Here is a 129,383-nt window from a genome sequence, read left to right as displayed (position 1 = left end):
ACGTTTACTAAACTCAACCGTCACTTTCTTCTTTTACTAAAGCCAACCCCGTTCTTCTTTTCCTAAACCCAACCGGTTCTTCTTTTCCTAAACCCAACCGGTTCTTCTTTTTCTAAACCCAACCCGTCCGGTTGCCAGTTTGTCTTCCTGACATCCAAATACAGTAACAAAAACATATATAATATATTTTGTATATGTGTATATGTGCGTATATGTGTGTATATATGTGTAAATGTGCTGCTTCTTTTAGAGGCAACTAAAGGAGATTTACGCATTGTTTTCCTCTAATTTCTTCGTCTCGTTGCATGTGTGTTTTCTTACAAGAGTGTGCTGATTGCACACAGCAGGAGATGGCCTTTTTTGCCATTAAAGTAGCCTGTAGATTATTTTTGTCTCACAGTTTGATTCTACACTTTTTTGGCGGGGGGCTTGGCTCAATCAGCAGACTGTTGTTTTACTTGTAGATTATCTTTTGTGAAACACATCCAAGATTATGTCGTTCCAAAATAACACCCAACATTTCAGAAAAGTGACTTCATGTCTTTGCTGGCATGAAAGCAACACAAGCTACATTTCAGCAGGCAAGATTATGACTGTATCTTCTCATACCCTCAACCACAAGATTCCATTTTAAGCTGCTGCACTTCACCTCTTGTGATGGCCTTGAGTGAAACGTTTGTGGAAATCCATCAAACAAGAACTGATAGACGTGGAGCTAAAGAAGAAGAAGAGGAGGTAGAGATGGCTTGGGGGTCACATACAAGAAAAAGACAGAACAATGTCATCCCAAACAGATGCTATCACAAAGCCCCTGGGGAAACCAAAAGGTAGATCCACCCAAACTGGAGAGGAAACAGAAAAAAAAAAAAAAAAACTGAAAGCTGAGTGTATAGGTGAGTAATAATTGAATTTACTGATCAGAATTTTTAGCCACACTAGCCAGACCTATTATCTAAAGAACTATTAGAGGGATTACCATTTAATCTTGTACAGACATTCATGTTCCCCAGAGGATAAATCCTACTGACTTTGGTGATTTTCCTGACTTTTTTTTTTCCTCTATCTCTTATGTATTACATTTGTTAACACTGATGCATCAATGTATAAGTAGCTTTTTACTGTTATAGGTGGGACTACTTTAAATACTTTATCTGCCATTGGGTAGTTTTATGTCAATACAATTTATTTTATATCATAAACTTTGTTATGCCAAATCATAATTTAAAAAGTATACCTGTCTAATGAATATAGTGCAGTACAATTCCAAATGGAGGTAAGTAGAAGTATAAAGTAGCATTCTTTTTTTTTTTTTTTTAAGTAAAGTACAAGTACTTTACAAGAACAATACTACTGTATGTTTAGTTCAAAGCACCACTGTGCCAAAGTACAAAGAGCCACTAGCATGCTGTAGACTGTTGTTTAAACAGAGATTGTGGCTCTGAGTCCTGCTTTTAGAGAGAATGAGTGCATCTAAACTTTATTCTTTCTGTCTCTTCCCAGCTTTGATCCACACAGTGTTTTTCGTGCTTCCCACTTTTTTCGACATACTATAATTTGACTTTTCGACATATACTATAACTTTTTTTGACATACTATACTATGACATTTTTTTTACTTTATCAACATACTATACTGTTTTTTGCAACATGCTGTACTATTACTTTTTTCCACTTTTCTGGACATACTATGACTTTTTTTGACATACTATACTATGACTTATTTATGGCATACTCATAATACTATACTATGCCTTTTTTATGACATACCATACTATGACTTTTTAGAACATATGAGTTTTTGTGACATTTTTATGACATTTTCATGACATGATGTACAATGACTTTTATAATTCTTACTAATAATAATTTTTATTGTAAATTACAATGTGGGTAATTGGAGTTCCAAGACTTGCCCAAGATCACCTTGGCAGCACTCAGGCCATTAACTTCCAATTCTTCAGCTACAAGCCCACATTCCATACTTTTGTCCCTACAGAGACTTGAACCAGCAACCCTCAAGCTCCCAACCCAACTCTCTACTGACTGAGTTACTGCCTCCACACTGATGTTGAGTTTTATGCCATACTCTACCATGACTTTTTCAGACTTTCTTTTTTTTTTTATAACATACTCTAATGGGTTTTTTCCAACATTTTTATGACATAATGTACTATGAATTTTCTAACAATAATTCATAGTAATAATAATTTATACTTTGTATTGATCCCCAGTAGGAAAACTACAATTTGCACTCTGTTGGGGGGAGGGTTCGGTGCCTAGGAGGTAAACTGGCATCTCTCTAGCTACGAGTACACACTCCGTACTTTGGTCCAACGGGGACTTGAACCAGCCAACCAAGCCAACTCCCTAAAGACTGGGCTACTGTACTACAGCTTGTCGACATACTATACTATGACTTCTTTCCACTTTTTCGACATACTGTACTATGACTTTTTTCAACATACTATACTATGACTTTTTTCCACATTTTTTGACATACTATACTATGACATTTTATGACTTGTTTATTGCATACTATACTATGACTTTTTTATGACATACCATACTTACATTTTATAATATACTATGCTATGACTTTTTATGACTTTTTATAGCATACTATGACTTTTTTGGCATACTATACTATGATTATTCCTCTTTTTTCAACATACTATACTATGACTTTTTTGGACATACTATACAATGACCTTTTTTGACATACTATACTGTGACTTTTTTCAACATACTATACAATGACCTTTTTTGGCATACTATACTATGACTTTTTTTGACATACTATACTTTGACTTTTTCCACTTTTATAACATACTATACTATGACTTTTTCCCCCTTTTTTATAACTTACAATACTATGACTTTTTTCCACTTTTTATAACTTACTATACTATGACTTTTTTCCACTTTTTATAACATACTATGCTATGACTTTTTTCGACATACTATACAATGACTTTTTTTGACATACTATACTATGACTTTTTTCCACTTTTATAACATACAATACTATGACTTTTTTCCATTTTTATAACATACTATACTATGACTTTTTTCCACTTTTTATAACATACTATACTATGACTTTTTGTGACTTTTATAGAACATACTAGAAGGCAGCTTTATTTGTATAGCACATTTCAGCAACAGGCCAATTCAAAGTGTTTTATATTATATATTATATTATATTATATGTTATTTATCTTCTTTCCCACCCACACAATGCACATAATCAATATACACAATTCATACAATATACACAAAAGTTGCTGTGCAGTATAAGAAATGAACAATTATTTAAAGAAAAGCCTTGATTTAAAAAAAACAGAGTTGTGGCAGTTTTTTGGGAGTTTGTTCCAGGGGGTGGGTGGTTCGGTGCCTTGCTAAAGAGCAACTTGCAATGCCCAGAAGGTGAACTGGCATCTCTCCAGCTACGAGTCCACACGCCATACTTTGATCCGTAAGGCAACTTGAACCAATGACCCGCCAATTCCCAACTCAATTCCCTACGGACTGAGCTAATGCCTCCACAATGATGTGAAGTTTTATGACATACTCTACTATGACATTTTATGACTTTTTATAACATACTATACTATGACTTTTTCATACTATAATATAATATTACTTTTTTCTTACTTATTAATGGCATACTATACTCTTGACTATTTTATGGCATACTATACTATGACTTTTTATTTTTTTCTTACTTTCCATAACATACTATACTATGACATTTTTATGACTTTCTATAACATATTATACTATGACTTTTTTATGACTTATGTATGGCATACTATAATATGACTTTTTTATGACATACCATACTATGATTTTTTCTTACTTTTTATAACATACTTTATGACTTTTTATGACATTTTTATGACATAATGTACTGTGACTTTTATAATAATAATTCATACTAATAATAATGTATACTTTTTATTCATCCCCAGTGGGAAAATTACAATTTGCACTCTTTGGTGCCTTGCTCAAGAGCAACATGGCAGTCCCCACCACACTAAGGTTTTTTCTTACTTTTTACAACATACTACACTATGACATTTTATGACATTTTTATGACATAATGTACAGTGAATTTTCTATAATATAATAACTTAAACTTTTTATTGACCCCCAGTGGGACAATTACAATTTGCCCTCTGTTGGCAGTGCCCAATAGGTGAACTGACTCCTGTCCATAGTTTGGTCCGTACAGGGACATACTTTTTTTTAACATAATCTAATATGACTTTTTTTATGACACACCATACTACTTTTTTCCACTTTTTTCGACAGACTGTACTATGAGTCGTTTCGACATACTATACAATTACTTTTGTCCACTTTTTTCAACATACTATACTATGACTCTTTCCATTTATTTTGGCATACTATACTATGACTTTTTTCAACATACTATAATATGACTTTTTCCACTTTTTTCAACACACTATACTATGACTTTTATCGACATACTATAGTATGACTTTTTTCCACTTTTTTCGCCGTTCTATGCTATGTCTTTTATCCACTTTTTCAACATACTATACTATGACTTTTTTCAACATACCATACTATGAATTTTTTGACTTTTTTACGACATACTATATTATGACGTTTTATGACAGTTTCATGGCATACTATACTATTACTTTCCTATGACTTTCTATTACATACTATACTATGACTTTTTTATCACTTTTTAATGATATACTATACCATGACTTTTTATGACATTTTCATGGCATACTATACTATTACTTTCCTATGACTTTTATATTACATACTATACTCAGTGTAAATTCTGCAGGAAGACTTCTAAACTTAATCACATTTCTCTCTCTTCTTAAACTGAACAGCTGTTAGAGGCACTTTTATTTTAACCAATCAGAAGCGGCCTTGAATTTCACGAGCCAATTACAGCATGACATTCCTGTTTTAAACCTGTCTCTCTCTGCTGCTTAGTTGTCATTTCAGGCTAAGAGCACAACCCTCCTCCTCCCCTTCCTCCTCCGGTCTTCATCTTGCACGGCTCCTGGTTCCTCCTACGGCAAGACTGCCGTCGGCTCCTCGGTTTGGTCTTCGGGTTCCTCTCACCACCATCAGTGTCTAGACTCCATCGGGGGATCAGCTTCTGGCTTCCTAACCTCCTAATTATATATAATTTCATAATGTTGGAGTCTAATCTCCAAAGACTGTACATGTCATATCATACATTCGTACAATAAATCTTTGCATATCTGCAACAAAGTCTCTCCTGATTTAATTACTTTTTATGCCATTTACTATACTATTACTTTCCTGTGACTTTTTTATGATATACAAAACTATGACTTTTTTAATATATTTAATGACATAATTTGATATGACTTTTATGACATTTCATAACATACTATACTATGACTTTTTTCAGCATTGTCATGGCATACTTTACTATGACTTTGTCATGAATTTTTTTTATAGCATACTATTACTATTACTTTTTATGCCATTTTTATGGCATACCATACTACCATTTTGATATGACATTTTTTATGGCATACTATACTATTACTTTTTATGACATGCTATACTATGACTTTTTAATGACATACTATACTATGACTTTTTCATGATTTTTTATGACATGCTATACTATAACTTTCTACGATATTTTTATGACATAATTTACTATGACTTTCATGACATTTCATGACATACTATACTAAGACTTTGTTATGACATTTTTTATGGCATACTATTACTATTACTTTCCTATGACGTTTTTATGGCATACCATACTATGACTTTTAATGGTATTTCATGACATAATTTGATATGACTTTTATGACATTTTATGACATATTATACTATCTTTTTTATGACTTTTTATTGACATACTATACTATGACTTTTTAATGATTTTTTTCATGTCATGCTATGACTCTTTTACGACATATCATACTATGACTTTCTACAATATTTTTATGACATAATTTACTGTGACTTTCATGACATTTCATGACATACTATACTAAGACTTTGTTATGACATTTTTTATGGCATACTATTACTATTTCTTTCCTATGACGTTTTTATGGCATACCATACTATGACTTTTAATGGTATTTCATGACATAATTTGATATGACTTTTATGACATTTTATGACATATTATACTATGACTTTTTAATGATTTTTTTCATGTCATGCTATGACTCTTTTACGACATATCATACTATGACTTTTTTATTACATTTGTATGACATACCAAACTATGACTTATATGGCATACTATACCATGCCTTTATAATAACTTTTTGTGACAAACTATACTATGAATTTTAATGACCTTTTCTATACTATGACTTTTAAAAACATACACTGTGACTGTTTAATGACATTGTTTATTTATGGTACATCCCACCCTTGGGCAGTCATATGGGGCTAACAACTCTGCACCATTGACCCAAATTTTACAAACAAAATTATAAAAAAAATCCTAGGTTGAGAGGCAGCAACACCAGCAGTCCCCCCATAACACAGGCCTCTCTCTTCTGCTGCTGGCACATGAGCTTTGTAAGCACTTCCTTCCCCGGCCAGGTGCACCTTGTTGAGCAACACAGCACACCTGGGCAGGGCTACAGTAGAGGAAAAAGGGACAACAGCATAGGGAACACATACAGCCGTAACACATACATACATGGACTTTTTCCATGACTTTTTTTATGGCATTTATGATTATGTTTCACAGTGCTATACTAGCCTACTATGTGGAAAGCCATTATTGTAGGTGGAGATGCAAATCTCTCTTCTCCCTTCACCAGTTTACTAAAAGAATACTTGCTAAGATGTTTCCTCTCTCCTAATTTGCTGACTGCACTCTTGGAAAAATCTCAGTCCAATTTAGGTTTACCTAAATCTCTGTCTGACAGCTGTTTCAAAATAAAGCACAGCAAGGTTGCTTTTTTTTTCTCACTTTGTATGTCCTGTTTCTACCTCCTTTTAATGTCGTTAGGTAGGCAAATCATTCTGTAAAATTGTTTAAAAAAACATTTTTTTTCTTTGACCCAAGGTTGTTTTTCTTTATTCACTGAAAGTCTTAAGTCCTTGAGCAAAACAAAAGCCCTCTAACTAGCGTATGAGTAACACATTACCATGTGTTATGACAACTGTTACATATGATATACAAGAGATTTATGGGCAATTTCTGCACCAAACCAATAGGTAAAAAAAAAATCTGTGTTTTAGGATGTTTGATGTAATTCAATCACAAGCAGTTATAGATGCAATTACATTAATTAACAGCATCCTGTTTTGACGTCTGTAGAACATTTCTTTTATAATAACAATAAAGAGGCCACGCACGTTGATCTGGCTGAACAATAAGCCACCTCTACAACATGTATGATGCAATTTGTGACACCACAGATGACAAACTTTGTGCTATACTCAAAAGGTTGCCTGAAAATAGCCTTGTTTTTATCTATCTATCTATCTATCTATCTATCTATCTATCTATCTATCTATCTAATGTGCTGATGTGTGCAAGTGGGTGATTTTTCTTTTAAAAGGAGGCAGACAGGGAGGTTGACAGTGACATGTTGCTCTGCTCTTCGCTCCTCAGGAGGTAGATGTCCTTATAGAGTGGAAGTCAATAGGAGGATTTCACTGTTTTTTTTACCCAGTCAGAAACAGTCATGTAACGACTTTGGGAGAAGGAGGGCTGTTAAAAGAAAGGCAATGGAGGGAGATGGGCCACTGCCTCGATACTGTTTAATTAAACCCTTAGAGACTACTTGCTGCATGGGAACAAGGGCTAAATGAGTTGCTGGGTCATATGCATTCGTTCTGCCACATGAATAATACAAAACACTGCAGGCTCATTGAAAATAATCTGAGAATACTGCTCCTTCCGGGGCTCAGACAGGAAAATCCAGGGTATTTTGTCCCTGCTTCTATTCAATTACTGTGTGTGTGTGTGTGTGTGTGTTTGTGAGATATTGTTGATGCTGTAGCTAGGGAGCAATTACATTAAAACAGCTTTAATCAATTTTTATATTAACAATGACTATGTGTAATGTGAACGTGGGTCAATCAAAGTGACGAATCCGCAGATAATTATTACAAGACATGGCAGTCTTTCAGCTCAATGTTTGGGTTTTATGGTCAGCAACTTTACTGTTTTGGTTCACTCTCGCTGCTCTCATCTGTCTTGTCCTGTATTTCACCTGATCAGCACCAAACAGCAGACTGATAAAGTTAGCAACTACCATAGCCAGGTATTTCCTCAGGAGTTGGTGGAGTCCCGAACAGAGCTAAAATGAATATTGGACTTTAAATGAAAGCTAACGATACTCCGTGTCTGCTGGTTACGTAAATATTATGTTTATTATTCGTGCATGGGTGACTAAACTAGCCCTCCCTCTGTAATCTAATATGTATTCTGTATTGTTGTCAAGACCACCTAAACCGAGACCAAGTATATGTAGGTTATATGTCTGGTTTTAAATGTATGTAAAATTGTATGTATGGTATTTTTATGTAGATGTTGTGATTGTTTTATGGACCACAGGAAGAGTAGCTGCTACATTGTTGGCAGTTAATGGGGATCCTGAATAATGGAAGAATAAAGAAAGAAAGTGTATCATGAGAAATGCCTTGATAAAATAATCATAAGGCATTTGTGGTCTTGACCGGTCTTGAAATAAAATCCTGAGTCCTCTTTATCTGAGACCGAGACAAGACAGAGTAAAAATGCGGTTGATTCTGAGACAAGACCGAGACCGATCTCGAGTACTACAACAATGATAGATACAATAGGATACTAAATACGATACAATGAAAAGCATGAGGACATGTTGTTCTTTAAGCATTTATTGGTAGGAGTCCATAAAAAATGAACATTTTTCAGACATTTCTACATTTCCACTCACAGTAATCATGAGAACAACCTGTCAAGGACAAATTTAGATGAGGGAAATCTTATTTTGTGTTAGAAATACTTTACAAAAACACCCACGAAAGGTTAACACATTTCTGAATCCACTCAGTAAAAAGAATCCTACAAAAAAACAAAATAACTTCGAGAGGGTTTCATAGCTATTTTTCACCCTGTGGGAGTAGTGGTAAAAGAGTGGATAATGTTGCTGCCAGAGTGTTGATTGTCAGTTTTCATGTGTGATGGAGGAGTGAGCAGAACATGTTAATTTCTTTCTGTAATAAAACTCCCTCTTCAGTGCTTTCATTCTGCTTTAGAGTACTCTCACATTCCCCAGATGTCCCTCTCTCTCTGTCTCTCTCTCTCCTTGTCTCTATTGAGAAAGGATCCACTGAATAGCTTGACCTTCACTTATTCTCACATGCTACACAGTATTACTGCAGTCATTTCCATGCTCATCATAAACTAATTCTCTTTGCACCTGAACTCTGTCAAACACACTTTCTGAAAATGTGTGCTGTAAAAAGTCCAATCATAGGAGATTAATTTAAGTTCTGAATGCCCACTGTACATCCACAGAGCCCACCCACAATACATACAGCAAAAGCTTAACTACTAAAAATGTTGGACAAAACAAAACATTAAAGTACTAATACTAATGTCACATATGATGATACAAATTGATTGCACTGTGTGTGTGTGTGTGTGTCTGTTGGTGATTAATAAAAGGCACCAAGTCCACCAAACCGAGGGAAGTGTCGGGGTGCCCTTTTCTTTTTGGACTCTGCCTCCTTTAGCCACAGTTTCTTCCTCTTCGTGTCCATGTGTCCTACAAAATAAACAACATTATCACTAAATATTTAAATTTACTAATGCTATATATATATATATATATATATATTTTATAGACATTAATAAAAATACATTATGGGTTGCCAGGTTGTGGAAAAATCTCTCTGGCGGTTAAGTCACTGAACAAAGCTTATTTGCTTTCTTGCTGAAAGGTAGATGAGAAGATTGATACCACTCATACGTCTGTCAGTTAAATATGATGCCAGCGCTATGATGTTAGCTCAGCTTAGCATAAAGAATGGATGCAGGGGGAAACAGCTAGCCGGACTCTGTCCAGGAACCATAATTCAATATACTGTATATTCCATCAGAAATCTTGAAAGCAATTATTCACATGAAATACTTCTTCATTTTCAAATATCCGTGATTATTCTGAGAAGGAAAATGTGCAATAAATCTTTATTTGAACCTAATAAATCGTTTATAAATGAGTTGTGGTCCAGATGTCCTGCAGCCATTTTAGAAAAGGTCAAAGGTCAAATGACCTTCATTGTGAATATAGGAGCTAAAAAAGACAAACAAGTGTGAGGCGAAAAGATAAACAGGATCAACACCAGCAGCCAAAATGTTGTTAATAATTGTAACTTATCTATAAGGCATTATTAAATGATTAATTAACCATTGAAAAAGCCATTAGTCACAGATTGCAAACACTTTAGAAAGTGTGAATTATTAGAAAGTGGAACAGATTTTTCAAAATCAGTAGTTAAAAACACACTCTCTGAGGAACCATATTTGATCAGTTTGTGTCATTATCTCAGACAGAGCATCAAGGCCTTTGTTTGCATCCCAGTAGGAAGTGTGCAGTTAAATTAAAGGTTCCTTCATTAACTAACGAAGCTGCTATTATACCCCATTCAGAGACTGACTTTTTTTAACGACATTTTTATAGCAAACTATACTATGACTATTTTTATGAAATACTAAAATATAACTTTATTATGATCTTTTATGACATGCTATACTATGGCTTTTTATGACTTTTGTCCGACATACTATATTGTGAAATTTACATAACTTTTTTTGACATTTTCTCACATTTAAAACTCTCTCTCTAGTTAAAAACACTCCAGGAGTGGTCAGTGTCATTATCTCAAACAGAAAATTAAGGCCTTTGTTTGCATTCCAGCAGGAAGTATGCACAGTTAAATAGATTAAAGGTTCCCTCCTTAACTAACGAAGCTGCTATTATATAACATTCAGGGACTGTGTGTTGCAGATAATTGCTCAGCTTTTGTGTGTGACTTTCTGACCCTGTGAAGGAAAACAGAGGGTGACCTCTGACCTCCGGTCGTTACTGCAGCGTAGAACAGAGCCGCCTAATGAACACCTCTGTCCTCTGTGTTTACATCTGCCAATCAGACACGCCACTCTTCGTCATTGTCTTTTGTGCGGCCATCAGACACAAAAGCAGACAATTAGCTGCGCTTATTAAGACTCTACTCTTTATAGGAGAGCCCTGTGTGCTGGTAATTAATCAGCCCTGCAGTGGCGGGTGGGCGGACCTCTCGTTAGTCCCAGGCTCTGTAAGCCATGCTCCTCCTCTTCCTCCGAGGGGTTTTGAGCGGAGTTCCTTAGGTAACGCTGGTGCACGCCAAGGCCAGGATGTGCGTTCTGTCTGCGGCAACGAAACTCTTCCTCCAAGGGATCTTCGCCTGCAACGTCTGTGGGTGTGGGCAGAGCAGAGCAGAGAAGAGATGGAATGAATCACAACTAAACCCTCTCTTCTCGCTGTCTAGATTGATGGCCTGAGGTCTTCAAGCCAACATTATTTCCCCCCCCCTCCCCCGTGTAGTGCTTTGAATTTCAGCCTTCTGACATGAGGTGTGTGGTGCAAAAAAAGTCACCTGAAAGGAAAACATATTACCTTGTGATGCCCTTGGCAGTGTGGATACAATCAGAAAAAAACCCACATCTATTACAGCAAGTTGAGCACAAGTGCAAAAAGGCATATTGATGTAACCAACATAAAACAACTAAGATGATATAAAACAAGAAGTTGAAAGAGTCCCTAAGGCGATACAGACACCTCCTTCCTTTCAAACAACAACCATATATTTCATTCATTTTTCATCTGCCTGACTTTATTGTGATTAGTCATGTAAATAAAATGAGATTTGGTTATTCTTTTCTCTAGGTAATTTACATTTATATTGAATTAGTGGCATGCAGGGTATGGGGTGGGGGGACTTATTATGCTGTGAGATTACAGGCAGATCTCATCGCCATTGTGTTGTGTAATTAAAGCAGTGGAGAGGAGAAGAAAAGAGGCCAGATGCTCGGCATGCTGAACCTGGTCCCATTTAGAGAAGGGATCTGCACCAGCATTTCAAAATCCCCTGCACGGTGCGTAACAGCCTGGCCTTAAACACATTAGAAGTCATTGGAGACACGACCGCTTTGTTTGACATATTGCTGTACACCTGTGGGAGCACCTCATCATAAACATATAGTCATTTTAATCATTAATGTAGATTGTGAAACGAAATGGAAGATTGTGGCTATATGGCAACACTATCCTTGACGTTTTTTCTTTGCTTTATGTGACATTTTAGAGGGAGATCTCTCTCTCTCTCTCTCTCTCTATGCTTTCAGGAGGAGCTCAAGGGATTTTAGGCTGCATGTGCTCAGGTCTTAACAGATACAAAGGCATCACTGGATTTCAATTGTCTTTGAATAGGCATCGTATTACTGCAGGACCTCCATTTTGACCTGACTATTTCTTTGTCACAAATGCTTTTAGGTCAAAATTGGTATTCTTGCCATATGTAGCTTATTTTCTTGCTGAAAACAGGTGATTTGTGTTGCTTTAGTCCCTGGCTTCTTTATTTTAGAGTTTGCAAATCAGCTTTTTAAATTGAACACACTTTTAAAAACACAGAGTTGACCCCTGCGTGGAGAGACCAGCACCCAGTGGAGCCAACAGAAACAGGACAATTGGTGGCTTACTCTCAAAACTACTTGTTCTCTATCCAGCTCTGGAAAAACAAAAAACAACTAATCCCAAACTGCATTTGTCTGGTGATCCAATCAGGTGAAGTTAGACAGCTGGATTAAGCCAACATGTATGTGACTCCAAACTTGTGTGCTTTTTTCCAGAGGATCCATATTTGGAGCCATTTTGGGCTGGGGTTACCTGGGTGATAAGATTCCTTCCACCGTCACATAATCCATAAACAGTTAATTAATTTAAACCAAGACAATATCAAATTGCAGTGATGATAATGAGATCTTTTAATGCTCATCAAGGCAGCCTTTTATTTTCTGGATCAAGGACTTAATTATAAAAGCAGAGTGAACACAGTTCTGGATGCTTTCATTTGCAGCTATTGTTTTGAGAATGTCATTTGTCTTCAGGCTAAACAATGCTGTGTCAATCTGTAAAAGCTGCGTGACACACACTGTCTAGACTGCAACACAGGAGCGTGTACACAGGCACAAACACCTGGGTTAACACCTAAACACACACACAGCCAAAAAATCTTTGTGTGACAGACAAAAGCAGCCTTATTTGCAGCTGGCTGGAGCCTAAAGCTTAAAATAAATCACTGTCCAGGAGGGGGCTAACCCTACATGACAACCACAACTGTGCACCAGATTATATTCAACAGTCCACCTTCCCCCAGTTCAAGACACCTGGTGTCGTGCTGATGTGACTCTACTGCTGAGCACAGAGAGATACAGTCTGTGTCCTTGTTCAGACATGGCCAAAGAGAAACTGGCAGCTTATCTTTGCCATAGTTTATAAATTGGCCAGCGGCTCTGGGCCGATTCGATGCTTCATGCTAAGCTGTCAAGTAGATGAGGTGAAGGGGGGTTAACACCGGATGCTGCTTTCTGCCAACAGGAAGCCATCTTTCATAAAATGTGGAAAATTAGGAAGTGGAAATCACAGTATTGTGTGTCATATTGGAATGGACGGCTGCAGGAGAAGAGGCTGCAAAACTTAATTTCTAACAAGAAATACAGAGCCAATTTTATCAAATTATAACTATAAAACTAATTAATTATGAATTAAATGTGAATATTGAGGATACAAAGGAATTTAAGTTTTCTCATTAGAAATCAATACATAAAAAACATGTTTGTAAGAAATGATCATTTCGCCAGATGATGTCATGCTGTCTTTTGTATACAAACAGTGTCACCTAGTGGCCATGAGGGTCCACTTTCAAATTCAAATGTCTCCATGTAGGGGCCACTACCCCCAGGTTAGGGACCACTGCTTTAGGAGACACAGTCTAAGTTGAGGAAAAGTAAAATCACTTGACCTTAGTTAATTCTGATATGCCCCTAAAAAAAAATCAGGAGAAAATTATAGTGGGATGTAGATGATTGCCTGGGTACGAAATAAGAAAGAAAAATGTGTTTGTGATGTATTTTTGGACTTTGTCTCTATTATTTTCTTGTCTTTGACAAACTAGCCTATTGATTTCTCATCAGACCTCTAAAAATTATCCAAATGAAAAAATCTGAGGTAAAATCCCTCTATTATTGGAGCTCTCAATCTATAGACTTCTATCTAAATTTACACTGCCGGTGGATACCCTTATCTCCGATGTCCATAAGCGTCCGTAAATCCGTTTAGAAATAAATAAGACGCTCCTCATAACTCTGGAACATGCGCATCATCAAATTTTTCAGATTTTCAGTATCAAAGTAATTCAGTGATAGTTATCTGTATACGCAGGGGTAGGCCTATATTGCAAACAGAAACTGCTAATAGCTAATTCTGCTAATTTGGTAAAATGGAAACAAATACAGGCCAAAATGCAAAAACGGGGCACGATTTGTAGCCCACAGCTGACTCCATGGCAACATTGTACGCCCTGTTTTCCAAATTATAGAAACTGTAGTTAAATAATTATAGCTAGGCCTAGATCACCATGCAAATAAAAGTAATAGAAAGATTATTGGAGTGTCAAAGTCAAAATTAACCAATGGTTTACACTTCTGGATCTAGTTCAAGCACAACATTATAAATATCTCGACTGATCCAAGAGAGGGAGCTATTGCACCATAAATATAATTCCTTCTCCTGAAACACCTACATAAACGATGCTACTATGCCCACAACGCGGTTTGTGTAGACCATACAATTATCATACAATTTGTAATACGATATTGCGGCGTATTGCTAGTTCGTGTAGTAATCCCTATCTACAACATATATCCCTAATTTACTCATCTCATCTACACGCACAGAGAGAGAGAGGGAGGAAGAGAGAGAGAGCATACAGGCTATGTAAGCAATAGAGATTGGCGCAGGGCTGCAGTGTCACCTAGCAACAGGACTACGCAGGCGCCGCTTCAATCAGCACCAGTGAAAAAGAACTTGAAGGAGCAAATATAAGCTGAATAGTAGAAGACATTGTGTACACACACACACACACACACACACACACACACACACACACAAGTTAAATTAAACATACTCATCAACATTGAAGCATGAGTCAACTAAAAGGCATCGGCCTGCCCTTTTCTTTCCCCTCGGTTTCCACACTCCTGACTTCTCTCTTGCAAAAATATGCAGTGATCCTTGTGTAAATAAACTAGCCCGAGCACATTCCTCAAGAAAACACACAAACTCTTCTCTGTATACAGTGACCTCTGAGCCACTTGCAATCATGAGCACCACTTAACTTTGAATCTGAGCCCATCATGCCTGGCGAACAGGACACCCGAGATAGTACATGAAATCAGACCTTCGTTTTTATTGTCTCCAAATGAGAAAAGTTTGAAATACCAATAGGATTTTCCAAGCTAAACGATAGCTTCTTGTTTAGCAGATGGACTGAACAATTAGTTTTGGAGTCCTTAGCTGGCGTTAATGTCTCTGCAGAGCTCAGGTTGTTTGAGAAGTTTTTAAAAGAGGTGCACTATCAGCACTTATACAAGCCAATAAAAATGTATTGATGGGAGGGGCGAAAAGAGAATTTAGGAAACAGGAGGAAGGGCACATGAATCCTGTTTCCTTCTCACCTGATCTGTAAAGGTAAAGCATACCTACCACGCAGAACAAAAAACACCTCAGGGTTCAAGGATATAGGTGTGTCTTGGCTGAAAACAAAGTGATTTTTTACTCCATGATTTCTTTGATAAATGATGAATAAGATCACACACACACACGCGCGCACACGCGCACACACACACACACACACACACGTGACCAAGCCCTAATGTGAGTCACCAGGCATTAGTAGGTTAAAATAACGCACACTGTGAGTTGTATGATGGGTGAGTGTACAAAAGAAGCAGCCGCTGTGGTTTCCTTTATTGCGGTTGTGTGAAGCAAGTTTAAACTGCGATCAGGCACAAGCACACACACCTCATACATCCAGGAAGAGGTTGACGATGAAAAGCCACTCAAGCCAAAAGAAAGATCACAAAAACACCAGGTGACTGCAGCAGAGTTTTCAGGACGTTCCATGAACTTAAGTTTATTGACCAAATTTGAACTCTTTACTTTGTTTTTTCTTTTTACAAAGAATGAAAATTCCCCTGTGTGTCCGGTAACAGTGTACGGTGTTGCGCAGTTGTAGGTTTAAAGTTTGAGTTGCTGACACAGTTACAGTGAAACTACAAAGCAGCCTCCTGGAATCAGCAAATCATGCAAAACCAAATGAAACACACTGTGGTATTCTCAAATACACAAACAAATGCAAAAGTAAGAAAAATGCACATTATTCTTATTAATTTATTAATAAATCTGTCATTCATATTACACACGCGTGAACATGGTAACAGCTAACAGGTTAGCAAAGTGAAGTTCAAGTTAAAGACATTAGGGTGAAGTGGATAAGCTTTTATCATTCACTTGTTAAATTGGTCAAATGAAAAGAGCAAAAATGACATGCCTATGTCTAAATGTACAACATCTTGTTTTCCAGTGACAATAAGAAAGACAAATTCCACCCCAAAAGGAAAAAAGAAATACTGTATAGTACGTGCTTATGGCAGAAATAAAAATTAAATTAAATTATTTAATAAACAAAAAGACAAATCCCAATAAGACGGTCCCCCCATAATAATGGAATAAATACAAATATACAAATACTCTGAATATCTCTCTTGCCTCCGTTGCAGCTAAGATAAAATGAGAAAAATTGTTCTTCTGGAATGAGATGCAGGAGGACAGAGAGAGGAGAGACCAACCGCCGGTACCAAACATAGTCACTGGGTGAGTTTTTTCCAGGTGTGAAAACTGTATGTTGGTCAAATGTTGCGGCGAGATAATTACTTGTTATCCAGTCTTAGGAGTTGCTCCTTACCATTAACTGTTAGAGATTTTAACTGACCGTCCTCCTCCACTTCTACCCGCTCTTGGCCATTCTCCACGATCCTGTAACATTCACAAAAAGCAGACATCAGAAAGTCAGGCTGGTAAAGGGTTCTTAAAGAAATAGTTTGAAATTTTGGGAGATGCCTTTTGCCTTTTCTTGATAATAATTTTCTCATCTAACTCAAGGAGAAAGCCAATAGGCTAATTTCCTAAAATGCCCAACAATTCCTTTTAAATATTCTGGCCATTTAGGTACCTTTTTGTAGTAATTTTTCTGCCGTTGATGAATTTGGTGGAGGTCGACACAGATCTGAAGTTACCCATTCCTCCTCCTCCTCCTCCCCCACCGCTGCCACCAAAAGATGAAGAAGAGAAGGAAGTAAATCCTCCTCCACCCATGTTTCCAAATGAGCTAAAACCTGCAAAAGACCACAGTGTCAAGAAAAAAAGTCAGTAAAAATGGAAAAGCATCATACATTCATGATGAATGGAGTTATTTGTGGGGATGTTTGCACCTGAATCAAACCCTGTGAGGCCAGGCCCAAATGCTGGGAAGCTCCCAAAACCAAAGAGCGATCCCCCCATCCTGCCTCGGCTTGTGGATCTCTGATGACTGCGACTACCGCCGAAGAAATCGTCAAAGGGGTCATCAGCTGTGGAGGGGAAACAAAGTGCAAATTACAGAACTAGGAATGACAAAGATTTCAGCTCCTATTGTATTGCAAAATTGTGATGGCATTTACATTTTTTCAGAAAAAACGTTAAACCTGCATTCCTTTTTTTCCACTTGGGAGCAGCAGAAGCAAGCCGTAAACACAATACTGACGTATTATCACTTTTAAGTTGATATGGAGAAATTGTCAGCAAACAGTTGACTTCTGGCATACATATACGCAGCAACATTAGCAGTTATCTAATATTTACCAAATTATTAGAATTGAGCTGAAAGTGTTTCAGCTCAACACAGATTTAGATGATAATTATCTATGGGTTTGTCAATACCAGTGACCCCTTTCACATTAAACATTGTTGTTTGATTAATTGCTAATATAAAACTATTGATTAGAGAAGCTTTAAGGTTGTTTCTAGATTCCAAAAGATTTAAGTACCTGATAGTCTGGTTCAACGGATGTACATGTCCCTCCCCTCTCGCTATCTCTGCTATTGGGCTTAGCGCTGCTAAGGGACGGTTGTGATTGGTTTAAGGAAATACAAACCAAGCCAGAGCGTTTTGTCCCCTATCCCAGAATAGATATGCGGTGTAGCCAGATCATACTCCAGCACTGACACAGCGCGGTGAAGATAGGTTTGGCAACGCAAGTCTAAGTACCTGATGATAAAAAAGCTGCAGTGGAAGGTGGCACATCAGTTGGTAATTTCTGGTACAATCTTAACCCTAAACTGTCAAAGTGCCCACCACTTATTCTCATCTTTAAACCCTGTGGACATGCTACTAATTGCACACTGCCAATCTGGGTCATCTCAGCAGGATAAGGCTGGATCACTGGCACCATTTGCTGAAAGAAGACCCCTTCAGCCTTGAATGTACCGAGGCAGCGTCAAGAAAGCTTCACTTGTTCCCTCTGAAAGAAAGCTTAAAATAAACGTCTACCCGACCACTGTTATAACTACATTACTGTCCGTTTACCTCGCAGAAGACATTAGAAGAGACAGCTCCGCTCTTACAAAGCTGTCGGTAAGACGGCAGACATCAGTGCGAGAAAGAGAGTGGAATGTAAAGGCTGAGAAATGCTGCTTAAACACATGAATTCTGGTTTAATGCTTTTGTACATTATCAGTGTAAACAAAGAGATAGCTGGGAGAAAAGTTAAATCATTCTCGCTCTCACACTTATGTGCTCTGACAGAACAGGCTGTCAAGCTCAAAGACGGAGATTAAATCAGTAAAGAATGTGCCACGCCTATGTAACAGCACAGGATGTAATAGCAAAGAATACATTTAAGTGACTGTGTCAATGTGCATGTACACCATAATGTACAAAGTCCAATTATGGGAGCTATTATAGAGAGATAATAGTTTGCATTATTTATTTTTTTATATATTTCTGCATTACCGCCATTAAAAAGTGTGTAATCTGCTGGCTGCTCTAGGGTGGGTGAGTGACAGATCCACAAGACCAGCTGCTGCTCACTGAGACGAGCTGCTGGACAGTTAGGGACTGGAGGCCGGATGGGATTTTAAAAACACATTTGAACCCTCTTATTTTGTGGCTGCCATCTTAAGGAAAGTCAAAGCAAAATGGTTCTTTATATAGATCCATCCGAGAAAAACACTAAATATAGAGTTGAAATAAACCTGACAAGATGGACGTTTGGACATATCCTGTTGCATACCAATCAAGCATAATAAATGTTTGTCCACAGTCAAAATAGAACTTGAACTTTACTCTCGGTGCAGATAGCATCACGGTTTGGCTTTTTTTAAGCGGTCCTCGTTTACTGAAGAGAGTAAACGGTAACAGCCTAACTCCAGCACTTTAACTTATCCATGTTATTAAATACAACATTAATGTATGTCAGTTTATAAAAACAATCTGATATAAAAGAGGACTTGACTTTCCCTTCAAGTTCTAATTCAGTACCCCCCTTTTTAGGCATCACTTCTAATAACTCATACTTTCAATAACTTTATGTTGTACACCCATGCTCGAGTGCTTGCATTGTACCACGTTTTACATGTGCTCTGACCAATGGAGACATACAGCACACAAACACTTGGCGTTATTACATCTGCTTTTGTTTTAATACGGAAGCTATTTTTGAAAGCATTCCAGTTGAGTGATGTAGATGTTCAAATCCATCCTCTGCCTGTGTCTGAACTCCATATTTAGAGCTACACAGGGTGAACTACACATGCCTTCCAATCAGCCTTTTGCTGAACCCAGACAACCCAGGACAAGTGCCAAACTCATATACATAATGCAACTACTTACATTTCTGATACAATCAACTATCAGGCACTACGATAAGCTGTCATTTTAACAAATTAACAGCCACTGTTCAACAGTATAATACCTTAGCAAGCAGTAGAACAGATTACAAGGGTTGTATAAAAACCAAAAATCAAATTTTGCGTGTGTTAAGAGTATTAAGAGTAACTGCTTTGAAACTAATCACTAAGACGTGACTACATGTCATCAACATCAACAACGGTCAAATTGGTTATAAATAATGAGGCAAACTTAACAAATAACAAAAATGTAGGACTGACATTAACGATTCTTTTTTACTATAAACCTACTTACTTTCTCAATTTATCTTTTAATTGTTATACCTATAAAATGTCATAAATAAGTGGGAAAAAATATCACAATTTCCACAAAGTCTTTTGTCCAAGTTCAAAGTAGCAGTCCATAACACAATCATAAATCAGTTTGCTAGTACATGGCAAATGCGCTAAATCCTCACAAGTGAGAAGCTGAAACCAATGAATGTTGGGATAATATGAATTAAAAGAGTATTTAAAAAAAAAAAAAAAAAAAAAACGATGCTTGAGTAAATTAAGAGGTCTAAACCCTGGTTAATAGATGAAGGCCATGAATGAAGTTGAGGTCAACATCCAGCAGAGATACTCAGTGTTTTTCAACATGTGACATTTAGTGGCAGATGACCTCCCAAGGTGAACAGTGCTTAGAGTAATGGAGAGGCATATTGCAGTGGTGTTGTCGGGGATTAGCACAGGGCTTTACAGAAAGTTTCCTGGGTCTAATGCTCCATCTTACACATTTCTACACAGCAGGAGCTGCTAGCTAACAGCTAACAGGTAAACTAATAAGGAAGTAGCGATATGAAATGTTTTACAGGAAACTAAAGGATGTTCTCCTTTATTTCTGTCTCTCTTGTGCCTTCACAGGTCATCGGTGCATATTTTTGATCAGATAGAATTATGCAGCTAATAATAGCCATTGCCTACTACTCTTATGACTTTCTTCAGTTCCTTTCTTCCTACTCTTTAAAAACATCAAATCCCATCAGTGCCTCACCAGAATCGAAAAGGGCTTACCAAAAAAATCTGCAAATGGATCTCTGCCGCCAAAGAATTCCCTGAAAACGTCATCGGGATTACGGAATGTGAAGCCACCGCCGCCATAGTGATCATAATGGCCTCCTGTAAAACATATATTATCATCAATTATTATCTGATATATTCATATCAGAGGTGGGATTATAAACGGAACTATTATTGCAAGTCATAAAAAATACCAACGCATTATCAAGCTGTTAAAAAACGACGAATGTCGTTAAAAAAAAGATCAAGTCTAAAGAGATTAAAATTATATCTTATTTTTATATCTCATCATATTTTGCCATTTCCATATTATAATTGACTACTAAAATCTTATCAATCATCTCCGTCGCACTGAAATGATTATTTTGTTATTTTGAAAGCCTTCTCCTTACCTCCTCCTCCTCCTCCTCCTGCTGAAAGGCCATCTTTGCCATATCTGTCATAAGTACTCCTCTTGTTTTCTGTTGTGGGAAGAGTAAGACTTTAGATAAGATAGAGAGACAGATAAAACAGACCAACAGAAAGAGACAATTCCCACGCCGTTTTATTTTAAAGGGTCACGAAAGTCTTCACACTCCTAAGTATGTGTTAGCATTCAATTAATGGCCCTTTTAATTTTTGCTTTTCACTGTGCATCAAGTTAGTAATCAAAAATGTGTCCCCATTTCCACATCAGCTGTGTTTTAAGCATTTAATTCATCAGTTTGACCATCTGTATGTGCACTTATTTGCTGTGATGAATTTTAGCTGCTTTTCAACGGTCAAATAAAGGCGTGGAAACTATGTGTGTTTAAACACATTTACAGGCCAAAGTGATAAGCGTTTATGGGTAAAACTAAGCGCAGCACACAAGAACTCGGCACAGGACCCACTCACTCCAGCATAAACAAACCTGACAATGTGCACTGAGAATGCAAAAAATTCTTGCTTCTTGTGACTGGGCTAATGCAATGAAAATGCTACAGGCTTCTATTGTGTTCTCAAACCTACATTTAAATTCCAGACATTTTTATATTTGCAGCATTATTCTGGTAATTATATCCACTTAAGAAACAGAATCATGAGAAATAACTTACCTGCTTTACCCATATGATGCATGGTACATTTTACACAATACTTTTTTGTTACCGACCTAAATGTGTCCATTGCACAAACTATCAAAAACTGTTAAGTACTGAAAGTTGGAATCATATGCCTGGTCAAATTAATAGTTTTGTTAACATATTCTACAGTATAATTGGACAGACTGTATTGAACTTGAGTGTACTTTTTCAAGTATCTCTATTGGTTTTAGACCAGGTTTTTTACTTTAAAACATGTTATACAAGAAAGCATAAGAGCAACTTATTTCTTCACAAAGCAACCCCAACAATAAGTAAAGTTGTTTTTTTTAAATCCAACCAAATGAATAAATACATTGTCAGATATCTAAGCAGTGAAGTGTTACAATATACCACTTGAATAAGACTCATGTAAGAGTCTTTCTAGGGATTTCAGTCAGGCTCTCAAAATTTGTGCATCCTCCATTTCAATGCAATTTAACAACGGGTCCCACAATTTATAAAACATTAAAAGGTTTGTCCTTGAGCCAGTAGGTCATGGCTACTGGAGTTCTATTATACAATGTAGGCTAACCACTGTGAGAGCTTGGGAGGTTTGGAAGCAAAGTTCTTTCAAGGCCGTAACTAGGAAAGCATGATTGATAATTCTGGTATCAGTTCCAAAAACCTAAAGTTATCATACTGGTAATAGCAAACCGACACCCTACCCCTTCCAAAGATGTACATTTTTTTAACGTTTGGAGACACACCAATCATAAGATTGATATATTCATCACTTAACATTGCTATATTACATATTTTCTCCGACAGAAGAACCTTACCATCTGAGAGCACTTCGTATGCCTCTGACAGCTCTTTGAACCTTTTCTCTGCTTCCTCTTTGTTGTCTGGGTTCTTGTCTGGATGCCACTTCAGTGCCAATTTTCTGTAACTGAGACACAAATACCATACAGTTAAAACACAGACATCGACATCAAAACGGAGAAAAAACACAAAATGTATGTCATATACTGCAGATATTCAAAAGGGCAGATAGTCAGTTCTTAATACAAAAATAGAAGGTGGAAAATGTGAATGTCTGTATAATGGACATCCCCCTATCAGAAACACGTATCACATGCAAGTCTTTTTTTAGGGTGGCAACCATGACTACACCAAACACACAGACACCCCTTTACGCACACACACAAACACATACATGCAAACATTGTCCACCCCCCCCCCCATCCAAGCAGAAATAACAAAGACAGCCTGAACTTCGCTGACGTGCAGTGGAGGCTCACACAGCGGCTTACGCTGCATCAGCTGTTTGTTTTTAAGCCCAACAGCAGCACTGGCAGCGGACACACAGATGATGTGGACAAGACTAAGGACTGAGAATCAGCTAGCAAAAAAGGCTGCACACAATCCAGGGATTGACTCCCTTACGGCTCTATAGTGAATAGTCTTTGTAGTCCACGTCTTTGTTGTAATCTGTGACATCATCTGGTTGTCTAAAGCCTGGTCAATGGTCAACCAGGCAGACTCAGTTGAACAATGTGGTGTCAGGCTTTGTAGTCAGAAGCCTGTGTTCATTAGTAAAAGCAACAGCAGCCATTATCTTGCTCAGAATACTCAATGCTCATCTCAAAAAGGTCGACAGACTCTTTAATATTATACGCAGCCATCACATTTAAGCAACAAGGCTAAGAGTCTACAGCCATGCTAGCTCTGTGAGGCTGTGTTCACATCATATGGGGTGGATGGTAGAGATGGGTGAGATTCCTATGTTAACAACTTCAAGCTTTCACGTAATCAAGTTGACTATATGATAAGAGAGTTGACCATGAGAGGATTAAAATACTGTGCAATGACAAACACCATATCATTTAATTTGGGTTTGACTGATGTCATCAACATTTGTTTGGTTTTCAGGCACTTTACTATTAGGAAGTGCCAAGTCAGATATATCGATACTAAAGTCAACCTGCTGGTGGCGCTAGAGAAAAAGTCAAAGGATTACCAAATTCAATAGGATTTGTCCTCTGGGCATAATAAAATGTCTATACCAAATTGCATGGCAATCCATCCAATAGTGGGGGTTATATTCAATCTAGACTGAAGTGGTGGACTGAGCAACCAACATTGCTGTCCCTAGAAATGAGCTGCTAGCATTGCAAATAATTCAATCAAGAGATAAAGAAGAGAGAGCAGGGGTCATGTGCTAAAGATATGACTTATTGATTGGTGTCTGTCGAGAGATAACATTTTACTTTGGCAGCCAACAATTCAGTGCATAGAGATAGCAGGCGCTCAGCATTCGCGATCTTTTTATGCTGAAGTCTTGGCAAATTGGATATACTGGTTGATTTGATCAGCAATAATCAGTAATGTTCTCACATGATTTAGTGATTTACGGCATTACACCAAAGTCAATTCATAGGAAACTCTTCAATTGTCAAAACAAAACAGGTTAGTGAGAAACCTGTGAAGAATTGTAGTTAACTGGAACTGGCCTGTTCAGTGGGTGAGACGTGTGTGAGTGTAAGGGAAAGATATTTGACAGCAGCAAGGTTACAGGAAGAAGCGTGGAAACTCTCTCTCTCTCTCTCTCTCTCTCTCTCTCTCTCTCTCTCTCTCTCTCTCTCTCTCTCTCTCTCTCTCTCTCTCTCTCTCTCTCTCTCTCTCTCTCTCTCTCTCTCTCTCTCTAGTTTATACAGCTAGAGGGGGATATAATTAACCTATTACACACCTCTGAGTGGGCGACATTTAACAACAACGCCAGGGGAAAAAATAAGAGCAGAATACAGTCAGGGGCACTTACGCTTTTTTGATGTCCTCTTGCGTTGCATTTTTCTGGACTCCTAAGGTCTGGTAGTATTCCAGCATGGCTCGGTCCTGTGTGAGGGTCCTCAAGGCCTCTGTGGAAAGAAAGTTAAGTTCTGTTAAGACATGTTAGCTTTGGAGAGATAGAGCCCAACAAACTGCGACTGAGTGTAGCCATGTGTGACAGGCTAGATACTGTAGCTCCCTTCCAGACCCGCGGGATAAATCTGTAAAGGGGAGGGAGGAGGCAATAGCATTAAACACGGTGACAATACCCAACAATGTAATCAACTGTACTGAAATAGAGATGCAGGGAGGACAGCTAAGCTAATACAAGCCCAGCAAAATTACATAATAAGCGGGTGATCATCCCTTACCCGGAGGCTGCAGGAGAGAAAACGTGAATCATGTTTTAGAAATTTGGAGATAGCTATAAAGACCATGTGTTTTTTTTTTAACATGACTTAATGATGAAGTTATAAAACTTAGCCTCTCAAAAACAAGACAGAACAGGTCTGATGAAAAAGTATCAGAAGATATTCAAGTAGTCTAATTTAAGCCCCAGATTTTATTTATTTTTTGCTAAATTACAACACGGAGAGGGTGACCTGCACCAAGACATCATTGTCATCAAAGCCATGCGCTCAAAATATCTTCTGCACTTTGTACCTACAGTAGTTGGCTAGGAAAATACATCCTGAATCTAGAGCAGGGATGGGCAACATTTGTGATAAAGACGGCCACAAACATTTTGTCCTCACTAGGGCTGGGCATCGTTCACAATCTTTCGATCCGGTGCCAATTTCAATACCTCAGTTTCAATGCCGGTTCCTTAACGATACTTTTTTCGAGCATTTGTTTTAAAATCCATTTCAACATCAACAAAGATACATTAAAACACAAAACTTTTATTTTCCACCTTAATTGTGAATCAAAACAGTTATCAAAATTAAAACAATTCTGGTAACATTGCTCACTCAGAGTAACATTAATAAAACTGGTTGTGCTTTTGGATAGAGGTGCGCCAGTCAGATACTCAAGATTGATATCAATCCGAACAAAATTAACAAAAAAAGAGAAACCTTTTTGCCACATGAACATATTATAAATAATAAATAAAGAAATGACATTGTGTACAGGCTAATATTGAACTAACTAAAATGCAAAGGAATGTTAACAACAAAGGCTTTAGTGCAAACTGCATAATGACACAAACCTTTAACAATAAACTTGGTGACTGCCCTGTTGTCGACATTGAACTAATGGAAAACTAACTTAAGTGCAAAGCAATGTAACTGAATTGCCTTGTTGCTGAAAGGTGCTGTAGAAATAAAGTTGCCTTGCCTTACAACCTCGGCCTGTCAGTCAGTTACCAGGGCATAGAAACCACTGTTGTGCCCGCTTGTCTCAAAGGAAGTGTAACGTCAACAGCACCGCGACCGCTTTTGCTTCTCCATTAATATCATATCGCAGTGAACACGGTCTGCGTGAAGTTTTGAAAAACTGTAACCACACTTGAAACCACTTTATCAACATTGCTGTGACTCTCTGTAAGTAGTCTCTGTGTTAGTAATGCATTACTAAATGCATTTAGTAAAAATTTATATAATTGCCCATCCCTGATTTAGAGGTAGATACAAAGAACTTATAAAAGCCCTGGCAAAACAGGGAAATATCGCAAATGACTTTATAAAACCAAGCAGCTGCCGGGTTAACATAAATTAAGCCAGGAAATTGCCAGCGAGGACGAGTCAGCACCAGCTACAGCCCCTCTCATTAACCTTAATGCCACAGATGCACAGTAAGATGCCATATGATGACAGCTCTCCGCGGTTACGGAGGCTGGACTTTCTAAACAGCAGCCCGCGGTGCTTATTGGGATTACGGTGAAATCTATAGAGGGTGGGTCAAACTGGCCAAGGTAGCATGTGTAAAACCCGTCTCCAGAGAGAGAGGCTTCTCCCTGCAGAACCGCATCAAAACAGCGCAGGGGTGTCAGGCAGAGGCTTATGCGCATTGTGAGTTGCAGAAAGACACTTCATCATCGGTACTTGATCATTTTATGAGCCAGTTTGTACTGTAGTTTGTATTGTTTTATTTCCTCAGCCTTGCAAATGGAAAATAATTTAATTCAGATCGGCACAATTACATGCATGGATTTCTTCTTTTGCCCTCTCTGCCTGTAGCAAGTAGCTTACATTTCAATAAAAATAGGATAAATCTACATCCCTTGTTGATATTATTGTTTATATAGCCTACCTATCAATTGTTGTGCAAATCACACAAGGGAGAGCAGGATTTTAGAATTGTTATTAAGAGGATAATATTTTCTCATTGCAATATGTTTTGCTGTGGGTGGGACTTAAATGCACTGTAGGTAGGATTGTGAAGATCCAAGACTTAGCCAAAGAATTTGAACATCGACAACTTCTCAGTCCCTCCCCCCCCCTTTCTGGTAGAGGCCAAATGGTCTCCTAAGCCCCTCCCCCCACAAGGTAAAATTAATGTGTGTGCATGAGCAGTGATTGACACGCAGTTAGACACCCCCCCTGGCCCTGATTGGTGCATCTGAACAGGGAGCTGTGGATTTTTGCAAATCGCACTACAGGCTGGAGGTGGTGCCACAGGAACTGGATTTTTTTAAATTAACTGCTTTATGTAGTTCTACTGGAACATAGGGTCTGTTTCAGCAAATATGACAGAATGTTAGTTTTATAAGTTTTACCTTCTGCATCTTTAAACAGCATGTCACAAGTTTTCTTTCAACACCTCTACAAGCAGAGCAGGCTTTGGTTTTGTGATCTGTATAAAGATAAACTAAGTGGAAGATCGGTTTCTTCTTTATATTAAAGCTACATAGTTTTATCAGTTAATCTCTGCATGTTTTGGCTTGAAAAACTTATTTCACACAAAAAAAAAGGAAAAGAAAAAGGAAAACATGTCATGTTGTCCTATTGGGTTGCATTCAAAGCTTGACCTTACAGGACCCCGCTTTTTAAAATAATAGGCTAAATAACTGCATCTTACTTAACAAAGCCGTTACTACATCCGGACATAAGCAATTTGTTAGAAACAAACCATCAAATCTGCACTTCTATAACAGAAAATGAGGGGAGGAAATAAAAAAAATGATATGGTTAGGAGATAAACACACACCAATTCTCGGTTTACTGTGACCTCTTAACAGACATTTTGGATTTCCCTCCACACCTTGACCCTAACAAATAATCCAACGACTCAAAAACATATTTGTCTTTCACAGACAGACAAAATCATACAACAGGCTAACAAAAACAATGAGGAAAATGCTAAGAAAACCATTGGCCATTAATCATCGAGAGATATATCAGCTATCAACCTAAAAATGATATACAAACCAGAGAGGGCTACTTACACAGGGAGTCCACTGTGTCCTGTTTGTTTGCTATTTATAACCTGTGGCCTTTGCGGTTAGATTGTGTTTGTGTGTGTTGTAAGCATGTGGGGGGTTGGGGGTGTTTGGCACATGGCAGTGCCAGTAAGTGACTCCTGGTGACATGGCACAGGCATTAAACTCCTCTATCAGATGCCTGAGTCAGGCGGTAGGTCCAAATCTCCCTCTGACACTACTATATTTTCCTGTTGAATTCCCCATTTACTGATTTAAAATCTAATCCTAAACGTTAGACTGACCTCCTTTTCCTCTCCAGATTCTTATTTAGACCACAATCTAAAGAGATATGACCCAGAAAGTCTTCATCGTCCTCAGTTTTCTCTAAAAACCAACCCACTGCCCCGACTCATCATATTAAATGGATCTTCTTTTATGCCCCTTACTTAAGCCATTACTGACCCACTCACCTGCCACCAGTTCCCCTGCAGCAGTTAAGGAGTTAATGGACACTAGCGCCTGCTAGACATGTAGTTACTCATGGTTCTGTGCAGTGTGTGTATGTGTGTATTCATGCATGTACGTGAAGATTTATGCCTTGTGGTAGCATTACGCAGCTAACCCAGATCTGATGGATTCCTGCTCTGATCAGCATAAACTATGCTCAGAACTCAGTGTGAGCAACAGATCAGTCAGTCAATGCCATGATGCCTCAGTGAACCAGAGGTGGTGGTAATAAGATAATAAGATCACAGCCAAAAGCAGTCCATTATTATAATTTTCAATTTGCCTGAAATAAGATCTAGTCGGAGTCAAATGAATAATATAGTTAACAAATTATTGTTAATTAGGCATAGAGCAAAGTCAGAGAAAAACAGACGTAAAAGCAGTGTGTTGCCTATTTTACCATAATGTTGACAATGCTTTTGTGCTGTGCAGGAATCCCTGATCACGAAATGACTGCATACTTCTTTTTTTTTTAATTGACTGTGGAAACAGCTGTTCCCATACATATTTGAACATTTAGGGATTTTCCCATTCAGGTCTATATTTTAAGAGGAAATCACAGTCACTATCAATCACTGTCATGGTTGTCTACAAGGACCTTTTTCTGTTTGCATTGACATTTAAGAGCTGGTTGATATAAAATCCTAAACTTAAAGTATATTTTGTATTTCAAAGTGAAGGTGAGATAAATCATGCATATGACAGCTAATTAGGTGCAGTATAAGCAGCCAAAATAAAACCGGGCAGATGGCCTCGTTCTACAGAGGCCATCAGGTGAAGACCTAAGTCATGAGCCATTTCTCCCATGTTTACAGGAGCCAGCCGTGGTGGGTTGGGGTTCTCAGCCCCATCACCTAGCCTTTTACAGGTGTACTGAGGACAACCAACTGCAAGGGTACCTCAGGGCAGGAATTGGGAGGATTACATCACCCAGCTGGCTTAGGTATGCGCCCAATAAACTTATGGCGCTTACCCACTGCTAGTAGCAGCTCTACTCAGCTCGACCGCATTGCCCCTTCCTCCTTTTTCCGTTGCAGATATAGTACCGCCTCATGCGTGAGGAGAGCACGGCTGGTCGTCATAGCGCCGCCGTGACCTAACGCGACACACACATAAAACGTCGAAGGTGTGTTGTTGCCACAGCCAGAAGACAAATTTTGTTTCAAAAGAAGCTGGAGGCAGCAAAAAAAAAAAAAAAAAAAAACAACACACCGCTGGCTAAACTATTTAAAAATGGCGGGTTTGTTCAGGACACCCTCGTCCGTCGCTAGCAATGATGACGCAGTGATTAGTGACGATTCTCTCCGACCAATCAGTAGCCTGCAGGTTTTCACGTCACCTTTTAGTATTACCTCAGCTTGCTTGGAACCTCGACGGAGGTGATGCTAAAAAAAGTACCGGTTGGCAGGTACCAGAGACTTTTTTTCATAATGGAAAACCAAAAAAAGGCGAGTAGAGTCGAGGCGAGTCGAGCAGGTACCATGTAATGGAAAAACGCCATTAGACTCAGTCCTTATTGCAGTGGACTGGTTTTGAGTCTGGCCCTTTGCTTCATGTCCTTCCCCCCTCTCTCTCCCCCCATTCCCATCTTCAGCTATTCTGTCAAATAAAAAAGGCCAAAAAAGCCCCAAAAATTACTTTAAAAAAAGAAATGGGATTCTAAGGAGCAACGGGTGAAGGATAAAAGGGAAAAGCGAGCGACTGCAAAATTCGATGGATAGATGCAGAGGATTTTTCAATGATTTAAAAAGAAGCCTGCTTGAAGAAGAGCTAGCTAGTCAACAGCAATGGTCTACTCTCAGTACTCGTCTTTTTCATGAAGCACTGACTCTGTAGGAATCTACAGGATTTTGGAGCAAACACTTCCAGAAAAGTTGAGCAGCTAGAGATTACAAGAACATCTGTTAAAGTTTGTTTTTTTCAGCTGTACAATACTGGTGTGCCAAATTAGATTTCCCTTGAAGGGGCAATATTGTGTAACAGTACATAATTTAGACTAAATGTCAAATTCTTGCAATGGTGAAGATAAAAGTTTTACTGAGGCAGAATATTTTACAGTTAAACAATAAAGTGTAATGTTAAAGATTATAGTAACGATAACACATTTGCAGTACGTTTTGGTTGGTAAACTGTTAAATAACAACTTAAATAAAAACAGAAATATGATATATTTTGAACTTCAAAAAAGAAAAATATGTCAGCAATACATAAAACTTCAGATAAAAAAAATATACTGCAATTTATATTTGCATATCTGTCAACATACAGGCTACCATATAAAGCCGACATATGTGCGGCAAGTCAATGTTGGCTAAATACTATCAGCCTGCTGATACTGTAGGTCTGTATTTGAACTTCAGAATTTAAATGCTGTCCAAACCTTCCTGTCACAACAGAGCTATACTGACACACCACTGATATAACACACTATTCCCTATGCTACATACATTATACCATTAAAAGGAGAGATTTGAGGTTTCTTGATGTGGAGTTATTAAGCAGTTACCAAGCATCATCTAAATTGCTTTATTGATTTTAATGTGGTTCTACTGTAGACCAAGTGTACATTGAGTGGCTATATTATTCAGGAGAAAGTAAACAAATGCATAATAAAAATTAAATACGGATGAGATTCAGTCTAACCAGAAAGTCAATATAATAGAATACTGATCAGGATTAGAGGCCCAGAATGTGACTGGAATTTCCCTCACAGTAACCGCAAAGTTATCAGCCCTGAAGTCTTGCATGCTTACTATAAGCAACATCATGTCAGCATTAGATCATCATGGTATGTGTTCATAAAAAGGTACATTGGTGTTGTAAAAGCTTTCATGTTTTACCTTTGCACAACAACTCCCCAGTTACAAGCAAAGCAACTCTAGGTTTTATGTCTTGATGAAAATCTCTGATTAGATGTCAGTATTTGGGTTTATGTCAAAGATTACAAATTATTATACTGTTATTAATTTAACACTCAGTACACTGAGTCTGGATTTTTCGCTTTACTTTCTATTAGCATAAATAAGTTTTAAGAGGCCATCAACCCCAAAAGACCTAATTTACTGGAAACAGCAGTGACCATCATCCTCTTAGACAGGAAATCCATTTACACATTTGAATGTGTAGGAATGTGTCCATTACATGTTCTCAGATCCCAATAGGTTTTCAAATGTCTTGATTTGTCCAAGCGACTGTCCAAAACCAAAAATATTTAATTTACAATGATCCTCACATTTAAGCAGCTGGAACCAGCAAATGTTTGTCATTTTTGCTTGATAAAAGATTTAAGATTCCTCAACTTACTAATATTTGTATTTCTGTATTTTATTACACTTTTGCAAATATAGCAGCCTATTTCATGTGTTGAACTTGCACCTTAAAATACTTCCTCTCTCCCAGGCTCTGTAACCAATGGCAACACGCAAACTGAAACCTCTAAGTAATTTTCTTGCACCTTCTGGAAGCTACTATCAACAGGCAAATCAACGTCACAAGTGTGGGAAACACAGCAGACCGATCCGATTAACCGAAATGCTAGAAAGCCGAATAAAAATGTTTGAGATGTGTAACAGGTTGAATGAGCATATTATTAATAATAATAATAATAATAATAATAATAATAGCAAAGACGTTACATAACAAGTGAAAACATCTCTAAAAATAGTCGTAACTTTAACATTGGACTGCTCGTCTTCACAGACTTTCACTAACTAACGTTAGCTAGCTAGCTACGTTTAGACTGCAGCACAGAACTTTTTATATCTCATCTTTCCCACCAAATGCTTGACAAATGTTCTCATAATTAACATTAAACCTACAACATTTGTAATGGCCTGTATAGCTAGCTAACATTGTAGTTAGCTAGCTGTAACGTTAGCTAGCTAAGTTATTATTTGGGTTAGTTAGCTATATATCTAGCTAGCTATGTGGGTTAGTAACGTTAACGTTATAACGTTAGCTAGCTAGCTAAAGCCAGGCAAAAGCAGCGAGCTCCTCTCATTTGTTTTAGGCTAGTTTAACTTAACGTTAGCGGACACTTGATGATAATAACAACAGTAATAATAATAATATATAATTTATAATTCCGACGATAGTGGGCTGAGATCAGGTTGCGACACCACAGCATCCCCAGCCACAGAGTCTAACGTTAACGTTAACGTTATGCGACAGGAGACAGTAACGTTAAACACATTCAACGGTCTTTCAACAAAGTAAAGCCATATCGACACATACACCGCTTACATTTCTACAAGAAGTGCTCACCTGTTTAAAGGAAGTGTCCGCTCAAAGGGCCTCTCTTTTGTCGCTATTTCCCTGTCTTCGCTTGCCTGAGTGAAGAATCTGTAGGTAACTGCAGCCGCTGGTGGCTGTTGGAGGTGTAGCTAGCTACTGATATCGACTAGCCCACTATGCTGCTGCTGCTTTCAAGTACTGTCGGATATCAAAATTGTCACATAAACGCACATGGGTGGGCTGTGGATACCCTTCAAACCAAACAGAATAGTAGTTGGAGTGTAATTTATCATTTTCACAGACAATGTCAGGACTGACTGGCCGTTGTGCAGGTTGTCTATGAGGCAATTTGATTACATGCAAATATGTTTGGTAATTTGAGCCACTAATGCACAATACAGAATGAAAAGATCCATGGTGTGGCTGTGGCTCTTGTGGGTTGTTGGTTTATTCCCCAACTTCTCCTTACCCACAAATTGCTCCTAATAGTTAGGCAAGCAGCTTGCATGGTTGTTCTGCATCAGTGTGAGAGGCAAATTGTAAAGCACTAAATAAAAGTGTTATAATAAGCAAGGTCCAATAACCCTAAGATCTTTTTACCTATTTGTGAAGCCTTGTCATTTTGAGGGCCCTGTCAAGTTCTAATCTTAATATTTTGGCTGATATTGCATGTACATTTAGCATATTTTTAAACAAATGTGTGTTAATCAAATTATCACAAACTAACATAAGAAAATCCAGGGCAAGGTAGTGTTCCACCATAGGAAATGTGGTTGCATTTTTGCACCAAGGCCACATAGCTAGCCTAAATCCAGCCATGTCTGGATGGAAAGGAAATTCTCCCTGTTGAAACTGAATCACAAGTACAAACAATTAGCATATGCATTGATAACGTTCAAAACTGTGTAGCTCATTTGGGGAATACTGTAAGTAAATTACAATTACCAATAAGCATTAAAGTGAAAAACAACAACCATGCAGTCACCATGTTTAAAAAATATATTGCCTGTGGTGGACCATACTGTTATGGCACCAGTAAAGACAAAGCATTCGCATTGTTCCACAAAAAATGTTGCATTTGAAGTATTCCAGAAGAACTCTGGTCTTGTGGCCGTGGCTAAAATCTTTTCTTGGCTGGTGAAGCCACGTCAACATTTAATGAGGCTTAGGGAAACATTCTTTTGTGAATACTTGTACGGTGTCACCTCAGATTAGATATAGCGGCAAATAATATTTTGTTAATATTATATTGAATTAGAATTTAATTGTAATACATAGGCTACATTACATTAACAATGTATGCATACTTCCAGATTATAAATTAAACTTACTTTGCTGCTATTGTACTCTGGCACTGAAGAGCAAAATAAAAGGAAAATGGTCTTATTGACTTTTTATTATTATTTTTTTATAGATGTCATTTTTTTCATTGCAGAATTGTTTCACAACCCATTAGAACCCGTATATAAAAAATATAAATGTAATAAATAATAAAATAAATAAATGTACAATAAATGTAGGCCTAATACCAGACTGAAATGATAGGAGGTCTGGTGCCTGGTCAATATTAACATTGAGGAATACCGTAATATGCACTCCTGTTCACTTTAAAGTCTCAATCAAGTTTCACATATTGTGACTTCTCTAAACCTAGTTTATATATTCCATGCTCCAAACCCACGACAAAGGTTTTTTTCGAGGGGCCCTTGAAAGCACCATGTCTTTTGAGTGTCGACTGTCGACAGCAGCGCTGTTTCACTGCAGACCCAGCGAAGAGAGGACTGTTTTTACTGTTCACATGTGCATTGAGCATGAACTGAGTCTGAGAAAGAGACCTCTCATTGCGCCTCAGATATTCACAACATGTCGAATATTTAGGTTAATTGTCAATTAACTGTCATGCAAGCTACAGGAACAAAGACTAGACAAACGACTTTCTGCGCCACCTGTCGTGTACTGTGGGAAACAAACAGGTGACCTATGAAATATTCTATACATATAATTATCAGCTTGGCCTACAGAATAGCCTATTGCTATGTCACATTTTTGTTTTTCATTTGGAGGCCACAGTTCTGAGACAAAAGGGTTTTAAAGAGGAAACAAATATGGATAGGAATCGAGATAATTTATTTATATTTAAAATGATCTTAGCAAGTCAAAAGTATGTCTTTTAATACTTGTTACTTATAAATCCTTCACAGAAAAACAATTGACATATTATAATAGGAAAAGCACAGGTATTACTAATACTAACAGTGGCTTATTTCCATTTAGGGCCCTAATGTTGTATGGCTCACTGGCATGGCTTGCTGGTACACTTAAATGGGATAGAGCCATCATTTTTGGTTATGTTAAACCTGTGCTCTTCATAATTATAATTATCATGACAAGATCAGATCTGCTTGAAAAAGTTCTTTATCTCATAATTTTGACTTATTAAGTTAAAACGTTGAGATACAAACATGGAACACTGACTGCCTTTGCAGAGGTTTTATTGTAAATTGCAACTTTTAAATGTCCTGCACTACCACAGGTATTTAAGATCCAACTCATTGCTTTTAAAGCATTTATGGCCTGGCCCCAGATTATATCTTTCTCCTTGCACGCTCAACCTGAAGGCAGTCTGGTGTCCTCAGGCAGGAACCTGTTGGCTGTTAGCACCACACTGGGGAATGGCCTATGAGAGAAACTTAAACTTGCTAAATCAGTGTTTTCTTTTAAATCACTTCTGAAAACTGACTTCACTTTCGTACAAAATGCATTTGTATTGAAAAATATTTTCAAGTTTCAACTCAGAAAACGGGGCAGGACACAGAGGATCTGGGTAAAAAATGAAAATCAGTCAGCTGAACTCATCATAACCCAAAGAAACAGAATGAAGCACTGCAGGTTATTGCAGGTTTGAACCGAATTGAGGCTGAAATTACAGACTGGCATTGATTTTAAATGGAAAATGAAGGTCGTTGTTGCCGTTAAAGCCGGCCGGAGCTCTTGCCAGCTAAGGAAGGCCCAATGAAAATGACAGATGGCTATTAATTATACTGGATATTATGGCCAGTCAGTATCTAATTAGACTCATTGAGCAGGAGGAATCACAGCAATAGATATCATGCATAGGTCATTTTTTATCATACAGTCAATAGCTTTCTCTAAACGTATTCACAGAGACTTTTATATGCGTTTCTTTGATTGTTATGACTGCAAGCTGCAATTTACATCATACATTGACAAATGCAGAAGGTTAAAAGAAAAAAAACTATCATAATTCTTAACTGTAAAGCAGCCTAAATATTGCAGACTAAGCTGCTGCTCCCATACACATTTTTGAAACCCAGAAATAAGGTTGGCCCACTCCCTGTACTTGTCTGTACAGGCAGAACGCACACTCCTAACGCTGCGCTGTCACACATAATGTGATGCTACACCAAATTAATAAACCTGCATTTTGCCTGACACCTCTTTGGGCTTCCAAATTCATATTGCCCAAGCTTAATTTCTTGTCTTTTCTGCTGCAACCAGGCAGCCAAATTATATCAATTGAAATAATTTTCAATATAAAAAATGTTTCCAGGGGGTCACAAGCACAATGAGCTGTAGTTTGCACCATTTCATTTATTACAAGCTGGCACTGGCAGAAGAAGGTGCCCGATTTGACATGAAGTGTCCCACAGCCCACAGATGTACAAATACAGGCCTGTAAATGTTCAAAATGTTCTTTGTGCAGTACCACTGGTTGACCACCAGAAGGCACTCTGTTATAACAAAACAAAACCAGAGAGGGGTGCATGACATTTTCTCTTTGATGCAGTACCTGCAGCTATGAATGTCATTCTGTCTGATTTGTTACTTGTTCATTGAAGACTGAACCAGGTATGATTAACTTGTCAGATATGCTTCCATGTTGGGCACACACGCATATGGTTTAATGCTCTTTTCAGGCATGCACAGTTGATGGCACTTTTGAAGTAATCTGGTGCAAAGCAGGCTACAATCCACAACCACCCTCAAGTGATTTTTGATGTTTCCTCGCTTTGCAGCAAGATAAACAAGCCTAAAAGCTTCAATTAGTTCTTAAAAGGCCTATGAGAACGCTTAAGTATATTACACTCTGAGGATGATTCATAACATCCTGCATTAACTTTGTCAGTTATAATCCATCACAAGGTAATAGTCTTAAATAAATCTCATAGTAATTGAGATGAATCCCTCATTTCAATGACAAGTCTGGTTTTTAAGACCCAATTATCACTTTGAGTTCCCTGGCCCAGCGGATGCGAGGGGTTCGGGCTCTGAGAGGAGAAGAGGGGGCAGCAAAGTTGGCTTTTTCAGCAGGGATGAGAGGATGGAGATGGACTCAGTCCAAAGAGGGATGAATATCTTCCTTGGCTGTACTGCATCAGAGGGCAGGCAGATTTATGACAAACTCACACAATCTTAATTTGTGCTCAGCCCGATAATGCATCTCAAGGCCAGAATAGTTCTGTTCAGTGTTTCTTAACTGGATGTTTCTTTAATTATATGTCAGAGGCCATAAAACTCAGGAGGAGATTTTTCCACAAAGCACTGTTTTATGACTTGGTCATTACTGTAAATTACAAGCAACAAGAAAAGAGACTTATGGAAGAAAAATGCAAAAAGAAAAGTGGGTTTATTTATTTCCATACTCTCTTTTCACCCTGTTGGTACACTAATCATTTGTAAGCCTTATCAATGCGACACGGTTGTTGCTCCCTAAGAGCAACTTCAGGGCGCTGACCAGGGAAGAGATTGTACACCTTAACGAGCATGTGTGAAAACATGAGGCTTCCATTCATCACACGAAAGGAAAGAAAAACAAAGCTGTACAAATACTGAATAAATGAATAATACAAGAGTAGTTGTAAACATATACATATTCACAAATCCATAGTAATATGATACTTCCCCCAAATTTAGTCCAGCAATATGAGTCATTTCCACACTTCAGATGGCGTGTGCACACTTACAGTACGGTTATCGGACATGACAGTTATTACTCGTAATAATAATAATCATAGGAGAAATCGCAAGAACTGGAGTTTTGATGACCTCTACATGAAAATGCATGATGGCTACACAAAAAAGCTCCTCCACCCCCGCAGCCCTTGGCACACCACAAGGTGGCTTTAGAGTCCCTCTATATTGCCTTTTTTATATGATGCCACTTAATCTTTGGTGAAAAATGTGATCATGTTCGATTACACAAGAGAGCAGTTGCTACTCTTGTTTTTGTTTCAGCGCGTGATATTTCCTGCTAGATTCAACCGTTGCGCTGTTCTTCTAAAGGGTTCTGACAAGTGATTAAACATTTAAATTACTTAAAAGCAACAAGGATAAAAAAAGGCTTCCTACCCATTCATCCTTGCACCCCTTTTTCTTCAGTCTGCAGATGATCATTACCTCACCCCTGGCTTGCACACACACACACACACACACACACACTCATACACACAAACACAGTAAATCAGGCAGGTCAGTGCATCATTTGCTTTCCCTACTGTCATTTTTTTTTTACTCTGTCTGAAGTCTTTTTCTCCCAAGCCATTTCTGTGTGGCGTCCAGTCCATGGAAACAGGGACAGAGAACTCCTCAGCTCAGCTCGAACCCGGCGGAGGACTCGATGGCGTACAACAGCTTGTTCCTCATCAGGTGCTGGTCGCAGAACTCCGGGAGCTTGAGCAGGTTCATGCAGGTGCTGGCCGTGGGCAGGCGTTCCAGGTCGTTGCCGCCATTGTGGATGCAGAAGGCCGGGTAAAGCTCCTGTGTACATACGTAAGCTGGTAATAAGCACCCGACAAATTGGCTGCCATCACAGAGAAATTGGAACATTGTGAGGCATTTAAAGACAGACAACTAATGAGACGTGAATCAACTCGCGTCAGTGATGATCGCAACGTCCAAAGCAATCCCGATTAAGCAATAAATGTCAAATTCCATTAGGGGATAAATGTTAAAAGAGAGACATTAAGCGTTAAGCTAATACAGTGGAAATATAAATTTAGGAAATCAGGTTAGTGTTTGAAAGGTACTGAGTGGGAAACTGGCCCACAGTTTGACCCCTGGATGAGACACTGAAGGAATGATCATTTCATGTTGTCTATCGGGCATTTTTTAAATCAAGCCTCCTTGTGATGAGGCCACCTCATCTGCAGACTGTGACACTGACCGTTTCCATCACAAGCTAGGCCGACGAATAAGCTCCCCCCGCCCTGATTTCATCCTGCTATTTAAAGTTAGCGTATGCAGTTCAGTGGCCATACTCACCCGATTAAATGGCTCTTCGGGGGCTTAGCCGTAATGACCCCATTTTTTTGACAATTACCGTATTAAACTATCGTTGCTTATTGAGAAAGTGCCATTACCACGGCCATCATTTCGGAAAAAAAGAGGGTTTCCATTATCTTTTTTAAATGGCTTCTCCTGACAGAGCTATTTCTCCCCTAATGAATCCTGGGCTGTTTCACGACAGCTAATTAAGGCTTAGCTGGCTCAGGCGGAGGGCCGGGTCAGGGGCTGCTCCCCCTACGAATTACCGCCCTTTCCGGCCCGGAGAAGAGATGAGGAAGGAGGGGGAGGGGGGGACATCCACACACTGGCCAAAGTCAAATTGATTAAATGAGGAAGGAAGGCAACTCCTAAAACCCAGAGAGGAGGAACTGTAAAGGATTTTAAGGAGAGCTTTGTTCCCACCCTCTACTGCAGAACTGCAGTTAGGTTTTCTTAACTAATGACAGTCATAAAGAGTACTAAAACCAATCATATGATGATTACAGCTTCTGGTTAGACGAAGTAAGACGCATTAAAACTGTTTAATGGCCCCAAGCAACACTTTTTGCTCCCCCCCATCTCAAACTACCTAAGTGTCCCACAAATCAAGTCAGTGAGAAAGTGAAATGGCTTCCAATTAGGAAACCATTTCAGAAATAGGAGCAATAATGATTCAGCACTGCTAAAACAATGTTTAGAAATACAGGATATAGTTCCCTTGTATGTTCATTTCAAAGGAATGTGCTGCCCTCTGTCATGTCATACAGAAGGCAAAAGTTTAAAAGTTTAACCTGCTACCGAGTTCTGAATGGCAATATTTGTCCAGCCAGGATCTCCGACCAAGCCCACACATACAACACATGTAACCCTTCAACAGAGGAAGGTCATGAACTATAAAACAACAGTGGACGTGGAGATAAGACCTCACCACACTGGCTCGGCCTTATCACAGCCTAATTTGAAAATGATCATTATAAGGGCTGTTATCAGTCTAGGTATTTTCATTAGAAGCTCATTAAGAGGGAACACTCCCTTCTGTATACAGGTTGTACACAGTCTGCAGAGTAAGTATAGGAAGAAGAAAAGATATAGCGAGGGGAGTTTTCTGGTAAAGCCTCACCTTGAAGCCCAGCAGTGGAGGTCTGGAGCAGCTGGTGACAAACCTCAGCAGCTTGCGCTTTTCCTCATCTGTGAAGCTTTCAACCACCTCCCAAAAGATCTGGATGACTGGGTGAGTGGCCGTGTACCCGCCTAAAGGAGACAACGATGGGAGAAAAATTATATAATTTAAGCCACACTCCTACATACAATGCCCTCACCATATCTATTAGTCTGTAATCTGAAGGGACCCCAGCTTGGGCTGCAGACTAACAATTTAAATGGAAAGCCTGTGTTATACTGGAGGTGTAGATAGGCCTGTAACAATTATTCAATAATTGTTGTTTACGTAACTACAGTTATTTTGTGTAACCGCAAATGAGATGGGTCATGTTGTTTGGATCCATCAAACACGTTTTCCAATACCTGCGTGCACCCTGTAGCGTCACAGAACAGAGGATACCCCACCCGCAGTTTCAAACGTTAAAAATCCACCGAAGCACCTGTATACATGTTTTAGTAATGTTGTTAGTCTGTCTATTGTGTTTAATCTACTATTGTGCTTTGTTATATTAGCAACGTTACCGTAAATGATGACGCTGCAGCAGAAATGGCCATCATTCATTAACGTTATGCTACCGTAGTTCCCCGGGGATTTGTGCCCTTATTTTTCTAATCTGTAAACAACATTTGCTAAGGTCCTAAGGAGTATGACTGTTGATGGTAATTGTTGATTTTGTTTAGATGTGCAAAATTGTAATTCGGACCGTTGAGCCAATGCTATGCTAGCAGCAGCTGTCACTTGTTGCCATAGCAACTCCAAACATCCTGGGCTGTAGCTGACTTAAGCTAGAGAAATTGAACACTGTTTTTTTGTTAATGATTAATGCTTTGTTTTTTTATTGATTGGGATAAATGTTCTAGGACAGTAATGTTCTATGTTTCTATAATAATAAAGAGGCATGGTTTACTACAGAGGCTGTGTACTCGCATATCTGGGTCACATAACATATATAACATATAGCATGTCTCCTGGGATTCATTCAAAACTTTAATTTGTCTGAAAAAGTCATAAACAAATAAATATATTTTTAAATTTGACTGAAAGAGACAATTATATTGTTAATCATTATTAATAGTCTATAGGCACCACAGGAAGTTGATACGCCAGCAAAAATATTCTTAACATCAGCTCCTACCTGAGTAGTTTGTGAAATTTTTAAGGTCATCCAGACAAATTGGCACATGAGCCCCAGATATCAGCACCTATTAAACAATTGTGAAAAAAACATACATTTTAAGTTTCTGTAAATTATAAATATGTTAGGTCGATAGACAGTTGTGCTCATCGTGTGCAGTGTACCTGGATCTCCTGCTGGTCAAACATGCGCAGCCACTCCAGGTTGACCACATTGGCCAGGCCCTGTCTGAAGGCCAGGCAGTGAGGCCGGATCTGCTTGTTCAGTCTGTAGTCAGCCACCAAATGGATGTAGGCTATCCGGTTTGCTGTGGTCACAGGAATGTCTTTGCCTCCCAGCTTCAGCTCAACCACCTGAAGGTCAAAAAGGCACCACGCATTTACAGTTTCCTCACAGTTTTAGTTCCAGTATTTCACTTCTTTTGTACATCTTACTTGTATTGTCCTTGTATATGACATATTCTGATAGTAGCTGAATAATACTACTGTTAATACCGCATACTTCATTATGCAGATCATATTATGCATATCATTGAGCTTGCCAGATGACCAACAAACAAAGAAAGTGCTTTAATTGTGCCAGGTGGATTTAATTTAATCACAGAAAGGTAATTAAAATGTTTTCCAACAGCACTCTGATTAAAGGTATGGCTCAATGTGAGTGTGGTTAAGTGCATTTCAGTGTTTCTAAATATAGCACATCCAATGAACATCTGGTCCAATACAATTTGGCCTCAAGTTCTCTTTTCATTAGCTATAGAGCAGTTAGCACTTGATAGGATGTGCTCATCTCTGTTCATAAAGCACGGTGCATGACGACATCATAGCAGCCACAGGGGGACAAAATAATGTGAATGTTCATCTTTTTCCAATGCAGTTTTTCTGCATTATATATGATATTGTCTTTTAATAACTTAATGACTTACTTCTACAACTGTGAGTTAGTAAATGTAGGAACAAATTCACTTTTCATGTTTTTATTTTTACATTGACCCCCTCCTATAAATCCCAATACAGATGTAGAGATCCGTCATCTCAATTTCTATTTTATTTTAGTTTTCAAAGCAGCATGAAGCAGCTTATAGGGGTGAAAAAAAAAATAGTTACTGCCTGACTTGAGCAGAAAAATGGCAACATTATACAATGGGGAAAGGTGCAAGTTTCTAAGAACTGAAGGGTGTTCATACATGGGATAAAACTTCATCCAGGCCTGATGAAGAAGACCCAGTAGGACAAAACGTTGCCTATTTTCAGTCCAATAAGTCTTGGGAATTTGAATCCAGTATGAAGATACTCAATACTACAACAACCTTTCTGCAAGGCGAAACATTTAATGCCAAACAGGAACACTGCATCTGCACTTCAGGGATTGTTCGCCGGAAATTCTGCCGGATGTCTTTTTTTTTTTTTTTTTTTTTTCTTCTCTTTTTAGGCCGGATGTCCCTCACCTTCTGCTTTCCTTGTGTTGGCATTCTAAACTCCAGTCAATTTATGAGGACTATGGTTAACTGCTCCTCAGATCTCTGCAGGGTAAATCCAGACAGCTAGCTACACTATCTGTTGAATCAGAGTTTTCTCTTGCACAACTAAAAACAACTTCTCAACGAACACATTCCACCAAAACAAGTTCCTTCCCAAGGCTATTTTGCAGTGGCACCGTCATTGTGTCCGGGGCTTAGCACTGCCCAAGACGATTGTGATTGAATGCTGTGTGGATTAGCCAGACCTGGCAATGCGAGGCTACACATAGACTGTCACAAAAATTGACTGAGAGAAACTTAACCTGATATTTGTTTAACAATAGTACAAACTGCAGTCACAATTTACAATAGACGTGAATCAGCTTCTCTCTGACGCAGTCTTAACAAAAACTGATTGATAAGCTTCACAAAGGTATTTAGTGCAGGGAGATTGCATTATAAAGTAAGGTGTCCCTTTTATTCTGTCCATCCCCTGAATGCTGCATACAGCATGTGGTCCTCTGACAGGTAATCATTTTCTGCCTTTTTTCTCCCCCACAGTGGATTCTGATTATGTGCTAATGTAAGAGAATTACTGTCCTTATCTTGCTTGCATTGGCTATCTCACGAGGGCAAATGCAGGGCAGACTGCTCCCGGGTGTGTGCCTAATCTTTCACAAATTGTTTTCCCTATCGTGTTTGCAATGCCCTATTTGCAACCAGGAGGGCTACATTGTAACTCGACCATTTCAGGGGTTGTTTGAGAAGAGCTAATAAGACGCGTTAAGGCCCTGAGCAAACAGGGGCTCTGGGTAGAGTGCAGATCTGGGCCCAGGTGACTCAAAGTGCTGGTGGCGGCTCGTCTCCGCAGCCTTGAGCTTTGGAGGGGACGTGCTTAAGAGCAGCTAGTTGCTTCTGTCAGGCGTGTTCAAAGATAATTTCTGGGGGGAAAGGCAGGTGGAATGGTCAACAGAGCTGCTGTGTTCCCTACACTGCAGCAGAGCTTAGGGCGACAGTGGCAACGTGCTTTATCTCTCTCAGAGCTGAAAAGTGGCACATCATGAGGGAAATTAATTATTAACGCAACAAAGAGGAATCAAACAGGAGGAAGGAAAGACGGCTGAATGAGAGGTACTGACTGGTGTAGAAATAGAGATGGAAACAAAAACAACATTTATCCGACTCCATCCCACCCTGTCCCCAACCCCAGTCACCTGAGCCTCTCCCAGATCGTTGTTAACCACAGTGAAGTTGAGGCCCAGCTCCTCCACGTCACCCTCATAGCTCTTAAGGAAGAGGAGATTGCGGTACATCTCCGGGTCCAACGATGCCAGGTGGTGGATGTCTACTTCCGCACTGGTCCCCAAAAGTTTGGACAGGAAGAAACTGGCAAAGGGCAACTCCACCAGCATGTTCTCATACAGCGCCTGTAGAAAAGTGTGGCTGTTAACTGCAGGACAAGGATACACTTCATTCTTGTAAATTCCCCCACAAACATCAGTCAATCAGTACAATTGAGGAAATGCTCTGAGCATGATGATTAGATAACCGAGATAACTAAATGGACCGCAGCCTGCATCAAGTGGCAGGCATAACACTACTAAGTACATATTAAAAAATCAGATTACAACATACATTATACAACATTAAATTTGCCTACTACTCTTATATCAAAAAATCAAGTGATAAGATAATAAATCTGGTCACATCATAGTGACTGAGAGCAAAACACAGAACACAATCTATCTAAAACACACAGGCTTCTCTTTCACCCGCCTCAAACTTTATAAATGCCAATTCTCACCTTGACCTCAAATGCCATTAAGAACCACAGCCGGGCAGGTGACTCATAAAACCCAAAGCTAATGTACTGGAATAGTCCGAAAAAGAACCCGTTGGAGGCATTAAAATATACCGGTCTTTATAAATGATAGCGCTAAAAACCCTGACCGCATCAGCTAAATGGATTATAAATCTAGAGGATTTCCATAATGCATGCATCTTAAACACACATGCACGCATAAATCACAGCTATTTTCTAAACACAGGTTAATTGCACAACTTCAAACATTGTCTATTTTTTATGCAAAATAATCCACTTAGTATTTCTCTCGTGGCCGGCGCTCATTTCAGACCATATGCGCTGCGTGGCCCCTTGAAACCTATCAATAACACTTATGCCGGGAAGAGGCAGCAATAAGTATATGGAAAAAAACCTGTAGCCTTATTTTTTCAATGCCACTTACTTTATTTATGGGTGTTTATTGCCAGAAATTGTGCCACAATGACTTGGGCTGGAAAGAATTAATTATTATGGCCCGGGCCTTTTAATATAAGTGAGTGCAGTGGCAACGCAATTAAAGCAGATCGTGTAACCATCAGGTGGAATAAATGCCAACAACATAGCAGGTGCATTCTGTTAGCTGCCAAATACATTCCTTAATTTACAACATTAAGAATCAATAAAATTATAATGCCTTTCAAACGCATCTCTATTAATAAGGGGGGCCAACCTCACACACCTCTAACGGGAACTATCAGTCGCTGGAGTTCAGGGAGAGGAGACTGGTGGGTAAGTCTAGTGGGTAAGGCGGGAGGATGAAACTTTCATCACCCTCACAGTTTACGGAGTGGAGAGGACACTGCTGATGAGGTTGGAGGTTTTGTAGTAATGAGAGACGAATGAGGCACAAAGAGAACCTCCTGTAGGTCTATTACATAATGAGAAATGTGATTTTGACAAAAACCATGTCAGCAAACACTCCCATCAAGATTAAATTAACTCTTCAGTCTAAAGTCTGGAAGGATCGAACCACAAAACCAAAGAAACCTGTTTTCAGGTTTCACCATTTGTGGCTTAATCTTTCAGCTTGTCAGATGGGTGGACAAGTGAGGAAGAAGGATGATGGCCAGCCTCTATTCTGATGTTCAATCCCATTTCAGTGAGTACCCTAGACAAGCCACTCCTGCCCGTAATACATCACCTCCACAACAATGGCACGCCTCGGACATTAATTAACAATATTAATCTCCCGTGTCCTTTGAGCCGCAATGTGCACAGTGCACACTGCAGCCGTGGTGATGCAATCCCAATCTATATAAACGGTTGCCTTTTATCCCGGCAATAACGGCACTAAACAAATATCAATACGCCTCTCAAATGGCCACTCAAACGTCCATTTTTATGGAGAAAGAGGAACTTAAGGTAGGGTTAATTGAAAGTCAAATTCAAATTAATTTCCCCTCGCCTAATTGCCTGAACCATTAGCTATTGGGAGTACAATATCGAGGGAGTGGGGGGCGGAGAGCTTCTAGCTGCTGATTGATCATTTCCCACTTGTGAAGAATACAGAGAAGAAGAAGAATAAAAAGAAGAGGAGCAGGAGGAGGAGTTACGATGCTCTGATAAGTGGACCGGACCATCTCGGACCGAGCAAGAGAGAAGCGACCTGGATGTTCCTGACTGTAAAACAGATCAAAATGCTATTACCACATGCTTTGAACGCTTATTTATGTCCCGTCTGTGTGGGCTCACTGATTTAGTGCCAGCCAAATGCAATCACTACACAAACAAGAGGTAGGAATCATCGGCTAATGGAAGCCCTAATTGAGAGGCGACCGCTTGTCATGAGGTAATTCTTCTCCGGGTTGAGATGATAGCCCCCCCCACGAGGAAGGCATCTTGATAAACAATCACTACCACATGCATTAAGGATGATTTAGATACATTAGGCTCTAATAAATAGTGCCATCAGAGGAAGGAAGCGACAGAAAAACAATGCCGTCAACAGATTATGCACAGGGCTAATTAACAAAACTAAAGCTCGCACGAGCGCCAGGTTAAAGTTCTAACCCCAAGAAACAAATGGCGGCAATTTCTCCAAGCATCATCAGTTTCTAGAACAAACACCAAAACAACCCTTAAATTTATACATGCAGCGAGGGCAGCCTTGACACTGACTGCTATTGATCTTAACTGATGTATTGACCACCAAATCAAGGCAGTCTGTGACTAAATCTTAGTATTTCCTTGATACTTTTACCAACAGCTTTAATATCTTTGGACATTCCTCCTTGTTTAAGGAATTTTAAAGTTTTTTAAAAGGACATGGAAATATCTAACATCATCATCATTATTAGATTTTACTCTGGAGGCTCACCTTTCCAAGGATCCTGCCTAGAAAATAGTAATGCCTCGTAAAGGAGTCTCCGATCAGCATCTCTGCAGCAGGGTTGGGGTACAGCAGGCTCTCGTTGGTCGTCTTGAAGAAGCCTTGGTTGGGATTGAAGCCCGACTTGAGGAGCTCATTGAGGAACTCGCGAAAGATGCCGCCACCATCAATGCCGGCCTCATCCAGACCGTGAGCATTCAGCAGATGGACTCTAATCCTTTTCTTCAGGTCCGGTTCTAACATAAAGACACAGATCATGAGGAGGAATTTATTAAGGTACAGAAGAAACAAGAGACAAACAAAACAGGTAATTTTCATCCTTTATTTTACATAATTTTTAAGGATTTTCCACTAGGAGAATCAAGTCGAACAGTCTAATCTGACGGTATCTGCAATTTTGAATAGTTGATGGTAACATTCATAGTTTATAATGGTTCTAATCCCATCCTCAAAGGTTACAGGCTTGGACACAAATGTCAGGTTCATTTTAGGTTTTAACAATAATACAGAATTACTTGACGCCTTAAAGCTACTTATTTAAATGGATTTGTGACATGAAATTAATTAGGAAAAATAGGGAACATCATTTGTTTTATGGAAAACACAAGTAATGTAGGAGGCTTAATCTCCTAGCCTGGTTGACACCAGACCCTTCTCAGTTGTAACTGAGAGTGGGTCTGGGCAAGCTTCATTCACAGCCCATTTCCAAAGGGGTGTCACCAACGGACACCGCTCAAATGCTTCTGGGCACAATTGAATAGTCCTTCAACCAATCAGACCAACGATCCGGGTGATGTAGCAGTGATAGCGGCATCAACAGGTTGCTGCGCTTCGGTGGCCGTCATGTTGAATAAAAACAAAAAGCTGCTCGCCGTTGTTGCGCTATCGTCATCGTGTAAAGCCCACCTCAACGGTTGTGATTGGTGACTTGATTTGGAAAAAATGGAAATGGGTTTGAATGGGCTCTTGGCCAGACGGACTTGCAGAGCAAATCTCAAATTTGCCGGAAGTTTGTCAGGATTTTCCCAGGCTATTAATCTCCTGTAAATCCCTGTGAAATATAACCTCAGGTTTTATCAACAGACTCCTAATTTCTAATACTATTTGCAAGTTACGGCTGTAGCATAGTATAACTAATTATAAAATAATTTAAATCTGGGCAATGAGCCAATGAGATTAATTTCTTGTAAACTTTTCCTTAACATTTAAGCTTAACACACTCCATTTGTAATTTCACTTTTCTTTGGGAGAAAGTCTGTGAAACATATTGTCTATGTACAATATCAACATAATTTGGTGTATCTGCAAATGTCTATTTTATTCTTTGATCCCTCTAATTTTTTACGCTTTTTATGCTATCCAGTTGATTGATTTTATTATACTGTACTTTAATTTTAAACTCCATTGTATTAACTTATCTAGGGAAGGTTCACTTACAAGGCCTCACCTTGTTCTCCATTACATATTCTTTAAAACTTGGGCTAGCTGTATTTGCTGCTAAATATAAATATAACCAACAACCAATGTTTTCAATTAATGACCTGATTATTCATTTAAATAGAGAAAATTGAGGAAAAACACAACAATATTATTCCAATACTATACTGTTTTTTTCAACAAACATTTTGCAAGAAAGCACTTTTTTGACCTGCAGAATATTCAAATCAAATTCTATAAGGTCATCTTTCAGAATAATTAATGTACAGTAATAAATCAAGGCAGCTATAACTTATAGACACATAAATGATATAGATCATGTCTTCAGCCCAGGTCTCCTACTACTCTTTTTAATCAGATTGTCCCCACCGAAGTGCCCTTTCAAATTCAAACACAAAAGAGGTGACTTAAAATAATTGATTCTGCTTTTATGTGGTCCATTATAATAATCGGAACCACAATTATGCTTTACCGAAATTCAATATTCTGCACAAGGAGAGAGCTAACCTTCATCTTTAATGCTAACCGGAAACTTGATCCTCAAAATTATGATATTATAGAGTACAACAAGAACTTCAGTAAGTTTCTTCTCCTCTTGTACTTGTCATCTTGAAAATAAAACATGATATCACAAAGTGTGCTGGCCTAAAGTATTTAACACAATGAAGAATGCACATGTAAAATGGTTATTTTATTTAAACTGTAAGTGATACAAGCCGTACCGTTTTCTGGAGAGAGTTTATCATAGGCATCTTCATAGATGTAGTTGCGTCTGATGGTGACACTGATGCCATCAGGGAATGGCCCGTCCCCCTGCACGTCCCGTTTGTCAGCATAGATTAACCTCTGGAAGATCTACAAGACAGATGTTAGCCCAGTAGCAGGGTCAGTGACAAATCCTTTCAGTTGTAAATGTTTTTAATTCTGAGAATTAATTCTACTATATAACATGTATCCTTTGATCAGCTTTTTTGGCATGTTATGCCTTTTTTTGTACTTTCAAGCAAAAAGAGACAAAAAAGAAGGTGGAAAAGGGTATAAAAAGCAACATACAGGGTTTCTGCAGGTATCAGCAAATCTCATTTCATGCTTTTTCATGCCCTTTTTCATGCCACTTTAAACTAATGTCATGCCCATGTCCAACTGCAGATACTTTAACACACAAATTGTAAGCATTTGACAATGCCAATTTTTTTATATTTGAAAATCCAAATTTAACTGTCAGATGGCTCACAAGACGGTTCAAAGTCATTAAACGCAACACAAAGTGCTTCACAAAATAAGAAACACAACAGAAATACAAAAATTTAAAACAGTGTTCACTGAGCAGCTCGCGTCTCTGCCCCGCGGATCTCAAAACAACATGCGCCAATAATTAAAAGTAATGAACCAATACTGCTTACGGCAGTAGGCAAACTCGCCAAAATCATGTCAACCAGTCCCAAAAGTTAGACTAACTTCAAGTAAGCACCGCCATCTGAACCCAAAGCTGGTACTGAAACAGGGTGTAGCCAGACTTTGGAATACCCTCTGTCCTCCCCACCACACCCACACTGAGGATCCAGGTGAGGAAAATCCACCCATGGGGAGCCATTAGTGCATATGTCTTAGTTCCTTTCCTTTTTGCTCCAACTCTGTCTCAACAGCAGAAGTTGCGTTGCTGGTCACGGCAAAAAAATTCGAAACAGTTAACTGCTGCCTGCCTTTAAGCGCCGAATTGTGACTCTCGGACTGCATGTGTGATTTCACCACATTGACGCCCATTGTGCAAAGTTTGAAGTTTTTTTTTTGCACACGCCGCAAAATGCCTCTCCGGGTTTACCGTCGACGGGCTTTAACCAGGTTCTGAATAGTTCATCCTTCAACCACTTCTGCTGAAACTTGCATTTTTCCGTCATTTGATATTTCCTCCGTTCTTTCTCCTCACCGCATTACTAGCATCCGGTGCGACTTCGTGCACCAGCCGTAAAAAACAGCCAATTAAAAGGTTCCGCCTGTCAACCATTACGCTATACTTCCGATCAAAATTAGATGTAGATGTTTATATAATCAAAATAAATCGTGAAAAACAATGTTTTTATTCCATCAACTTTACATAATTTTTAATGCCTTTGAACATCGAAGTTCATGCTTTTTCATGCCAGTTCATGCCTGAATTTTCACAAAATCTATTTAATTACTTTTCATGCTTTTTAATGACCCGCAGAAACCCTGAACATAAGACTATTGATCATATACACTTAACACAAACTACCTCTATCCAAAAGAAAGGCACCACTAACCAATCATAAGTAGAATCAAGGCAGGTGTCTGGGGCAAATTTTAGACAAAAATAAATCACAGGGACCTTATCTGTAAGCTCGACTAGCTGGTAACGATATATAGATGTACCCGCACACCTGACTAGACATCAGTTGGAAGTTTGCCCAACATTCTGTGGATAATACTGGCAGAACTAATCATTGTTACCCCAATGGCTTCCCTAATGTATAAACAGTACACATAATAGTTCATAATATTTCAAAATAAGATGAAATACTTCATAATAAAACTGTATAGCTTTTATCAATTTACTACCCGTGTTTAGTCACACGGCTTTTTATACGATTGGAAAAAATATGCAGCACCATTATGGTCTACGGTCTATGGTTTCATTTCCAAAATAGGATGTCAAATGGATAATTGCATGCATTTTTAGCATATACAAAATGTCGATAATATGCTTATCGACAACAATGTAATTCTTCGGAGAGCTCTGCAATACTCAGTCCTCATACACCAAACAAACATGTTTTTTTGTGGTTGTGTATGGGTAACAGTGCATCACCTTGACTCGCTCTTCGAAGGGAACCACGAAAGGGAGCTCTGTGAGGATGGCCAGATGTCTCTCTTCAGACACAGAAAGCTGTGGCGGCTCTAAACCAACTGCAGAAAGACAGAAAAAATATCAACATGTTAGAGCGTTTCCTGAACAGTCATTCTCTTTCTCCTTTTGTCTACTACCCAAACATTTTACGGGCAAAATGAAAATAAATTTTATTTTATGTTAACTTTTAACAACTATCTGAAGATTTATTATTGCAAAGACCATAATGTATTAAGGACTAAAAATGTAATTTACTTTCACGAGGCAAAACATTTGGTCCTCTTCACTGCACTCCATCAGTGCAGTGCATAGAGATCTTTTTTTTTTTTTTTTTTTTTTACCTCAATTGAAGTTGAATGAAAATCAAACTGATCAAAACTAGCACTCAAAATTGTAGTCCAATATTTTGATTGTGGTAATTACTTTTCCAAACACATTTAGACATTCACATCTTATGATAGTTCTATCATAGATTATTTTATTATCATGTTTATCTTGGCTACTGGGCCTTCATCATTACTAAGTGACATTGACACATATAAAGGTTATTTTGTCTTCCCGGTCAGGGCCAACTAAAAGTCGGCAGGAATTTTCTGACAGGGATTAAAAGCTTTGCTCAGGGAAACTTTATCTGGAGGAAACTTCCCAACATCAGGTGCCCTCTGCGTGTAAAACTCATGTAACAGTATCATTACCTTCCTCACTGCTAAGCTCTGTAAGTAAGACCTAGTCCACCGTTTATAGGCCAGCCATTAAAGACATTTCCATCCATCCTACACCGTTTTAATTAACCCAACTGTGAAGCTGCCGGGCTCTATCCATTAAGCTGATGTTTGTTTTGTATTAAACTCTGGGTTTAGACTGTTTAGCCAACACAAAAAATTGCCACAAAAGCTAAACCGCTCTTGTCCACTGCAGCTCAATTATTCTGCTCAATTAGTCAATCTGATCTGCATTTTCCCATCAGGTTTCCATCTTTGAGGAGAAATATGGCCTCTGAGTGGTCAATAAGTTGCTCATTCATCAGCCATGGGCCTGTCCATTTAAGGAAATGAGAAAAGGCCAGACAAACACATGGACCAGATGTGGCTGAGTTCATCAGGTACTTTCACACTAATTGAATTTATCCCATACAGCCTGTGAGAGGGATTAGGCAGATCATACACACATTGTTATCAGCTTGTTTTCACACCATACTTCACAGAAACCTGGGATGGCTCAAAGTGAGCCAGATGAAGCCCTGCCTGCGTCAGTGTATTTTCCTCTGAGTGCCTAATTGAGTCAATGAGGAGAAAATGTGGTAATATATCTAACAGAGAAGGTTAATGACTTTTCTGAGTTTTATCTCTCCCCCCCTTCCTGTGAAAGAAATCTTTACATTATAAGGCTTTTTTTTAGGGCACTTGTTTAGGGAGAATCATGTTCTAGTCCTACATCGATGGACAGTTCAATTTGCACCCTAACTGCTTTCCTCCATTTACTATAGATTGAAACTAAGGAGATGACTCCTAGCTTATTAGCTTATATGGGAAATAATATCCATAGGATAGGAAAAGCAAACATGGAGAAGGTGACTTCGGACAGCAATTAGGACGATTTCCTGAGCTCTTTTTCAAGCTGAAACAAGCATTACCGTATATCATTCGAAATATTTTATTCACTGCCAATGAAGTAGCTCTGTGTTGTATACACACAGAAAATTGCCCTACATTTTTTTTCTAAAGGTCTCAAAAGGTTTTTAAATGTTTTTCCTGCCATATTTGTTTGCAGACTTAAAAGCAAAACTTTTTCTTTCAAATTGCATTGGGCTACTCAAAGACCCACATTTAACTAACATTACAGTATATATTTTTTTGCTATTGCTTTTTAGATCAAAGTGGGTTTTTAACAACAAAAAACTGTTAACAGATTACACTACCATCAAGTGTTGACTGAAGTGGTCCAATGCGGCCCATCCTTCGCGTTCTCCACACATGTCTCGCAGAAGGGACGTACAACTGGGTGACCTGGAGAGAAAAGAAGCAGGGGATGAAAAAGATTTCTGCCAGTGCCTTTGGTCTAGATTTTAGACATCAAAGCTCTGAATATCCTCCTAGATAAAAAAACAAACAAAAAAACAGCAGCCTTCTTTTAAAACACCCCTAAAACTTATTTTCATAAACTTTTGTTCCGGATTGTTAATTAATATTGTTTGTGGTTATTTAAATGGTTTAATCTATGTGAATCACTTTGTAACTTTGTGCTATATAAAATGCAAATAATTATTACTAATTTATTAAACTGGATAATTAATCAACCAATCATACAAAGTGGTGTGTGGATGTCTGTCCTGCCTCTCTTACCATTTACTTCTCTGCTTAAAAAAATATTTGAATGCGCATAAAAGACCGCCTCCTACCTCTAAACAGAAAACAGCCATCTTCAGAGTTAAAATACACTGTAAAAAGCTTTTACCTGACTTGAATTTCTTCTTATTTTTAGGGAGAAATCAACAGAAAAAGCCATAGTTCTTTGAATAGTCACTAATTTTAACCACTGCGAGCAACTCATATCAGGAAGCTTTGAATACAGCTCCAGAATATCAGGTGTTTTATTCACAGGTTTCAAAATAAGGCTAAAATCTGACATATCACATCCAACAATGAATACATAAAAAACCTAAACAGCTGTGATGACAGTCAAGTACCTTATCTGCGCGGATGTTGACCTCCTCGGAAAGCCAGTGACCTGCTGGACAGAAGGGTCGTCTAATGTCGCGAGCTTTCACCATCTTCACCAAGTTAGTGATGACCTGGGTAGTAGATCACACACAGACAGACAGGCACACCCATACACACATCACATTAACATCTCTAACTCAGGCAATTATATCCCCACAAAATCCACTTCATTATAAGATTAAGAAATGTACAATTTAAGTACTTTTGAGAGCGGAAAACACAACACAGATGATAAAGAGGTTTCTCTGTGTATAGGCTGTTCAACAGGATGAGGTGCCTTCGCTTAGAGAGGAAAAAAAAGCAATTTGAGAATTCAGCCATTAGTACGCCATTTATGGGGAGTATAAAAGAAAAACGATCTGAGCCGTCCCTCAATGTCCAGCCCTGTTAATTACTGGCGAGGTCTGCTGACATAAGCCATCAGAAAGAGAATGCAAAAGACAAGGCAGCACTGGTTCACAGCACTGTAAATACAAGCATGGTTCTTGACTGGCCTGCCGACGGCTCAGGATTACAATATTTCAATTTGAAGTTAAGTTGTGACTTTGTAACATGCACAGAGCCATTTCAGGTGACCATTAATGTAGGCTGACAATCTGTACTCTGAAGTGATCCGTTTGCTTTTGTCTCAACTATTACTTGCATGTGTATGAAAAGTTATTCAAATATGCAGATCTGTGATATAATCAATGAAAATCCATTCTCTACAAAAAATAAATCGTTTTTTTAACAATGTCTACCTGGCACAATTAAAAATGAATATCAACTTTTCCCAGCAAGATTTCGGTCCAGGATTAGGACTGAAAACCGTAATTACCGGGGAAATTTTTAGGTTTCAGCCTCCTTCGACTGGACATAATGGGCTAGTCCTGTCAGACATCCGCTATATAACCTCTAGCATGTCATTGCATGGAGATTCATTAAGGGAGCTGTTATGTCTGCTATAACAGTTACAGCCAGTCCATTTCCATATTATACCCAGGCTAGATTATTTCAATCGAAATGTTCTTTTCTAAAGCACGTCATTTTCATAGAGCGACAATCAATGGCGGCCAATCGCTGCGAGGCAACCAGTGTCCGCAATAATGGCAAGTGCAAAATGCTGTAAAAGGCGCATGGCGATGGGTTTGGAGCAGGCCTACCCCTTGACTCTGGGAATGAATAAGCATTCCTTAATTAGCCCATCAGGTTAAGTGCAAGCCTTAATGGGCCTTTCCCAAACTCCGGCGTGACATCGTTCTCCAAACATAGCCAAGAAGAAAGTTCCATTAGCAATATTAATACAAGCTTAGTTGATCATTTTCATTCAATTAACTTCTTTCAATTAAATAGATAGCTCGACAATGGAGGTGATAAAAGATGGGGAGGGACGGCTGATGACACAAACCAAACATTAGCGTGTTAGGGGTCAGCAGCGTTAAACCGACTGTAAATCCCACCGTTCAATTTGGAAAATGCATTTCCCCTGCTCCCCACTTCTTTAATGGGTCGTTTTAGCTGACAAGAGGCCTTTGAGCAGATCTTTTATGAAAATTCCCGATGTGCTCTTCGTGTATTTGCCACCTTTTACAGAATGCCAGTGTTAACTTTTAAATCCTTCTGTCAAAGACTTACAGCCAAAAACAAAGATGCTTTATTACCGTTTCCTTGAGAATGGAGGGAAGGAAAGGGGCAAATTGGAAGGAAGATGTGGAATGGGAAAAAGAGCAGAGGAGAATGAAGGTAATGCTGTTTTCTGCCTCATTTCTTCTGGGTAAATAACCAATGGATGACCTCCATGGCAGCGCTCCACCTTGTCTTTGCCTGCTCATGCATACATGCTTGATTTCCACTAACAAAGACAACGCATTAGGTCACTATACGCTGAATGCACAGAGGGGCTACAAAAGGATTACCCCATATGTGTCACATTTCATGATTTATGATCTTAGGTATGAACAGAATCAATCTGACGTTTTTTTTTTAAATGTTACATTTTTGCCATAAGAATGAGACAATGGTAGCCTAGAAATCTAGACGCACCCTAGCGGCAGTAAATTTAATTTGCAGCCAGGGGGGTCTAGGCACTCTCCGTTGACTTGCGAGCTGGAAAAACCAAACTCTGGTCAGGCCAATCACATCGTGTATAGAGTCTGTGGGCGGGTTTATGGCTGCTGCTGCTGGGAACAGTGGTCTTCTGGAAGACTTGCGCAGTTAAGCTTTTCTTTGAGAAAAGAACGGCACTGAAATCATTCTTAAAAAAGGAAGATGTGTTAATGAGTTTTGCCGACCGGATACGGCAAAAGTTTAATCTATCAACTACCTTCGCTACCTTCTTCGTTGCTCTGCCTGGTTGTAGCGCTATCTTATTGCACGCAGAGGGAATTTGAAAGACAACCGTTTATCCCGCCCCTCGGATTGAGCCCTGTCAATGGTGAGTTCCCAGACCCAACATCTTGATGTGGGTCTGGCTTGCCAGGCTAAGACAATGGTTCAATGAACAGGAAGGATTCTCTGTGTACATCTGACTACTCAAAACTTCCAACTTCAGTTTTCATCTACTAAGCAGACTTCTGTGTGTGTTTGAGTTGACAAAGTGTGAGTATGTGCGCAAACACACATTGACAGTGCGGCCTCCCAACCCCTCCCACCGTAATCCCCATGCTGAATTAAAAGACAAAGCAAAGAGAACAAGAGATAACCAAGTTTTAAAGTGATACAGTGTAGAGTGTTGTTGTTTATTTAATACTGCATCAGTTTTGACAGCACTCCCCAAATAGAAATCAAGTAAGCAATTTGTGGGCAAAAATAAGATTATTTTATCATCAACTGAATGCTGACAAATGCAAATGTCTAAGGATCCATTATTTTTACTTAATGTCAAGATTGGACTGAAGAAAAAGAAATTCAGTTGCATGCCAGGTGTGATTACCAAACATCAGTTATTTGACAAATATGGAAGAGACTGCACATTCAGCTGTAACGTGCAGGTAGCTTTATACATCTTACCTTGAAGAGCTGTACCCAGCGTTTCTGCTCGGCCTGGATCCGCTGCTGAACCGCAGTGTTTGTTTTGACACCCACACTGCGGAAGGCAGCCATGTACTCTTCGCGGTGCTCTGTTTTGGTCTCTGGGTAGGCCAGCTTGATGATTCCCAGGCACGCGTCCCTCAGACAGCGAGACAGAGTCACCAGCTCTAACAGCGTGAAGGGCATCATGGAGGACTGCGTCTGACCTGTTGAGAGGGAGAATGTACTTATTGTCTTTTACAGATATTGATTTTCCTATTTACATGGTAGCAAGACAGCGTTTCACTGCTGAAACAACCGACAATGACAATATTATTTTTTGTTAAAACCACTAAATGAGGGAAATTGGAAATTGTACTGAATAAGCAGATCCTGTAAGATGTGTCCACCAATACGACATTTACACTATATCCAGCAATGGTTAATTTTTTTGACAATGTATTCATTTGTAAAACAAAAACAAAAATATTATGAATAAAAAGCTTGAGGGTGCAAAACAACTGGTAAAACAGATGAAAAAGTTTACTACCTTCCAGTTCATGACCGAAAAACTCGCTGTCGTGCACGGAAATAAGCGAGTGGGAGAAGAGAGAGCTGAAGAGATAGAAGAGGGGAATGATGCGGTTGGAGTCCTCAAACGACATGGGAGACCCTCGCGAGATTAGCTGTAGCAGCGGCACCATGGAGCTGAGGGAGCAGTTGTAAGGAAGAGGCTAAGTATGAGGCACGTACTGTACGTACACAATGGTACATTTGCCAATGATCAGCTTTGAATTAGCTCACCCAGTGATCATTTTTGTTGTCATGGAAGTTATCAGGTACCAAAGATGCCTCAGGAAACGTGCATTGAAAGCTAAACTGTACAAAAGTCTGCAGAGAACAAAGAAGCAGAGTGACACATTTTTTTAAAACATTTATTTTGATAAAGTATGCAGCTCTTATCAACAAGGCAACATGAGAGCTATTTCAATCAGATGACACAATCAGTGTGAAGAACAGTAAAATTACTTTCCGTCAATCTGTCTGCTATGTTGAGATTGTTAAATTTGCCCTGTTAACCAAAGGACACAAGTAAAAGGAAAAAAAAAAAAAATGACACTGTTAACCAACATTTCCCTCATATAATTTTCTAGGCCTTTCTCTTCCATTTTATACCTTGTAAGAACCGAAAAGAGATTAAATGAGCCATTAAGCTTTATTTAGGCGAGGCACCTTCCATTAGTAAACTAGTTGCTGGCGAGGGTACCCAGCTCAGGTCATAAACAGCCCTCTGGTTTCCTGCTGGAGCCCCATTTAACTTAATGGCCAGGGGAGCAAGACAATGGAGGACGGAGGAGGAGGGGAAGCCTGGCCCTCACTGTGACCCCGCAGCGCAAGCATGCTTCCACACTCACAGTGAATTACATGATAACACTGAGGAGGGCCCACATACCTCGCTATAGTTGCTCTGCACTGAACGGCCTGTGGCACCAAGGTGTGAAGCTGCTCTTTGTTCAAGTGTATGTGTGTGTTTGTGTGTACTCCTAAATTGCATGGCTTTTCACACAGAGGGTAAGTACAGGTGACAATAATGTGGTAAGTAAGCTAAAAGGCAAAATAAAATGCCCTTGCATATAATAGGCCCTTGTTTAAGAGTGACAGTGCTGACACCTATAAGGATGCTTGCATTTAATAGGACAGCATGGTGTATTCTCAGTAGAGGAGAGGAGTAAAGGTCAGTCGACAAAAAGAGCTAAGCGACAAAAAGAGAGAAGAAAGTACAACGAGAGAAAAAGTGACTCCTATATTTGCTGAATATTCTCATCTCAATGTCAATGTTCAAAATCCCATTCCACCATTCAATCTATCAAAACTCCCAAAATGGAAATGAGCATTAGGAGCAAAGTGTCAGACAACCCACAATACAGATTGAAAAATGGTTTGTGCCCAGCACACACCATCTGTCAGTACTACAAGGCTCAGGAGAGAAGCATGGAGTAGTGCTGTGGGCTCATAACAAGTGATGCGGGTGTTTGATTGAAATGGGAAACAAAGCACTAAATGCCAGCTGACATGCTGATTTACGGCCTGAGAGAACCCAAACCCCCATTTCAATCATGGAATGAACCACTAATAAACAAAGTCAAGACATCAAAAGGGGTTGCATGTGTGTGTGTGTGTGTGTGTGTGTGTGTGTGTGTGTGTGTGTGTGTGATAAGCAGCTTGATGAATCATGCCCAGATCATTTCATTTTGCAGTAATGAAAGAATCTGTTCAGCAGAAGAAGAAAAACAGCAGAAAAAAAACCCAGCCACGCTGGAGTCAGATTTGATACCATAAAGACTAAACGAGTGAGTTTCCACCTAAATACAAATTTGTTTTGCAGATTTCTGTATTAACATGATAAACATCATTATCTCACGACAACACAAAAATCACAGCAACCATTCAAAAGTAAATGAAGAACCAAAGCTCACTTTCATCAGAACGAGCCCCGTTAGCAACGGAGTGCTACACTGGGTGAAACCAAACTATCAAAGTGAAATTACACCAAATGTCCAACGCTAAACAATTAAGATGAAATTAGACCATACCCACTTGAACAAACCTGGGCTAAGTACAATTAGCAAAGCAATCAAAAATCAATTTTGGTCCCGATCATTGTACAGCTTTTAAGTTGTCCTTTTAAAAAGAAAATCATTTCATGAGATATTTTACATATTTATTAAAAAGGCAGTGTGCCGGGCTGGCTGGACGACTGACCAGCCTCTCTTTTTTTTGCTGTAAGAGCAGTAAATCAAGGCAGGGATGCAATTTGCTCCCCTTAGACTCTTGTAAAGCTATCCCATCCACTCCTGCAGTGATTAATCTTTCTCAGCGAGCTAATTATTTTGTACAGATATCCAATAATGATGGAAGACGAAGGGCAGGATTTATGGTAAAAGCGAAGAGAAGGAGGAAGCCGTAAAAAATTAAGGGGAATGGGCGATATTATACACTGAAATTCCTCTAAATTCTGTTTAACCATTTGTAAGCAATGCTTCAAAATAACTAGTTGACCATTGGACTTTAGCATCACATGTCCAGTTATTTATTACTGAGGAAGCTAATTTATATTTATTCTTTTAGTTTTGGGTATGTTAGGGCTTAAAAAGAAGTAAGAGATAGTGTTGTAAACGTGACATGAATCTTAATACATCTACATCCCCACCCACACATTTACATCAACTGGCAGCACTGGTTCACTAACAATTAACTAGAGCAGGTTGACCATCCATGAGGCTCAGTCTGGATCACCCCCTGTCAGTAAATGCACCCCCCCCCCCCCACACACACACACACACACACACACACACACACACACACACACACACACACACACACACCCTCTGACATCCTGGCCCTAATGTAATCAACCTGAGAAGGGGTAATTGCCCTCATCCAGAAGTGACAGCTTCCCTGACATCCCTGCTTCCTTTGCCGGTTGTAAATGCCAGTGGGTGCAGACCACTGATAACTGCCTGCCTCACTTCACCGTTATTTACATTACTGCTTACAGCGCGGAAACACATAAAGACACAGTTTTCCTCTCAATCAGGTAAGTGTGTAAACAAGCTCTCTGAACGCAAGGCTGATCTCGACAAGACGTGTAAAATGTTATGATATGAAATAAAAATGAAAAAGGCTTTACATTTGTTTTCATGTTATGTTTTGATTCAGAAACACCTGCTTTACGATGCAGGCCTCCAGACTGCTACCAAAATTTGAGAGTGTGCAACTGAATTTTACATCCAGTCGCACATGTGCGACCGGTAAATTTGCCCCCTTTTTTTTACACGTTAAACGTTGAAATTTTGGTACCTGAGAGCGTAAGCGCAAGCTTTTCTGTCCTCTCTGAAAATTGACAGAGCAGAGCTCTGATACAAACATACACTCGCAGAGCTGCACACGATGCAAACTATGTCGGCTCTGCAGTTTTGTTGAAGTCACAGTGAGTCGCGGAAATGCCGATAAAGCGGTTTCAAGTGTGGTTACGGTTTTTCATAACTTTACGCAGACAGCGTTTGCTGCAATATGATATTAATGGCGAGCTGAAAGCGGTCGCGGTGCTGTTGATGTTACACTTCCTCGGAGACGAGCAGCCAGGCACAACAGTGGTTTCTATGCCCTGGTGACCGACTGACTGGCTGAGGCTGTAAGGCAACTTTATTTCTACAGCACCTTTCAGCAACAAGGCAATTCAAAGTGCTTTACATGAAAGATTAAAGAGCAATTAAAAATGGTCATGATGAAAATAAAACTAATATACAAAATACAATAATAAACAAAATATATATATTTTTTTACTGTCATGACAGCGATGGGGCTGTCAGTTTACCTTATATGTTGCATCTTCAAAAGTGACACTGAATTTGAAACAGCACATTGTAATTTCTGCATCTATTATCAAAGTATTTATTAGTAATACAGTGGAAATTAGTAGAAATGGGAATATTTGGTTAGCATGTTGATTTACGGTGTGTGCCCCTAAAATTTTCAGTTGGGGGCCACTGGAGCCCTGCGATGAGGTGCACCTTGGTTACAGTTACTATATTTAAAATAGCAAAAGTGTTTTATTGAAATTAAGGAAGGATGCCTTTCAATCTCTGCCTTTTTTGATGAAGATACATTATAAAGTTGTCTTGTCATTTGCATGATAAAGCAATAATGACATACTAAAAAGATCCTGTGTTGTTCTGTAAGGCCTTTCAGGTTCTTCCTAAAAAATAAACCCATCAGATGTGTGTATTTTTACCTGACTTTTGGCACCATGAGGCGATGCTGAACCATGAGCGTGTGACAGATGGATGCCATCATGGTGAAAACCTCCTCGCTGGCAGAATCCCTCCACACCAGGTTCAACAGGGCGTTAGTCTGATGCTTAGTGTCCAGCTTGTGGACACACTCTTCTGTGATCAGCTGCACAGAGATTCTGCTGTCATCCTGATAGAAAAGGAAACATGTGGGTTAGACGACTGGAAAAACAAGATAAATTGCCACGCTGCACCAGCACATAAATAAGTATTTGTGACAAAGTAAAGAAATTAAGTAAAAATCACAGTTTAGTTTATCATGGGGATTTGGTCAATTAATTAAAAAAAATTCCATTTACATGAATTGATTGTAACGGTTACCAGTGCTCTTCCCCTGATCTTGGTAAACCATTACCATTTTGTGTGTAGGTATATGTCCATGTGTATGTATCATACCTGCTTGGGTGTTGGATGGATGCCAGTCTCATCGTCATCCTCTGAGTCACTGGTAACTTGAGGCCTGCTGCTGCTCTCTGACACAGGCAGTAGTGGCAGTAGTGTCTGCAGAGCCCGGAGGTACAGCAGGAGACCCTCCTCTGACAATGAGCCTGCCAACACACACCCATCACTATTAATGTTTACACCATCATATCTTCATCTCTATAAATCAAAGTTTATACTTTAAGTGAGTCATATATACGGAGTGTGCGGTACAAACATTGGCCTTTGTGCACACCTCTATACTATGCCACCCACCTAAGCAGTTCTCCCCTGCAGAGAGGACAAAGTAAAACACCCAGGGTGCCCGGCTCTGTGCTGCTGAGGAGGAGCTGATGGTGGCCCGGAGGGAGCTCAAGAAGGCCTCGAATGGAAACGAGAGACGGATGTCCGACAGTGCCGGGATAAAGAAATGAAAGATCTGCTCGGTGAACGGTGCAGAGATAAACTCCTCAGTAAAGGCTGCAAATACAAACTGCCTGTAAGACGACAAACAGACATTAGACAAGTTAACGAATTGCATGCTAAGGGTACCATGACATGTAAAAATTAAATTAAAAAAAGGCATCAAAATACTGTATGTTCATATAGATATAAGCTAGATGGTAGGGTGTTCTAACATCACCCTGCTCTTTCTGCAGCGTGAGTGCTCCAATATTGTGTCTCCAAACAGAGCTGCTTTGTGTGGCCCAGTCACACACATCTGGTGGGCCAAGTCAGATAATTAGCTGTAAGAGTCAGTGTGTACACAAGTTTCTCTCACTCCCGCCTTGCTTTTCTTCAAAGAAGAAAAGAAGTTGCCTGTCGTTTGTTATTAAGAATGTCTGAAACTGAGGGCAAACAGCCTGATATTCTGCACCCTGGCTAGCGAGCGAGTCTGGGGGCCTTTTATGGCTTGTTGTAAATTGGTCTCGAGAGCAATTACTGTTTCACCACTGACTAGAGGGGACAAAAAACTGCTGGAGTTTGTCTGATCAGTTTAATGGATGATTTTTTTAAAGAATTCACAAGGGACAAAGACTTTCCTTTCCTGCTATCATGCCATTGTCTTTTTTCTGTACTCAAAAAGCAGCAATTTGGTAGGTCTGCAAACATCACTACATTTGAATGTATTAATACATTCTTATCATCCTATTATGTGACACTATTAATTGTCATAAGAGGGAATTTTCTTTAGTCCTCCAGAGAAAAGTCACATAGGTCAGCAGTGCAGGAACTAACCAAAAGTCTGTTGCTCGTGGACACTTAAGCAGAAGATGTACCATCTGTCAAAGTATTTGCTGCTAGTTCTGTTCATGTTTGATTCCGTTTTATCAGCTTTTTATTTTTTTTAGCAACTTCATGTTTTTTTGTGAAAGCTACTGCTGCAGCAGCAACCTCTGAAATTACCTCTCAAGTGCTAAATAGAAGGAAAATTAGTTTATAGCGGAGAACTAAGTAAGGGTGACCCTAATGAATACCTTAGATAATAGTCTACTACTTAATACGCCAATTTGTCATATTTCTTTAAAAATACATAATTTATTTTGGCTATTGAAATTAAACTTGGCATGAGCATTCTGCAGTTGAATTTTGCACACTGCCAAAAAGAAAGCTGCTGGCACTATCTGTATCCCTGATCTAACAGTTACTTCAGTCTGGTGATGTACCTTGCGCCGGTTGTGCAGGAGGAGTAGTTAAAGTGCAGAGGTTTGAGGATGTGCTCCAACAGTGTGCTTGCCATAGGGATAGAGGGAGAGTCACTGTACTCCAGACTAGAGGGGAGCCTGTGATTCACAAGAATATACAGCGACCTGTAGTATCCTAAAGAGAAAGTACAGAGTGAAATTAAGATTCAAAGATGATGTTAATGTTATATGTGATATGTGATGAAGTTATAAAACATCTACTAATATATTACACACTTTACATAAACATAAGAATCAGTAAATGTTCTTGTTTGCAGTGCGGAAGTAAGAATTAAAGAAAGTCAACAGCCATTTCAGCTTTTCTCAGTGATACACCAGATGTAACTTGCTCTTAAAAACAGCATCAGATAAAGTCTTATATATAATGAGAATGTAAAAGGAGAAGCAAGGATAACCTGCAAAATTATTTACATTTTATATGTAAAAGTTGGGTTAGCCAGTTTGCATGGTTAGTTACACTTTAAGACATTGGAATGCAGTTGACATAGTGCCAAAAATGAAACAAGATGCTTTGTGTTGAATAGTATGAATAATTTCAAAAGTGTATTTGAAATGAGTCATACTTCTGGGAAAATGTAAACACTATGAGATGTACTTGACCTGTGCACAGCAGAGTAAAGACTCAGGTGCCACTCAGAGCAGGAACTGCCCATGTGCAGATAAAAATAATCCAACACACTTTAGACCAATTTATATTGACACACATTCACCATCTCTTTACAACCCTTGATGTTTGACAATTAGGCCTTAAAAGTTTTATTTGTGTCAGTGCTACAGTACACGCTGGAATAAGTTTGCAATACTGACTTTTTGAATCCTCCACAAAACTGACAGCAGACTCAACAACAACACATTTTACAAAAAATCATGGACAAGACAATAATGTCAGTTCTGATTTTATTTGACTTACCAGTCTGTACCATATAGTGCAAAATCTGCTCGAGTAACGAAGCTACATAGTTAGCATCTGGAATAACAGGAAGATAGGTTTTCTCTGAAGAAAAGATGTCTAGCATCCGCATGGGAACCGTCACATTTAAACTGTCATCCTTGCAGTTCTGTAGAAGTCTAGGGAGACATAAACAGGGACACGTGAGATGGTACAGTAACAACAACTGCAGCTTTCTTCGGTATTTATGCATCCAGCACCCAAAAATATGAATTCATTATTTATTTTTTAAGTACTGTACCTGCAGCAGAAGCCTAAGATCCTCTTGATCTGAAACATACATGTCTGTCTCTGTGGGCCCACCAACAGCTTAACAAACTGACCGTTGTGTTTCACCAGATTCTGGCACAACCATATCTTGAACATACAAACAGACACAATTTGTAAGATCTACATTTGACATCTGGCAATAATGGCATCTGGGAAACAATCAATATGCTTGTAATTGAAGAGCATCAAAGGCATATCAAATTCTCACCAATTTATGTGCATCCACACTCTGTCTGTAGAAAAATATGAGTTGTCTTGATAAGAGGCAGAGACCAGGACCGTCCAAGACATGCTGAGCTCCCCCTCCGTGCGTCTGGCTGACACACTCGTCAAACCTGGCCCTTTGGATGGCATACTGGAAGAAATGTTCAAAGGTCACATGTTGCAAATGCTTTTTGTGCACAGACTTGTTTGAATAATATCACAAACATTACAAGTTTACAGAAAAGGTAAAGCTACAGTAGGCAGTTTTCAAAAAACGCCAGAATGTGAAGTACAGAGAGACCTCCTCCAGCCACTCCCATCAGACGAGCATGGACATATGCACCGGAACTAATCATCTATTTCATCCCGATGCCGTTATACAGCAGCAATTCTATGAGAAACACCGTCATGTTTTCTTTGTAAAGCCCTCTGATATGACATACTGTGATTTGAGGCTCTAACTAGCTACAGAAACATGCTGTTGAATTAGCCGCAGCCATGAGCTATCTTAGCAGAAGGCTAAACTAGCAGCTTGAATGCTGCGTTAACGTTTTCTTTCCCACCGCCTTCGGCGTCTCCCTTATTTGGATGGCAGCAGTAGGCGGTGCGACGGCTTCAGCCTCTGATCCTCGTAGCAGGGTGCTAACATCCAAACAAGGACACACCGAAGGCTTAGTGAGAGGAAACTAAATTAACAACAAAATTAAACTGATATTTGTGCTAGGCTAAAGGCTAACCCCAGCAGACCAGCTCTCCGGACTGTTTTCAAAGCAAATGTCCGCTCCCTGGACATAAACTGGACTACATTTTTACATAATTTTGTTCCTCTATGTACTGGTTATAGTTGGATGACAATAGAGTCTCTCTTATTATAGTTTAGCTTTTAATTAGCTGCAGCCCTGAGCATTTGGCCATGGTTAGCAGAACTTTCACTGAAGGGACGTGCATGTTCTGCATTTGCAGAACAGCTAAAATGAATGCTCTCTCTCTGAAATTATCTGTGATTGGGAAAAGTCAAATATTTTCTAAAGCCTTGAGGGGGTGCAGAAGTCTAGTTTCTCTCTTAGACCACTTGAATTACAATATGCTGAAAGATTATAATGGAATTTTTGCCCAAACTGCCTACCACAGGTTTTAGTGTGTGTAAACAAATGGTTAAACCTTTAGAATTTCATCAATTTGCCTAGTTGGGCCAGTAGGCCAGAGTAAATATTTTCACTGGCTCAACAGGCAAGAAAATAGTACCATGTCTTAAAAGATAGCATAGCCAAATGTTATATGACTAAGAAGATAAAAGTATTGTCTCTCTGTTATTATAAAACATGACAAAGTCTGGCTTCCATTTTTATTCACCAAGCCAAGACAGTAATCGGCATCAGATATTTTGTCACTTATCTGCTCTTAACAAGCTATGGTCACAGTCTTGTCAGGAGCATTGAGTGTGTATTTCTGGTAACTATCAGCACTTGGTTGCACCAGGCGCGAGAAAGTTGTCTTCTACGTTTGGGTTTGAAAAGTCGACCAATCGAATTGTAGTAAGCTAAATCAATATTGAGATATCATAGCAATAAATTAGGTCTTTACTGGATTACTGTGTTGCAAAATGACATACATTAATGAGAAAAAATATGCTGTGTGGCAAAAAAAAACTGCTGTATTACAGCATAACGGTATAATTCTGTGACATTTTATGATTTGAATCTACCTAATATGTGTAACTATTTAGTTGTTACTTAGAGTTATGTTGTAAATTATCTCCGTGGTGCAACTGCTTTTATTTTAGAAATGCATAAATTACAAGTTAGTAGTAATTTACGTTAAAAGGCTAAGTTTGAACTTACACACAGCTGGTGCAACATGCTTCTGAGCTCTGACAAATGAACTAACTTAAAAACTTAACTTGCTTTGCTGATGAAATTGTAAAAGATCAATCTTTTTTTTCCAAACAGTCACTTCCACAATTAAAAGAAAAACAGTACTTTTAACCATATCTACTCCTCCTAACTAAGTTGTATCTAATATGACCAAGCACAACAGATAAGCAAAAATAAGTGTATTATAACTAAGTGAAAAACAGTAAGATAAATAAACAGAGGCCCAATTTAGATTTCTGAAGCCAGATACACTAACTATATCTTGTTCCTAGTTTTACTCTATTTCAGAAGTTGTTGTTTTACTCCACAACAACAGGTTAATAATATAGCTAACATTTCTGATGCAGAACTAAATATTTGATTCTGAAGGTAATATATGAAATCTTAAAAACAGGTCTGTAAAGTTCTTTCAGACTTACCTGTCGTTTCAAGTCCTGGTAGCCACGTATGTAGGACTGAATGATAATGGCATTCTTCAGTCGTTTTCTTTCATCCTAAGTAATAAAAGAACACAACTTAGAACACATCTTCTTTGACCTTACTCTTTTGAACTGCATGCATTTTCACTTAAATTGGTAGTGCAATGTAGTGGAAGTAAAACTGAATTCTAATTGTAGAAACATCAATGGATCCTTCAAATAAACACATAACAGACACAAACATTAAAACATTAAGACCTGCTTTAGCTTGTGAACAAAGCACTGCACAAACTTGGTTAGCTACCTCTCTTTTTCTTCTTTCTTCTTGAGTGCGGTGCAGCAGAGAGGCTTTCTCCTCCTGAAAAACAACACAAGAGAACCTGAAAACACTGACACTTAAACAATAACATACTTTGTGATTATTGCTAAGCACAGGAATGTGAGAAATGCGACTATTTGTTACCAAATCATTTCACGCTGCGAAAAGTCAAAAGACACTTACCTTTTTACTTGCTCCTCCAAGTGATACCTTGGGTCTTGTCTTGAAATCTCCCTCAAAGCTAAACATTGTTAGATTTTTCCCATTGACTAATTTAGAGGTTGCCACGAATTGCTGTAAGAGAAAATGAAACTGAAGTACTTATCTCATAATGGAGCAAACACTGAAAAAAAATGACGAAATGAAACAAAAATGACCTAACGACTCTTCACTTGGCTCCAATTTAATATTATTAGTAGTACAAAGTTTATTTAATATAGCACCTTTTACAGAACAAAGTCACAATGTGCTTCATACGAGTAAACTTGTTAAAACAAAATAAGACCAAGAAGTAAGAAGAACGAGCAATGAAAAAGAAAAACTGTAAAATAAAACTTAAAAACAAACAAAATTACAAATAATTCGCCTAATTGAGCATAACAGCAAATACCTGCGTTTGCCATTTGTGATTTGTATGTCCAAATAAAACAGTCATGAACGTAAATGTGGGACACTTTCGAACGACAACTCGGAAGGTTAACTTCAGCTAGCTAGGTATCGGCTGACAGCTTCAGCTTGGCTGCAACAATAGTTAGCTAGCCGGTTAACTTAGCTAGCTAATGACTCAGCAGCTGTCAGGAGCTAAACGCTGCTGTTGACGTTATCTGACCCCAAGCAGCAACGGAGACACCACATAACAAAACATTTATTGATGATATGTCGCAGTACTGATTCATACGTTTGTGAGAAACATGATTTTGTTGACGTTAGCACTGCAGCTAGCTAGCAGAGCAGCTAGCTAAGCACTCAAGAGAGGCTAACTTTACGGGGGGTGTATTCCTATCCGCATGTCCTTTTTGATATCGCTCATATTACAGGACACTCATCTGAGAATTAGAATCGTTTACCTTTGGCTTTTGAATTAAGGTGTGAAACGGGCACAATAACTCTGAAAAGGCAGTTTAGGTTAATCCAAACGTCAAGTCTTCTTTCCCTCCTCTCTCTAGAAATCAACACAACATAGGGAACAGCCAACTTTTCTGTTTCCGGTTCCTGCAATGTCAGGGAGCTGGTTGGACAAAAAACATGCCAATCATATCCGACTTAAACCCGCCTCTCACCTAGATGCATTGAGAAGGTTCTGTGACCAGTAATTTTCAAGATCATGTAGGAACTCCACATTAAGTTATTGGTTTAATAATCTATTGTATTGTATTTGCACTGTATACATAATCACATAGATGCCTGTTGGTGTATAATGTTAATACAGGTGTTTTTTCCAACAATACACAATACACTTTTGCTGCTCAAAGCTAGATAGGCTAAATGCATCTCCTTGAAGTTAAAGGTTATAGATAAAACTATGGAAAATAAATGGAAGGACTGTTTATTAGTGAGCCTTTTAAAAAATTCTACTCTGGGGTGTAATCAAACATCTTTGATGCAAGTGCCCACGCCACACCAGTGACACAGTATATAGGACTAATCAATCATCTTTTACTGACTCAAGAAATGTTTTCATAGGACCTTTGTTACACAACTGAATAACCTATTCATGAATACCAAAATAAAAGGTTCAAGTTAAATAGTATTTACAGTTGACAAAACAATCTCACCACTACGGCTTTTCTAAAGCTTTCAAACAGACAGTATCACACAGTAGATGGATTTTTCTTGGTTGTCATGGAATTGTAGATGTTCAAATTTCCCCTTTTCTGAGGAGTTCAGAGACTTCTAGTCTATGTTGGCCAACCAACATTTAATTACATTTACATTTAGCCTATGTAGAGCCTACGAGAGTTTTGATTTACCATATTTCATTGTTCATCTGAATTGTTGCATTTGTGTAGTGTGATATTTATTCCCATCAGGTGACCATAGGAACATTTTCTTCATAATTAATGCAGATTTATGCCTACTTTTTGAAATACAGATAACTAAACTAGTCAAATACAGCCCAAACAATAATGGCCTGCCAGCTTAGGGGAAAAAAAAAAACAACAACGTGAATTGCTCAGCAATGCTGCTGTTTTTATTTGACAGATTGTGATCCCAAATGTTCATAAATTAAACAGTGTAAACTGCTGCTTATCTATGTTAAGTGGTTTGTATACATTTTAGTGTTCCTGCAATGCACTGGACTGATTATTTTATTTGACTAGGAATACATTCCTTGTGTGTTTATCTTCTCTCAGTCCTTCATTACATATGGTGTACCTCAAGGCTTAGTCCTGGGGACCAATAGTCTATCTCATACTTAACAAGTGAAAATGACATCTCTTGCCAATGTTACGCTGATCTCACACACAGTTTTGCAGATTAAAAACACTCTCTGCATAACTGTTTACCAATGTTATGTTTACACTGCCCTAACAGCTCTAGTATATTGGGATTGCTACAGCAAGGCTTAACTGTAGAACTATCTAGGGGTCCAATCTATATCGACTCAATATCGTTATTGCAATATCACGTTGCGCAATATTATATTGAAAGTTTCGCGATAAGTATGCAATATTTTTTTATATTTATTTTTGTTGTTTCTAATATGTCCTGTTCTGTAGACTCTTTATTTATTGTTTTTTATACTGTACAACCAGAACATGTCCTGTTCTGTATACATGCTTTTTATTTATTGTTTTTATACTGTACAACCAGTAAAACATGTCCTGTTCTGTAGACATGGTCGTTATTTATTTATTCATCTTTTGCCAGTCCAATATGACAGTCAGTTGAAATAATCCTTGTGTTGTTTTCTTTGTCATTAATCTATTTTGATGCGTTTTCCCATAAGTTTAGTAATTTTACATGTTTAAAAATATCGAAATTAATATCGATATCGCAACATTCATAATCAATATCACATTTTGTCAATATCGTGCAACCCTAGAACTATCCTGTATCTCTTTTGTTTAACTTTCCCTTCACTAGTTGTAAGCATTGATTTAACTTATCTTGCTGAACGTTTGACCCCTTATGAGCCTGCACACAGCTGGAGGACTCTGATTAAAGTAGCCAAATTATATTTTCTTTTTCCTTATTGGATTTATCAATTTCTTCCTATTTGTATGTTGTTATGTTTTGTGCATATGGAAATGAAAACTATTTTTTTATGGCATCACTGGTGTGATGGTAATTTATTAGTGTTTTATTTAATTTTTACTTTTGTATTTTACTGATCTTTCTTTTTTTAGCTATCTTGATTTCAAAGCTTGTACGTTTGTTCTGAAAAGTATTACATACACATAAAGATGATAATATGATAAGTATGATGCTTATTATTAACAGTAGAAGAGGTATTCCTGTTTATATTGGTATTTATATATGTAACTGTCTGATCTCATGCAAAAGTCAGTCTTCATAGATCTGATTCCAGCCAAGACTTTGCTGAATCATCATCAGTTATACAAAGGTTCTCATGTAAAATAAAATATAATACAATAGCTCTACAAGAAAGCCTAATATTTCTATTTTTTAAAATGGGATGGACAAAATATAAGAAACATTTTTTTAAAACAACAACACAGGGCACCACCATTATAAATCCATACCTTTCTGACAAAGAGAAAAAAAAATCTCTACAGTCCAGCTTCCGTGCCTCTGCTGGACTGGTTGTTTTACTTGACTAATGAAAGACCTATAGGGATGCATTCATTTTTTCACAGTCCTTCAATAATTTCTGTCAATATGCATTCAGAGTGACTTAAAAAGTCAGCTTTTAAAAAAAATATAAAACTGCAGGAGACCAAAAATGTTGATATAATGGTCAAGTCAAACAGAAATTAGTGTTTTAAAATTACAGATTTTTTTTTATTTTTTCGGAGTTGCCTTCGGCCATTTTTATGGGAATTAAATGCCATACTAATATAGCAATTTGCTTTATATAGGCTTATTTGATTTGATACTGATTCAGATTTTGTAGCCAAGTAGCCTACTATATAGGATACATATTTTATTATTATTATTGTTGCAGTCTTTACTCTGTTTGTCAAAAAACATTTGACTTATATCATCGGGCTTTTTATTGGCTGAACGAATAAAGGCTTTAAAAGCATCAGCATGAGGCACAGACAAATGGTTTTATCAATAAGATGGGTCCACATACTGTAGGCTTACAATGTTGAAGGCAACGCAGGTACCTACCTTCCCTTCAAAGTATATTGATAACACGCTGAGACAAATTAACCAGCAATATCGACTTTCATAAAGATCAAGATGTTTCTTTCAGATAAATAAGTCTATTTGCTGTAATTATCTGATATAGATATAGTTTTTTTCCTGACAGAAATTATGCAACCAATGGGATGTCAGATAGAAAAAAATTATTATGAGCCACAAATGTTTTTAAAAGCATTTTTTACACATTTCATTGAAGCCGGCATTTGTGCCAATGTAGCCGAACGTATGACATTAGAAGAGACAGTGCAAATCCCTTTAAATTGCCTTTTCATAATGAACACATTTACCGAAGGTAATTAATATATAAAGCCGATTTGTCACTTTGATTTGTATTTTAGTTAATTGTGAAAGTAATTACAGAGCAAATTAACAGCTTTCAGGAAAGACCAGGGTTTTAGGGTCCGGTTCCATCTTGGGTGCCTTATTAATTTTCTCTCCCCTTGATGTGATGAAAAGGAGCGATAAATCTGGGTGATCGGTGAAGGCCAATACTAAATGGCTCCATATTTCACCGCTACTTTAATAGAAATATTCATGCGGGCCCCTTAATGAAATTAAACCGGCGGTGGGGACAAGGCACAGCTCAGGCGCGTGGTGAGCAACAGTCCGGCTGTTATAATAATCTTGCAGGAGAGGCTAATGCATTTCATTGATGAGAGAACTTCAAAAATAAGACTTCTGCTTTTTTCATTTCGACTAACTGTCCTGAGGTGAAGATTTTCATTTAGCCCTTCACTAATATCATACTGTTTTGAATATGTTGCACGCCCCCTTTCATCTCTCTCATGGCTCTCAGTGTGTCCAAATTATGATTTATGATTTTTTTAAAACCATAATTGAGATCAAAGGTCAATGTAAAAAAAAAAAAAATTCAGGAACATTTAGGACAATTTGTCAAAATGTAAGAATTGGAGCATAATAGCTTATGTTATGTTTATAGCCTTCCCTTTTGGGAATGTATCATGAGCATGTCCACTATTTCACCATGAATAAGTTATAGTGGCAAAATATTATTAGCGAATTGACTCTCTCTGTCTCACTTCCTATTTTTTTTATCGTTTCAATACAGGCCCACATCCCAGCACCCACATCAATCTCCTCGTTATCATTCTGTAATTGGTCATGATCATCAAGGTCCACAATTAAATGGCGATCCTTTACTTGAAAACTACCCGGTGACTTGTTGATTTCCCCCGAGCAAATAAACGTCCCAGGAGCGCGGTTCGCTGATGAATTGACAAAAACTAATCAGCTTTATTGGTAGACAGGTTAAGGGCAACTGGGTGTCAATAATTCTCATTTTGACCTCCTCTTCCATTAACTTTAAGTGGCTTATTAGACCGAAGTCACCCGGAGCCACGGGCCTATTAACTACATCTATCTCTCCTCATCACACTTCAGGGCTTTCTTTCAATTACTACATTTTTTTGCTGCTCGTTGCTCCCGGATTGTGCCAGTTTCTTGTCCATAGTGATATTTTTTATTTAATAAGATAACATTCCAACAATATTTTCAGTATTAAAGGGGCAAAAATGTAAGGCTTATTAGAGAAAATCTCCTCTTTAATGTCGGGCAAATGTCTCAAAACAAAACTTTTTCAGCACGTTTGCTTATACATCATGTTAGAAGCAGTGAGGGTTCAACCTAATCATTTTGGTTATACAGCTCCATTAACAGGCCAGTGTGCGTCTGTCATTTGGAGAGCGACAGAAGGAGGGCTTTTACTTAAATTTCCCTGTTGGCCTCACAGAGTGCTTCAAGATGTTCACTTTTACGCATGCCTTCATTTTTTTGACACACTATATATTTATTTTATTTGCCATCTAAATTCAATAAGTGAAGATGAGCCTGATAACCTTACACATCACCTTACGTGTTAAGACTAAACATTCGCTTTTACATTGCTGGATTAAAATGTATCCAACATGGATTTGCCTGTAATGTCATTTAATGTGTCTTATATTTGTTTTTTCGATTTTCAGATTAAAGTATATATATTAAAATATCTCCTATCCTAGATCTCCCCTTGTTTAAATTCAAGGGCATTATTGACTTACAGTAGCACATAAACAATTAAGGGAAATTATTTCGACAAACAGCATTTTTCATATCAATTAAAAATAAGATTGTAAAATTAAATGTTTGGATTTCTTTATTACATGTTTTACGTATATGATGGCCATTCTGGAGTGCTTGTGGCTGCCGATGTTTAATCAGATGTTACCTGCTCCTGTGACCTTAGTCAAATGGATTATGTATAGGCTACCAGTAGCCTATAAACCAATCCCCTAAAATGTACAACACACTTTGTCATGTAATCATAACACGAATGAAGTCCTTATTAAGTCACCCGTGGAAACTTTTACTCCATAACCCACTGTTAGTGAATTATTTAGGCAATACGCTAGGCAAAAACAACATCCAGTTACAAAAAAAGTTTTATTGAGTTTTATTTCAAACGTTTGCGTCATTTTCCTGTAATAGCAATATCATATAAAAGCACTAACGCAACCAACACCGTGCTTTACAATGATTAGAGCACAGAGGCGTTGTTGGGTCCGTTGTGACGCTTGGGACAGCCCCCTGCAGACAGCTGCACCAATCACTTCCATCTGAGAGGGATTAAGTGTCACACGGAGCTCCTCTCTCACACTCCGCACCACATCATAACTTTTAGGAGGTGGGGAAACGGCACTGACTTCTCCTTCGTTTACGGTAGCAGAAGCGAGAAGGACGCGCACCGGGGGCCCAATGGAGAAATCTAAAAACTTTCGCATTGACGCTCTTTTAGCAGTAGATACACCCAAGGTGCAGACCTCTCCGCTTGCGCTTGTCACTTCCCTGTCCTCCTCCTCCATCCCGTCGTCTGGAAGTGTGGCAGCCCCGGAACTGAGCGCCGAGTCTTTACGCACTGAGACGCCGTCTCCGCCGAGGATCTCCAACTGCGGGTTGATTCCTAAACCGGGTTTCCTGAACAGTCCGCACAGCATGGTTGGATTACATCCGCAGAGTACCGCAGGGATCCCCGCACAGGCTCTCTACGGCCATCCTATGTACACCTACTCCGCAGCTGCCCTCGCAGGCCAACACCCTGCCCTGTCCTACTCCTATCCACACGGCTCCCATCATCACCACAGTGATCCCATCAAACTGACAGCCAGCACCTTCCAGCTGGACCACTGGCTCCGGGTCTCCACAGCCGGGATGATGCTGCCCAAAATGTCTGACTTTAATTGTAAGTAGCTGTTTCATTACAGAAGGTTCAGTCATTGTTTGCCCTTTTTACTCCAAATAAATACGTACAAATATTACATAGCCTTTTGGTTGTGTAAAGCGATTATACAAGGCAGATCTAAACACGTTTGATAGTACCCAAACGGTCTTCTTTATGGGTTATACATTTTCTAATAAATATTATTAATAAATATTGTAGGCCTACATGATGTTGCTCATTGACAGAATCCGTTACAGTGCTAAAGACTCGCATGCCTTTCTTATTTTTCTTAAAAAGAAAGTCGGTTCTTGATGGCGCACTATTTCCCTCACATACTAAGATCGTCTGAATGAAGAGGCTGTCAGAGAGTGATGGTTTTTCTAAGAGGAACTAAAATGGACAGATAATGGACAGTGGGAAAGTAGCAGAGGAGTGTGAAACCCACAGTCGACATGCTATTTGCTCACCAGATACTGCCTTTTTGTTTCTGCAGGTTTTAACAGATTTGTTCAAAATGAAGTGGCAAATAGCTCATCTATGGGGATATTCATAAGTGGACGACCTTGTTGCTCAGGGAGCACATATATGTAAAAAACAAAACAAAAACAAAACGTTTTATTACACCATAACAACATAGGGCTGCCAATTGTACTGATTTTGACGATTGCCTTGACGTCTTTGTTTATTTTATTTACAGCTATAAGCAGGCTGTTTGTTTTGCACATGAACTTACATATATTTTATGCCAATTCATAAAAAATAAAAATAAAGTCTATTGTAAAGGTGTATGGTATTGATGTTTTTTTTTTTTTTTCTTGCAGCTCAAGCTCAGTCCAACTTGCTTGGCAAGTGCAGAAGACCAAGAACTGCATTCACAAGTCAGCAGCTGCTGGAGCTGGAGCATCAATTCAAACTGAATAAGTACCTGTCACGACCGAAGCGCTTTGAAGTGGCTACGTCCCTCATGCTGACAGAAACTCAGGTGATATTTCTTAGCGATGAGTAGTTATACCATTTCAGTTCACCCAGAATTTAGAAATGTTTTTTTAATGCATTTAGCTAGGTTTCTATTCTAAATCTTGGCTTTATTTATTTTTCTGAAAATAAGGGAGAAATTATGATTAAATCTAATTTCTTTTGATCCAGATGCATCCTTAATGTTTTAAACATAATCTTATCTCATATCTTTCCAATGTTTCAACTGTATAACAAAATTGCATAGGCAAATGGCAATTAGGTCATCTTATTGCTATTTTATTATTTGATTGAAGGGATTTAAAAAAACAAAAACAATAGGCTACTAGATTAACTAACTTCAAACATGTTTTCATTGTAGGATAGTTGTAACACCGCAGAGGTCAATGTCAGGTGGTCTGGTGACCTTTACGCAAAGTTACGCACAGGTAGCCTTCTTCTTTATATGTCTAAAAAAAACTTGAACTAAATTATTTTCCTTTCCTCAGGTTAAAATCTGGTTCCAGAACAGACGCATGAAGTGGAAGAGAAGTAAGAAGGCCAAAGAGCAGGCCGCCCAGGAGGCCGAGAAGCAGAAAGGCAACAAGGGCGGCCAGGAGAAATCTGACGGACTCGAACAGTCGGACTATAAGAGCAAGACAGACTCAAAAAATGGCAGAATAAGAGACTTTCGAGACAGTGATGACGACGAAGGCGATACTTTCCTGTACAACTCGTCAGACTGCTCCTCAGACGACGAGAGGAATCACACCAGTGACATAAGTCCGCAGCCTTGAAGCTGAACAAGGGCGAAGGTGGCGATCTCCATTTATAATGACTGTGGGGGGGCATGTAATCCAACCTCTAATAATTAATAAGCAGTTTTTTTGTCATGAAAAGAATTAAATTTAGGTCAAGAATAGACGATCTTTGTGTCATAAACAAGCAATAAAGCAGGAGATTTAAGTTTTATAATAGGAGCGTCATTCAGCACTCTATATGTAAACTGTGACATGTTGCATGGTTTATATGCAAACGCTGTAAACTGGCTCAGGACTTGGCAATCTTTCCCTGCTGTGATGGTTAGTTTGTCAGCAATAACCTTTCAAAAATATCCTATAGCCCACACAAATAGTCCGCTTTCATATGTCTTATTCTGACCTTATTTTGTTCTCTGTGGTGTTCCGTATAGTATAGTGTGTCATATCACGCTGAAAAAACATGTTATGTTTATTTTTCTATACTGTATTTATAAAAATGTCATACCAGTGCATGCTAAATTATTGTTTGGCGTCTCTCTTGGTGCAAACAATGTGAAATAAAATGTTTTTATATAAAACCCATTTGGCATTTTGGCGCAAGACTTGTGCTTGTTTTTTTTTTGTTTTTTTTAAATATAGTCAATTGATTTACGAGCAGCGTTTCAGCGCGGATGCGAACACAGGCTCGTGTTTTTCTCCTTGCTCAGACAGGTCGGGTCATGGGAATTACTGTTAATAGCGCTGTCGGATCTGTGCAAACGTGCAGTGAGAGCAAACAGCGAGTAGGCAGTCAGACGGAGGAAACATTTCACACCACACTAGCAATGGGCTCGCATTAATAAACCGTTTAAACGGCTTGTTGAGCGACAACTTGGCTGCTCAGGCACTATTTTCAGGGCTGAAAACATTTGAAACTTATTTAGCATAGAGCACACATAAAACCCTATCAAGTGTTGGGTTTTTAAATTGATAAAACCGTTTTTAAATAATAATCTATAACTATGTTACTAGCTCCAATAACCTACATGTTGAGTGTCCAAATATAGGCATAGTCTGTCAACTCTTATTTTCTCTGAGCCCATAACACAATGTATGTATGTGTATGTGTAATGTTTTTAATTTATCATCATTACATTATTTTTGGTTTAAAATCAAGAAGAATGTCTCATTATGTTTTTATTCTTAAATTAAGACAATGCATGTTTTTGCAGAAGACATTCTTCTTGATTTTAAACCAAAAATAATTTAACAATCATAAATTAAAAACATTACACATACTGTATGTAAATTGTGTTATGGGCTCAGGAAAAATAAGAGTTGACTTCCTCAAATGCAAACAAAAAAAATCAATAAGCCTAATTTCCCTATCTACACAAAACATTTATTTATTTAGGGTGTATTATTAACCAATATGCTCATATCCAATATGATCTTTCAGCCTTATATTTAATATCTGTTGACTACCAATGGGCTATAGGGTCAGTTTAATAACTCATCTGTACACCATGGGTTTACATGATGCATCAGTTACTTTACAGAAAATAGTCCACAATATGGTCCAATACTTGTCAACATTGTTCCCGCGGTCAGCATTAAACTATAGCAGGGGTTGACTGATTATGTGCCATTTGTAACAGGATTACTGAGTGATCTGTTGGTTATCTTCAGCTGTTTGCTTTAGCTTTAGCAGACTAAATCAAAGTTCAGCTGAGGGTCAAACCCAAACAGTGTACACCAGGTAAAGAGGATGGAAACCTTACTGGCTCACGGCTGCAGACAATGGCCAGTGTATGGACTGCACAGTGAGCCTATTGATCCACTATCTCCACCTTTTAACTGTCACATTCTCAAGTTTCTCTCCCAGTAGTCTCCATCATTTCTCAACAAAAAAACAGAAAACCACTGCTACTCAAGCCCAAAGTGTATTTGTCCTCATGTGTCCGTTTTTATTTTTTGGGCATTTCTGCCTTTATCGGATAGGAAAGCTGAGATATGACCATCACAGGTCAGACTCGAACTCTGGACCTTCTGCGTCAAGGATTAAACCTCTGCATATGTGCGCCTGCTCTACCAACTGTGCTAACCGGCCACCTTATGGGTCATTTTTTGTCTTCAAAAACAAACATTGCATCTTAAATGTAATTAAAACAACTCTCCCATCAACATGAGGTTACAGTGCGCTTTGTGGACTAGTGAAGGACATTTCCTCTCGTTGACCTGGGTGGCCCATTCCTGACCTCAGGCCACGCTCCAGCCTTAGATTGATTCGGGCCACACCAATGGAGCTAATTAATAGAAGCAAGTATCAAATGTAACAGAATGACTCTGCTATGCTAACCACGCGGGCAGTAACTGATGTCAGCGAGCAAACAGAATAGGCTAGACTCGAAGCCCCTGGGTCATTTCATCAGGGTGTGTAAACAGAATGGACGACACCACCGTCGCTCTCTACTCTCACTGCTCTTGTTAATGTGACACTCACAGCAAGCCAAGTGGAAATATCAACAGAAAAGGATAACAACATACAAATATTCACTAATCAGTTGCGTTTAAGGCTGAGAAAGACTTTATTATAATGTGCTTTATTTTGTGCAAGTGTAAATAGACTCAGTAAATCCCAGAAGAATGGTTACAGGTGTATGAACCCAACAATATTCACTCTTGCTATACACTGCCTCCATGAGGGCGGCCTCAGAAAAAAAAAAAAAAAAAAGTATGGCATAGAAGAAGAAGAAGAAATGAGAGTGGTTGTAAGAGAAAATTGTTTCTTTCTCTCCACAAAAGGAGTCAAAGATTTTGGCAAAACGTCTGTGATTTATTGAGGCTTTTATGACGGATGTTGAACAAATTGTTACACTCCAAATATACTGTACAAGCACCGTTATGGACAATGTATTTAGGAATTGAAATATATAAAATATCCAATGTATTGCTAGTCAAATTGTCATGAAGAAAATCTAGTTATTAATAGTAGAATAAATAAAACCAATAAATAATACTGGTGTGTCTCTAAGGCATCAGTATCTTCCAGATTTAAAAATCTTCATGGTAACAATTATGTAAACGACTCCCCAAAGCAAAAACATTCATTTAATATCAAAAACATATTTATTCTTCTTTAAAGAAAACTAGGTTTGAGTTATTTGTGTAAGGAGACAATTTCTACTAACAAGCCTTTTACTGTTCCATAGTTGTGTTATGTACGTTTGTTGAGTTTCTGGTGTGTGTGGTTGTGTGTGTATGTGTTTTACAGTTTGAGCTTGGCCTCTTTGGCCTCCATGGCTTTGGTGGCGACCTGGGCGCGTTCTGACAGCATTACTGCTTGCTCAGCTGGTCCCTGTGACTGGGCATTCTTCAGCAGGAAGTGGCTGATGAAAAGCTTCAAGCCCTCCCGCAGCATTCCTAGCTTGGGAATTCCTGAAATCCTGGTGGATGGGAAACAATGAGGGACATTGATGTTAGATGTTCACATGGTGCGAAGCAGTAGAGAGGAGTGGTTTTACAAGATGCGGGCTAATGGAGGTCAACATTGCAGAACAGGTAAAATAGATTTTTTAGCCATGCAAGCAGCTTGTATCCATAGATGGCAATTGTGGTCTCTCCACCATTTTGATCCAGACTGAAATATCTCCACAACTATTGGATGGATTGCCATGAAGTTTTGGACATTCATGGTCCCCAGAGGATGAAACCTAGTGACTATTAATCTGCTTTCATCAAGGGGCACCATGAGGTCAAACACTGTCAGTTTATAACCAAATACCTGCAAAACTAATGAAATTGTAATCAGTCTCAGCTGTACTTTTAGCAGTGTTGAGTACTAATTACCAAATATTAGCATGCTAACACGCTAAACTAATATGATGAACTCATTCTTGCGAAACATCATTATGTAAGCATCGTCATGCTGATGTTAGCATTAATCTCAAATTACTGCTGTGTAGCCTTGCAGAGTTGCTAGCATGGCTGACTTATTCGACTTAGACTTAAAAGTTTTGTTTTTCAGTGTGTCTTGTTTTGCATTAATTTACATGTTTGAATCTCCAAACCTCTAAGAACTAAGTGTATGCAAAATGAAGCTCACCTTCCAAATATGCTGGCTAGGTCCTCAGGCTCAATGTCTTTTAGCAGTTTGGTGAGCACCTGACGCAAGAATCGCACGGTGGACTTATCAAGCTCCCCGAACTCTATTACCTACACAGAAAAACACAGAGGAGACTGTCATGGACGTGTTTTAAGATTAAAACAAATTAACATCAAATATATAAATGTAATATAGTAAAAGCTTCAACCTGCACAGGGCACGTCACTCACTTTGAGTATGGAGAGTGAGAGGCACTTCTTCTGAAGGAAGTGGGTAACCAGCTGAACCAGGTTGTTAAAAGTGCTGCTGGGAAGGTTGGACAGCTCCCTGAACTTGTCCCATAGGCTGAACTGGAAAGTCATCTTGGAGAATACAGGACATCAAATTCAAAGATTGTATAACTGAACTGAAAGATACACAGGTGATTCCGAAAAATAGGGGTGGAAACAATAAACAACAGACACTGGCTTCTCTACAGAGGTAATCATCGAATCCGGTACGGCTGTCCTCGAATAAAGAAATTCTTAGTCGACTAACACTTATACAATTTTGTCGACTAATCGATTAGTTGATTTAACTGACAGAGCTGTGCGCTTTGAGAGGTGGTTAAGACTAGAAAGGCACAATATAAATGTAGTTAATTAACCATCTGTAAAACTGAGTTTCTCCACAATTAATCCTGCAAAAGCACCACTTTAAATCTTGTGTTTACCATAAATGTGCTCAGACGTTTCTTGAAAATAAGTAATTAAGCATGAATAAGCATAAAAAAATGACTAATCGACTAAAGAAATCTTAGTCGACTAAGACCAAAACGACCGATTAGTCGACTAAGAGGTGGCAGCCCTAGAATCCAGCTCCAGTTTACATGTGAAAAGCAAACATTCCCACCAGCTCTGGTTTGAGCTCTTTGATGAAGACAATGGTCATCAGTCTCTGATATGGACCTGCGGCCTACATGGCTGCAAAGTAGGAAGTGTGGTAGCACCCCCATTGTTTGTAGTCACAGTTTGAGTCAAATAATATCAGAGGTGAGAGGTGTGAGAGGCTCCCACACTGCAGAGGTGAAGTGCAGGCCACACATGGGTCACATACAGTTTAGAGACTGGGTGGTCACACACATCCAGCAGGTAATTCAATTATCAATGCAACTCTTTATATCTGCTTATAATGGTGACGGACATCCAGCAGAACCTCCGACGGCACCAGCACAATCCCTTAAATGAAACGTCTTCTGTATAGACTAAGCTTTTTATTACTCACCCATTTAAATTATATTAAGGCTTAAAGTTATGCTTAAGGGCGTTCCGATTTAAAAGACAGGTGGGCTGCCATCACAGGAGGTGAGCATAGACTGTAGGCTTTATTTGGCCTGCCTCAGCTCCATGCACGCTCCACCTCTTTGCCCATTTTTGGATTAGTAGGGAGTTTAGGCGACATTTAGGCGTCAGACATTGCCAATATGGCAACAGCTATTTCATACAGTCTGTTCAAATCAGATTTGTTATGACAGCAGGGTTACATTTGCTATTCACTTTTTTTTTTTTTACCGTTTATTGCCAACAATTTCATGCGTTTACATATCAAATAATTCTCTAGGAGAAAGCCTGTTAATGGCATGTACTAATCTGATTGTAGTTGTGGTGGTAGTTTATTTGAGGATGTTGTGGTTTGATGTGGTCTTGGAGATCTAAAATAGGGTCCGTTTGTCTGTAAGGTTTTGTGTAAGTGAGAGTAGTTTTATTTTCTGTTCTCAGTTGTCAAGGTGTGGGTTTTACCAGCTAGAGTACCTGGAAGCGGCGATCCTGGGAGCAGAATTTTTCTCCCAGTACAGCGTAATAGGCATTGAAGGTTTTCTCCTGCAGACAGCAGTCCATCAGAACATGAACAATCTCTCTCTCCTGCTTGTCCTTTAGGCCCATCCTTCACACAGAGCAAACAAAAGGCTTTAAAATACCTTACAGCTGGGCTACTTTGAAATGAAACCAGGCTTAAATAAGCAAGTCATATTTCTTTCTTTTTATCTGTGGTCAACCTACTTAACATAGAGACGCACTGTAGAGGTGAGTGATAACAGACCTGAGCAGTTTCTCAAAGGCATCCAGGTAATCTTCACTGGTCATTATCACACAGAAGATGTTTCTTCTGACCTCAGTGTTCATCCTCTGTTTCCTAGCCAGCTCTAAGACTTTGGCACTAAACTGAAAAAAGAAAGAAAAAAAAACAGTTAAGTGAGAAAGGCTGCTAAGGCCAAATGCACTCATCAAAGTGCTGACATCACTGAATAATACTGACAAGATTTAAGAGATTTAATATTTAATACTAATAAATACAAAAGGGGTTTTCTATAAACAAAAGACAGGACAAGCTTTTCAAATGTTAAATGTCTAAACACAACCTACAGTACAGAACTTTAATTACAAGAAATGAAATTTGGCAACATTTTGATGCAAGTGGTGGTTATGATGGATAACTGATGTTAAGTGCCAAAAATAATGACTTTTAAGTCAAATAATAAAAATAAATGTGGAATTTTTTTTGTGAAGATTATAAATTAGTTACACAAATTGAATTCACTGAATACAATACTGCAACACAGACAAAATGGTACATGATCAGTTCAATATCTGCTTTCCCTACCAGGGGAATGCTAAACCCATTTATATTAAAAGATGCCTAGCTCCCATGCAGATCTGTACTGGGATGCCTACTGTACACATGTATCGTCTGTGGTTCCAGTACTCTACCTGTCCTTCAGCAGTGCTCTGTTTTGAGGTTGTGTTTCCTTGTTCGCCGATCATGGGTGCTCCGCTCCACGAGGAGCCGACGATCCACCAGCGGCCCACTTGCTCTGCTGCCAGGAGATTGTTCAGAGAGACCCTCAGTTTCATGTCACTGCCTCCTGCACGCCGCTGGATCTGAGTACCACATTTACACAGAATTAGCCATAACTGCACTTAGGAGGCAAACACTATTTGCAAAATATTAAAGGACACCAAATTAGCAATCCTGAAGTAGACAACTGTTAAAACAGCTATACTGATGGTCATGCTGAAAGCATCAGCTGCACTATGGAATTTGGGTCTGTAAAGGTGAAACTCTGGGGCCACCTGGTGGTACAAGTGGAAGCTTCTATGAAAATAACGTTGAAAGAATACAATTATCATGTTCAGTAATGAATAATACCAGTGCCTATAAGCTACACATTAAAAATCTATATTTATTTTCACAAATGTAGGAAAATGGGGATATTTCAAATGAAATATGGTCATGCTGTAAAAGTCACCCACCAGAGTCCTCTGCAACTTCCTCAGTTTCTCCATAGGCTCAGGATCGTAGCCTGGGATCTTCCTCATATCATTGTTCTTCAAAGCCAGCATGGTTTCCAGCATGAAACGCACCTGAGAACACGTGTGCATATAAAGTAATGTTAGATAAGCTTCCAAAATTGATACCTAATTGGAAAATCAATTATGCAATGCTGTAGCTAGACATATGTTATTAAGAATGCCTAGTAAATGAGTAATTCTGTTTACCCTACCCTTGTCTGATCCTGAAGCTTTGAGCCCATGAGACTGGCCTTACGTTGGCCTTCAGAGATAAGCTCCTTGAGAGCAAGAGCGTCGTCCTTCCTCAGGGCGAAACCGACATTCCTCAGCACTAACAAAACTAGTTCAATGTCCTTCTCTGTAAAAGCTCCGACCAAAAGTTTTAGGATGTCGAAGATGAGAACAGAATGCACCACCTGGAAGTTATAGAGGTGACTGACAATGGCGACCAAGTTGTCGCATTCCTTGCTTTCAGACGAGTTGTGGTACACCTCGTCAAACCTTCGCACAACTGTCTCCAGAAAATTGGCTCCCACCTGGAAAATTTTGAAATGGGAATATTCAAAACTTCATTCATGTTATAACTGGATTATGTATGTTAATATCTGTGGACGATGACATATGATAAATAATGGCTCAATAGAACAGCATCACACAAGTAGACAAGCCCCACGATTTCAAGTAGACAAGCCCCACGGTTTCAAGTCAAAACACCTTAAAATATAAATAATGATTGCATTGTAAAACTTCATAACACACAGGACTTCAAAAGTCAATGTTGAATCTATGTTCTAGGACTGTTGCTGTATCCGCACAGTTCAGCAATAAAATATAAAACATAAATCATAAGTGATAGAAATGGTGGGTGATAGAAAACTACCATAATAAGTCAAAATTATTCAATGGTGCAAAATGTTTCTTAAATAATCTTAAAGATCCCTCAAACTGTGTTGAAAGCCAACTGTTGACTGCGGCTAATTTTACTGATGATCCGGTTTAAGGTCATTTACAGGATGGAGAGTTAATATAACTGAGAGATAATCCTATTACACTTTAAAGGAACACGCCGACTTATTGGGAATTTAGCTTATTCACCGTAACCCCCAGACTGAGACAAGTCGATACATACCCTTCTCATCTCAGTGTGTGCTGTAAGGCTGTCTGACGGCTCCAGCGGCATCAGGCCAGCACAGAACATGCAGGTGAATGGTTCCAGTAATCCTACTGCTCCGAATAAGTGACAAAATAACGCCAACATGTTCCTATTTACATGTTGTGATTTATAGAGTCACAGCGTGTACAAAAAAACAATGTAACATGAGACACAGCCATCTTCTAACTCTAAACAAACCGGGAACTATATTCTCAGGCGGAAGAATATAGTACTTGGGCGGAGTGATATGCTCGCAGCAAGCCTGTCTGAGAATATAGTTCCCAGTTTGTTTACGGTTAGAAGATGGCTGTGTCTCATGTTACGTTGTTTTTTGTACACGCTGTGACTACACAAATCACAACATGTAAATAGGAACATGTTGGCGTTATTTTGTCACTTTTGTCACAATTCGGAGCGGTAGGCTAGTTGGATCCAGTTACCTACAGGATCTATGCTAGGCTAAGCTAATGCTGGAACCGTCAGACAGCGTTACAGCACGCACGGAGATGAGAAGGGTATGTATGGACTAGTCTTACTCTGGGGATTACGGTGAATAAGCTAAATTCCCAATAAGTCAGCGTGTTCCTTTAAGCAAAGGAAACCAAGGTGTTACATATCACTTTCCAATTCATTAAAAACACATTAGCTGACAGTGGAGCAGCAAAAAAAAGCCGCTAATGAATAATCTAAGAGTTCATGTCAGTTCTCAGGTCAGTGGTTACCATTTCTCCCACACAGGCTAGTATAACCAAAAGCTACCCGACTCCTGCTGTCACTCCAATCAGTGGATGAGACAGTGAACTGAAGGTCTCCAAATGGAAATGCCTCCAGAAAGTAAAACCTCCTTAATTAAGATTTATCCGAGAAAGAAGTAAAGTGGGCCGTGTTTACCTCTAACCCAACGGCGTAATGGAGGACGCTGACAAGCAGGACGTGCTCCATCAGTAGTCTGTCAGGCATCAGGGACGGGGTGACGCAGGCTGCTAGTAGCACCTCCGTTAGGGTATCATTCATGTCCTTCCTGCTGCAGCTCATGTACAGCTCCTCCAGCTGACCACTGATGGACGCCATGTTGGGCTCACTCAGCCTGAAGAAGTTAGAAAATGGATGAATTATCACTTTTAAAAAGAATTACAGTGGTATACAGAGGAAACAAAAGACCCAGCTCAGAAGTTGGGCGTTATTGTGACTCCAGCATTGGCCAGCAAGATTTCATACAGCCTATATTTTTCTTTTGTACAATCCATTCATATTTAAAGGCTAAATTCTGCTCTTCTCAAATTTGAGGACCTGCTTCTATTATCCATCTTATATTATTGTAAAATGAATATCTTTGTGGTTTGGACTGTCCGTCAGACAAAAAAAACACATTTTTAAGATGTCACCAACAGTTAATAGAAAAACAAACAAACTAAAAACTTGATGATGAAAATATTCTGGTTAATAATCAGGTTTTCAGAAGGACCTGACAGGGCACCCTAAAACCTAGAAAAAAAACTCTTAGTGGTTCATACAGTATATGTCCCAAAGTGCATGATGCATAAGCGTCTTTCACTTCATGAAAAGAAAGGGGAAGAATTTTTTAAGTTTGAATCTGGCAAAAATAATTTTCTTTGGTACACAATGCAAAATTGTGTACATCTACTACAGTGAATATTTTTAACAAAATTGTACAGAATTGTTAAAGCAAAGCTATGTAACTTCAGCTGAAAAAAATTGCTATAATTGTAAAGGCTAAAACATAGTGTAAAAGTGTTACAATTAGAGAAATGTATGAGCTGGCAAACTGACTTAGCAACATAATTTACACAGCAATATCTATCTAATGTTTGGTAATATTAGGGAACAGGAGTCATCAGGGTGAAGCAACAAAAAACCCTGAGTGTGTTAAATTGAGCAATGGTGTGTTTTATTGTGTACGAATACAACGTTTGATTAGTAGGAGGGGGAATGTGCTACTGCTGTTCTGTGGTAAGACGGTTACCTGTTCACCAGACCTTTCACATTCCTCTTCAGTTTTTCGAGCTCAGCTTTGCGTTTATCATCTCCGTCGCCTCGCAATTGAGGCGGGACATATTTGCCTGCTGCAGAGATGACCTGGACATTGGAAGATGTATCTTACTATTAGATCCATTTTGCAGCATACAATATGTCAATGCTATGACAATAATAAACAAAAAATTCTAAACTCACAGTTTCTGACATTGAGCCTGATGCCTTAGTATCTGCTTCTTCCACCATTTCTTCTTCATTTTCATTGTCTGAGTCAGCTGCATCACTCTCATCCAGCTCAGCCTCCATTTCCTCCTTCTCCTCATCAACCACTTCATCATCATCATCATCACTGGCCTCCTCGTCCACTACATTTTCATCGTCACATGAGTCCATATCTTCATCGCTGCCCTCACTCGCCATCTCATCTCCAGGTTCCTCATCTGACAGCTGAGAGTCATTCTCATCAAGTTTTTTAAAGTTATCCTTAGCCATATCCATGTCATCATCATCATCATACATCCCCACAGCCGATGAGCCAGAGTCAAGCATACCTAGGATGTAATCAAGTCCATCAGCCACAAAGGATTGAGGCAGACTTTTCTTGTTTTTTCTCTTGTTTAATCCCAGGTAGCGCTCTAATTTCTTTATTTCTCTGTCCTCGTCTTCATTTGCCTCCAGAAGTGCCTTTTTTCTTGATTCTTGAAGCGTATTAATCTTCTTGCCTTTCTTGGAAGATGGTGTTTTAGAGCGGTCTGATTTATCTGTAGGAGCACTACTAGACTGTGCTTTTGACACTTCTTTCTTTGTTTTCTTCTTTTTCTTCTCCTCCTGTTGTTGCTGCTGCTGCTGTTCATCAGCTGGTATTCCGGAGTTTTTGCCATCATCCATTGGTAAACTGATGGGCTTCTTACCCTCATAATAACTTTTCATTTTGGCTTTTTTCATTTTTCGCTTTTCTTTACGCAGCTCCTTTCTGCTTTTCTTTTTTACAAATCTTAAGCCATGGTCATTTTCCTCTTCAGGGCCACTTTTGCTTTTAATAAACTCATCCACTGCCACCATGTACTTCTGTAACACAACATTTCCCTTCTTCTTTTTGCTGTTCTGCTTCCATTTGCCCTTCATCTCTACAAATTAAACTCCAGATATTGACGTTAACTTTAACCTGCTAACGTCACCTTTCTTTCAAAATGTAGCTAGCTAACTTACAACCGCTCAGTTTAACGTTAGCTAACACGCTAACGTTATGAACTACAGAGGGTTTAAAACAGCTTACAGACGTACCGGAAAAGCACAGGATGGATGAAAACCGTTGCCTATTTTAAACAAATCCATATTTTAGACTGCACATGTACTCCATGAGGACAATTTGTTTATATGACCCACGATGTGACCATTTCCTTCCAGGGCACGCAAAGAACTGCGCCTGGAGATGACGTACTTTATTTTGGGGCGTTTTTAAACACGGAGCGGTTGTCCTTTGATGAAACTGTGCTGCATTCAGTTCGTATCGGAATATTCAGAAAAATTAGTTCCAGACTGGGAAAATTCTGGAAAATTCAAGTAAATGCCCTCTCAAGGCCTTCAACTCGAGTTAAATGATAAATAAATTATATTAAAAAAAAAAAAAAAAAAAAAGATTCAGCAGTTCAGGCAATTCAAAATGTACATAGCATAGCCTATCAAGTCTTCAAGGCTTTGGGGTTTGTAGAGTGCTGAATAGTCTTCATGTAGGCTATTAATGCATTTCATTCACAAAAAACTTTAAGTAAAGGTTTTCTGTTACAGAATTTACTTTAGTGAATATGACATTTTGCTAAGATAATAAAAACAATGATATAATGCTGTTTTTGTTCTAAAATGTAGACATCATAAAAACTAAACACCACATCCTTGTACAGTAATTAAAACTGGACAGAAATGTTACAACTGATATATTGGGAAAAGTCTTTCCAAAAACAGTACTATATATACATAACAGTACTATATATATGGAAAGATTTGTCTCAAATATATATATATATAATAAAAAAAACATTATTATTATTATTATTATGGTGGCATTTAAAGACAACAGACAGGTAGGACAAGTGGACAAGTGGACAAGTGGTCCAGTGTTACCCTTAAATAACATTATCACAACTTTAGGAATGGCATTCATTAGCTACAATAGCAAACTCTTTTTGAGAACAGGGATGTTTTAAAAAGACACAAATTCAGAATAATTAATTAGAAGACCTTCTGAGTTAAATTAGTTAGGTAAAGAATTAGAGCATATTTTTGCAGTTTTAGGGAATGTAGACTATGGTGCTCCAACAATTCTGGGACAAACACTAACATCACTAATATAACGCTTGGAACTGGAAATAAACACTGGAAACAGCTATTGTTTAAACGATCCTAGCAATTAAATACAACACATATTCTTTGTAACGTCCACGTTTTTTTTTCTCCTACATTACGACATAAAAAAACACACCGAAGTCGGAAGAACGACTTTCCAATATGCGAAATGGGACCATCCGAAGAGCACGTGAATGCAGCACTCTTCAACTACCAGTCAGGGCAGTTATATTTCAGAGGGAGGAAGACGCTGGAGTTGTTGCTGTTGGTGCCAGTTGTACGAGCTAGCATATAGTGACCTGTAGCCTTTTTTAGTATTTGCAATATGAAGAATGGAAGAAGACGATGTTACTATCAGAGAGCAGAATTTCCACAGCCAAGTTCGAGAATACATCGTAAGTAACGTTAACGTGCGGAGCGGCTAGTCAAGGCTAGCAGGCTAACAACGTCCTCTACTGCACAGTGACGTTAACGGTAGCTAACGTTAGCTTCACCTGTCACTTTGACACGGCAGAATATTAAGCTTGATAACAACAGTTCATGTTATGGTTCACCCAAAAATGATATTAGGACAGACTTGTAATAAATATGCCTACGGTTCACTAGGAAGATCTTTATGTGGGACATGGACAAAATGTCCCACAGTCCCAGTCTTTACTAATGCAGTAAGTGAGGACTGGGACATCTCACTAACGTTACTTCAATGTCCCTGAACTAACGTTAGAGAGATTAAATCTTCATTTTTGTATGCCTTATTTATATTCCAGTTTCCTAAACAGTATACGTGTAAGAAAAGATTGATGTATGGTGCAGACTTAATTTAAGATCTTATTGTTTTATGAAAAACAACAACTGTATAAAAAAAAGAGTTAAAGATCTGTTTGTGAACCGTTATATTCAGGTATAATGCCATTAGAATTGGAAACATGTAGATTCAAAAGGCTTTGCTTGTAATGTGATTTAGTGAATACAAAGTTTTCATGTTTTAATCCCATGGTGATTTAAGGTCTACACATTTTTTAGTAAAATGTCCTTAATTAACTAATTTGAATTTGGCCTTGAACTTGAATTTGTATTTTAGGAAGAGAATCTTTTTAGTGGTAGATATTATTTGTACTTATTTGTAGCTTGGGACAAGAGACCGAGTTCTTTGTAGTGTAATATTATATGTAAATAGTTATGTTCTTGTCTGACAAATGTCTCCCCTCTACAACTTTAAAGTCCCTGTGGGGTGGCCCCCTGCACCTGCATGTGACAGTAGATAACTAATAAACTATTGTCAGTGCCTTGAAAATAGTTTATCTTCCTTTGCCATGAACTACATAGTTTTTTAGAGTGTCTTGATGTCTAGCCATACTTTCATAGATAAAAAACAACATAAGTAATAAAGTTCAAGAGGGGACACTTGACTGGAGTAGGTTTCTTGATTATTCTTGACAGACACTTTTGGAATATAGAAAATATCAAATGTCTCTAACGAGCAGACAAGTTCAACACCTCAGCTTTAGCTTGCACATTTTGTCCTAAGCATCCCTACACCTGACTCTCAGTATCCCATATCAACATTCTTAAAGTAAGATGCCTTTGCATGATGCTTTAATGGTACTGTATCATTTAACCTTAATGTCTATGGTCAGTCGGCTTATGGGTTGATTTCTGCAGGGGCAAAATTTTATTTATTGCTGCACATGCTCTTTTTGCAGCCAAGGTTACTCTGGGGTAAGTTTCAAGTTGGGAAACATGACTCCGTGACAAGATGGTATGCTCTTATTAGACCTGAAGTGTAGGAAACGGTTTGTTCTGTAATGGGGTCCTACTGTAAATAATTATTGAAGAATGCACAGAATACCATGTTAGTGTGAGAAATCAGATTAACACAGGATAATGTATGACTAGTTTGTGGTTTGGTCAGTAATTTTATATTCCCCCCTCCAAACAAGGATGTAACAACATTATCAGGCGTTCACATGCTTTTGTAAACAGAGATGCATAATGAGATGAACACAATTGTAAATATTTAATTGTCCTTAAATAACCACTTTTCTGGTATAAAGTATTATTATCATTAAGAGACAATATAATGTGTACTTCCAACTGACTCTTTCTTTCCACGGTCACGTCCATGCTAATGCAAACACTTGATAAACCTTTTGTATAAACCCAGTGGCGTACATGGCCTGGTATTTGGGGGTTTTCAGCAGAAATCTATGTCTGGTAATCAAGTTTCATATAATGTCTTAAACTGCATCAACCCATGTTTCATGATGACATACTGTCTAGTAGGGCTGGGTTCCGAATTCAATACTTTTTAGTAGGGCTGCCACCTCTTAGTCGACTAATCGGACGTTTTGGTCTTAGTCGACTAAGATTTCTTTAGTCGATTAGTCATTTTTTATGCTTATTCATGCTTAATTATTTATTTCCAAGAAACTTCTGAGCACATTTATGGTAAACAAGATTTAAAGTGGTGCTTTTGCAGGATTAATTGTGGAGAAACTCAGTTTTACAGATGATTTAATTAACTACATTTATATTGTGCTTTTCTAGTCTGAACCACCTCTCAAAGCGCACAGCTCTGTCGATTATATCAACTAATCGATTAGTCGACAAAACCAAATAAGTGTTAGTCGACTAAGAATTTCTTTAGTTGAGGACAGCCCTACTTTTTAGGCACAGACCAAATTGCCTCCTTAGTGTCGAGTATTGAAAAAATGCCTCATCATTCAAATTTCAATACCTAAGGAGCAAATCTCATCAGCAACAGTGAGCCAATAAGCATGCAGCATGTTTACCAAGATCTATTAATGCTGGTGATTGGCTGTCTAACATTACACGTCGTAGAGACACGCAGGAAAAACTTCACGTCAACATCGTAATGTTGTAATTTCTTTATTGTTGAACAATGAACAATACCCAGACCTACGGTCTAGTAACATTACTACAGTGCATGAAAACATACTGATCATTTAATCTACTGGCAGGATCCTCTTTCAGAAAAGAAGTAATTACTGTCCCTTACCTCCAGCTCGAGTTCATATATCATAAAGGTGTGAAATACTGTTCCGAAGTTGTTCAGGGACGCTTGCAAACTGCTTGCAGGAAGGCGGATTTGTTACCTGCTTCTTTTCCCTTGCTTAAAGTGTCATTCTGTATTTGTTTGGGGAAAACAGAGTGATAACTTCGCTAGTGGTGTTGACTGGTCCGCTTATTACTTTTTGTTATCTCTTCCCAAACTGTTGTATTGAGTCTGTGACAGTTTATCAGCTTCGTGCACCTGATTCTGTGCTATTCTGGGTTTTCCCCTTTCGTGGACATGGTTATACTTGAGCCCCTGTCACCACAGTGTTGTAGCTTGCATATATATATCAGCTGTCTTTCATTTGAAAGGGGGATTACAGGTGGTAAGAAAAACAGTTTTTGCTACAGCTGTCATTTAACAGTATATACCTCCCAGATTGACTGAGGATGTTTGGCATTTCTTTTTATAGTCAGTTTGTCTGTCTGAAAGGTGCACGGTCTGCCTGGTGTCTGGCTGAGTCATCTCATAATCCCAGCTGGGCTGTGATGAGTTGTGTAATGTTGACAGGGTGCAAAGTGCTGAAGTGGGAGCTTCTAACATTAGTTACGTCCTGGTCACTGTCATAGTAGAAGGGGGGAATGTGGAATGTGATCCTTCTGTAAGACCATCCAGCTTGTTATGAGGCTGCAGTTACTTAATAAATTCCATGCAATGGTAATTTCTGGAGCAGTTTGCATGTAGCATTGGTGGCCTAATTACTATTGTCAGCTAAAACAATGATGCATTGTTGTTCTTTCTAATCAAATAAATTAGTCATGTTGAGCTATACTGTTTTTAGTACGGAATTATTTGTGTAATAATGGGGCAGGCATTGTTTTATTTTCCTTATTTAGCACACTTTAACAGGCCTAAGCATATGTACAGTTATTTTTAGACAGGAAATGTGCATTTACATCCTGCACAAATACTAAGTGATCAAGTATTATTAGAACACGGGAGGAATTTGATCCAGGTCCCCGACTGTATTTCTCATCAGGTTATCGCATCAAATCATCACATCGTGCCGTGTCTGTACGTAACCCTGTAGATCAGTATTGTATAACTCAGTGTGGGCTACACTGAAATCTTGCAGCCTTTAATATATAACCAAACTACATTTTATACATAGTATCGTACTATCAGGTTTCTAAACTTTTCAGTAAAGCATAACAATGCCATACTCTTTGTAGTATGAAACAGGAGCAGGTAAGTCTGAAATCTGCTAGGTGTACTGTAGGTAACTGTTTACTAATGATTGTCAGTGCTGATCCATCTACAGTCCTGCTAAATCCTTGACTAAAATTCTTATGTTGTCGTTTCAGATTTGCTTTCTCCTGTTTGCAGTCCTCTACATTGTGTCCTACTGCATTATAACCAGATACAAGAGGAAGAGTGGTAAGTGAATCTTCCCACTCTGTGTGAACAGAAATCAGCACGATTTCATGGTCTTAAAGCATCTGTAACACTTAGACGGCAGAAATGCGTCCATGGTGGACCTATTTTCAAAGCAATCATTGTGGAAGTTAGTCAGTCTGGTTATGGTGTGTTTGCTCCCAGACAGAGCCCTACATTGTGTTTTGACTGAAAGGAAGTCACGGCCAAGAATGCTTTAGGTGTATGCGTGAGACACCACACCCATGCTTGTAGAGTAATCTGCTACAGTCCGCTCTGTATCAGTGTGAACTGTATCCACCCCAAGTAGCTTTAAAGGCTGTGGAAAAATTAATACAATTTGTTACTGTAACTGTGACAAGGCAGGTTATATCAGTAATATTGCATTATATTCAAACAATGAAGACTCAAGGGATCTTTACAGGAGGATATGTTTTGTTCTTCTGTATTGACTGACACAGCATTTTATCTACACCAGGCAGAAAAGACTGACAAGGTGACCTAGTTATGAAGGAGAAAACAAGAAGGCCCGGGCAGACATTTAAACCCATATCCCATTTTCCCAGGACATATTTAGTATGTCCAGGTCACCTAGGCTTCCCTTGTCTCATTTTGAAAGTAGACCACAATGCACCAGAAATCCCTTCTGGAGTTTTGTACAGAGCAATCTAGGTTGCTCTTCTCCTTAAACCTGGTGTTTTGTTAGCCTAATCTTTTCACTTACAGTGCAAAGGAATTGTAAAATAAATCCCCAAATAGGAAATATAGCCATGCCGCAGTCTTCTAAGTACTTTTTAAAGTACAATGTGGTGTATGAAAATGTCACACTCTAAACACTTTGTGACTGAAGTGGTTTTGGTTTCCTTTATAGATGACCATGAGGATGAAGATGCGGTCGTCAATAGAATATCGTGAGTAAAGCTGATTTCTGTTCATTCTTTTCTTTCTTTCTTTAGAACAATGTATTTTAGAAATTGTGGCAATCATTGAGTTAATTAGAAATTAGTACTTTTTTTACATTTTATATCACGCTGAGGCGAATATGTTTGGGGTTTTGATTGTTGGTTGGACAAAAAAGATGTTACCTTGGGCTTTAGGAAGTTTTCTATCTAGAACATTTTCAATAATGAAAAGAAATATTTTACTAATAACTTATTGCATACATTGAAAAAAACATTGCATTCATTTACTGAATACCACTAACACTGAGGGCCCTATTTTAACAAACTGAAACGCAAGTATCAAACGCCAAACGCAAGTAGCTTTGTGGGCGGATCTCGGGCGCTGTTGCTATTATACCGGCGGGATAAATGACTCTTGCGCCCAACGCAAATCTAAAATGGGTTGGTCTGAAGTAGCTACCTTACTCATAGGTGTGGTTTGGGCGTAACGTGCAATAAACCAATCAGAGCGTTATCTCACATTCCCTTTAAAAGCAGGCGCGCTTGTCCCATGGCGGATTGCTATTATAATGGCAGATTAATACATCCATGAGCGCACGCCAGGAGCGGTTCACAGCCGAGGAGACCGACGTTTGCTATTGATTTTTCTTTTTGACAAAATGTAAATAAAGAAATGTCACAAAAACATACTTTCTGATGTTTTGGGCTCACTCTCACTGAATCACGAGGTTATGAATGCATGGACATATTTTTGCAATGTAGTCTAACATACCTCACTATAGACGATGCAGCTCTTCTGTCTCTCCTCTCCCGTGCTGCTGCTGGGGCATTTGGGTTAAGTTGCATTGGCACATGCAGTTCAACATCAAATCTCCTTAAGTCCTCTAATATTTCCTCATTTAAGTCATCAACACGTGAACATGATTCATGGAAATGTTGTGTAAAACAAGGTCATATTTGTCCTTGTATTTATGTATGGTTTGCAAAAATGGGAACTGCTGGGTCCATGAGATGAGAGAAGCAAAGTGTATGCGCGGTGCGCACACTCTACATTACAGCCAAGCATGCATCCTTAAAATAGCATCTGAATAATGCGCCACTGACTTTAAACCAGGTTTTTCCTGGTCTGTGGCGGAATTGTTTTCTGAAACTGCAAAATAGCACTAGGGAACGTTTGCGCCAGAACACGCCTGCTCTTTTTGCTGAACCTCCCCCAGGAGCACAAGTTCATTCCCTAATTTACCGACGTGAGTCTGTGGAGGGAAAAGTCTGCTGTGCGTTGGGTGCAAAATAGGAATGATACATGCGTCGGTGTACAAAGGCAATTACGCTGTGTGCAAGATAAGGCCCTGAATGTCACACTGTGTCATTAGCTAGAACTGTGGTGCCAAGTGTCACATATCTCTCAGTTTAGAGTTGCAGCACTCATCACACTCAAGGGGGCCTGTTGTATCCACACCATCCTGCATGCTTAGGTCCAGCTAAGCAAAATGGTACCTAAGGGTCCAGCTAAATAATTGAAAGCATTCCAGTTAATGAGCTCTTTTAGTGATATGGTAAAGTGGGGACTTTGTACCGCCCTACTGAGGACCACTGAGCAGATGGTTACTCCCATGGGCCCAATCTGGAGAGCCACTGCCTCCTGAATCTCTAGAAATTGCAGACTGCAGAAACATAGCCAGTCCTTTTGTCTTAGAAATAAGGCTGGGGTGGATTAAACTGAGGGGTAGAAAGATGATTGAAAGTATAGATTAATTTGAGTGGTCACTGTCACTGATTAAGTTCATTCCTCACTTGCTTTTGCTTATTCATTTTGTCACAGTGTAAACCATGTGACACTTTTGTCTTCCAAAATGAATCCTCCAGTAACCAAGTAATGTAACATAATCTGATATGAAAAAGAAAAAAATATGTCATTACCTTGTGATTCTTAGTCTGTATCTCGACTAGTCCTAACACGTCTGTCTGTCTGTTTGTTTGTTTGTTTGATTCCATTTGCAGATTGTACTTGTGCACCTTCACCCTGGCAGTGTCAGGTGGTGCCGTCTTCCTACTGCCTTTCTCAATCATTAGTAACGAGATCCTCCTCTCCTTCCCCAAAAACTATTACATTCAGTGGCTCAATGGCTCCCTCATTCACGGTCAGTGGATCTCACATTTCATTTGTCTTTTTATTTTGTTGAACTAACCAGTTTTCTCTCCCTTTCTTGCTCCTTTGTCTTTTGATTAAACTTCTTTTGATTAAAAGTCTTTTGATTTCTGCTCTTCAACGAAAATAAATATATTGGAATAACATTGATTATAATCATAATTAACTATTTACATGGTCAGAATCAATACATGCGTTTAACATGCTGTGCAAATTGCAATGGAATAGTACCCACATAGATGTTGGTTTAAGAAACGGTTGTGTTTTTGTAGGTAATTTAACTCTGACTTGGGGCAGAGATTCATCTGAATTAGACAGCTATGTAAAGTGATTACAGTGGTCCAAAACCCTTCAATTCATTATAAATAAAATGTCATTATTGTTGAGTTGTAATTCAAAACACTTTTATTCTTTGTTTTTAAATTCTGGGTAAATGCTTGACTGAAATTGAAATAGATAGGAATTCTTATCCAAACATTTTTTTTTGGTAAGGTTTTACAAAGTTTTTCTTTCGTTGTGTTGTCACACCATATAATTTATTCAAAAATGTAACGTGTGCTCCTAATACATAAACATTTTTTTGTCTCAACAACTACACTCAAGTCAGTAATAATTGAATCCAGTTTCTGTTTGTTCTATAACACTACTTAAAACATATTAGAATGGAGTTACTACAAAAAAATACAGGCATTGTTGTCATTTCAAACTTTAGTTTTTACTATTTAAAACACTAACTAGACTAAAAGACTATATTAATAGACTGTTGTGAACAAACTCTTTTTGAATCTGCTTGACTTTGATGTTGGTTGAAAGCGTCCCATCTCTCAACACCTATTGAGTTTTCTATTATTATGGTCCTCTCTTTGTTGTTGTGACTACTGTTTATGATATGAATAATACGATGTCTTCATTTTGATACCACCAGTGCAAGCTTTGATTACAGATGCACATACCAAATACTGAGAAATTTTTACTTTTTATAAATGCTGACACATTTTTTACTTTGATTGTTGAAAATGTTGTAATTGTGTTTAAGGAATAACATTTGACAATATGTTTGTGTTAATGTTCAATGTGTATAAATGTGTAATCCCCAGTGGCAGCTTCTAATAGATGAAGTTAAGCCCATTTCTTTTCCTTGATTTAATAACCAAACCATGTGAGATCTAAAAGTCTTTTTCTGTTTCATCTACCATATCTCCACATATCAGATCAATTGACATCTTTATGTCACAGTCAGTGATGCAGACACACAAGGGAGTCGGTGTTAAACACCAACTCTGCCGAAAAAAGGGAAGGCTGTTGGGTGCTGCAACAGCCACCAGGGGGCATAAGAGTCCACAACATAGACATGACTCAAAGACACTTGCCAGATAAAGCCTGTGTTGGCACTTCGCCTCACAACTACTACATAATAATATTCAAGGGAAAGCTGTTTTAAGAACCTCACCGAGCATGAAAAAAATAAAAATAGGACTGACTATTGATTTATAATATATAATTTTTGCATACAACTGTATGTGTACACTCTAATATGTTTTGTTTCTGCAGGTCTGTGGAACCTGGTGTCACTGTTCTCCAACCTTTGCCTCTTTGTCCTGATGCCCTTTGCCTACTTCTTCTTGGAGTCTGAGGGATTTGCAGGATCTAAAAAGGTACATTGCCTTAAATGTTTGTTATAGAATTTCTATGTATTATTTTTTATTTTTGTTTACCGTATTTTCTTTGTGTGTAACGCAAGGTTACCAACGATCATCAAGAAAAAAGGAAATGGGAAATTAGTTTGACATTTTGCTGGGCTTTCAAAGTCTGAAACAGCCTTTAAAAATCCTGAGAATAATTACCAAAAGTGATACTGAAGTGATTTATGAACCGTGAGTCAGAGGTGAAAACAAGACAATCTGAAATGCTTTAAAATCAAGGCTGGAACAAATCTGAAACTTTGAACTGGAAAATATAGAACCCTGTTTATTTTCTGTCTCTTGTGTTGATGTATTTGTATGCTTTGCTATTCATGCAAGGGGCTCGCTGTTAACAGCCAAAGCAGCAGCAGGTGCCTTGTCCATGCCCTCTCCCTGACTCACGCCACTGACTGTAACTGCCACCGCAGAAAGTTCATTAACCATGAATCTGGACTTCGCCCAGCGCCACATCCTGACAAACCCTTCCAATAAGGCCATAGGCTGCAAACGCTTCAACACTGCTTCATCGGCCTCACTGATTTAAAGCCTGATTCCTTGTCACCCCGTCCCCAGCCCCCTAAAATAAAACTTCAAAAGGACAGGCTAATAATCGAGTTGTAAGGCTCAGCGAACTTCCTTGTTTAATTGATTACCCTCAAAAAAAAAGAGGCTGGGGGCTCGTGTTCCAAAAAGTCCATAAAGTCGCAGCAACATGACAGCACAATAGAGCCTCGCAAAATGGAGGGGGAAAGATTTACTTTTAATACACCTCTATCCTGTGTCACAGTTTGAAACCTCTCTGGTTTATGTCCCTCCTGGCAAAAGCACATAAAAATTAGTCTGTACTGTAGTGTATAGCCAGTTATTTTCTTCCTTAGCCCACTAATTTGTTTCTGTTGGATTTCTTCAGTAGAGGGCAGGTCCTGATGTGTAAGAAGCAGGATTAGGGCCTCTTTCACGTTTGTCCTTTTTGTTCTTTTTTTATTTCAGCTAGACTGTTTCTTGCTACTGATCTTCCATAAATTTGCTTAAAGGAAGCACTGTTCAATGTTGAGCTGCACTTCCACGTATATATAGTGTGTGTGCTATGGAAGGGGTGGATGTGACACTCCTGTTTTCACCTTTTCAAAAAAAAAAAAAAACTGAGCTGCTTGCAGAGTCAATCATGTGGCCGACAGCAAGAGGAATGTTAAACACAGATCCAAGTTTTTATAATGTGATATTATCCCTTTGCCCCAAAACAGCATTAGACCACGTTGACATAAGGTTTTATGTGGCATTTTAACCTCCTGTGCTAATGTCGTGGCACTGCGAGGTCCTTTTGACTGCGGAAATGAAGTGAATGATGAATTTCACTACTAACGTTGTAAGTCAGCCTTTTCATGTGGCTGTGTTTACTTTTGACGATGTACTAAAAGACGCCACCAGAATAAAGATGGAAATGTGGATGGTTTTTTTATGTTAACTGTTCAGCTCGTCAGAGGCTCTGTCACCTGAGTGATTAATAGTTTAACAAATTGTCCAAATTGTGGATGAATCGGAGCGACTTAGGGTCTTGATGTCAGATGTTATGATCTAGCTTTATTTGCTGCTGTAAAATGTCTCCCACTTTACTGCTTCTCAAATCTTTGCAGAAGAGCTGCATCACTGAGGTCACTGAAGCTCATTATGTAGTTCAGGTCTTTTGGTTCTGATGATGTTTTACAAACTTATATAGAATGGTGTATTTGTGCATGTTGCATACAAAATAGTATTCTAAATGAAGTAGTTTGTATTGTTTAGCTGTTGGGAAAGACACAGTTCTCCTCTTTTGAGGCTTTATAAAGCATTTGTGTCTTCACACCACCAGTAGATGGCATTATAATAATGAGAGCCATGCCTGTCATCCTTATTGAGTTGATCAGCATGCTCTGAAAAAGACTGAGAAGACATCAGCGCAAGCCTTTGTTCAGCCTTCTATTTATATCAAGGGACTTAAGTTGGCTTGATGAATTATACATGCGGGTATGATGTGTTGAAGCTATATTTACTCACAAACAATTAGATCAAGGTATTAAAAAAGAAAATGTTTTGACAATGACAACTTCCTGGTCTATTTCAGTGTTGTCTAATCCTGTTTTCTTAGCACTAATGCTCAGATGTTTATTATGTTGAGCTAAAAAATATGTATTCAGTGTCACAGTCAATTATTGTAACTTTAGACATAGCAAAAACCTATATCAAGAAATATAAATTGTGTAAAGTATGCTTTGCAGTGAATAGTCTCTTGGTCTTACCCACAGTATTGAAATGTGTTTGATCCTGAAACGAGTTGGAACGAGTCTGACCCCCTGACTGACCCAGCAAAGGGGCAACAGGTTTCATCTGGTAGTTAAAGAAACTCCTCATCAATCTCATCCTAAGCCCTAACCCGCCAATGATGAGAAGTGTGTTTATTGTGGAGGGAGAGGAGGGGAGGTGTAGGGGGAAAGAGAAAACGTCTCGCCGAGCAAACCCGCGTGGTGTTACTAAGATACTCCTCTTTGTTGGAGCTCCACAATGGGGGCCTGGATATTTATTTCAAATCTCCTGCACATGCAGACATTTTTCCCAGGCCTTCTTTCGGGCAGGGCCAGCCGGAGAATATAAAGTGGTGTTTACATACCTTCCTTTAAGGTCACAATGTCTCCCTAAAGCTGCCTGTTACAATGTTCGTTACCATGGTAACACATTAGTTCGAGCTGGGAATTTAAAAAAGAACAAGTGTGTTGCTCAGGATTTTTTCCCCCTTCCTCTCGTGACTCAGTTTTTCTAACCTAAGTGATAAGTTCTGAGGCTTTAGTGATTGTGTTCCAGATTCTTTTTTTTTTGGGAGATTTTTAAAGCGAGATATTGTCTATCATACATGTAGACTGATTTACTACAACTCCTTTACATTACTAAGTAGGGCAGAGTATTATATTGATAGACTACATGGTGTACTTGGTCCTAACCTTTCAGAAAAAAACACCATTTATTCTTTGAAGACTTATCATTCTGACACCTTTCTGTAATCGGAACAAGCTGTCATCACTGTAGGATGTCAAATAAAAGTACTGAGGCTGCTTCCTTCATTTAAATTTTTTCTGTTTTCTGACTCATCTGGTGAATCAGACATGAACTAGGCAGGGAAACGGATTTTAATTCACATCCCAAAACCATGTTACTTTCACAATGTTTTCTTTTTGGCAACATTCACCCACCCCACCCCACCACCCCACCCCCCCTCCTCGGTTTGAACGATACGATGTGAAGTCTTATTACGAGTCTTTAGAAGTTAATTTTGCAGCTTTACAGGGGAGTGTCCCTGTCCTCTGCTTTCTGTCTTTGACACGGTCATTGCTCTGTGGCCGACTGGTTGAAGGATACACTAATAAGGTCCCTGGGCATCTGGCATGTCTTTTGCAAAGAGGGCAGTCGTTTTGCTGTGGAGCAAAAAAAGGACCCTGCCCCCTCCCTCGCTTGTTACACTCTTGGCCCTTGTTCCACACGCCCCTGACAGTGAGCAGAAGGATGGTCTGTGGGATGATCTCTGCCACCGCCTGCTGACCTGCTAAGGATTGATGATGGCAACTAGGAAGCTCCTTTACCACCTAACTCTTCCTTTGTCTCTCTCTCTTTCCCCCCGAACATCCAACAGCCCTGCACCTTCCCAGTATCATCTCTCGCTCTCTCTTACACTTGTCCACCATTGCACAGTGGCATTCAACTTCCAGAGGTGAACTCTCTGCTGGATTCATCAGTCGAAGCACTACATCAAAGACAGTGGCAGATTGTGCTTTAGTTTTTCTGCAGCAAAGGCTAGGCGAAAAAGCTTGTGAACTGTTTCCAGGCCCTCTGTGGCTTTGTGTAATTTGGTGGATTTGGAGGTGTGTGTGTGTGTGTGTGTGTGTGTGTGTGTGTGTGTGTGTGTGTGTGTGTGTGTGTGTGTGTGTGTGTGTGTGTCTGACTGCATATGAAGCGGTTACTTTTCTCTCTGGCCACGCATTTACACACATTTCTTGGAAGTCTCTCCAGTCTTGTTCGAGCATAGCTGCAGCTAACCAGCCCCTCACTCGATGTCGGTGTGAGGATCAGGGGATGCTGAATATTTCAGAGCTGCTATATTTAGAGGTAGTTACACATTTAGAATGGCAAGAATAGAAACTTTCAGCGGGCGCTCTGGATGCCAAGGCATGGGTCTTTTTTTTCCCTCCCTTCCCTCACCAGTTGACAGTTGTAATCTTTGATACTGTGTGTGATGATAGCTTATTTGTATTTTCCTATTTTTATACCATAGATTTTCAAAGCACACATTTGCCCTTCCTTACCTATGTGAGGAGGAACAAAGGACTTAATCTTTCCCTTGCAATAATAGGTAAGGATAGACATAACTTTCAGTGTGCAATGTCATGCATGTCGATGGCTCAATGAAACCAATCTGGGCTCCCAGTTCAGTGTCGTCTTTCGCCTGTGCAGTCTAATCACGCCTGACACAGTGGATTGTTCTTCCAGCGAGGATAGTAAGGGAGGTGACAAGCATTGCCTTTGCCCTAAATGATCTGAATGGGTAATGATTTGAGTCTTATAAATGATTGAGAGACCTATCTAAAGGGAATACACCTACAGCATGGCATGGGCAGCTTGTTAAGGTGGACTGGTGCGCTTGAGCGGGCGCACGTCCTGCCTCCGGTTTCTGTTTGTCCTGATGCATCCTTAAGAGAGCGCGTGTGGGACGTGACTGAAGTCCCTGAAAGCATTCCTCTCTCACCTCTCTCACCTCCGGGGAATGAGATGCGCTCAGACGTTGACTCCTCTCCTCCGCCAGTCTATCTCTGTTCTCACTCTTTATTTCTCTCTATCGCTCTCCATCTCTTCCTTTGTCCCCCTTTTGTTTTTTTTTATTTGGTGATTTTGAGTGTTTTCCCCACTGCCCAGTTGTGCCGGGCTGTGAGATGCTCAATTGCAGCATCTATCTCGTGAACTCAAAAGTGTGCAAAGAGCATGAGGCAGTCATCAGAATTTAATGTCCATGTCAGATTTGTGGCTATATTTTTAGTGTATTGATCTGCATTGAGTGCTGAATTTATTGATGGTCTATGGCATAACAGAAAATATGTGTATATAGTTAGTAGTAGTATCTATCAATGTTATACATTTATTCATAATATATTGCTAAGATTGTTTAGGTTTGACTAAAGATTCTCTAAGGCCCACTTACCCCCTCTAACATTACCTGTCGAGTGGCTGCAGTGTCCACCTTGGCCACACTGGGGCACTCTAGACCCTACCCACGTTCCTCCCTCTTGTGCTAGAAAATTCGACACTCACTCACTGAGGCTTTTCCAGAATATCATGTAAGTGGAGGCGCGAGTGATTGTTCAGTAATAGCTAAAGGATGCTGCGGCGGATTTTCACCACTGACAATGAATGGAGTTTGAGAGTAGGCTTAAATCACTATCCAAAGCATGGACTGAATGAGTCAGTGATAGTGTGTAGACAAATAATGTTATCAAATAGGTCTGTGATGCCTGTATGCTGTTTGTGAGAAAGGTGCTCGTAAAAGAGATTCGAGCTCAAGAATGAGTTAGTAGGGACTATGTTTTAGGTTGCATAGGAAGAAGACTGCTATTAAACAGTGACCCAAATTGTAATGGAAATGCTAAAGGACAGTTGGTTTGGATGACAATCATGAACTGTGTTGGGAAACTAAAAAAAACCTAAGCCATGTCTGATTTAATCTGCAGAATTGAAACCATTTCCGTTCTATAAAGGAACTTGATTAACTGGGGAACTTTCAAAGAGAGACCCCCTTCATGTACCTGTTGGCAAATACTGAACAGCAACCGCACAACCATTATGTTAGCTGGTAACAAATTGCTCATATGTACCCAATTTAAGCAGCGCTCCAAAAGCCAGAGAGCCCTTGTTATCCCGTGCCTGGTAGCCTACCTGACATGTGTATGAGAACGCCTATCTATCTTACAGTGCTAGACAGCTTGGCTCTCCAGCAGGGGGGAAATGGAAACTGTGTGAACAGGTAGAGGAGGACTTTATTAACCACTCAGCAGTTTGTGACCCGGAAAACCCAAATTACCCCAAAACCCTCTCGTCTGCGCGGCCCGGGACACGACCGTGGTGCTAAGGGAGCTCTTAATCTGCCCCAGATGGGAGGCCTGCTCTTGATCGCAGACAGTAGCTGACCCAGCCAGGCTTCATGCTCCTTACAGCACCCCCCCGGCCCCTTACTCTTTTTAATTTCACCTCTGCCACCACCAGCCCCTGTTAGACCCACTTTATAGACCACAATATGTGTGTATAAAAGAGCTGTTTTACACAGGAATCCGTGGGAGCGTTTATGTCATGTTTGTGTGCTGCGAATTGAAATGATGGTGTTTAATATGAGAAAGGCAGGATGGAGGGAGGAGGGAGATGTCTCGTAAAATGAATCTTGTTTTGTGTTTTTTTTTTTTTTTTAAATTATATGAAATGTAGCTAATACCACCTCCCAGTTCAGTGCAATGAACGTCCGTTTGATTAATGTGTCTTTTGATGTATGTTGATATAAAACCTTTTGTTTATTATGATACTAATTTCAACTGTATTAGCCAAATCTAATTTTCTTTTTCTTTTTTCTGTGCACTTTTTCTGTCAGGGCATCAGGGCACGTATTTTAGAGACCTTTGTGATGCTCTTCCTGCTGGCTTTGCTCATCCTGGGCATTGTGTGGGTGGCATCAGCGCTCATTGACAATGATGCAGCCAGTATGGAGTCACTCTACGGTAAGTTTGTAAAGGATTTTATGTCATTTGTGCTTGTAAATCTCTTGTTGTATTTGCAACTCGGAGGAACAATTTTGGAAATGGGCTTTTTCACTTCTGGCAGAGCTTTGGATGAGAAGATTGATATCCCTCTTATGTCTGTGCATTAACTATGAAGCTCAATGCCCGAGTTGATTAGCTTAGCATAAATACTGGAATCAGGTAAACAGCTAGTTTGGCTCACTCCACCGTTCAAAAATACACCTACCAGCATCTAACAAATTATATCTTGTTTGTTTAATCCCTTCACAGATGAAAAAAAAAGAGAAATTGTGGTTTTGCTAGGGGTTGTGCTGGAACTAATTATTGTGCATTTGCCAAAATGTTTAACTTTTATTTCCTTTCTTTCTATATTTTATTAAATTAATGTATTTTTTTTTCTGTAGATCTTTGGGAATTTTACCTTCCATACCTCTACTCCTGTATATCTCTGATGGGAGGACTGCTTTTACTCAGTAAGCCATTTATTTTCATTGAAAAAAAACCTAAATATTATTGTTGACGTGTTGAGATACCATTAATTTAAAATTGCTGAATTATTTCACCTTATTGTGGTTAAACAATCACACTGTTTTCTGTCACATGTATAGTGTGTACTCCTGTGGGATTGTCCAGAATGTTCACCATCATGGGCCAGTTACTAGTGAAGCCAACAGTAAGTAATCAATATTTTTGGTTGTTCGGTAAATGGTTTGGTCAGTAGAAATTTAGAACTAGCTGAAAAACTACATACTAGACTATATACTTGAACTTGAATGCTCAGACTTGAAGCCACTTTGCTCCTCCATTCGGAAAAATGTCTGCCTTAGTCGGCCATTTAAATGTGTGACAGAGGACTACAAATACATCACCAACTCATCCTCCCATATGCCATCTCTCCAGTCCCACTTTGAACCTAATTATAACCTATTTCATCTCTTCCTCCTCTGCTCCTTCCCTTCAGATCCTGGAGGACCTGGATGAGCAGATTTACTGCATCCATTTGCAGGAGGAAGCCCTTCAGAGGAGATTAAACGGTATGTCTGTGGAAGACGTGTTGGCACATTATAGGGGAGGGGAGGGGTTGACTGCCCTATTGGGTGTGATGGAGCCTGCCACACTGGAATCAATTAGCATTGAAAATCCAGCCACACACACACACACTCACGCACTGGCAAAAAATCCACATACACTTGTCAGCGGCCTTTCCCCACCGCTGTCCTACTCATAACTTTCTGCTAAAGGGCAAAGCAGCCACATGGCAAGGACCATATTTTATGTTTAGGAAGTTTTTAAGGATCCATTTAGGACACTTCAGGGTCACTGTCACTGCTGATGAAATGATTGCCTCATTTAATGTCAGGCCTAGATTGGTAGCCTGGGTAATAGGATGGAATTCATTTCCATCCATCTTTTACAAGAACTTTTGGCTTGGTCCTGTGGACATTAAATCGACATTTCAGTGACTTCTGAAAGGAGACAAGGAGGCTTGTGCCGTTCTCTGGACTTGGGGCACAAAGGGGAAGTTTAAAGAGTTTAAGGATGGTGAAGATTATTTTTTTTAGCCTGCATTTCCTTTTCATGCCCAGCCCTCTGTGTTCCCAAATTCCTTGTTTGACGTTGAATAATCTCAAAAAGCAGGAAGTATTTGGGCCAAATTCCAAAACCTACTTTAATATTAACTCAAGCACGCAACCAAGTGTACAGATGCGAGTAAATAAAGAGGATGAGTGTCTTTTCAAACCCGGGAGGTAAGGGAGATCGCTCCTAGATTACGCATGTTTTCGAATGCCACGCCGGCCACCTTTTATAGACTGCCACCAATGCGTATGGTTCCTTCAGGCTCGTTTCACTCTGCCCTGCTTTGAACTAACTGATAGAATAATTGTAATCTGTTCCTTATCTGCTCCAACACTGTTTGATCTTTACAAGTCTCTGTGAGGCAAGAAAATAACTGTGGTCAACATCTTAATGTGCGCACTGAGGCCAAGCTGCAATCCGCTTTTGCCTGTTATAAAAGTTGGAAATTGGAGGAAAAGGAGGATGTTGACATGAATTATTTTATGCACACTGTATGTACATGCACACGCTCAACATTTATGCTCACACATAGTTGAAACTGAAGGCTAGAGTGGTGTCCCTTTGATCTGCTGAGCACACTGAGTAGACTGCAGTTCAGGAACAGTTCACAGGACACACTCCAGAGGCGAGCAATGTTGTCTTCTTGCTTCACCTGTGTGCTCTCTGCATCTAACAGATTATACTCTGACCTATACTGTGTTTGCAGTTGTGGCCTGTTGAGCCACATCAGTTGATGCATCAATGTTTATTTACATGTCTGGCCCTTTGTTGTCCTCTCTCTACATGTAATTGCCCATTTGTAATGACATTGTTGATATTTTAATCTTACAGATCAAAAGGTTACGACATAAATTGGCTGATTGGACATGTCTGTTTTTCTTGTCAAGGGTATGATGAGCATACGCATAGTGTTTAGAGACATGCCCCTAGAACTATCAGATAAATAGCTGACACTTTTGAAACTGAATTTTACAAAAGTTATAGACATCCCAGACAAGGGGTCATTTTTGAAATTATGTTTTAAGCAAAAATGCCAAACTTTGCAGAAAGCAATAATGACATTAAAGGAAAAACAGTGATGCTTATGTTTGAATCACAGAATAGTGTGCACAACTGGCCTTGCTTGTTGTTGAATCTTCTATGCTTTGTTGCGTCTGTGCCTCAAAGTATTCAGGTTGAAGGTGCAAAGGCATCTTCCAATTATTGCTTGCAAATTGTATCCAATTAAATAACCATTGTGCTTCTGATCCTTTGGGTTATTAGCTTAGAAGATATTATAAAAGTGCAATCTAGTGAGTACATAAATGTACTGCAGTACAGGCACTTTGGCATACACACTTGTCCCTGCTGCCCTCTCAAGGCCCTGATCTGCTGATAGCAGAGCAACAGAGGGCCTGTCCAGATGCTATGTGGCACAATGACCTTGCCAGTGCCTCTGTTGTCTCAGCATGGTGTTTAGCATATGTGTGGATGACGTAATTTTTCAACTGTGGTGAAGGTTGGAGAGGATACGTTGAATTACTCTGGGCCTTCCTGGCTGCCAGAAGCCTCACTCAGCATCTCTGCCTCGCTGCAACTCAGTATTTTACTTGATGCTGCCAGCAGAAGGAGAAGGAGGATATATTTAACTCCAGTTTAGAGTGATGTCATTAAAGATATTGCAGTTGAAATTCTCCCCATTTTCCTCTACAATCCTAAACAAGTGATGATATTGTTCTTTGTCTTTAGATCTGCTGTTTTTCATGACGTTTAAGAACCTACTGTTAATTTGATCAATGATTTATCTGTCCTGGTAAGGCCATGTTTGGATATGTTATGCATAAAGGTGATAGATTGGTTAATTTGCGGCTGAGCAGATTTGGCTACCCCGAGGCACAGTGTTCTGTTCGTCTTTGGAGAAAAAGAGCTGTTGAACTGTCCGTGACATTTCCTGTTGTGTTGTGACTGCATTTGCTCGGAGGGTTCAAACTTTCCCCTGCTTAGATCCCAGGACAGGTGTCTGTAAGGGCACAGACAAGACTGTTAACCCTCGCTCCCCGTCTATCTCACCTCTTTTGCCTACTTAAACCCATCCAGACAGGGCGTGTCATAATAACAGAGGAAAGAAAAAGGTTTGATCAAAGTGATTGGTCCTTCACTCCTGTAACAAAGATGAAAGATGGTATTTATATTGCATGCTAGTAACGGTGTAACACTGAACTAATTGGTCTTGATCTGCCAATCACCTCAGGGGATGCAAATGGATACTCTTCCACTAAGGCTCCTAGGGGCCTCTACGCTAGAGCGTCAAGCTGGAAGGAAAACAGAGTAAAATAGATAAATTAGCCTTAAATGAGCCGGCCTTGTGGTTTTCCTGGAGAATCCCTTGCTGTCTTCTCCAGCCCACTCAACCAGTTGTGGCATGTGCTAGACAGCTCCTGACACAAGATTATTTTTTACTTGTTTGAGATCACATTGTTATGTTCTGAGCAGGAATACTTGTTTTAATGGGATTTCTTAATAAAGATAAGTCAAATACCATATGCTGAGGTAAGACGAATACAGTGAGGAGTTAAACTACTCTTAATTAGTATGTGGTCTTATATTCTTTTGCTGACTTAGTGTATGAGAAATGTCTGAAAATACTGTTTTCCAACTGAATCAAGAGTTTCTTGAGTGGTCTGGCAGATAAAGTATACATGTCACTCATACAAGTAGTGCTTTAGTATCTGTTAAAACAACATTAGAGCTGAAACAATTAGTCCATTGACAAAATACATTGACTATTTTGATAATCGATTAATAATTGTGGTTGTGTAATCAAGCAAAAAAATGTTTTTGGTTCAAGCTTCTCAGATATAAAATGTTTTCCTTGTTTCTTCTTTTCTTTCTTCTGTGTTTTCTATCATTTAAAATGGAATAACTGGGTTTTGGACTGTTGGACATGACACAACAAGACTCTCAGAAGTAGTGATTGGCATTTCTATAATTCTTTTGACATTTCATAGACTTAATAATAAATTATCTCACTTAAAAGATTCTCAGCAGATTTATCAACCGTGAAAATGCAGCCCTTGACAACATCTGATCATGCAACAAATGTAATTAATATCATTGGTTTCTGTTTCCGCAGGATCGTCCTCACACACTTATACTCGAGGGAGCTTTACTCACCAGCTAAACAAAGAACTTGACAATTTTCGAAATCAGAGAAATAAATTAGGTAAGTATTTGTATTATGTGACAGGGCTGATACATTCTCTTAAGACCTTGAATTGCCATGGGAATATAGGCCAAGAAGTTAGCTTTTTACATATTGCTGACAGGCAGCCGCTTTCTCCCTGTCTGCCTTAATTTCCTAATTTGGACTTGGACCAGAACTGCCTGATAATTTTCCATCCATTTTAGGATATTATAAACGAGGCCTGAGCCTTTTGGGGAGCAGGGTGGGGGGAGGAGAGCACAAAGGCACTTAGGATATTGGACAAGATGCAAACTTTATGTTGTAGCAAGCCTTTTAGTGATGTCATTAATTTAGAAGGATGGTGCATATAAAGTGCACTTGGCAAACTTCTTGGGCAGGCAGGGTGGGTGCACTTTGAGAATAAGGAGGACTAACAAGGTTGGAAATAGAGAAAGAAAGTCAATATGGCAAGGACTAGAGGGCAGTCAGATACACATTGCAGGGTACTGTGGATGTCCATAATAGAAGAAATAGTGCATGTGGTCTACAAGCTGTCAGCAGTGTCTACACATGTGACTGATGAGCTGTTGAAAGAAGAGGAAGATGGAAGACATAAACTTGAAACGTTAAATCTGGCTTGGAAGAATGATGCACGGTAGTTGCTCACTAAACACACACACACACACACCTGCGCACGCACGCACACAAACACACACTCTGACCAAAATATAAATCACAGAATTAATTTTGTTGCATTTCTTTTTATCCAGGATTTATTATTGTTTCCACTAATTAAGGCAATGATGAGTGTGACTAATTAAAGAGGAAGAGCATTTTTGAAGGTTATGAAAGGTATATTACCTGGAGGGGGTGGTTACGATGAGAGGTGAGATTGTGTGTGCTACACACACTCACGATATGTTTTACCAAACCAAGCTGTACAAACCCTGTAAATAAAGCCAAAGGGCTTAAGGTTTCAGTGTTTGTCTTTGATGAAGACACATTAATTAACCAGTAGTGGAAAGTGGTTTGTATCTCTGAATCTCGCAATTAAAGAGTTGGTTATACATATACTTCTTAAGAGTAATAACCTCTTCCTTTGGCTCACTCTTATTTCCCCTCAGAGAGAAGAAAGAAAGCATCAGGTTGGGAGAAGAACTTGTTGTATCCCATGGTGATGCTGATCCTGCTCGCAGGAACGGTGAGTGCTGGGACTGACCTATCATTAAGCCCAAACTGTTTACGCATGGCGTATACAGCCTCGCTGGTGGCCATTGGGACAAACCCCATCCTCTTAACAGTTCTGAGTTTTGGCGTGGAAACTACTTTTGTTTAATAGCTGTTTAAGACAATGCGAAATAGCCACCTGCAACAACTGTGATTTTTCAATAGATTATAGTGTGGGAATGCTATTTATGCTGTCTGATATTGTTAGATGAGGCAGGAAGACCATGTGAGACATGGGGGTTGTTTGATGGCACGTGCATCAAACAACCCCCACATTGTTCAGGTTTTGAGAAGCTTAATGTTGGAGCAGTTTACAATCACAAGATGGTTATTATGCATTACCATACTTACGGATCAGCAAGGCCCCCACAATTAAATTATATCATGATGCCGGATACTTTGGGGATTTGATTAATGTTTTTATAATTATACCATGTGTAAACAAATCTTTTTCTTCCTCTCTGTATGCAGACAATCTCAGTTATTATGGTGGTATTGAATATCCTCTACCTTCTAGTGGATGAGACTGCCATGCCCAAGGGATCCACAGTAAGCCTACTGTCTAACCTAAGTACATTCTTACTTCACACACACACACACACACACACGCCCAGAATGTAAACTGCAGAAGAGCTTGCCTATCAGACCTGCCATGTTGCTGGCGGAGACATAAATCAAATTCCGGATATGCTCAGATGCTTGTTAGAAGAAAAGGCATGACCAGATGTTAATCAGGCTTGAACCTTGTGCCTCTGGTTTTGTTTTGGAAGCTCATTGAAAGTCATTTCACAGCAGTGTGCAGATTCAGTAAGCTCTCTACGTGTCTCAAGTCCACAGTCGGTGACATAAGCTGCTTTTCCTCCCTCCTGCAAAGGCAGACAGGGCCAGGTTAAGGGCTCTTACTGTGAGGCAGACAAACTGAGTGTGGAATGGCTCTCGGAGATTCTCATCTCTACGCCTAACATGCAATGTGTTTTAAGCTCTCCTTATCTGCAGTGACAGAGGGGCGTGCATGCGTGTGCTTGTATGTGTGTGCGTTTGTGGTTGCATTGTTGTCTGAGAAGGGGCAACATAATGTATCCTATTTCTCCCTAATTTAATTTTGCATCTCTCGCGGGCAACTGACAGAGCTGGCCTCGACATTCCAATTATTTTATTGAGCAGAAATGTTTTCTTTGGCATGACGCGTCGCAGAAAATCCCCCAAATTACACTTGTTATGCAGCTGGAAGCTGTCCTCCCTGACAGTGTGGCCCCACTAAATGGTTTATGCGTTTGTTGAGCTGGATGGATGCCACACCTCTGATCTGACAGCACTACGAGGGGTGGGGGAGTCTCGTCCTCCAAAACAATCGATACTGATATGATACATCTATCCAATCTGTTAACCCTACCCTCCAGCTCTCAAACTCTCTGCCCCTCTAGCACAGAAATTCCCTCGCAGTTACCTGCACACTGTATGGAAGGAGATAAGGACAGAGGAGAGAAAGTGATGGCAAGAAGTAGAGAGACCGGCTGGTTTGAGGTCTGGAGGAGGTACTGTCGGAGCAAAGAGACTGTGGGAAAGTCAAATGAGGCCCCGATGCGCTGATTGTTGTGGGGGGGTGGAGCACAATGGAAGTGCCCTGTCAATGTTTGTCTTCCCGTCCTACCAAGCATCCCGCCATAGTCCTTAGCATACTGAGCAGTGCCCCAATTGCCTTTACAGAGCATAGGATGGAGGTGGAGAAGGATGATGAGGAGCTAGGAGAGCGGTAAGAAAATAGTGGGGAGGAGAAGCAGGTGGATGGAGATGAGAAGCAGAGATGCTGTAGAAGCAACCAGGGGAAGCAGGAGGGGAACTAGAGCTGCCTCTGTCAAATGACACTGTTTTACAGTTTGATGAACAAGCACTAAGAGGGACCAATAAAATTGTTACTGCAGGCCCTTCTCTTTGGTAGCCACAACATTTGACACTGCATTTTGTAAAATGGACAATTAGATGCAACTGGACTGCAATTTTCACCTCACTAAAGTTGCCCTTCTCACACAAACTCACATAATCGCACCTTCCCCTGACGAGCTTACCTTAGCTGTGACCTTTCAACTTTTGTGAGTGAAAGTGAATCTAAAAAAATATCCATGCTGGCCATGATAATGTGAATTAATCTTAAAATCTACAGCCATGATGCTATTAGGTGAGCATCCAGCAGAACTAGGTGGAAAGGTTCAATTCCATTTCAGTTAATATATCAACATGTCATCATACCACTCACTTATTTAAAACTAAATATGGGAAAAATGATTCCAGCACAATTTGACAATATAGTCTTACAGTGAGAGTGAATGTACCTGTGGGACTACTGTTGTGCTACTCTTTGGCGATAAATGTCTGTAGTTCTACAGTTACAAAAATTGATGAATGATGTTGACATTTTTATGGCAAGATGAATTGGATTTAAATATGTGAAACTACTATGGCCAGAAAAATAGATAGCACCACTCATAATGGCTTGAATTACTTAAATGAATAAAAATACAGCCTCAATATGGTGGTGTCGGAGCAAACTGTATGTCCAAATGTGTCTTTGGAATCTCTCCCATTTTTGATTCAGACATCTAGAAGGAAATATATAAATGAATGGATTTATGTCTATAACAATACCATCAACCTCCACATTTGGAGCAACAGAAAATCATTCTGACTTCATTATTTTTGACCAGGGATTCAAGAAACTGATAGGTTTTACGTGGGGCAGGATGTCCGTCAACTCAGCCAGTGGAAGTCTTGAATGTAGGGCTGTCCTTGACTAAAGAAATTATTAGTTGACTAACACTTATACGATTTTGTCGACTAATCAGTCGACGATTAGTTGATTTAATTGACAGAGCTGTGCGCTTTGAGAGGTGGTTAAGACTAGAAAGGCACAATATAAATGTAGTTAATTAACCATCTGTAAAACTGAGTTTCTCCACAATTAATCCTGCAAAAGCACCACTTTAAATCTTGTGTTTACCATAAATGTGCTCAGAAGTTTCTTGGAAATAAGTAATTAAGCATGAATAAGCATAAAAAATGACTAATCGATTAAAGAAATCTTAGTCGACTAAGAACAAAACGACCGATTAGTCGACTAAGAGGTGGCAGCCCTACTTGACTGTGCATGCTCCACAACTGGCTTGGCCACAAAAAGATACTAGTGCTCTATGGGCGGTGAAGAAAAAAAAAAACTGTTTTGATTGAGCGCCATGTTGGACCGTGGTATCTATTTCTTTTTGTTTTTATTCATCCATGGTGTCAACATAGCAGGTTATTCTTTGTAAGATGAATCTTTCGTTATACTGTAGGTGCAAATCCTCACAATTGGATCACTAAGTCAATGCTGGTGTGGTCAAATAAAGACCCACCTAAAAAAAACAATGTAAAGTTAGGGCTTAAATTGTTGATCTTGAAGACTATTTGCTGTAGGGTGGTTCCCACTCAAACGTCCAAGGGTCTCATTTATAAAACTGTGTGAGAATCCTTACTAAAAGTGTACGTACGCCCAAATGCCAAAAATGGCATACGCCAAAAAAAAATTCTGATTTATAAAAAACAATGTTCCCTTTTTATAAATCACAGATTTGGGACCCCCTTGAAAACGAGATGATACATCTCAAGGGGTTTATCCTAATAAACAAATTTGAACACATTACCAACAAGTGTGCATACGTGAATCAGCCTCTTATCCCGCCCTGTACATGCCCATTTTTAACCATAAATAGTCTATGCAAAACACCTCATGAATGCTGATCAGTATGTTAATGGCCTGGCAGTTGTTCTTTACGCTGAATCATGACAACTGGTGGGCGGGGAAAAAGCAAAAAACTTCTCAGACGCTCGGGAATTGCTGCAAATTGAATTATAATTTTGGCCTGTTCTTGCACAGTGTAGGGAAACCTGATCTATAGACTACCTATATTAAATTAATAATACCTTCCAAAACGGCAGGTATTACGGCACTGGGGGACAGCTTCGATATTATTATTATTTTATTTATTACATTTATATAGCGCTTTATCATAGACACTCAAAGCACATTTGGGGGGGGGGGTGGGGACTGCTCTCTAACACCACTAATGTGTAGCACCCACCTGGGTGATGCACGGCAGCCATACAACGCCTTACGACGCCAGACGGAGGGGAGGGGGAGGGGAACATATTTTTAGTTGTAAAGTTGAAGATTATAATATTTATATAAAACACTTAGCTGTCTGACATTTTCCTCTGGAAACAGCCGGTGGCCCCCAGAGTGGCGAGGACCTGTATTTGGACCGGGATGGCACGGTTCCGGCGCATTGCCCTCTCTACTGGACCCAATTCAGTACATAGATCCAAGAGCGTCATCGTCATTACATGGTCCCTGAAGTCTCTTTCTCTCCTGATTCTTCCATTGGGGGTTAGTCCTCCTGCAGTGCCATCATGCAGCATTACGCACCGGGGTCACTGCAGTATTTATATGTTTACAACAATTTGTGATTGTTAACACCTTGCCAAAATCACAGCATCAACTAGTGGTATCCCCCACCCCGAGATACAATTTGAAATGAAAGTCTAATAGGCAAACACACTTTTCTTCATGCAGGTTTTGTCACAAACAGTATTAAAGTTCTGATTGATAACGAGGACATTAAGGGTAATGATTGCGCGAGAGCTTAACTGCTGTATTTCCAGACTTTGACATGATATATGCACAGTATTAAAGATATATTTAGCTATTTACACTGTTCTGCAGTTATCTAATGCTAGGGTATTTGATGCTATCCTGTATTCCATGGAATTGGGCCATCTCCTCCTCGCAAATAACACTGCTTTATTTAATCTTCATGACAACGTGGATGATATGGAGTGAAGATATGTGCGTGAGACATCAATACTTGAAAATATTACGAGTAATCGTTATTCCCACATGTACTTTCTGCAGTCTGACTTCAGTTCACCACCTCACCATGTGTGTCGCCAATTCCCATTGTCTCCAAAATGTGCGTACGCATGAGTCAGAGTTTGCGTGGAGGACCGGACAGTCTCCCGTCAAGTTTGTTTTTTTATGAATCACAATCTTTGCGTGGGAATGTGGCGTACACACATTTTCAGCCTCATTTTGTGCGTACGCCACGTTTATAAATGAGACCTTAGACCCTTTCAGAACTCTGTACCTGAAGTTAATGGCACCTCTATATATTATATTTACTGTGTTTTTAATCACTGCTTCCTTCTTCTAATCGTTAGATGTGTGTGGAATTACTTGGTGTGGATAATGGTTAGGAGGGGTAGTTGGTGAGAAAGAGTTATGACTATGTGAAAGGTAGAAGAGAAGCATTAAGATATCTCCTGGTTACCTTAGTTTTTCATGTTTAAATACATTAAGTAAAAAAAAAAAAAAAAAACGGTACTTCAGGGACACACCTGAGGTCAAATGGTCAGGACGTGAGGCATAGTCATGTGTGTTAATACGACACTGACAACCTCGCCAGTGTACAGGTATTGCAAGGTGTTAATCTTACAAGCAACAAATGCAATGTGTCTGCTGAAAGAGCCATGGCAGGCAGCACAGGCTAATTTACCAGCCCCCTCTCCGCCAAGCCCTCCCTGTCTTTGAAAAACACACAAACACACACTCCATCACCCTCCCTGCTACTGGAATGTAAAGAAGTAAGAGTTGAAAGGAGGCGTACTGTGAAAGCTAGCTGTCCTTAGCGCACGCATACACGCATATTGCAAGTGCACACACACAATCTTAATGCATGCCCACCCTCCCTCCATTAATAAATTACATCAGATGCTGTCTGCTAATTCCCTGTGTAAGACAGAAAGAGCACTGCACCATGGCTCTGCAGTAAGCTCCCATGGATGACAGTTGCATAAAAAGGCATGAAACAACCTGCCAGGCTTTCCTTTTTTCCTTAGGCTCTTTTACAAAACAGGACAATCAAGGTGGGTTAGGAAGAAATAAAATAAAATAAGAAACATCTCGGACCATACTCTGAATACATACTGTGCATTGGTATTGCAAGAATAGCAAATACTAACTGTATATAAGCACTGTACATTGATGCCATGCATTAGTATGGCAAAGTGCTGTATTTGAATTGCATTGCTATACAAATAAACTGTACATTGAATGTATGTACACATGATACAGAGACAAGATAAAGGATAGGAGTATTGTACTGTAGACTATGTAACGATTGGGAATATACTGTATAGTTTATATCTGCATATGATTATCTACAATATATGAAAATGCATATAGTTTTAGGCAGTTTTTAAACAACTTAAGATAAGTTAAATAATTGTGATTTCTTTTTCTTTTTTATGTACAACTTATAAGTTGAAGGTGTGCAGTCTATGGTCACTTCTTACTTGTGGACATAATGTATAGTACTGTAGATGCCCCATACAATACACTGATCCTTTGGAGGATCAAACCCGGTGCCAAGTTCGAAAAAAGCAAATATTTATCATTTGACTAAACAGATGTTTGATATGTTCAGCATATGTAGATTTATGTCTTTTTCCTGCTCTGGTTTCAAAAGGCCTTAGGGCTTTAGGGGTTGGGGTTGGTTGGGGGGGGGGGGAGGGGGCACGCTAGTGTTTGCTGAAGTATTTGTTTTGTTGTTTTTATGTTTTTGGCTTGCTTTCAGCCTGTACACTCTTCTTACCGTAAGCAATGTTCCGTTTTTGTTTGAACACCTGTTCACATATTGTATGATCGACAGTGATTTGAAAAGAGCCTCTTTCATCTTGTTCCATTCATTACTTAGCCAATTTGATTCTGTCTTTCTCAAGTGGGGAATTTCTTCATGCACCACATACTTACTTTGTAGGATTTCTGTAATGGCTTGTGTATGCAACTGCCTGCCTGTCGTTTCCCATTTTCTTTTTTTATTTGTGATGTGTTGATATAAGATTGGTTTGTGAGGACATTGAATAACCCAGCTTTCTGTCTGTGTCTTCATCTACCAGGACCGAGGCATTGGGAACACCTCTCTGTCCACATTTGGCGTGGCTCAGGCAGTGCTGGAGATCATCCTCATGTTGTATCCTTTTAGTGACCCCCCCTTTGTCTGTGACCAAAGTAGCATGCTCAATGGCCAAGAGCAACATTGTCAAGCCAGCTTTGTTGACCCAGGACATAGTTCAGCCGGACACCTTCCGGAAGACATGTTGTGCTGTTTCGTCTCCTTTTATCGAAGCTGAAAAGGTGCAGACTTGGGATACTTAAAACGATGACTCAATGAAGCTGCTTTGCTACCAGCAGAGAAGTGTTTTTGGTCCTTGATTGATTTTCTCAACAGCTACTTGATGGTGTCCTCTGTCGTCGGCTTCTACAGCCTGAGAGTCTTTGAGGGACTCACTCCCAGGAACGATGACACAACCATGACAACGGTAAAGATGGGATGGAAGGAGAGGGTGTGGGGTGAAGTGGGGGCAAGGGTGACAATATTGCTCCTAAGGTGCTGATCTGTTTGGGACCCCCCTGTGTTTCTTCTATTTCCTCTTTTTCCCCTTCTCTCTCCCGCCTTCCTCTCACTCTGAAATCCTACTGCTCACTAATGTTTTCCTCAGGGCCCCCTCAATGGCTTTAGTTGATCTGTCCAATATTTGTTTGTGAGTTGCGCAAACACTGGCAAAGTGCAAGCCCCTTTCTTGTACATCAGAGGGAGAGTGGGGTTTTTGGGAGGGGGTGGAGGATGCGTGCTCTGTTTGGCCCATCGTGGCACCTATTCACTTGGTAATGAGTTTGGGAGTGGTGAGGCTTGTTAACTAGCCATGACGCTCCAGTGAAAGGGCTTGAAAGGACAACTGAGAGAACCTGGTAATGAGCAACTTCAGAGTTACTAATTGTACAATATGTGGAACCAATTTAACATCAAGTGGTGTGTGCATGTGTGAGCCCGTCTTAGTTGAAACTGTTGGTGCAATGGGTTCTTTTTCTTCACACATCTCATAACTGTACGTTACGTGCTTGAGAGCTCTGAAGTTTGATTATCTATTGATTTGTAGATCATTGGTTGCTGTGTGTCCATCTTGGTCCTGAGTTCAGCCCTGCCGGTGATGTCCAGAACTCTAGGTGAGTACAGGTGTCTGTCTGTCTGTCTGTTACTGCATATCAAGCGGTTACTTTTGGACATACAGTACCTTTGGACGGAGCCAGGCTAGCTGTTTTTCTCTGTTTCAAGTCTTTATGCTTAGCGAACTGGCTGTAGCTTCATATTTTGCAGAAATAGTGGTATCGATTTTTTAATCCAACTTTTGGCAAGAATAAGCATACCGATATTTCCCTAAATATCAAACCATTTCTTTAAGTGTCATGTCATAACAACAACTTTGCCACTTAGAACCAGAACGAGTAAATACCCCTCCCCCACCACATTTTTCAGATGCTGCCACCAACAGCAGGCAAGGTTAGCAAGTTGAATTCTCCTATAGTTTCCTATAGTGACATTAGAAAGAGTGCAGGGTGAAGGGGTAAAATGACAGGAGTAGCACAATCACAATGGCACTAATAAAAATGCAGAGCGCAGAGCACAGCTGTTCAAATAGCACCACTTTGTGTGTGTGTGTGTGTGTGTGTGTGTGTGTGTGTGTGTGTGTGTGTGTGTGTGTGTGTGTGTGTGTGTGTGTGTGTGTGTGTGTGTGTGTGTGTCCAACAGAGTGGGTAAATGGGACGGAGCGAGCATACAGTGACTCATTGGGAGCTTTACAAAATATCAACAGGTTCTGCTTTGTGACGCTGAATAGATTAAAAGGAATAAATGCATGAGACAGAGTTGAAGAGAGAAGGCCTCCCTGCTAAAGAAAAGACATGTGGAGAGTTGAGTGCGACGAAGTGAGATGTTAGGAGACAAGAAAGGGTTTTGTGTCTTGATGTGAGGTGTTTTTGTGCATGTCAGTGTGTGTGGGAAACTGTATGTTTTAATACTTTAATGACAAATAGTGTGTACATTTAAAATGCATACTGTATAATCACCAATTTCCAAACAGATGATTGTTGTTTGGAAACTTTAAATGGAAAAGCTGTTTAGGTTTTTAAGTTGAGTGGTTGCATTTTATCACATAGTTTAGGCATGTTATCTTGGGTACCATGGAGTTTGATTTTAATTTGTGTAACATACTTATGTTTACTCAACTTTATAGAGAGTTTCAGTTTATTGTTGGTGTCTGGCCTGCAACTTTACTGTTTTGTTCTATTGCATACATATAAATACTGCATGTGTGCGCTCCTTCTCCTTGTGTGCAATTATGATGTAAAATCTAGTGGAGGACTATGGAAGTGAAGGACCCTAGTATCTAGACACTAGTATGCATGGGCCTTAAAATATTAACAAAGCTTTTTAAAACATGGAAACAAAGTTTGAAAATATGACGCATTGAAAACCGCTTTTAAAACATTGACACGGTAGCTGTTGTTACTAGCCACTATGATAACGTTAATGTTAGCCACCTCATTGATGCAAAGTGCAAAGCCTCGTTACTTGAACCTTTCATACCCCCTTCACCATTTCTCCTTCTCTTTCTTTCGCTCAAAATAAAAATGTATGGGCTTTATTTTTACAATGTCTGCACAGATAACGTTCACTTATGGCCTATTGTACTGCTACATTTCATTTCAGTGTTGTTCACTTTGCTCTCACGAAAACTACATCACCACAGATGATTGGCACATTACGGTTTGTAGAATAGTGGGGGTAAAAAATAAAAAATATTTTGGTAGTAACAAACTTTGTTTTTAGGCAGCCATTACTTTTAACAAAAAAATATATATAGTACAAGAAAGGGTGAGAAAAGGGAGAATGATATGCCACAAAAGTCCCTGGTTGGACTGGCATGTTCTTTCGTTTTGATAGAATGGCTTGTTACTCCTTTTTGTTAAAGCAAATGGTCATAGATGCCTTTTATGTTGTGATTTCTAGATCGGTTCATAGCCAGATGCAGGTGTGACAACTATGCCAGTAGCCTCACACACACAAAAAAAATATAATCTCACTGTGCCTTACAGTCCTTATGAATCCGCCTTTGCTTCTTGGATGCATGACCAGATGCATGATGATGTCTCCAGCTCCGTCACTGTACCCCTGACATTTCAAATGCCAAGCATCTTTTACCCCCAATTAGATTTTCTCAAATTACCAAACCAAGATCAAAACCTTTGGAATTAGAAATGGATGTAGCCAGACCACAGTGGCAAGCTGTATCGACTGGGGTCTCCATCATCTTTCTCCCTGTCTTTTCACAGGCAATTTTGTTAAAGGTCCTTGATGCTTGCAAACTGCTTACTGTGGCTGTGAATACATCTCTCCAGACACTGAATCGATTGCCCAATCTAATTGACGACTTGAGGTTGTGAAGATGTTACAGGAGAAGTAGAATGTCTAAAGACTCGTGCCTCTCCAGGGTGCCACAACTGAATCTACTTTCTGCATACAAATGACTGGAATTGTTGTGGTGCTTAAATTTAACATATTGATGTGGTAATTTCCTTGGTCACTGTTGCATGTAAAATTAACATCTCAAAGACATACCATTGGTAAATTAAATACAGTTGTACACATCAGGTTATTGAAAGCTAAATTATATTCCCTACATTATTTTATTATTAGATGGCACAGCTGGCCCGTCCTCAAGGTAGGCCAAATTGGATAAGCAGGAAAACAATAGGGCTTTCCGGGCACCATGCAATCAGCTGTGAAAGATGGTTTAAAATGGGCTAGCAGTGTGGAGCTAAAAGGAGCCTGCAGGAGAAACCACTCCTTTTATCTCTGTCTGAAGGTCCTGGGAGAGAGATGAAGTCCACCTGCGTACCACCTTTGCTGCTATACTTAGTCACCCATCCTTCCATATTCCACAGGGAACAGTCCTTACAATACTGCTAACCAAGACCCAGCCGAGTGATGAAAATAAGCATAAACCTTGCAGTGCAGTGGATTAGCGGTTGTTTGTGTAAGCCAGAGTGGATTTGTTTCTGTCTCTATCAAAAAAGATACATACACTTTGTTGTATGTTTTGATGACAGCATTGTCAGGCATTATTATCTAATAATGTTAAAAAGTAAAAACAAAGATTGCTGTAAATATCAGGTACAGGTTTCGTTTAAAAGTAATCTCTAATCTTGGATTGAAATCTGTCAGAAATTGTGCAATCCCTCAGTTCTAAGATTGTGCTTGTTTATTGTTTGAATTATATATGTCGCCAGCTCAGTGGCTGACTCAAGATGTGTGTACAGGTGACTGTGATTCTATGGAAGACTTGGAAGTGGCTTTCCTTTTTTCTACCATCTTATTTTATTACTCACAAGCCCCCGGCTGAGCGCCGCTGTGTTGGAGTTTACCCGGTGGACGAGAGGGTCGCCTCCCACGCCTGCGGGTTGTGGGGGGAAAACTCTGACTGTTGTTTGTGCATATGCACCAAACAGGAGTTCGGAGTATTCGGCCTTCTTGGAGACCTTGACTGGAGTCCTGCATGGGGCTCCAGTGGGGACTCCATTGTTCTGCTGGGGGACTTCAACGCACTGCGTGGGCAATGATGGAGACACCTGAGGCGTGATTGGGAGGAACGGCCTCCCTGATCTAAACCAGAGTGGTTGTTTGTTGTTGGACTTCTGTGCTAGTCATGGATTGTCTATAACGAACACCATGTTCGAACATAGGGATGCTCATAAGTGTACCTGGTACCAGAGCACCCTAGGCCGAAGGTCAATGATCGATTTCATAATCGTTTCATCTGATCTGAGGCCGTATGTTTTGGACACTTTCGGGTGAAGAGAGGGGCAGAGCTGTCAACCAATCACCATCTGGTGGTGAGTTGGGTCAGGGGGGGGGGAAGACTCTGGACAGACCTGGTAAGCCCAAACGTGTAGTGCGGGTAAATTGGGAACGTCTGGAGGAGGCCCCTGTCCGACAGACTTTCAACTCACACCTCCGGGCGGAGCTTTTCGTGCATCCCTGTGGAGGCTGGGGGCATTGAACCCGAGTGGACAATGTTCAAAGTTTCCATTGCTGAAGCTGCGGCGAGGAGCTGTGGTCTTAGGATCTTAGGTGCCTCAGGGGCGGTAACCCACGAACACCGTGGTGGACACCAGTGGTCAGGGAAGCCGTCCGACTGAAGAAGGAGTCCTTCCGGGATATGTTATCTCGGAGGACTCCGGAGGCAGTTGCAGGGTACCGAAGGGCCGAAGGGCTGCAGCCTCTGCCGTGAAAGAGGCAAAGCAGCGGGTGTGGGAGAAGTTTGAGAAGACATGGAGAAGGACTTTCGGTCGGCACCAAAGTGTTTCTGGAAAACTGTTCGCCACCTCAGGAGGGGGCGGGGAACCATCCAAGCTGTGTACAGTAAGGATGGGACACTGTTGACCTCCACTGAGGAGGTAATAGGGCGGTGGAGGGAGCACTTTGAGGAACTCCTGAATCCGACTAATACGCCCTCTATGTTAGAGGCAGAGCTGGAGGATAACGGGGATTGTCGTCGATTTCCCAGGCGGAAGTCACTGATGTAGTCAAACAACTACACAGTGGCAAAGCCCCGGGATTGATGAGATCCGTCCAGAAATGCTCAAGGCTCTGGGTGTGTGGGGTTGTCCTGGTTGACACGCCTCTTCAACATTGCGTGGAAGTCTGGGACGGTGCCAAAGGGTGGCAGACTGGGGTGGTGGTTCCTCTTTTTAAAAGGGGGACCAGAGGGTGTGTGCCAATTATAGGGGTATCACACTTCTCAGCCTCCCTGGTAAAGTCTACTCCAAGGTGCTGGAAAGGAGGGTTCGGCCGATAGTCGAACCTCGGGTTGAGGAGGAACAATGCGGATTCCGTCCTGGTCGTGGAACAACGGACCAGCTCTTCACTCTCGCAAGGATCCTGGAGGGAGCCTGGGAGTATGCCCAACCGGTCTACATGTGTTTTGTGGATTTGGAGAAGGCGTATGACCGGGTCCCCGGGAGATACTGTGGGAGGTGCTGCGGGAGTATGGGGTGAGGGGGTCTCTACTCAGGGCCATCCAATCTCTGTATGACCAAAGTGAGAGCTGTGTCCGGGTTCTCGGTAGTAAGTCGGACTCGTTTCAGGTGAGGGTTGGCCTCCGCCAGGGCTGCGCTTTGTCACCAATCCTGTTTGTAATATTTATGGACAGGATATCGAGGCGTAGTCGGGGTGGGGAGGGGTTGCAGTTTGGTGGGCTGGGGATCTCATCGCTGCTCTTTGCAGATGATGTGGTCCTGATGGCATCATCGGCCTGCGACCTTCAGCACTCACTGGATCGGTTCGCAACCGAGTGTGAAGCGGTTGGGATGAGGATCAGCACCTCTAAATCGGAGGCCATGGTTCTCAGCAGGAAACCGATGGAATGCCTTCTCCAGGTAGGGAATGAGTCCTTACCCCAAGTGAAGGAGTTCAAGTACCTTGGGGTTTTGTTCGCGAGTGGGGGACAATGGAGCGGGAGATTGGTCGGAGAATCGGCGCAGCGGGTGCGGTATTGCATTCAATCTATCGCACCGTTGTGACGAAAAGAGAGCTGAGCCAGAAGGCAAAGCTCTCGATCTACCCGGTCAGTTTTCGTTCCTACCCTCACCTATGGTCATGAAGGCTGGGTCATGACCGAAAGAGCGAGATCCAGGGTACAAGCGGCGAAATGGGTTTCCTCAGGAGGGTGGCTGGCGTCTCCCTTAGAGATAGGGTGAGAAGCTCAGTCATCCGTGAGGAGCTCGGAGTAGAGCCGCTGCTCCTTTGCGTCGAAAGGAGCCAGTTGAGGTGGTTCGGGCATCTGGTAAGGATGCCCCTGGGCGCGCCCCTAGGGAGGTGTTCCAGGCACGTCCAGCTGGGAGGAGGCCTCGGGAAGACCCAGGACTAGGTGGAGGGATTATATCTCCAACCTGGCCTGGGAACGCCTCAGGATCCCCAGTCGGAGCTGGTTAATGTTGCTCGGGAAAGGGAAGTTTGGGGTCCCCTGCTGGAGCTGCTCCCCCCGCGACCCGACACCGGATAAGCGGACGAAGATGGATGGATGGATGGATTACATGTCATTTATTATTATTATTTTTTTTTTCCAGGCTGAGATTATACCTGTAACGTACATAACACTTTTTTGTATGTAAGCCCTTCTTTCAAATTGTGTCTTTTTACTTGTTCAAAGGGGTGGACCATTAAAGAGAGACACTTTTCAAAGTTTCGTAACTGCAGACCGAACAGAAATTCCTAAATTGTCCCATTTGCTGCAGCCCTATGGTTTTGCTGGGAAAAAATTAGTTTATGAACACAATCTTGGCCAGGGGGAACTCTGCTGTTTATTTTCTGGGATTTGCAACAATTTGGGAAAACGGGGGAAAACATTTGGTTTCTTGGTTATCATATAGCATGATATATCATATATTAGGACTCAAAACAGAAAGTCAAACTGAAATAGTAATTGTCATAATACAATAGTTAGTCACAGACCCAACCAAGACATTACATTTTCCCAATGAGTGTCAACATGCTTTCTAACCCTGTTAATTGACTTGTTTCTCTGTCCTTCACAGGTATCACCAGATTTGATCTCTTGGGAGACTTTGGGAGATTTAATTGGCTGGGAAACTTTTACATTGTCCTTTCATACAACCTGCTCTTTGCGGTCGTGACAACACTCTGTCTTGTGAGAAAATTCACGTCAGCGGATGCGGGAAGAGCTTCTAAAGGCATTAGGTAAATATATCTATTTATTTTTCATGTGTCCTGAGAGTCTCTAACCTACCTTTTAATATACTACAACAAACTAATTCCAGACTGCACCACATATTCTTTAATTGTCCTGCAATGTTTAACAAACAATCCTTGCCTTTGATAAGCTGGATGTTTTGTAGAATATAAAGCAATCTATTTCATAATACTAGTCAAATTCATAAAAAAAATGTATCCACAAAGGTTTAGTCTGAAATACTGACCGCACCAACGTACTCTGTGGCTTTGGAGGTAGATAGTGTTTATTTCTTTCAGACAGCACTACCTGGAGTGACAAAAATGGAAGAAATTGCAGCAAGATCCAATGTGCTGGGGGACTGACATGTGACAGAGGATGGGGCTAGTCTCAAAGGCTTGTGGTGACAGGCCCTGGATGTTTGATACACATAGGGTTAGAAAATGTCAGACAGAGGCACTGAGGGGGAAAAAAGCACATCAATTCCTCTGTCTAAGTGAAAGTCTGAGGCTTTTAATGAGATTTCTCTGCCTTATCTCCCCCTGCCCAGGTCTGGATAAATTGCAACTGTCAAACAGCCCCACGGACCCTGAATCTGGGAAGCTCTCGGCAAACGGGCATCAGAAAACTCTGTGAAAGGGACGATAGACAGACACACAGACACACACACAGACACTACGACAGTACTGCTGAAAGGTGAAAGGGATTGGAAGGAACTTAATAAACCCAGGCAGTGTCTGACGGATGCTGCAAATGGAGGCTGAGAGCAATTTAGCTTCGTGACATTCCATCCTCTGCGTCTCGGATGGAAGCTGGGACAAAGCCAGGGATGAGACTGAGGAGTGAAATAGACTGGCATCACTGCAGTGACCTTGATGTTGACCTTAACCATGACTGTGACTTTAAACCACCCATCTCTTGCTTCAGGGGCACTCTTCCCCCCAGCATTGCTACCTGTTTTTCTTTTATAACCTCCTCACCACTGCACTAGTCAAAAGCAAGAGGGTAAAGCAGGTGAAACAATGTGTTTTCTAAGTCTTACATCTAGCTAAAAGGCAAAGAGTTATTTTCCATCACCCTGCTCCTCATCTGTATTCAGTATAATAAATAGACCCCCCATTTCCAATAGACTCATTTTTTAATGCCAGTATGTCCACGGTAATTTGTGCCGGTGATACATGGAGCATTTGCAGTTTATGGTCTAATCATGGTCGTTGGTTGTTATGTGAACAGATACAGGCCTGATAAGGTGTCAATTTGTCTTTTTTTTATTATTTGTTTAAGCTCGAAAATGTGAAAATAACATGCTTTTGAGAAGTATGAAAGAAGTCAAAGTTATTCACTCATCACAGCCATTACATAAAACTGCACAGCATCACTACAATTCATATTATATGAATTGGCACTGTCATTACTGACACGCGTCAGATTTTAGCACTCGTGCTGTCATTTGTCTTTTTATTTGGCTTTACTCAAGTGCGCTTTAACTTTATTGATGATGTCATTAGTTTGTATGAAGTAGGGTAAGAACTTTTTTTAGGTGCTCTAGATTAGACTTTAAGAGCTGTCTACTCTTCAAATGTGAAACTATGGGAGTTATATCCACTTCAGTTCCAAAGAGCTTTAGTGCATTTAGAGCTGATCCTATGGTTGTATTTCCTAAAATTGGTTGATATGCACATGGTAAGAAAATGTCATCACATTTTTGCTCATCCCAAAAAAAATTATTTTAAATTAACAGGGCACATACATTTTTTTTTGTCATTTTTGTAAATGTTGTATTTACATGTACATATATTGTTTCATAACTCTTTTGCATTATTTGGATATACATATTGGGCTCTCGTTGAGACCACTGAGGGTCTGATTCACTAAGCAATCTGTATTTTGTTGTACATATTTTTTATCAACACCTAAATCTAATGCAAACCTGTAAGTCTCATACAGAATGCATGAGTGAAAAATGTGCAACTTTGCAGCTGGTAGAAAGACTTGGTGACTCAGGCCCCATTTACATGTTGTCATATTGCTGTAGACTCTTCTGAATTGTTATGTTCTTTGTCTCCAGTACCACCTTAAATGCCTTATCGACAAGCATCTCGTAGGCTTAATGTTAAGGTGGTTTCTTCTTCTGTGTCGTTTATGTACATTGTGTCTAGACAGTTCCACTGTGATCCCTGTACACCACCGAATTTCTGGTCTCAAGCCAGCCGAATATAACGTACACCTTGCTTTTTGCCATGAATGTTGTCACACTAGCTCTTATCTAGT

General features: G+C 39.5%; 5 protein-coding genes across 9 annotated transcripts; 2 read left to right on the top strand and 3 right to left on the bottom strand.

The window, feature by feature from the left end:
* Positions 1 to 7,971: 7,971 nt before the first annotated feature.
* On the bottom strand, positions 7,972 to 33,272 carry dnajb6b (DnaJ heat shock protein family (Hsp40) member B6b). 5 transcript variants are annotated; one of them, XM_028569257.1, is made up of 11 exons: positions 33,110 to 33,272; positions 24,968 to 25,064; positions 22,986 to 23,095; positions 21,496 to 21,564; positions 21,098 to 21,202; positions 17,590 to 17,727; positions 17,331 to 17,493; positions 17,064 to 17,134; positions 11,295 to 11,453; positions 9,631 to 9,766; positions 7,972 to 7,989 (listed from the first exon to the last, which is right to left on the bottom strand). In XM_028569257.1, exons 2-10 carry the CDS (start codon positions 25,030 to 25,032, stop codon positions 9,657 to 9,659), a joined length of 990 nt encoding a protein of 329 aa, XP_028425058.1. In that variant the 5' UTR covers positions 25,033 to 25,064; positions 33,110 to 33,272; the 3' UTR covers positions 7,972 to 7,989; positions 9,631 to 9,656. The 5 variants fall into 5 exon arrangements, with proteins under 5 accessions (XP_028425058.1, XP_028425057.1, XP_028425056.1 ...); XM_028569256.1 differs by having other exon boundaries at positions 7,973 to 7,988; positions 9,628 to 9,766; XM_028569255.1 differs by lacking the exon at positions 7,972 to 7,989 and having other exon boundaries at positions 8,856 to 9,766.
* A 4,436-nt stretch (positions 33,273 to 37,708) lies between these two features.
* ube3c (ubiquitin protein ligase E3C) lies at positions 37,709 to 69,536 on the bottom strand. Its single transcript, XM_028569435.1, has 24 exons — positions 69,385 to 69,536; positions 68,501 to 68,611; positions 68,303 to 68,356; positions 67,999 to 68,073; positions 65,710 to 65,856; positions 65,473 to 65,588; positions 65,193 to 65,350; positions 64,244 to 64,397; positions 62,853 to 63,073; positions 62,553 to 62,704; positions 62,099 to 62,286; positions 58,108 to 58,194; positions 57,854 to 58,011; positions 57,304 to 57,530; positions 54,282 to 54,386; positions 53,514 to 53,601; positions 51,557 to 51,654; positions 49,452 to 49,584; positions 47,281 to 47,528; positions 44,335 to 44,547; positions 41,826 to 42,014; positions 41,662 to 41,728; positions 40,485 to 40,615; positions 37,709 to 38,857 (listed from the first exon to the last, which is right to left on the bottom strand). Exons 2-24 carry the CDS (start codon positions 68,564 to 68,566, stop codon positions 38,687 to 38,689), a joined length of 3,246 nt encoding a protein of 1,081 aa, XP_028425236.1. The 5' UTR covers positions 68,567 to 68,611; positions 69,385 to 69,536; the 3' UTR covers positions 37,709 to 38,686.
* A 5,846-nt stretch (positions 69,537 to 75,382) lies between these two features.
* On the top strand, positions 75,383 to 77,617 carry mnx1 (motor neuron and pancreas homeobox 1). The gene is made up of 3 exons (XM_028569922.1): positions 75,383 to 75,887; positions 76,688 to 76,848; positions 77,330 to 77,617. The coding sequence occupies exons 1-3, from the start codon at positions 75,404 to 75,406 to the stop codon at positions 77,615 to 77,617; spliced, it is 933 nt and encodes a 310-aa protein (XP_028425723.1). The 5' UTR covers positions 75,383 to 75,403.
* A 2,758-nt stretch (positions 77,618 to 80,375) lies between these two features.
* nom1 (nucleolar protein with MIF4G domain 1) lies at positions 80,376 to 89,577 on the bottom strand. Its single transcript, XM_028569893.1, has 11 exons — positions 88,341 to 89,577; positions 88,132 to 88,244; positions 87,039 to 87,234; positions 85,207 to 85,530; positions 84,956 to 85,066; positions 84,413 to 84,583; positions 83,745 to 83,866; positions 83,456 to 83,588; positions 81,896 to 82,027; positions 81,666 to 81,775; positions 80,376 to 81,006 (listed from the first exon to the last, which is right to left on the bottom strand). Exons 1-11 carry the CDS (start codon positions 89,265 to 89,267, stop codon positions 80,829 to 80,831), a joined length of 2,517 nt encoding a protein of 838 aa, XP_028425694.1. The 5' UTR covers positions 89,268 to 89,577; the 3' UTR covers positions 80,376 to 80,828.
* Positions 89,578 to 90,661: 1,084 nt separating this feature from the next.
* Positions 90,662 to 127,995, top strand: lmbr1 (limb development membrane protein 1). The gene is given in 18 exon segments (XM_028569819.1): positions 90,662 to 90,880; positions 94,866 to 94,938; positions 95,807 to 95,846; positions 97,839 to 97,978; positions 99,538 to 99,641; positions 106,321 to 106,447; positions 106,873 to 106,941; positions 107,077 to 107,141; positions 107,430 to 107,502; positions 111,159 to 111,248; positions 112,334 to 112,410; positions 112,908 to 112,985; positions 119,421 to 119,494; positions 119,753 to 119,843; positions 120,462 to 120,528; positions 126,958 to 127,091; positions 127,093 to 127,120; positions 127,663 to 127,995. Coding segments are annotated over 18 exon segments (1,479 nt in total). The 5' UTR covers positions 90,662 to 90,817; the 3' UTR covers positions 127,749 to 127,995.
* Positions 127,996 to 129,383: the final 1,388 nt, after the last annotated feature.

This window comes from Perca flavescens, chromosome 22, assembly GCF_004354835.1.
Source record: "Perca flavescens isolate YP-PL-M2 chromosome 22, PFLA_1.0, whole genome shotgun sequence".
Lineage (NCBI taxonomy): Eukaryota > Metazoa > Chordata > Actinopteri > Perciformes > Percidae > Perca > Perca flavescens.
This window is presented reverse-complemented; position numbering and strand designations above follow the sequence as displayed.

Excerpts from the sequence above, each read along its gene's own strand:
- dnajb6b (XM_028569257.1), bottom strand. The coding sequence starts at position 25,032 with ATGCTGGAATACTACCAGACCTTAGGAGTCCAGAAAAATGCAACGCAA. Across the intron at positions 23,096-24,967 it reads CAAGAGGACATCAAAAAAGC|TTACAGAAAATTGGCACTGA; the intron begins GTAAGTGCCCCT and ends TTTGTGTCTCAG. Across the intron at positions 11,454-17,063 it reads AAAATCTCTAACAGTTAATG|ACGTTGCAGGCGAAGATCCC; the intron begins GTAAGGAGCAAC and ends CCACACCCACAG.
- ube3c (XM_028569435.1), bottom strand. The coding sequence starts at position 68,566 with ATGTTTAGCTTTGAGGGAGATTTCAAGACAAGACCCAAGGTATCACTT. Across the intron at positions 58,195-62,098 it reads CTCATGGTGCCAAAAGTCAG|ACTTTTGTACAGTTTAGCTT; the intron begins GTAAAAATACAC and ends TGTTCTCTGCAG. Across the intron at positions 49,585-51,556 it reads CCTTCGAAGAGCGAGTCAAG|ATCTTCCAGAGGTTAATCTA; the intron begins GTGATGCACTGT and ends TCTGTCTTGTAG.
- mnx1 (XM_028569922.1), top strand. The coding sequence starts at position 75,404 with ATGGAGAAATCTAAAAACTTTCGCATTGACGCTCTTTTAGCAGTAGAT. Across the intron at positions 75,888-76,687 it reads CAAAATGTCTGACTTTAATT|CTCAAGCTCAGTCCAACTTG; the intron begins GTAAGTAGCTGT and ends TTTTTCTTGCAG. Across the intron at positions 76,849-77,329 it reads TCATGCTGACAGAAACTCAG|GTTAAAATCTGGTTCCAGAA; the intron begins GTGATATTTCTT and ends TCCTTTCCTCAG.
- nom1 (XM_028569893.1), bottom strand. The coding sequence starts at position 89,267 with ATGAAGGGCAAATGGAAGCAGAACAGCAAAAAGAAGAAGGGAAATGTT. Across the intron at positions 83,589-83,744 it reads GCCTTTGAGAAACTGCTCAG|GATGGGCCTAAAGGACAAGC; the intron begins GTCTGTTATCAC and ends CTCTGTGTGAAG. Across the intron at positions 81,776-81,895 it reads TCTCACTCTCCATACTCAAA|GTAATAGAGTTCGGGGAGCT; the intron begins GTGAGTGACGTG and ends TTTTCTGTGTAG.